We start from the raw sequence: 144,179 nt of genomic DNA, 5'->3' as shown, positions 1-144,179 counted from the left end.
ATCACGTCTGGGATCATGAACTTGATGAGGATCTTCATTTTGTCACTCTTGCCTCTGAACCAGAAGGTTTTGGGTTCATGAAGCTTGGGTCCTCGGTACTCAGGGCATTGTTGAGGGAGTGCTACGTTGTCAGAAATGCCTTCTTTTGAATAAGACAATAACGCTTCAGGTAGACCCATCCCTCAGCTCTTCTTTTGTTCCATTCCACCCCTTTTGCCTTGCACCATCATCCTTTTTGTTGCTGCAGAGAGAGGCATGTTGCTGAAGCATTTCACCTTCCACTCATCGGGACAAACACAAGAATGCCAAATTTCAAAACAACCACAACAATTTATACTGCAGGGGAAAAGAGGGAGGCTGATTGGTTAGCAAGTTAACTCTGATTGGCTAAGGCATTGCCATGGAGAAAGCAATGAGGGTCTACAGACTCCACTGTTAGGACGTTGCTATCAGTCCAAAAAAAATTCTACCTACCACACAATTGAGCAATTTCAAAGCTAGTACAATGCCATGTACATAGGCTGTAGGTCCTGATTAGCTGATCCAATAAAACATGTTCCTCTAGCTGTTCATAGGCAGAGTACAGACCATATTCAACTAGCCTGTACTTGTAAAACCCTAAACCAAACGTCCACTGTTAAATATGATTCTGTGATTGGGCAGCACTTGCTGAACAATCCTGAATGCGCTAATAGCTACACTAACAACCAATTTAAGATAATCAGTCAAACTCATAACATGGCTCATTTAGGCTTGCTAGTAGCTACATACACAGGGACCCATTCTCTGCAAACAAAAGGAATATGTTCAAGCCTTGCGCCTTTTATGAATTACCCAGAAGCATGGGGAGCCTATAGTTTCTTGTTGCTTTCTCCATGCAGCATCTCAGGCAATCAGCATCAAGGTGTCAACCAATCAGTACCCCTTTTCTCCTGTAGTATACATTTGTTTGAAATCTGACATTCTTGCAGTTGTCTTGATGAGTGCAAGACAAAAAATCTCCAGCAACATGCTTCTCTTTCCAGAATATTCAAGTTTGTTCTACCAAGCAATTGATCCTTTTTGCTTTTTTAATCACTCCTGCCGCAACTCTATCAGTGACCTTTCCTTTTTGTTCTCCTTTCCCTTCATCCCTCTTACTGCCTCACGACTTGCCTGAAATCTCTAACTTCTTCCAATTCTGACCAAACATCATCGACCCCACAGATGCTGCCTGATCTGAGTATTTCCAGCATTTTCTGCTGGTATGTCCTATTTCCAGCATCCACACTATTTTGCTTTTGCTAAGTACTTTCTCAAGCACAGTCAGCATGGCAATGTTGGGAATGCAGCAGCCAATATGGTGCACAAGAAGATTGACCAGATAATCTATTTTAGCCAATTCTGGCCAAAGCACCCCCATTCTTATTTGAAATGGTGCTAAGATGATTTTCTTTTACACCCATCAAACTGGTTTAATATCTCATCTGAAAGACAGCACCTCTGAAAATGCACGACTTAAGTATTAGCCTAGATTAGCCTCTGGAACGGGACTTGAACCCACAGAGTTTTGACATAGGCGAGAGCGCTACCAATTGAGCCACAGCTAGCTAACACATTTACACTTAAGTATAAGCACGGTGCCTGCCTATGTCATTCCAGTGACTGTGCTTCAACAGTAATTAATTGGCTGTGAAAATCCAAAAGACATGCAAAGCCCTTTACAAATCAAAGATTCTTTCTCCATTATGGGCAGTGATCAACAAGTTGTGTACTGACATCTTTTATTTGCAGGATTGGGTTGTTAATCATGAGATTACCAATTACCATCATTAAACCAGTAATGGTTGAAGAGTCATGCGGACTCGAAACGTTAACTGTGCTCCCTTCCACATATGCTGCCAAACCTGCTGAGTTTTTCCAGGTATTTTTGTTTTTGTTTCATGGTTCCGCTCCAGCTGTACAAGTTATCGCAAATCTCATAATGCTGGTCAGAAATTGCTTCTTCACAGTCCCTAGTGATGTTAACAGTGTGCTTGAACATTTTTAAATCAAAGGAATGTCAAGTTGATTTTAATTCTTTTAAACCACTTGATGTTTAAATTGGTGCTAATAGCAAGACTCACATTCCAGGATGTGACAGCTATTGTTTAAATAAGTAGGCAAATGTGAGGCTCGTTGAGTCTTACCTAATGTTCAAAAGAAAACTTGGCATCTAATAATCAAGCAGCAGACATTATGGTACAGACTTCATCAACTGCTTGAAATCCAGGACAGAAAACTGGACCAAGACAATAGCCTCCAAATTAACCTAGCAGTTTGGTAGAGAGACTAAATCCAGACCTTATTTTACTGGTGAACATACGTTACTCCAGTTTTACGTTTCTTGTTCATTTGTGCCTTCTAGCTGACTTGTCCTTTGGTAGGTTGTTAATGTATGGCCAAATAAGCAAGAAAAGCATAGCATATTCTGAAGATTTAACAGGAAAATAGTATTTGCAATTATTACGCCACGTGACTCTGCACAATAGTCCACCAATTTTTGTTACATTTGGTGCAATAGCAACACATGGAGTTTGTTGTACTCAATGATTGTACTTTTAGGATTTCTATGACTTCCACATAAGCAGCTTTCCTCTAATGAGTACAGTGTCGCCGATTAGCCACAAGGCGGCACGCTTTCACTACAAGGATAAAGGCAGCTGCACATTACCCTTAAAGGACCAATTGTCCTGACAGTACTTTTCAAAAATCAATTCATTCCAGATAACAGCTTGGAAAATATTAGGAGGTTCCACGCACCAATCTTTTCACAACATGTATCCTAACATCTCCTGCTTGTGAGATAATCCCACATTTGACAGGGCAAACCTCACACTGAATACTGGGATCTGACAATGAAGGTTAAAAAAAAACGGGGCACATGGGATTAATGGTCTCGATTTAACGTAGAGAACGTTCTGTCCGCACAACACTTGCCCGGTGTAGCTACTAGCGGAGATGACCCGTTTTTTAAAGTGGATAGGGAGACACAGTTAGCACCTCATAAGATGCAAAGCGGTTATTAATACAACAGCCATTTCATTTGAAATGGTGCTGCTGTATTGGGAAGAGGGTAGTAGATCTAATCAAATCGTATTCAGGCAACACACAATGAATAGATAGGAGCTTTCAAATGAAGCGTTAACAATCGAGGCATTTACTGAGAGGGTGTTGGTTTTTTTAAAAAAAAAACTCGTGTTGAATATTTCAACAGCATCTCTCACAGATGACTCAAGCTACCAGTCTATTATTTGCCAAGATGTCGACTTTTACCTCCAGGAAGTGCAACGCACGAGTTTTATTTTCTAAGCTCCTGCTGAGTTTTCCCGCGTTCTTCCGTTTTTATTTCTAAGCTCCAGATACGATTTGCTAAGCTCAAGGTGGATCCTGACCCCCACCCCACCCCACGAGCCCTTGATCTTAAAATATGCTGAAATTGGAATGCACTTAGTAATGTGGAAAAACTATTTGTCATAGAGTGATTATGGCTTGGTAGAGACCATTCGGTCCATCGAGTCCCTACTGGCTCTCTGCAGAGGAATCCAGTCAGTCTCATTCTCCGGCTCTATCACCGGAGCCCTGCAAGTTTATTTCCCTCAAGTGCGCATCCAATTTTCTTTTGAAATCATTCATCATCTCCAATTCCATCACCCTTGTAGGCAGCGAGTTCTTCTATTATAAAACCGAACTCTCAATCACAAAAGTCATGTGCAATTCCCAGATACTTTCCCCAGGCTTTAAACAGCGTTTTGAGTTTCACAGATACACGAAGAATAAATAGTTGTTAAGGGCGATACATTCTTCGTCTCTGCCACATGCGTTCTCCAGAGCAACATGAGTGACTTTTAAAGTGCCAGTATGGGTCATTTACCTATAGTACCTATAGTGAAGATACATGAAAACAAGAGTCCAGCAATGTTGACGAATAGTAAAACAAAACTGTGGATGCTTCAAATCTGAAACATAAACAGAACATGTGGAAAACACTCAGCAGGTCAGGCGGCATCTGAAGGGAGGAAAAGGGGTTAAGATTTCAGGTTAGGTTATACCTGAAATACTAACTTGTTTGCCCCTGGCCAGCTCTTGCCTGAGCTGACAAGTGTTTCTGAAAAAACATTTTCTGTTTTTTGATGGGTAATAATTAGCCTCGGCTGACTTTTTTTATTTCTCCCCTCTCCCTAAATTGGCGGTGGGGGGGGGGGCGTCGGAACTATTTATAGGTCATTGCCAATTTTGCCAATTCTTGCTTGGGATATGGACATTGCTCACAAGGTTGCTCTTGAGAAGGTGGTGGCAGACTGCCTTCTTAAACCACGGCAATCCATGTAGTGAAGACATGGTCAAACTTCTTAGAAGCAGTTTTAACAAAGAAAAGAATGTCCACATGAACTTAAGAGGAGATAGGCCATTACATTATTGTCCTCACTAAGAGTAGCATGTTAAAGGGGCAACAAATAAGTAGACTTGTGAGTCACAAGAAAGCTATATGTTTGAAAAATTGAAGGAAACAAGAAGCTAATTACCTCACTGAACTTTTAAAAATTCTTTCACAGGACATAGGCGTCACTGGCTAAGCCAACATTTTTATTGCCCATTCCTAATTGACCTTGAGAAGCTGTTGGTGAGCTGCCTTCTTGAACCGCTGCAGTCCATGTGGTATAGGTACACCCACAGTGCTGTTAGGAAAGGATTACAAGGCTTTGACCCAGCATCGGTGAAGGAATGGCGATATAGTTCCAAGTCCGGATGTGTGGCTTGGAGGATAACTTGCAGTGTTCCCAAGTGTCTGCTGCCCTTAGGTCGCTGGTTTGGAAGGTGCAGCTGTAGAAGGAGCCTTGTTGAGTTGCTGAAAAGATGATGCTGGCAGATTCAATAGTAACTTTCAAAAGGGAATTGGACAAATGCTTGAAATGGAGAAATTTGCAGGACTATGGGGAGTGCAATTAATTGAGTAGCTCTTTCATTAAACTGAACGGTCTGCTCTTGTGCTGTAAGAGCATGCAAAAGATCCAAAGGACAACCATATCCTCAGCAAGAGTAACAGGGGATAATAAAAGTGCTCCAATCCACACAGAATGCAAGAACTCCTTTATAATGTCCAGATTTACCCATCATCTCTCGGGAAAACCACCTCTGTACATTGCAGGGCCTCTCCTAAAGTCTTGAGCGAGGTTCAAGGGCAATTTGTGGAGATTGAGATCAGTGGAATTGCAGAGTGCTCAGATCTCCATGTTTACTTTCCTGAAACTGACTCCCCTAATTTAGCAACACATTCATAGACCCACTTTCTCATGGATCTGCAATGTCATCAGTTCCCTGAGCACAATGGGAGGAACGGCAGTTATCCAACAGAGTGCAAACAAGGGGACTAGGTCTTGGTGTCTCTCGTCAGCCACACTCCTATAAAGATAATTAAAGTGCTTTACATACCTCCAATTGACACAATCTATGTTACTCGTAGAATCCTCTTTGCATCAGGGAGTTACAGCTTCACTGGAGAATCTATTAACTTACACTTGCTTTGTGTTGCTAGAACATTTCATTATAGATGTTTTGGAATAAATATATTATCTTATTTTACAGAACACAATTCATTGTCCCTACTGGACAATTTCAAAGCTGCAGTTCACATTGCCCTCTCCATTGCTGCATTTTGTTTTGTCTATTCTTAAGACCTAAGTTCTATTACAGAATGGAACACTTGCTAATGAAAAAAAAAATATGGCACTCTAACTATCTCTTACTCTAGTCCTAATTCAATGCATCCTCTGATACATTACTACATTTAGTCAAAGTCTTTGGTTAGTATAGCCCTTAGGGCTTCTTAAGTCTTCTTGCTGATTTTCCCATACTGGAGCATTTGGTCTCCATTAAAGCACCATGTCATTGACTGTGAGACTCATTCAGCTGTTCCTTATGCAATGCATCATTACATATTATCACCATTAGGGAGAAGTAAGTTATTGTAACTGAGCTATTTTTTTCCATTCAGTTACACAGTGAATAAATTGTTTTTTTGAAACTTGCTAGGTACTCAACTGTTGAGTGTCCCTCAGCTCAGTATTTAGGGTATTCTAAAGCATCTCCTTCTCGGTTAGTGCGCCTGGTGCTGCTCCAGGACGGGTAATTGTTCCGTGAGGACAATCCTCCTCCATAACGTTGGGCCAGAATTTTCTGCAGTGGGGCATCTTGTGGCATACCCTGTGAATTGGATCTTCTTTCCACACCCTTCAACTCAAAACTTTTGTGTGTCACAAATTGCTGGAAGGGTGAGCTGAAAATGGTGCAGCAAGGTTCAATGGGACACCTTGGGCCTTGCAGAAAGCTGGGGAACAACTGGCTATCCCTTTAACCAGTTCCATAGAAAAAGAATTGGAGAAACAGTGGAGAATGGATGAGGTGAATTAAAATCAAATTAGGTGCAAAATGAAAATTAGAGGGAAAGGAAGGTTACATTAATTAGAGAAAGAGACAAAAAGAAAAAGTATGAGTGTCACTGCTGGCTTGTTGTGGCAATGCAATAATAACTTAAGGCATCGTGCAGTCACATCACTCCCTATTTCACAAGCTTCTGGGATCTTAATTTCTTCCAAAACTGCTTGTGTTACTGAGTATCCAACAAGCTGGGTAAAACCCTGGGCGTTTGCCTTAATGTCTTCTATTGTAAAGATAATCTGTGAAAAATAGATTTAAACATCCTGATAAATACAACAGTTCTGCTCTATGTACTTATGAATGTTTGCAAGTTAGGGTAATCAGTATTTTCGCATTAAAGTTATGCTTTATGCTTTTTCTTATTACTTGTGTCAGACAGCTTATTAACGCTCAAGCTGTACATTCTTCTACCTCTGTACTCAAATAAAAGTATTTACCCTATTCATTTCACACACGTTTTACTTTTTACGTGCACACATCATGTGGTTTACTTCTTGAGTTTTATGAGGAAATTAACTTGTAATTTTCTTGCCCCTAACACAGATCGTTAATTTTCATTTCCAATTGTGTATAATCCAGAATATACCCATAAATTAAGAGGCTGAATAAATCATCAGTGTTCCATATATAGTCATTAGGTAATACAGAACCTGAGTGCTGCTGAAAAATGAGACGTACTAATGAAGATTTTTATGTTGCGTAGCTGTCCTGACAAATGCAAGATGAAAAGCTTCATTTTTCAGCAATGTCCCATATGTGTTAATCATGTAGAGCCTGCTTAAATGGAGTCAGCAAATTCCATATTCATTAACCTAGCCAATAAGTATGCTGCTCATATAGGAGGGTTTGAGCCGCCACCTTCTGAGTCAAAAGGTTCAAAGTCTGCTGAGTTCATAAAATAAACTGCCAGCCGCAGTGCAGTACTGAGGGAGTGCTGTACGCCAGAGACCTTGCCCTTAGAATGAGGTGTTCAGCCAAGGCCCATATTATATCTGTGCCAAGTGGATTTTAAAGTCATATACATCTATGTTTATGGCATTATTCAAATTAGAGCAAATGCTGGTCAACATTTTCTCCCTGAATAAACTTCTCCAAAAACTAAAATGAATTAATGATTTCTGGATCTTGCTGTGCATTAAATAGCTGCTACATTGACAACATAGTCTTAATCACTGCATTTCATTGTTAGTCAAGCATTTTGAAATGTTTGACTAATAAGGTGTTGTGTTGACGCAAATCTCTTTATTACAGTAAGGTTCAGAATGATATTGTTTATATATTTGTATTATATTTGAAATCAGAGGAATTACAGCTTGTGTTGGTATGTGAGGCAGCTTTTACTTATCTCACAAGGATTTTGTCCAGCATTGTGAAAACAATATCAAAGGGACAAAGTTGAGGGTAACGGCACAAAACTGAATTTTATGTGTTGCTCTGGAATTCATTAACACTACAAATATTTCAAACTTTTAACTACAAATTATAGTCAATTGTCTCACCGTTAAATGATCTTTGCTTTGGTTCTCGTGGAGCTGAAGCAGAGCACATAAGCACATAATATTAATTTACAGGCAATTTTAAGTTTTGTATCATGTACAGGTCCAGACTATAAATTTAAACCTCCGTGATACAATTCTGGCTAAGGTACTTACAGGGTAGAGTAGTATATATGAAAGGTACCTTAATCTGTGCAACTAAATCAATTATGCAAATACAAGGCAGTCAAAAGCAAGAATATTCAAAGACTGTGTGTTATCTATATGAATATCATCAATGGACTGGTCAAGTGGGCATAAAAGTGGCAAATGGAATTCAACCCAGAGAAGTTTAAGGTGATGTTTAGGGGTGGTCAAACATGGCAAAGGAATACACAATAAATGGGAGGATACTGAGAGGTGTAGTGAAGGACCTTGGAGCGAATGGCCACAGATCCCTGAAGGTAACAGGACAAGTCGATAAAGGTGGTTAAGAAGGCACATGGAATCCTTTCATTTATTAGCGAGGCATAGATATAAGAGCAGGAAGGTTTTGCTGGAACTATATAAAACATTAGTTAGGCCACAGCTTGAGTAGTGTGTGTAATTCTGGTCACCTTATTACAGTAATTGCATTGGAGAGGGTACAGAGGAAATTTACGAGGACTGCAAGATTGAGGCAAGATTGGATAGGCTGGGATAAAAACAAAAAACTGCGGATGCAGGAAATCCAAAACAAAAACAGAATTACCTGGAAAAACTCAGCAGGTCTGGCAGCATCGGCGGAGAAGAAAAGAGTTGATGTTTCGAGTCCTCATGACCCTTCAACAGAACTCAGTTCTGCGGAAGGGTCATGAGGACTCAAAACGTCAACTCTTTTCTTCTCCGCCGATGCTGCCAGACCTGCTGAGTTTTTCCAGGTAATTCTGTTTTTGTTTTGGATAGGCTGGGGTTGTTCTCCTTGGAACAGAGGAGGCTGAGGGGAGATTTGATTGAGATGTACAGAATTTTGGAGTGGGTGGGAAGGACCAATTTTACTTTAGCAAAGAGGTCAGTGACTAGGGACATAGATTTAAAGTGATTGGTAGAAGGGTTAGAGGGGAGACGAGGAAAATCTTTTTCACCCAGAGGGTTGAGAGGTTCTGGAATTCACTGCCAGAAAGGGAAAGTGTGATTAGGCCGATTGACTCATTTTTTGGCCGGTACAGACATGATTGGTCAAGTGGCCCCTTTCAGTGCTATAAAGTTACTATGATTCTACATGTTTTTTCTGTCCTCTTACAATTCCAAACCCCACCGTAACGCCGCCCCCCCCCCCCCCCCCCCCCCCCCCCACCCCCCCCGCCCCCCCCAACCTCCCCCCACACCCTTCAAAGATGTTGACTGAAATTCAGGCCACTTCTTTGAAAGGAAACAGGCCTGAGAAGCCTGCATAAATATTCGCTATCCCCTGTGTAAGCTTTGACTGTACATGTCAGTGGGCTGCTCCAGTCTTGGGGTTGTTGGAGGCAAGTTGAATCTGTGCCTCAACTCATCGCCCCACATACACACTGGGATCAGCAGGAGATTCTGGATAGCAATGAGGGTCAGAAATCAGCTGAGCTCAAGAGACATTGAGGCTCAAGTGTGGGGCCCTTGATGCCAGTTTCATGAAGACAACTAACAAAGCCTGGGGCTTAGGTGGAACCAACCTGCTGATCCACCAAACCTTGGGGGTTGTAGGAGTGAGAATGTATACTTTCTTCCGTAAGAAGAAAATCATTGAGGGTTATCAATGATTTACTTACTATTTTGTACACATTTCAATATAGCACAACCAGATACAGATGAAAACTAACTTTGCTTTGTTACAGCATTGCACGTTAAACCCCAACTATAAATGAGAATTTCCACATACCAACCCTACATACTGGCTGCTGTAAATCAAATTGCTGATTTTGTAGGCAATTAAAATTGAAAATATGCACATGCTGAAAATCTGAAATAAATTATTACAAATATACAACAGGTATCCAGCAAGATGAATGCTTTTCCCAGGCACATCATCAGAACTCTCAATTTGTGGCAAATAATGAGCCCTGTGCTGTAGGACACCAGGAACTAATTTTACTAGAGTCCTCATAGCTGGTCGAAACAGTGCTTTTATCCAATTGGTCTAAGATGGATTTAGAACTTGGGCCCATTGGAGAAAGGGTAGTGTGCAAAACCCATTGCACCACAGTGACCATACACTTAACGGGACAGTGATACCAACAGCACCACAAAGCTATCTGATGAAGAAAATGAAAAGAGCAGCATTGGTTCAAATCAAAAGTTACTAATCGCCACAAGATTACCTACATTTCCACACTACACACCTGTGGGAAGGTACCTCTCCTGTCATCAGTTTGTTTCAGAAAATGGTGGCAGCATGCCCATGGATTTCCAATTCATGCTCAGTGGTGGGCAAGGTACTGCACCATTGTCATGTACTTAGGAACTTCACTAGTCTGGTCCCCAGCTGGAGTGTTATGTCCAATTCTGGGTACCACACTTTAGGAAGAATATGAAGGTTTTGGAAGGAGTACAGAAGAGTTAGAATGGTTCCAGGGATGAGAATTATAGTTAGGTGGACAGCTGGGTTATTCTCCTTAGAGCAGTGAGGAGGTTTGATGGTGATATTTAACATCACAAAGGTTTTGGATAGAGTAAATAAAGAGAAACTGCTTCAATGGCTGAAGAATCAACAACCAGGCAGCACAGATTTCAGGTGGTTTGCAAAAGAGCCAGAGATGATCTGAGGGAAATCTTTCTACGCAGCAAATAGTTAGGATTTGGAACACAATGCCTGATATAGGACAGTCCCTCGGTTCGAGGATGATGTCTACTCAGGGTCATGAGTTTCTGCCATATTGGGTCTTCAAGCGACAAGAAGATTCTCGACTCGGTTATTTTTGGGCACATGGGGCAGGTCATCCCAAGATAGTGTGACCTGGAGTGCAGGAATTGTTTCCTTTAGGGCAGTGGAAATGTATTTATCAACAGCAGCTTTCAAAAGGGAATTGAGTAAATACCTGAAGAAGAAAAAAATACAGAGGTCTAATGAAAGATGTGGAGAGTGGGGCAAATGGATTGCTCTTCAAAGGACTTGATGGGCCAAATGGTCTCATTCTATACTGTACTGTTTTATGATTCTAAGACTAAGCAGCTTTGGCTATCCTTGCTTTTCTCACACCTGGACTATTTCAAAGGTTGTTTGAATTATTGAATGTGATCACCATTTACAAAATTGTTCTTTGTTAAAGCTTAAGTCTGAGGACATATGTTGAGAGTAACATTTCATAAGGAAGATGTTGTTTCATTGCCACATTTATAACAAAAATAGAATCAACCATCACAAACAATTCCTGAGGCAGAGGAGTTGGGTGGCTTCCCAAAATATAGCTAAATGTCATATACTGATACTCATGGCATTACTTGAAGAAGAGTAAAGTGGTTCTACTGAAATTCTGGCTAACACTTATCCCTCAACCAACATCATCGAAAACAGATCAACTGATCATCATCCCCTTGCTGTTTGTGGGACCTTGCTGGGTGCATATTGGCCTTGAGATGCTTTGCAACGTCTTGGGTGTTAATAGGATCCAAGCTAGTTAGTGAAGTCAAAACCAAGACGCAGAGCTATTCTTCGTAGAGAAAGTTTATTGACTTTGTTCAATCTCTCAGCTCTCCTACCACACACCCAGTGTCCCCGCTGTCCCCCTATTTATATGTGCTCAAAGTACTTAATTAAACAATGCCCTTCACCTGTGTATCCTATAATTAACACACCACTAACACCAAAGGTGTGAACGGCACCATATAAAGTTCTTTCTTGTCTTTTCCCATCTATGTTTGTAGAACAGCAATTCCAAACTATAGGTGGAGCTGGGGTTGCAATAATTCAATCTCTAATTTAATGTTTCACATCAGAAATTCACTGTGAATTATTTTTGTAACTGCTATATTACCAGCAATTTGTATTCCTTAGAAGTGGAATTAGAAACCAGTTCTCAAAGAGTTACTAGTACTTAAAGAATGGGTTGGGTTGCATTTAACAAGTCACTCCATATCAGGCATCTGGTCCCAATGAAAATAAATGCCTGATACCAGATTGTTGCTAAATTTACTTGTTTATCAGGTCATCTTTGAACATACCAAAGCATTGTTCCTTATAATTACTTCCTAGTGAGATTTCAAATTACGCATTAAGTCTCAAAATGCAATCAAGCAATGTCAAGGATACTGCTGCAATTTACAAAAATAAATCTTTCGAGCATTTTCATACAGTATAAAGTATATTATTACTTTTTCAAAAAATATGAATTACATGTAGCTCTGCTAAGGGATCAGGGGATAAACTGCCTAAGCCAGATCAGGAGGATTCCAAGTTCTAATTCTTGGTCTGGGCTAAGTTAGATAACATTAGCTACAGCAAGAAGGGAGGAGAAACAATTAACATCCATAATCTAGGGTTGCAGAGGTTTTGTGATCTTAAGAACTCTCCATTGCCATATACATACTTTATATGTATAGTATGTATATTGAAGGCAATAGTAATTCTAGGCTTTGAATCTGTTTTATATATTGTTTTAATGTCAAAACTTTGTGAAATTGTTACACCTAACCTGCCAACTAAGTTGCATTCAAAAACATCATATAAGTCACCAACAATCTAAAACTCAGTACATCATGGTTCACGTGTAGGCCTATACATACAGATTAGTCCTCTTAAATTTCAGAGTAGGGAGGAGCAGTGTGTGTGGTTAGCATACATTATACTTAATCTACCAATGCACTGCTTACTGACCCAGAAAAATGCTCATAAACTGGTGGGTAAAACTGGCAGCTTCAACACATTATAATGCAATATGGTGGTTTACAGGCCATTTTATCAACCGATCAGACAGCACTGGCACAAGTAAATGTTATTACATCGTCAGAATGGCTATGTCTCAATGGAGATGATGCATTTAAGGGCCACTTGGGAATCGGTGGCTTTATACTCAGATTTATACACTGCAGTTATAAATGCAGCATAAAGATCCCAGTTAAATATTCATTTTAATGTATCATTTAGTCCAGTAAGATTCAAAAACGATCAAGCTGAATTTATTAGTGAACTGTCTCATTTGCAAAGGTGCATTCTGGAAGTCTTGTTAAAAATCATGCAGCATTGATATGTGGTAATAAAAATTACTATTTAAAGTCATGGGCTAGACAAGATAGTGAACACTTGCAGGAAAAATAAGATTGCATGGTCTAGGACCACTCATGAGACAAAAAGGATCAGACAGGCAAACAAGATTACACGGGCCATCCATTGTTTTATCTCTACCTTTTAGCCTATTTCGATTCCTTCACCCCACCCCACCCCCACTAGGGTTATCTGTACCTTGCTGGTCCTGCTTTCTACCCTTAATTAGCACATTCCTTCGATAATATCACCACTTTCAACACCTCTTTGTCATTTTGTCTATCTCCACCTATCACTGGCCCTCTATCCAGCTCTACCTGTCCCACGACCACCATCCCCGCACCCACCCCCCCTCACCCCCCGCCTTAAACCAGCTTATATTTCACCTCTTCTATTTTTACTTAGTTCTGGTGAAGAGTCATATGGACTCAAAACGTTAACTGTGTTCCTCTCCACAGATGCTGCCAGACCTGCTGAGATTTTCCGGGTATTTTTATTTTTGGTTGCGATTACGCGGGCAGTGGGCAGCAACATTAGCTATGCACAACAATGAAATAGATGAGATTATCACCAGGAGAATCAAACAAGATTACACTGGTAGTGAACAGCGATTTTTTCTCCCACACATTGAATTTCCAGCACAGAAACAGACCATTCAGCCCAACTGATTTGTTCTAGTGTTTATGCTCCACAGAAGCCTTCTTCTACCTTGCTTCATCTAACTCTATCAGCATTTCCTTAATTCCTTTCTCCTTCATGCACTTATCTAGCTTTTCCTTAAATGCACCTCTGCTAGTTGCCTCAGTCAGTCTTTGTGGTAGCAAGTTCCACATTGGCCCTGTGTAATATGTATACTGTTACTATTTGGGATTAAATGGTACATCAAAATTTTACTGGCAATTTAATGATTGACCAAAAGCACGGCCCCCAGTGAACGTTGCTTCATTTAGCATAAATGTCAATTACATACAATCCATGCCATGATCAGTGCTTTAACCTTACTTATTCTGCAAATGAGCATATTTATAAAAGAGTATTCAATTTTTAATGCAAATTTTAAAAACACACAAGTCAACATGACAGCTTCACAACAAATTATAGCTGGGTGACATAGTTTGAATAAGTTACAAACCCACAAGTTGAGGGTTAAATCTGAACAATTTTACTAATCTGCAAAGTAGTGGGTAATTTTATGTCTTTTTGAAAAATGAATATCTGACTACATTAAAAAGAACGAAGACTTGCGGCTGTATAGAATCTTTCACAACCTCAGGAAGTCCCAAAGTGCTTTACAGCCAATGAAGTACTTTTCAAGTGTAGTCACTGCTGTAATGTAGGAAACAGGGAAGCCAATTTGTACACATAGCAAGTTCCCACCAATGGCAATGTGATAATGACCAGATAATCTTTTTTTTTAAAAAAAAGTCACGTTGGATGAATGATAAAAGTAGGCCAGGACATCAGGGATAACTCACCACCTCTTCTTCAACATAGTGCCCGAGGATCTTTTACATCCAGCCGAGAGAGCTCATTTTACCATCTCCTTTGAAAAAGTATTCCTGACAAAAAGGCATGCTGTTGAAACTGGAAAAACTCAGCAGGTCTGACAGCATTTGCGGAGAAGAAAAGAGTTGGCGTTTCGAGTCCTCAAGACCCTTCAACAGAACTTGAACCCCAGTTCTGTTGAAGGGTCATGAGGACTCGAAACATCAACTCTTTTCTTCTCCGCCGATGCTGCCAGAACTGCTGAGTTTTTCCAGGTGATTCTGTTTTTGTTTTGGATTTCCAGCATCCGCAGTTTTTGTTTTTATGCTGTTGAAACTTTTCATCTTGCACTCATCAGGACAGAATTCACAAGATGAGTGTCTGACGTCTGTCCTGATGAGTGCAAGACAAAAATCTTCGACAGCATGTCTCTTTCTTCAGCAAAACTCATGTTCTGTACTACCAAACAACTAAAGAGCATTCCCTTGGCACTGTACTGGAATGTCAGGCTAGACTTTGTACTGAAGTCTATGGAATGGTGCTTGTATCCACAACATTCAGATGGAGAGATGAGAGCACTACCAGTTGACCCACAGCTGACAGGTAACCAAACAGAAATGGCTTTAGTGACATTTCCAATGATGAGGCTTTAGTCTTACCCCAACCTGCTAACTGTCATTGACTATAAATAGCTGCAACAGTTGAATCCAGTCCAGTCCATCACAGCCTCTAAGGAAGAGTCAAATCTGGAAACCCAATCTCTGAAGAAATTCTTAATGTTATGAGTGAAACATTATAGGGAACGAATACAGAGTCAGAGTTGTCAGCCCCAAAGGAAAGAAAATGTGTTTTTTTTTTATTCTCCTTTCTATGTGAGAATATATCTCATTTCCATTCCCAGAAGATACCACCCAAGAGATCTTAAGTAGTAACATCGTCATCACTCTGACACAGGCACTACATCTAGATGGGCTTTATTAGTTGATAGGTATGTACTTCTTGCAGAGAAAATACAGTGGTGGGGATATTAGGACACTTTATGACTTTTAAGCACATTTTTTAATCCCAACATTTCAAGTTCACCACAAAATGGTTCAGCTATCAATTCTGCAGTCTTTTTGACAGCTCCACTGATATTCTAAATTGAAATGCATTTCTAAAGGTTTGAGGCAATCTCGAGAAGCTGGGTATTCGGAGGATTGATGGCATGGTCATGTTCCTACTATCTCTATGGAATTTAAGCTCCTCGTGTTCTATTTTTCTTGCTTACTTGTGGATTTTGCGATATAGGTTGTTTTGCTGTAGAAATCTGCCTTTATTGCGTGATCATTGAAGATAATTTATTTGAGTTCATTTTGATTTCTTCGAGGGAGCAAATGCTGAATAGTATTTTGGCATTCATGGTCTAAATGCTTGGACACAGGCACCAAGGAAACGCAAAGCAAAGGGCGAACCACCCTGGGCTGGTGTGCAAAATGGCTATTTAGTAGAGACACAGGCAGGACCTGTCAATCCTCTGGGTGCTGACAATGCTGGATGGCACAAGGAGGAGGGAAAGTGGAAATTAAGTTTTCCAATGATTCAGAGGTAAAAGCACTATATCTAGCCATACAGATCAGAAAGCCCAGGCCTAGTTATCTTAGCTGCTCTCAGCTGCATGAGGAGTTGTGGTGCTACCACTGGCTATAGTGCACCTGGGTCAGGAAAAGAGAAAAATATACATCTTCCCCAAGGTTGCAACCCATGATCACAATCACCCACTGGACCATTTTCCAATGAAGGTATCAATACCTTCCAGATGAAGGGCAGAAATCTGCAGAGAAACCATAGAAAAGTGAGACAAAGAAACGTCTACAAAAGATGCCTCAAGTACTTTTATTTTAAAAACAAGTCTGTAATTCAAATCTAGGATTCGTTGATGAAGCCTGAGCAGTTTGTAATGACTTCAGTGACCTGAAATATGATTATGCAATCCAACCCACTCATTGTGGTCGGCAGCTTTCTAATTGCAAATTTTGAGGTTGAGGTACCATGAGATTGGAACCATGACTTTTGTGTTTCATGTACCCTTTTTCCTGGAAGGTAACAGCATCACATGACATGCACTTCAAGCTGGTTCTTGTAGCATTTTATTGCTACAGTGAAGCATTGTCTATGTAAAAGTTTGGCATTGTCTGCAACACTTCGAAGTGTCAATTGTACACCGAAAAAGAAAGGAAGACAATTCAGGCTGGTTTCTTTGTCTTAGCCCTGGAAATCTACACACACCTTCCAAACAGAAAACTTCTTTCACCAAATAGCACTTAAACTCTGAATGACCTTGGGGTGTTATTTATTTACAGGGATTAAATTTTGCGGCCTTAGAAGTACAGGCCATCTTAATGACAGATTGCCCCGTAGCTGAAGAATAATACATTGAAAATTTGAGTATCACGCTCCTAACAATATAAAATACGACTTATTATAAAAAGTGACATGGGAGATTCACTAGTCATTGAATTAAAAATCATAATGATGATACAGCGCCATTTCTGGAAAAGATTACACAGTATAACATTGGTAAAATAAACTCATGTAGCTATAGGGGAACATAATCAACCTTTGGCTTTTATGGAACTCACTTCTCACTGATGTCAAATAATCATCCTTAAATAGCTCAGGTAGTCACAAAACTGAAACAAGTCAGGATTCAGATCTGGTTTTAGTAACTTCCATTATTATAATTTTCAATTAAAAAAAAGAACGGCTCAGATTTTGCTGTGGCAGGCCATCTAACTGTGCCCAGCATTAGTTAGATGGGATTTTGCACGTTTAGGTTTTTCAGTGTTTTGTGGCAAGTTGCTGAAACTGTGAGCTGATATTGGCTCAGTGAGGGAAACAGCACATTTAGAGCAGGAGGCAGGCAATCTTGTATCTCCTTAACCAAACAGATAGAAGGATTATTAAATTAACAGAACAAGGACTGAGAAGGAAGTGTAAATTAGGGTGGATGAATGCAATATCAAAATCAGGTGCAGAAAGAAAAATAAAAATTGGAAAAGAGAAAAAAATAACGAAAAAGGAAAAGTTAATAAAAAGTAAAAGTGTTAAAATTTATGTTTTTGAAACCTCCTTCAACTAAAACCTGAAAAAAATGAAACTCCACATTGTAAGTTCATTTTCAATGCTGGGGAGGTTGATTAGCAGTAATTAACATTGCTGTGTAAATAGAGCAGCTTTATGCCTTGAGTTTGTCAGCAAATTGCCATGATCACAAATCTAATGATGGAGCAGACGCAACACTGATGTACAGCAACTTATGGGTTTTTGAGTTTAACTTTGTATCTGGCCCTCAGCTAAAGTTGCTGCAATATAAATAGTGGCATTAGCCTCACCATTATTTTGACAACAAAATCTAAACCATTCCCCTTCACAAGAATGCTGATGATATGCACCTTACGTTGTCAAAATGGTCAGTTTCATATAAACTTAGGCAGCAACTTTTATAATTTATCACATTGTTTAAAGAATATTTAGACTTGAAATGGTTTTGTGGATAATTTAGTTTGTAGCTATCGTGTAAATACAGCAACCTTATGCCATTCAATGCATTGCAATGTTGAGGCTGTCAGCAAGTTACATGATCAGAAAGCTAATGCTTAAGCAGTGGAACTCACTCACCAACTTTTGCTTCTTCCAGTGTAAATGGCATCACAGCTAAGGCCAACACAGTCTCATCCAACATCGGTGTCCACTTTCCAACCTGAATCTCTAGATAGCAATCACCAAAGCTGCGTTTTTACCCAGCTTAGGCCAATTATACAACTCAAAATCAGCTACCTTAGTACAGTTTACAAGGGATCTTACCAACCTGTGAGCTCAGTTTTACATTGGGTAGTGCAATTATCAATGGAACCACCAAGGGGCTCGATATTGCAATTTTAAAATATACTCACTTGCATTCCTTTTGCCTTTTGTGTATCATTTGTAATAATTGCAACTGGATGGGATTGTTTTTATAAGCTGGGTAAATGTGAGCTAGCGTGAAAGTCAAAGACCCGTAGAGAAACAGATGCAAATCACACAGGTCACAGCAAGTGCTGTGCATAGAATTCTTGTCTGTTCAATAAGGTTCAGATTAATATAATTCCCTCCTCACTTTAAGTTTCTAGTACACATCATCTCCAGGCTACTACTTGCCATAGTTTAGACATTCCAAAGGAGTAAGTTATGTGAGGTGGTAGTGCAACACCTCCAAACTTATTTTCGTATCTTAAAGCAAAACAGGTCTACTCAGACAGCTACACATTCAAAGCATGGGTGATGACATAAGAAAATCATTACATCAATGTCAATGTCAAGATACCTAGTGTGCCATTAGAAATTTGAAAGCAGAAATAGCCAACATGGATTGGCGTGGACAATCAAAGCAGGTGCCACAAAGAAATTAAAAACACAGCTTGCAACTCTTTTGTGGCCATTTTGATTAGTGGGTAATAAGCCAGTCTTTCTTTATGTAAGTTATCTCACTCCTCCCTCCCTCCACACCAGCTTCTAAGCAATATTTGGTCATTCCTACTTGGTTCCTTCCACTACAGTCCCATGGATAAGGGTTTCAGCAGGAGTGGAAATGAGACGGGCACAGAAATGGGTGATTTCAGAGGCTTTTGTAGGAGACCTTGGTGATCAACTGGATGTGGAGCTTCATGTCAAGTTCAAACAGAACACAAAGGTTGCAAACTGGCGGGGTGGATTGCAATGAACATTCAAGAAGCACAATGAGATCAAAAGCTATGGTGCAGGGTTTAAGGCAGGGACCAAAATGCAGTATTTTCCCTTGTTGAGCTGTTAACCAAAGGTCTGACTCATTGAAGATGAGCAGTCAGACAGAACAGTGAAAGTTTTGGAATAAAAACAGAAAGTGCTGGAAAAACTCAGCAGGTCTGGCAGCATCTGTGGAGATAGATACAGAGTTAGTGTTTCCTGTCTGATGTAACTCTTCTCTGGAACCTGCTGAGTTTTTCCAGCACTTTCTGTTTTCATTTCAGATCTCTAGAATCCACGGTATTTCACTTTCATTTTAGTGAAAATTTAAGAATCAGTGAGATGGTCAAAAAGCAAAACTGGGCATCATCAGCACACATGAAAGCTGACCCCATGCTTACTGATAATGCCATCCAGAGCACAGAGGGGAGATCACCCATCATTCAATTATCCCCTTCATCCATGATCTGTGTTTGAGTAACAAATCACTCCTTTTTCTTAACGCTTAACAATACCTAATCATTCACAGCCTTTATGGCTGCAGTCTGCCAATCACCAGAACTGAAAGAATTTAATTTATTTACAAATTAAACCATGCACAACGGATTTACTCATATAAATCCTGCTTCTTTACTTCTTTATTGGTGTTAGAGAGGAACAATATAAAAAGAGCTTAAGCACTCAGGGTTTAGTCAGTTTAAGTGCAAGGTTGTCACGTAACCTGATGCTGATGAAAAGGTCATGGCCTAAAACAGAAACTCTGTTTTTCTCTCTCCTCAGATGATGCCAGACCTGCTGAATTTTTCCATTTTCTATTTAAAATGGCAGATCCAAGGTAACCAACTCTGGCTGAAAAAAAATAAAGAACACTTCACCATGGGGGAATGCTAGCAAATTTGTGGGCATGGGTAAGGGGGTGGGGCGGGAGGGAGAACTGGCCAGATCGCTGGACCAACTTGCCGTAGCCGACACAAATGCAGGCACAAAGTTTGCAGAGAAGAAGAAATCTGGGACAAAATTTGGCCCAGGAAGGCCTGACCCAAGACACAGAACGAAAAGATGAATTAGGGGACAGTACCCGAAAATCCTGGATAGTTGGTTGCTCAGGGAAGATCTGATAGTGCACTGATTGTGGAGTGGAGAATACCACCTTGATTTCACCTTGTACACTCCTCCAGCCCACAACTCTCCAAGAACTCTGCAGTCTTCAATTCTGGCCTCTTGCGTATCAGCGATTTAACCATGGGCAGCCATGCTTTCAGCTGCCTAAACCTTAAGTTTCAAAATTCCCTCTCTAATCATCTGTTTCTTGACTCAGTCTTTTCCTTGAAACCTACCTCTTTGACCATCTTTTGATCACCTGTTCTAATATCTTCCTTTGAGACAGTGTCAAATTTTGTTCGTTAATATTCCTCTGAAGTACCTTGGAACATTTTACCATGTTAAAGAACCTATCTAAATAAGAGCTTTTGTTGTATGGAGTAACTATTGTAGGAACAGTGCTGTTAGGGAGCGAGTTCCAGGATTTTGATCCCAGCAACAGTGAAGGAGCGGTGATACATTTCCAAGTCAGGATGGTGAGCGACATGGAAGGGAACTTAATTGCAGTTGGTAGTGTTCCCATGCTGCCCTTGCCTAGGGGGTAGAGGTCGCGGGTTCGGAAGGTGCTGTGAAAGGAGCCTTATTGAGTTGCAGCTGTGCATCTTGTAGATCATACACACTGCTGCTACTGTACATTGGTGGAGGGAGTGAACGCCTAAGGTGGTGGATGGGGTGCCAATCAAGCAGGCTGCTTTGTCCTGGATGGTGTTGAGTTTCTTGAGTGTTGGTTGAACTGCAGTCATCCAGGCAAGTGGAGAGTATTCCATTACACACCTGATTTGTGCCTTGTGGACAGTGGACAGGCTTGGGGAATCAGGCAACTTACTCACTGCAGAATTCCCAGCCTCTGACCTGCTGTTGTAGCCACAGTACTTATATGGCTAGTCCAGTTCAGTTTCTGGTCAACGGTAACCCCCAGGATGTTGTTAGTGGGAAATTCAGCAATGGTAATGCCACTGAATGTCAAAGGGAGGTAGTTAGATTCTCTCTTGTTGAAGATGATCATTGCTTGGTGCTTGTGTGGCATGAATGTTACTTGCCACTTCTCAGCCCAAGCCTGAAAGTTATCCAGGTCTTGCTGCATATGGTCACATATTACAAAATTAGTGCAAATGAAATGGAAAAGGGAAGGTCAAAAATACACCAAACAAAATAGAGCAAGGAATCCAAAAGCAATGAATAAAATACAGCCCTAAACCAGTAAAATACAACTTAAAGAAAGAACACCTCAGGGTTCAAGAAGGGGTTTTCACTTGACCTTTTCTTTGGGCTGAAGGTGTCTAGAGCACTGTCTACAGGTAGCTTTTCCAGGCAGATCGTGGGAAATTGCAAGCATGCGCACTTGACATCGTTTTTGGAAGCTTACAAAGACTCTCATTCAAAAGGAGTGAGAACAACCCAAGTGCAGCTTAATTGCAAAATAAAATGGGCTGCAATAAGCGCCAGGCACACCTCTACACTTATCAGATTCTTCAAAGTTAGTCATGCGCCTGCGGGCCACTGAATATCATCTTTTTTCTATTGAATCTAAGAAAAAAAGAGATGGTAGCATAGTGGCAGTGTTACTGGAATGGAGGCTTGGACAAATTCTCTGGTGACATAAGTTCAAATCCCACCATGACAGCTGCGAGGAGTTGGTTTGAACCTTCTCAAGGGTGATTAGGGATGGGCAATAAATGCTAGCCTAGCCAGTGACACCCACACCCCATAAAATCAAAATTAATTAATTGATAAATCTGTACAAGGTGGGATATTGCGAATCAGAACTATTTTAGGCATATAAATAGTAAAAGGGTGGTAAGAGAAGTGGGGCTGATTAGGGACCAAAAAGGGGATTTATGGTAATAGATGAGGGAGCATAACAGACTTGTGAGCAAAGTTGGCACCTATGGAATAAAAGGGACAGTAGGAACATAGATATGGAATTGGCTTAGTGACAGGACACAAAGAGTAGTGGTGAATGGCTATATTTTGGACAGGAAGGTTTACAGTGGAGTTCCCCATGGATGGGTATTATTTTGCTCTTCCTGACCTTGTTGTACAAGGCAGAGTTTCAAAATTTGCAGATCATACGAAGCTTGGAAGTATTGTGAACCATGAGGAGGCTAGCGTAGAACCGTACACTCATTCTTTAAAAGGACATAGACAAGTTGGTAGAATGAGTGCACAAAGTGGTGGTTGAAATTTAATTCATAGAAGTGTGAAGTGATTCATTTTGGTAGGGAAAACATGGAGAGACAATAGAAAATAAATGGTACTTTTCTAAAGAGAGTGCAGGAGCAGAGGGACCTGAGTGTCTTTGTGCATAAATTATTGAAGATGGCAGGACAGGTTGAGAAAGAGGTTAATAAAGTATCGTCATTCTGGGCTTTATCAATGAGGGCATAGAGTGGAAAAGGAAGGAAATTATGTTAAACCTGTATAAAACACTGGTTCGGCCTCAACTGGATTATTCTGTCCAGTTCTGGGCACCACACTTTAGGGAAGATGTGAAGGCATTAGAGAGGGTGCAGAAAACAATTCACAAGAATGATTCCAGGAATGAGGAAATTCAGTTAAGTAGAAAGATTAGAGGATTTAGGACTGTTCTCCTTCGAGAAGGTCAAGAGGAGATTTCATGGAGCTATTAAAAATCATGAGGGGGTCTGTACAGCAGATGGGAAAGAACTATTCCCGTTGGTGGAAGGATCTAGTACTAGAGGGCACAGATTTAAGCTAATTGGCAAAAGAAGCAATGGCGACATCAAGAAAAACATTTTCGCCCAGCAAGTGGTTTGGATCTGGAATGCACTGTCTGAGAGTGTGGTGGAGGCAAGTTCAATTAAGGCATTCAAAAGGGAAATGTATCATTATCTGAAAAGGAAAAAAATTGCAGGGCTACAGGGAAAAGGCAGAGGAGTCACAGGAGTTGAATTGCTCCTTCAGAGGACTAGCACAGACATGATGGACCGAATAGCCTCCTTCTGTGCTATAACCATTCTACGATCTAGGTACAGTGTGTCGTCACTGGTATCAATGTGCCTTTAAGGTTTTCTTCAAAAGCAATTCAGTGTTCAGGAACCCACTTATGAAGCAAAGATCGTTTAAGGTGCTTTGTGCAGGTTTTGTTATGATTTTAATCTCATAAATTGAACCACAGACAACCCAAACTTTTAAAAAGTAGTTAAGTCAGCCCAATTTTTATGACATCCATAACTTATATAAAAATGAATTTTTCCAAAAGAAATTCTTGGCAAGTCCAATTCTTCAAGTCATGATTAAGAATATCTTCTGTTAATATTCACTCCAGCCAAGTTTTATGTAAAGGAAAACAAAAAAAAAATTGGCAGTGTCTAAAATGACTGCAGTATCCTCTGACTGCTTCTCTAAGTTGTAGGAATATACTGGAAATAACAACGAGGCAAGCCTGCTTGTTTATTTTGGCAGGGAAACCCCTTAGGAAATGCCAAAAAATGATATGGTTACATTAAGCATCTGTTTTGAGGATTGAAAATTCTAAGTATGAGTGTGTGCTGTCAAAAATGACTATCTGACTTATTTGCAAATAACAGGAACCCATTCCTGAATAATGGGATGTACTCATACCTTCCAATACCATTAGCATGAAGAGAATTTTCAGCTTTCCTTTTGCTAGTCAATAAATCAGTCTTAGGAGAAGTCCCATCACACTTTTTCACCTTCATTATTCTTCCAATTTTCTTGGCTTCTTTCCTGAAGGCAACAAAATTCTCGGGTACGTTCCCATGGGGAGGAGGCACCAGTATCCCTTCAGTTCCTTCAGCTTTTTTCCTGGGAAATGCTAAATAGTGAATGCTAATAGGGAAGTCAACCATCCAAGGATATCACAAAGAGATAAAAACATAAAACTGCGGATGCTGGAAATCCAAAACAATGCTGTGGATCTGGAGTCACATGTATGTCAGACTGGGTAAGGTTTAGGGATTTCCTTCCCTAAAGGGCATTAGTTAATCAGATGGGGTTTTTGCAACTATTTATTAATTGAATTTAAATTCCACCAGCTGCTGTGATGGGATTTGAACTCAAGTTCCCAGAGAATTAGCCTGGGCCTTTAAATTACTAGCCCAATCTTTTCTTCTCAGCCGATGCTGCCAGACCTGCTGAGTTTTTCCAGGTAATTCTGATTTTGTCAAGGATATCACAACCCTGACTGTCTTGTTCACATTGACACACTTTCTGTAGAGGGTTCACTTGATAGCAATCAAATGCTGATTTTCTGCCCTCCCCCAACATACAGGGCTGAGGCCAGTTCAGTTACAAGCTACTGCCACTTCTACGCAGAGATCGTTTAACTCAGCACAGACCCAGAATCAACCTCAAGATCATCTCAGTCCATATGACTCAGTTCCACTTTGAGCAGTGGATTTGTTATTACAGGAGCTCCATCACATTTTTTGACCCAATAAAGACTGCAGAAATTCTGTACCACGTTGGTAATTATTAGTGACTGCAATACATGTCAATTAATTTCTTATGCCAGTAATTCACTATCAAAAAATAAATTGCAAAGCACTTAATTATCAGCTCTTATGTCACTATTGATTATTCTTTTACCTATTTTACGTTGTGTTATCCATTGCATAAGAAAAGCCTATATGGAAAAATAAATAAATACAATAGCTTAACAAACAGGTGACAGTGAATTTATCTTGGAAAATTCAATCTCAAAGATATGCTAACATTTATGAACGATTTGAGTGTAACTCGTGCAGGTTATGAGCCTTTTGATTGGAGCTGGTTGTGGGTTTGAGTCCCATTCCAAGGACAATCAGAAAATCTAGGGTTACACTCAAGTGCAATACTGAGAGAGACTGCTGCACTGTCGAAGGAGACAATAAAGGCCCTTTCTTCCCTCTTAGGTTAATGTAAAAGACCCCATGGCACGATTTTAAAGAAGAGTGGGGGAGTTCTCTCTGTTGTTCTGGTCAATACTTATCCCTCGACTAGCATCACTGAAACAGATTACATGGTCTTTATCATTCACATTGCTGGTGCAGAGTTATTACTCTGCGCATACTAGCTGCCACATTTCCTTTGGCAGGAGAAACAGTTCAAAATGTACTTAATTGGCTGTGAAATGCTTTGGGGCATTCTGAGGTCACAAAAGGTGCTACATAGGGAAACAGAAAGGAAAAAATTACTGACCAGTTAGGAAATCCATTATTAAAAAGAGGTAGTAGCAGAGTATTTAGAAATCATAATTCTATTAGGCACAGTTAACATGGTTTTGTGAAAAGGAAATAATGTTTAACAAATTTACTAGAGATCTTTGAGTATGAAAAAAGCAGGACCAATAAATGGGAAACACTAGATGTAATATATTTGGATTTCCAAAAGGCATTCAATAAGGTGCCACATAACAAGTTATTACACAAGATAAGAACTTATGGTGTTGGGGTGATATATTAGCATGCATAGAGAACTGGATGAAAGTTGGGATAAATGAGTCATTTTCAGGATGGCAAACCAACTAGTGGAGTGGCACAGGGATCAGTGCTGGGGCCTCAACTATTTACGATTTATATTAATGACTTGGATGAAGAAACAGACTACATTGTAGTCGAATTTGCTGACAACAGAAGATAGGTAGGAAAGCAAGTTGTGAGGAGGAGTCTGCAAAAGGATATAGATAAGTTAAGTGGGTGAGCAAAATTGGCAGACAGAGTATAATGTGGGGAAAATGTTAGGTTGTCCACTAAGGTAAGAAAAATAGAAAATCAAAATATTATTTAAATGAAAAGAGACTACAGAATGCTGCAGTACAAAGGAATCTGGGTGTCCTTGTACATCAATCACAAAACACCAGCACGCAGGTAAAGCAAGTAACTAGCATGGCAAATAGAACATTGGCCTTTATTGAAAGGGGGATGGAGTATAGAAGTAGGGAAGTCCTTCTACAACTGTACAGGGCATTGGTGAGACTGCACCTAGAGAACTGTGTACAGTTTTGGTCACCTTACTTAAGGAAGGACATAATTGCATTGGAGGCAGTTTAGAGAAGATTCACTAGGCTGATTCCTGGGATGAGGGGATTATTTTAGGAAGGAAGATTGAGCAGGTTGGGCCTATACTCATTGGAGTTTAGAGAACAAGAGGTGATCTCATTGAAACTTAGAAGATTGAGGGGGCTTGACAGGGTAGATGCTGAGTGGATGGTTCCTCTCATATGGGAATCTAGGACTAGGGGCACAGATTAAAAATAAGGGGTGTCCCATTTAAGACTGAGGTAAGTATGAATTTCTTCTCTCAGAGGGTCGTTTGTGTTTGGAATTCTCTCCCCCAGTGAGCAGTGGAGGCTGGGTCATTGAATATACTCAAGACTGAGTTAGGTAGATTTTCTGACTGACAAGGGAGTCAAGGATTATGGGGGGCAGACAGGAAAGTGGAGTTAAAACCACAATCAGATCAGCCATGATCTTATGAATGCCAGAACAGGTTCAAAGGGCTTTTAGAGCCTACTCCTGTTCCTATTTCTTGAGATTTTATGTTCTTAAATGCATGTCTTTCTTTTATGCCTCCTACATAATTGTCCATAGTGCTTCATCTTTCCAGGACCAGTGATTCTGAAATCTTAACACAATGGAAAAAAAAATCACTGCAGTCAGTTGCTTGCTAAATTATCTTCCAGCATCTGTTTTTCTGCCAACAACATGCTTGATTATGTTGTATTACAGTGGACTATATTTTTTGTAAAATATTTTCAGCTCATAATCTATCAGGGCTTCAGTGCTTTGAGCTGGTAGGAAGCAAGGTTTCAGCTGATTAAATAACAGCATTATCCTTGCTAGGGAATATTTAAAACTTGGCTGTTGCCAACTTGTGGCTAAACTGTCTGGATTTGGTAAGTCTGATAAGTCAGAGCACCCCTCAGAGGGAGAATAATGTGCACGCCTCATATCGAGTGCCTTTGTGGATATCTCAGTGGTTTTGCACTCAAACTTTTAGAACAGGGTGAATGGTTTCTACACATTTCAGCATCTGGTGGGACCCACTCCTTCAAAGGAAAATTTTTAAAAATTGAGGATTTGAAAATTACAAGGAACAAAAAGGAGAGTGCCCCTTCATATTGTACAGTTTGGGATTCAGGAGATTAGCTAAATCGCCATAATGCACTGTTATGCTTTTAACTGCTCAGTGTTTGCTCACCATTTTGGGCCTTACAAGCCCACTTATCACCTGGAAAATAGGCATTAGACAGCCCAATTTCTTAGTCAGTGTTTCTCAAATCATCTTGTAGTTTGCCACATTTTATGTCTTCTCATAAAATGCATGATGACACCATTACAAAAGAACATCTTTCAAGAACATAAACTGAGATTATCTGTTTTAATTCAGATTTCCATGTCCATGAGCTGTTTCCCAGCATTTACACGGTTAAATCCATTTTCTGTAGCCTCATAGCAGTCCTCTACACTGGTACCATAGAATCCGAATTTAGAGGATATAAGAGCAACTGAAAATTAGCATTGATTACAGAGACCCAGCATAATGAAACATTTAAAGCTTGAACTCCATCCTCAATGTGTATTTTATGCAAAAGTATAGACACCAGGGACTGAATTACAAAACAGTAACCTAAAATTAAGTATTCAGATAGTGTTCAGAGATGTTTATCACATTCCTTGATTGGGTTATAGTCTTGTAACTCACTCACAGGTATCCATTATTCTCGATGTAATTTCCTGTCAGACTAAAATGGACTACAAATAGATTGATGTTCTTGTGCATTAAAGTGCATTTCTGGAAAATACAACAGGCAAAGAATTACAACAAGCAAATGTGATACAGTGTATGAGCTTCCAAGATTTCTAATATGGTAGCATGGCTGAAGCTTCTGCCACTTGTACAGACCCAATGAGCTAAATTTTAAATGAGGATATGAGCCCTCAATGGTACAAACCTGATGATTTTTAATAATCCTATTGCATGTGCAGAATAACTAAACAGAACAGATTTTGTTCAGTGGCAACTAGGCATCTGGTCACTGTACAAAGAAATTAAAATACTGCATATTGCATCGGTTAATCAGGATTACAACCGAATACTCAGAAGGAAAACTCCTTACATGATTTTTAAAGGGCCAACATCTTTCAGTGGTTCAGTGAACCACTGAACCAGAAGGTGCTCCAATGTGGAGATTTTTTTTACTCAGAGGAAAGCAATTGCTCTCAGTGCTCCCAAAAGGGAGGAAAAAAATCAACAGTGGCTCCTGTTCCTGCTCACTAATCAGTCACCCCAGCTGGGAAGTACAAGAGAGGACAGTGGGTGCAGTCATGATTGGTATTAATACTTTCCATAGTCAAATAGCCTGCTAATGCTCACTGCCTGGGTTCATACAGGACAAAATGGCCACTACATCAAAACGCACCTGTGATATTACACTGAATGTGAATCTGTGTCTTCAAGTAATATGGCGGTGGGAAACAAGTGAATGGTTACAAGTCTGATTTCACTATATCCAGAAATGGAAGCAAATCAGCTTTATTTAAATCCAATTAAATTCTGTCCATTAAATTGTTCAAGTCACTGAACTCTTGGAGCGTCTGTCTTTAATACTGTTGATGGGGAGCATTCTACCATCACAGAGCACCTTTCAAGTACGAACTGTGAAGGCTAACATGAGCCATTTGAACAAACTAATTTACTGGTGACTTTCAGTGGCAGCTGTGAAACCCATTTGATTTTCTACCCAAATAAATACCAAAAAACACCCTGGACCAGGTCCCAGAAAATGTCATAATAAGCTGTAGAAAATTACAAATGTCTGCACAAAATTTAACTTGCAGCTACTTTCTCTGGTCCTATGTTACATGTCATCATGCTCATTACTGGACTGAATACCTGGCACTGCTAACAAACCACAAATCTGGTTGCATTTAACTCCGCGTCTTAGTTTACTGCTAATACCAAAGGAATTAATAGAGGAGGCCCAACTCGCAGAAAAGTTTCCTAATGCTGGGATATATTAACGCATTAATGGCAAAGTTCTGCATGTGACAACCAGGCATTCTGTGGTCTTAACTGTCTCATTAAAGAACCATTTAGCAAAGTATAGCAATAGCACATGTATTAGGAAATTACACATACTTATATTGTAGTATGGAATTTCAGTATCAAAACAGAATGTGAAGATATGGGAATACTTGGTTATTCGATGCCTATTCCCAAAGCCAACAATACCAGTCATGCCGTGGTAATTATACAAAAAAAGCACCTAGAGTGCTGCTGAAGAAGCAAGACCATTCTTTCAGGTTGGTCATCTTTTCTTCCAGTTTTGTCTAGTTCCAGTCATTCTCTGATCCAGAGCAAAAACACCAGCTTCAAGCTGAATATTTCAGGTCATCTTGGAATGGATTCATCGCCCAAAGCTAGAGTGTAAAATACAAGAGGAAGCAGCATTTGAACACGCCTGTTTACTATTTACAGTACATAATTTCCCACTATATACCAATGTTAACAATACTCTTTTGCTTAAAACTGTTAATTTTTGTTTCACTTTCAAATTAATTATACTCTTGGATATGATTATGTGTTAACTTTGCTTGTCAACCACTAACAAAATGTTTACAGAAAGCATACTTAATTGAGAGCTATAGAACCACAGCAGATATTTAAAATAATTAAAAATTGTAAGTAGATGTCTTACGTTTTACTGCCAGCAATGTGTTTCCATGACAACATGCGACAGAGGTAACAAAATAAGGATTACTTTCAACCAGCTGCACTTGTTTAGGTATCCCAGTGTCTTCTTCTTTCCTTCCCAGTCTTCCTCTGGCACCCTTTCCCCAGGTATACACTTCACCTTCTGTTAAAATAAAAAGGAGACGCTTTTGGCACCCTGCAGTAATACCCTAATTTTTGATGCTTAGGGTGCTAGTTTTGCAAAACAACCATAAGATTCTCAGAGGTGTTTAAGTTCAGATGTGTGAATCTTAGAGAGATCTCTCTTGATAGTTCAGTGGCTAATAGTACTGCCTAGTGTGATACAATGCCATGTGGACCAGAAAGATCTCAAGTTCCATCTTTAGTTAATCTTAGTTGGGGCATCAGTTAGGTGCAACTTCAGTTGGCTTCAGTGCCCCAGGCCTGGGGAGATAGTATCAGTTGGAAGTCCTGCTTCTTATTGGTACCTAGTGACTGCTGCTGAAAAGTACATGTGTGTGGACATCAGGTGTGAACAGAATCAAGACCAATCATGATGCCTCTGAAGGTCATGTAGCTTGCTGACTTTCACCGTCAATGATCACAAATGAAGGATGATCACTTGGGCAAGATACCATAAGTCAGCAAGTACTCACGGAATTGTATCCCGGGAAAAAGTGATGTTTTCAAGAGAGGGATATGAGAAAATTGGAGGTGAGAGGGCAAGAGAGAGAAAGAAAAAAAATCTCACTGAGCAGCTTTTCTAAGCTAAAGTGCGTGACCTTGGTTTTAAAAAAAAGCAACTGCCATTTAAGCACAATACTGGAGACCAGATAATCCATGTCACATATGGATTAAACAACAATTAGACTATTTTATAGTCACATCTTTCAAAATTGGAAATTTAAACAATACTGAAGAGTGTGGAATTAGCAAGCAGGTAGCAAATTAAGTAAAACATTGGAAGGAAAGAGGGAGTGAAGTTAGGACCATTTCTCAGAGTAGCTGGAAGTAGGTAGTGATGTCTCACTGACTTATCTGGGGCCTCCATTCAATGTCAAAGAATCAATGACTTGGATATAGGGCTAGGGCTGGGGCTGGGGTGGGGGGGGGGGGAAAGAGAGATAGTATCCAAATTTGTAGGCAACGCTATAAAAAGGCTTAGTAAATATTCTGAGGGCCTAAGGAAGCTGCATGGGGATATTGTTAAGGCAGTGGAGTGGGCAAAAAAAAAACCTGGCAAACAAAATATAATGTTGATGAATGTAAGACTGTATATGTAAATATAAAAATAAATAACAATTGTACTTTGAATGGGGGAAAACTGGGTGATGTAGAAGGACAGGGAGATTTGGAGATACAGGTTCATAAGGTACTGAAAGCACTTCAAGTGGATAGGCCATTAAAAAGCTGATAGAATAGTGTGTTTTACAGCAAGAGGGATAGAATATAAAAATCAAGAAATAATGTTGAATCTATATAAAATCTTAGTAAGACCACAGCTGGAGTGTTGTATGCAGTCTTGGGGCTTCACACCACTAAAAAAAATGTGAAAGTAATAGTGCACAGATTCACATGGATGCTGCTTAGTACTAAATAAAATTATCAAAATATTAACGTGAGGCTATTTTCGTTAGAGTAGATTAAATTAAACAATTATTTGACAGAGGTGGTTAAAATTACGAAAACATGAGGGAGAGTAGTAGATAATGTCCGAGCAAGGGCAGAGAGAAGATTAAATGCAAGCAATTTAGAACTGAGAGCAAGAAAAATTTTATTTTTTATAGAAGGCTGAGAGGATGTGGAATGCAATCTCAGTGACTGAAGAGTTAACCACGTTGACATTTAACAATAGGTTAGTTAGGTGGTTGAAAGAAAGAGGAGTAAAGGGATATAGGAAGAAAGAGAGCACATGTTACTAAGACAACTGCTCAAGGATAATCTCGACACATGCTGGTTAGACAAAAGGGCATGTTTTGCTGCTGTAATTTTTTAATGCAAGTCCCGCAAAAATAGTATTGACAGGAAAGACAACTTGTTCCTAGCTTCAATCAACTTCTATGTCATACAGCTTCAAATACATCATTCCTGGCACGGATTCATTTTGGTCATTACTTCCAAAAACAAATCTAAAACTAAGGTTTTTCACTCAATTGAGAGCAGCATTGATTGCTGTTGGATACCATTAGAAATTTATATTGACACAGGAATATAAATTGCATACCTTGCAGAATGGAAATCTACTGATTTCTTTTTTCCACACCAATTTATTCCCCTTAGCCTTTCTCCTCTGAAGTCAGTGATTTGTACCTGGCTCCATTTCCATAGGCATTTGCAGCAACCCATTACCTCAGCAAAATATTGAGCCTTCAATTTTGATCTTGAAGGACAAGGGCTAGGTTTTTCACTTGGCTTATAATCATCACGTCTCCCAGCTCCCTGAAGGTTTTTCACTCACTGAGGAGCAGCATTGGTTACTGTTGGATACCATAAGCTATGTATATTGCTCTTCCTGGACTTGAGACAGAAGTTTCTTAAGCAGCCTTACCCACTTCTCTCCACTAGGTTTCCTACTAGTAGTAACTGGGGAAAAACTATTAGGCCCATCCTTGTATGGTTCTGTATTACAACATAATGAAAATGATAAAAATATGTCATGCAACATATTAATCTTCATTTGTGCCGTAACAATGCACTTCACATCTGGAATCCAACATTGCCATGAACGGCAGGAGAACCATTAATTTATGCAGCCAAAAAGCCCACACTGATTTCAGAATGACTGACCTATAGTTTTATTAAAAATATAGGTTTTCCCTAATTTACCAGGCAGCATGCTAAACTGCACCAGGCTTTTGAGGCCTACTCCAGCTAACCACTGATCCCCTTCAGGAAGATTCTCAGTCAGCGTAAAAAAATGCAGTAAGTCCTGCAGTTAGCCTTCGAGGCCTGCTCAAGCAAATCTCTGCCCCACTTCCCTCCTCTAAGCAAATTCACACCAGGGAATTGGCCTAAAATGCAAATGTCCTCAAGGTCAGAAATTCTTCTGTGGTCAGGAATGTCTCTTTGCAAAAGGGGACAATCCTGGTTCTAATGCCAGCAGGTTTTCATGCAGCAACCACTGGGTCATGATCAGCACCAGGAATCCTCCTAAACAGAACAGCTGAAGCCAGCTATAGTGCTCTCGTTGCAATTCCAGCTGAGAAAAATCTAGTCCAGAACAAGACAAGAACTGAGATGCTGCAGCTTTTCTGGTCTGCAACACTCAATTCCAGATCCTATAGAACATTTACTCACTGAACCATTAGGATGCCATCTATAGTTTTTTATATTGGTAAAAAAAAATCTCCCAGTTTGAAAATAATCTCTTGTCCTGACATTCTTGGCTTCCCTATGTGCTTCAGTCAGCGGTAACAAACAGTGTGGAAATGATTAGTAGCAAGAGGTTGTTAACAATCTCTCTCCACAGCAATGAAAACACACAGTAAAAACCCATCTTTCCTGTACACGAAATAATAAAAATTAGTCCCAAGAATCAGGTATTGGAGTAATTTTCAGCACCTTAGGCAGAAACTGTTTGATTACTCTACTTTTAACTAGCGTGTGAAGCAATAAAACAGGGCAGATTTTAATTAGATAAATGCATAGCATTCCTACAGTTAAAGGCACCATAATGTTCAGCACAATCATAATATTAAGAACAGAAGAAGTTCTGTCGAAGGGTCATGAGGACTCGAAACGTCAACTCTTTTCTTCTCCGCCGATGCTGCCAGACCTGCTGAGTTTTTCCAGGTAATTCTGTTTTTGTTTTTGATCAAAAGTAGTTTATTTTCTGCACTGGGTCATGTAATCACCCAAAGGCTACCTTCAAATATTTAAGGGAACGGTTTTATCAAATTAGTGTGATTTTCAAAAGCTGCCATTGGACGTCCATTGGCAATACAATGGATTAGTCCAAGGGAGTGATTTAATCGTTCATATCACTGAATATTAATTTGATCAACATGATTGGATTTGCAATTTGGCATCGGTTAGAATTTTAATAAAATGCTAATTATCCCTTAATTGATTCCACTGCTACATACCTGCTCCAATCGCTACTGTGAAAGCATCACCACAAGCTACCATGGTAACCTTTACCCCACGCAGGTCAGAGACCAAATATGGCAATCGATTATTATGGCGTGTGCTGGTGCCTAGTTGTCCATGTTGGTTACTGCCAAACGTATAACATTCTCCAGCTTCTGAAATAAACAAAGAGACAGTCATCTTTTTTTCATGATTCTTAGCAAAAGGCTAAGCTGGACAGCCTGGTGGTACAGCACAGTGGTGTACCAACAGAGAAGTGACTTAGGATAGATGTTTGCTAGTAGAATCAACTACCCATCAGTTTACATGAAGTGGGAGGAGGAGAATGTGAAGTGAAAAGTTGGCACCATTTGGATTAAGGCAATACATGCCAGAGGGTGAAATGGGAAGTGTCAATGTGCATTGCATTAGCACACCTCTTCGCAATGACTTCTATAACAGCTTTAGGATAGGTCTGGGTTCTTAGTTGGGGAAAGGTTTATGCTCTGTGGAATTTCAGGGAGACATTAAAATAAGACCTTGAATGTACAGTACCTTTAATATAGAAAAAAACATCATGAGGTGCTTCACAGAAATATAAATCAAACAAAAACACATCTAGGGTCAAACAGAATTTATTTGTTGTTTGGTCAAGGCACTTCTACAGCTAGAATGCGTTCATCAGTTTCAAGCTGCAGCTGAGACATACCTAGCATTTTCGGATTGTTTGGCATCGGTCATTAGGTTTGACAAGTGAAGTATGACATCTAGATAAATTACTAGTGAATCTTTTGTGCCATTGCTCATTATTAGCCAGGTCTAGCACCCTTTTATAAGTACAGGCAAGTATACATTTTAATGTACAAGATAAAATGATGCAATGTAGATGTGCATCCCCTTATGGATAGAATTTAGCCATGGTTCAGCAATAGGACACCTGCATATTGAGTCAGAAGTTTGTGGGTTCAAGTCCACAGACTTAACACAAAATCTAGGCTGACACTTCAGTGCAGTACCATGGGAGTGCTGCACCTTCGGAGATACCATCTTTTGGATGAGCCTTTAAACCGTGGTCCTGTTTGACCTCTCAGGTGTAAGTAAATTATCCCATGACATTATTTCACAGAAGAGCAGGGCAGTTCACCCAGTGTCCTGGTCAACATTTATTCCTCAATCTAGAACAGTCATTATTAACATTGCTGTTTGCTGTGCACAAAGAACATTTTCTACATTACAACATTGACCACTTAAAAGTACTTCATGGGCTGAACGCCCTTTGTGACACCCTTTAAATGGAAATCTTGCTCTTTTTCTTGATTGTTTTGCATTCTGGAAACCAATACCTAGATTGCCTACAGGTTAGATTGGCTCGATATCTTGTTTGGCAACAAAGTTAAATTGTCAAATAGGCAGAAGCAGAGCTGAACGAAAATTTAATTGTTGTTTGATCAAATAATGTTGTTGATGGGTGGGACTCATCTATTTGTGATGTAGGTGAGAAACTGATTCAAGCAGCATTTTCCTTTGCTCTTGGGATTTGGATGGGACTAACGAAGCAGTATTTTTTGCCTACCTTTAGTTATGCAGGCAAGTCCTTCCTAAAGGACATTAAGAAACGAGTAGGGTTTTTAACGACAGTTCGGCTGCTTTCATGCTCATTTTACTGATGCCTGCCCACAAACTGAATTCAATTTCAACAACTTGATATGGTGGCATGGAGTTTAATCATGATCTTTAGAGGACTAGTGCAGTACCATAGCTACTAGTCCACTGTACTCTCAAGTCACAAATGCTGCCCCTGACATGCTGAGTATTTTCAACATTTTCTGTTTATATTTCCAATTTCTAGCATACACAGTATTTTGCCTTTAAACGCTAAAGTCACTGGCTTTCTCTCAATTTAGACTGTTTTATGTCCGCAACAAAGTGTGACATCTAAACAAACTAGTGAATTTACTGTATCGCTGGTGATGATAAATCAGAGGAATGTTATACTGTGTAAAATATGATGCATCATTCTACTGCTGAAGTACAGCTGTGCCTGTATTTTAAGGCTACAACTGTAATTCATGTTAGGTAAACATGGAGCTGTGCTCATTTAAAAGGTTAATTGCTGGAGATCAGAACGCTGGCTTTGATTGTGGGAATATCAATTAAGACTCTACAGTCATTACAGGTCTGGCATGTTTTAGCAAAGAGGTTTTTTGTGCATTGCAAATACCAGCATTTATATATATTTTTAAGAGTGACAACAGAATTTGACATTAGACAGTGTGTGACATCGGAAGTGTGATGGACAGGAGTGGCAATTAAGCAAATTGTTTATATTATGGATTAAAGACAAAATCCTGATGAGTGGTGAAGTATTTTCATTACATGTCAGAAGCACAACAGCATGTTATGGCCACTGAAAGCTTCAACAAGAGGAGATTTCTCATGAAACAGATATTGGAAAGATTTGAAGAAAGTGGCAGGATAAGAGGCAAACTATAATTTTCCCGAAATGCCTGTTGTGGCTCAGTAACTGATGTTTAACTCCACATTTAACTTGCAGTAAATAATGTTTCAAGTTCCTCGCAACAATAAACAAGTTACAGGCAGTGACAATGAGTAAAAGTTACAGAGAAGAAACTCAAGCTTCTCTGCTAATAGTCTACTGTTGTAAAAGGCAATTTTCAAATCAGAGTCTTTATACGAGTCCTCATATTGCATTTCTCATTTTTCCTCAACTCCCGAAATTTAGCCTTCCATAGTACATTCATGTTCTTGCCGACCCATCATCTCCTCCCCTTCAGCAACTTTCTTTGCCTCCATTTATACCAAGTATCATCCTGTAAGTGGAAGGTGCCCTGAAATACCTCACTAAATAACTTTTTCAATCAAGATACTGAATGCCAGTGGGCTATTTGACTTTATAAAACATCACTGCCAAGGTTTATTAAGTCACCAAAGTCCACCTACATATAACGAGCAATGAATGGCACAAAGGAATAGGAGCCCTAGCTGATTTCAATCCTAGCACAAGGTTAATAAAGTCAATTGCAATCCTTAAACGATGTCCTATGAGGTTAATGCTCTTCTGTTTTTAATAGAATAACAGACAGTGTTACTACATAGTTCAGCTAATAGGAGGAGCACTTAATACAGTGCCAAAACTGAATGTATTATTGATTTTTGCTACAGAACAGGAAGCCCCAGGAGCAGCAGAACGTGGTTGGTAGCTTCAAGTATGTAATTTTACTGGGATTTAAAACTTAACTACTGTAGTGCAAAGCAATTACCTGAACTATTTCAGATTATTTCTAGTGCCTTTTTTTTTTCAAAAACAGTTTTAAATCAGAGCCTACGATCATGTATAAATGTTAATGCATATCATCACAATGCAGTTTTAATGCATAGCATCACAATGCAGTTTTAATGCATATTAGCACAGTGCAGTTTTAATGCATATTAGCACAGTGCAGTTTTAATGCATAGAGTACTATCACAGTGCAACTTTACCATTCTATTTTCAGTTCAGAATAATAAATTCGTTAGAGTAAAAGGAGGCCCATCGAGTCTGCACCAGCTCTCCGAATGAGCAACTCCCTCAGTGCCATTCTCCCACCTTCTCTCCATACCCCTGCACATTCTTCCTTTTCAGATCATAGTCTAATTCCCTTTTGAATGCTTCAGTTGAACATGCCTCCACCACACTCTCAGGTGGCGCATCAAAAACATGCAACCTAAACTTCTGCAGAGTGGCAATCAGAGTCAGATTACCACTCTGCTCCTAGTTTCTTGCCTTGAAATCCAGTCTCTTCTTTCTCGCCCAATCTTCCAAATCAGGCCAGGTGAGAACTGTGTAGAGAAAGTGTGCTCTGGAAACCTTCAGTCAAGGGCTGCAGAGTCAGAGGTAAGGAAGCCATGCGCCTTTTTTTTAACAGCACTAGCTGCCATAAAGCAGATAAGTTTAAAGGCCTAGCCACTTTCAGACGCCATTGTGGGGTTGGGGTTGGGGTTGGGGTTGGGGGGGAGGGGGGGGGGGGGGGGGGTACTGTTCGGGTGGTCAGCTAGGGGAGGACCGGGTTGGTCGGCGGGGGTCCAGTGGGGGGCTCCAGGTTAGTGTTAAGTGGTGGGGGGGGTGGAAGGTCAGTACTATACTTACACAGGAGCTAGAAGTGGTTTTAATTCTTTTCACTTCTCCTGGGTAACTATTAATGTAAGACAGTCAGAACCATCCAAAGTTTGCGATTTAAATTGTACTTTCAGATGGTAGGGCAATTGCCCAATGGAAGTTTGAACTTCCCGGGCAATTACCAGGCAATCCTTACCTGAGGGCTTCCAGGTACCCCAGCGCATCTTTGAGACATCCTCCAGCTACACGCCCCAGAGTCCAGAAGTTACAGGCCATGACATTTCATTGTTTCACAAGTTCTGTTTCACTGAGCTTGTCTATATATTGCACAATATAAATTACCATTTTGCGTTTTGTTTCAAGGAAGGTGTCTAGCTTTATCATATACAGTGGCTAATGTGTAAAATAGGCTACCTCTGAAGAATGGTGAAAGCAGGGAATGTTATCAATTTCTTGCAAGTGATGGATGATTTTTTTGTAGACAGGGCTTGAGAAAGCTATTGCAGATAAAGTGTGGTATGAAATTTCAGAATTTTGAGACCGGAAGTGATGGAAATGGTCTTTATCAGTCCTGTACAGTCCTCTGCTCCTAAGGATATTGAGACTTAGAGGCGGGGTGGGGGCAGAAGAGGAAAAAGGAATGCAGGATATGCTGGTTAGCCGTATCTAGTAATGAATTATGGATAACTAATGGTGTTCTGTAGCTTATTTGATTATATTAAAAGGAGCCCAGAGAGGAAGTTCCCCAAGTTTTTACTCTCGTTCAGGAGTTGGCATTACTAGTGGTTGAGCAGACCACACTAAACTGCACTGTCCAACAAGACGGGGGAATATTCACTGGCCGGATGGTCCTTTCTTGTCTTTTTTAAGTATTTGTAAAATTCCAACAGTGATGATGTCTGTCACTTTAGAAACCACAGCATTACATAATTACAACAACAGCTTGTGTGTAGGTAAGTATATAATATATATATATATATATATATATATATATAGTGTCTTTGACATGGCAAAACATCCCATGCTGCTGCACTGGAATCAAAAATACGTATGTCGAGCCAAATAAAGTGATATTAGGGATACAGATTCACAAGCACTAGCATTCCTTCAGCACCGCTTCACGACCATTATCCACAGCTGAACCCAATGACTGACAGCATTACAGAGCCTGTTGTGCCCACACAAATCTGTTTCCCATCATGCCAGGACTGGGAACCCTGGCTGCTTTGATTCCGTCCCTTCACTAGTGGTACTACAGGCAATTATAACATTCTAACTGCTAACTTCCCCAAGGTCAAAGCCCAGATTTTGTAGTAGTAATGATGGCCAAACTATCAGTATTCGCTGTCATTAATCTTCTGAAGCTGACAGCAAATTCTGGAGTCCACACAGATGTAGTTAAACACAGCAACCCAGAAGTTGCCGTCAGTGATCCTACAGTTCCCCATAGGGAACCGATGAGAATTATCTCTTTTGCTCTGCTAGGCTTGATTTTAAAGCTCTTGAAAAATTGCTCCTTGTTGAATGAGGTGTAACTTGTCTTTTTCTTAAACGGTGTACAAACTTCATACTTACTGCTGAGCATCTGCACTGGCCCTGAAAAACAAATTTTCTATTTGTGGAATGTTAAATCTTTCCATCATGGAATCTACTATGCCACATGTACGCCCCAATCATTTATTTTTCTCTAAAATTTTAATTAAAATTGAAAAATTCAGTGCATTTTATTTTCTGGTTTGCTGTCTGTGGAAATACTTCAATGCGATTGGCTGCTTACCTTACTTGATGAATGAGACGGAGTGAGAGGGATAGCCAGAGAGAAAGTGCTAAGTCTTTGTGCGCAGCTTTCTTCAAGGTCAATGACAAGCACCTTCACTTTGCCAATGATGGTGAAATCTGCACCATGGTTACTCAACACAGACCAAGGCCCATACTTGATACCTTCTATTCTGCATGCTCCTTCACCACCAAGCCATTAAAAAAAACAAGAACTGTATTTACATAATCACCTTTTACAACTTTAGGAAATCCCATAGCGTTTTACAGCCAATGAAGTACTTTCTAAGTGTAGTAATTTTGTAATGTAGGAAATGTAGCAGCCAATTTATGCACAGGAAACTCCCACATACAGTGACATGATAATGATCAGATAATCTGCCTTTGTAATGTTGAGAAATAAATATTGGCCAGGGCACAGGAGATAACACCCCTGCTCCTCTTCAAAATAGTCCCATGAGATCTTTTACATCCACCAAAGAGAGCAGGCAGGGCCTCAGTTTAACATCTGATCCAAAGGATAGCACCTCCAACATTGCAGCACACTCTCAGAACTGCAGTGGAGTGTCAGTCTATACCTTTGAGCTCAAGTCTCTGGAGCCAAAGGAGGCAATTGCTTTTGAAATAGCGTCTCTCACCTGTAGTCGCTGCAGAGTGAGCTGTCCCAACATCCACATGCACAATATTTCCTTCATTAAGGGGGTATGATTGCACAGGAGTGAAAATATGAACTTCTTCAACTTGACTAGAAGGATGAGGATCCTCTGCTGCAGTTAAGTTATCCAAACCAAGCTTGTTGAATCTGAGAAGCAGAATTTTTTTTTAAACAGTTAATGTACAATAATAAAATCAAATCCAATACAGAGACTGCACTTTAGCATTTATCACTGACACACATCCTTCTGGCTAGATCGAGGAATGGGCATGCTCTACACAAGGGAACTTTAGCCATTGACAGATGCTGGCAAACTGAAGAACCAAAGTTGACAGTGAGGAAGACCTTTTTTTTTTGATCTGCCAGGTGCATGACATGCATGGAACCTGATCATCATGTTTAAGAGTTTCCAGATCAAGCTACTAAACAATTTACACCCACCTGCAAGGTTTCTATCTGCTCAATATCGAGGGTATAATGTCTCCTAGTACAAATATAATCCATTTACCCAAGACTAGAGCATAGGTGCAGGTTGCAAAGCCAAGGCTGAAGGTTCCCCATGTGGGCATAAGGATACTAATGGAGTTGCACTGCTGTCCAACTAGATTCATGCTAGCCATTGTGACATTGGCTTGCAGAGTTTCTAAAGCTCAGTAGAATTAATCCTAGTCCTGATGACAAGTTCATCCCTTCAGATTCCATTGGTGAGACAGGATGGCTGGCCAATCGTTAACTGATCTCAAGTACTGAGAACTTGGCTGATTCAGGTATAGGATCTCTCAGAGGCCAGACTTGGTCCCAATTTCCATGCCAAGCATATCATCATAGCAGCTCAACCCTAAAGAGATCCTCCTACCAAGGAGAAGTGTCATTCATTAGCCATCAAATAACTGACAAATGTGGCTATGAGGTTTCGCCAAGTGGATAGCAGATGCCAGGTGCCCCCCAGAAGTGGCACCATATACTAACACACCATAAGGTTTTTCAAAAAGTGTTAACTCAAATGATAATAAATCAAAATGTAATGGCATTGCTGAATTTTTGTATTGTTCTAAGATCCCCGTTACCTGTTACTCCCACAGGCCAATATGTGATTCCGTGTTGTGAGAATCATTGAACAGTCAATGCCACACAAAACTTTCTGGGCCTCATGTTCGGAAGGAACATTCACTTGCTGAGGAGAATTGTGTGACTCCTGAGTTTTCAAGCCAAGCCGACCTTTAATGGAAATAGAAGAGAAAATCAAGAGCCAATAGGCAAACAATTGGGTTCATAAGCATAAATAAAACAGAAAATGCCGGGAAAAAAATCAGCAGGTCAACAGCATCTGTGGAGAGAGAATCAGAGTTAACGTTTCAACTCCGTATGACCTCTCTTCAGAGCTAAAGTAGAAATGCGATGAAATTTATACTGGTTAAGGGGGGTGGAGCAGGTGAAGCTGGATAGAAGGTCAGCGATAGGTGGGGACGAAGGAGAGACTGACAAAGATGTCATGGACAAAAAGACAAAGGGAGTGTTAATGGTAGTGTTAAGGGCTAAAGAAGTTGCTGATAGTGGCATAAAGGATAGTGCACTGGGTTCATAAGCACTCGTTTTATGGATGCTCTGAGTGGACTTTCAACCCAGTGCACTCTCTTCATCTTGCACAGCTAAACATGCCCATCCCGCTGAACAGCTCTTTAAAGAGATTATCAACTACTCATAAGTTAGCTGCTGGTTGATTTCTTCTGGCTACAATTCTACAAGGGTTTGGTGCTTTCTATAGTTGTTTCTCTGTTATCACAGACCGGTTAGCCTAACCTCAGTAGTACGGAAAATGCTAGAGTATATTATAAAGGATATGGTAATTCACTAAGGCTCCTTCAACATCACCTTGCAAACCCATGTCAACTACCATCTAGAAGGACAAGGGCAGCAGATAGATGGGAACACCACCACCTGCAAGTTCCCCTCCAAGCCACTCACCATCCTGACTTGGAAATATGTCACTGTTCATTCACTGTCACTGGGTCAAAATCCTGGAACTCCCTTCTTAACACGACAGTGGGTGTACCTACACCACATGGGCTGCAATGGTTCGAGAAGGCAGCTCACCACCGCCTTCTCCAGGGCGACTAGGGATGGGCAATAAATGCTGGCCCAGCCATCAAAACCCACATCTCATGAATGAATAAAAAAAAAACAGGACACTTAAAAAATATCTAAATGCCACCACCAAACACATCTAGCCTTCACCCCCCCTGGCGGCATTCCGTAGGGATTGTTCCCTCCGGGACACCCTGGTCCACTCCTCCATCACCCCCTACTCCTCAACCCCCACCTATGGCACCTCCCAATGCCCACGCAAAAGATGCAACACCTGCACCTTCACTTCCTCTCTCCTCACCGTCCAAGGGCCCAAACACTCCTTTCAAGTGAAGCAGCATTTCACTTGCATTTCCTCCAACTTGGTCTACTGCATTCGTTGCTCCCAATGCGGTCTCCTCTACATTGGAGAGACCAAACGTAAACTGGGCGACCGCTTTGCAGAACACCTGTGGTCTGTCCGCAAGAATGACCCAAACCTCCCTGTCGCTTGCCATTTTAACACTCCACCCTGTTCTCTTGCCCACATGTCTGTCCTTGGCTTGCTGCATTGTTCCAGTGAAGCCCAACGCAAACTGGAGGAACAGCACCTCATCTTCTGACTAGGCACTTTACAGCCTTCCGGACTGAATATTGAATTCAACAACTTTAGATCTTGAACTCCCTCCTACATCCCCACCCCCTTTCTGTTTCTTCCCCCTCCGTTTTGCTTTTTCTAATAACTTATATAGATTTTTCTTTTCCCACCTATTTCCATTATTTTTAAATCTTTTATGCCCTGCAAGCCTTTCCACCCCACCCCCACTAGAGCTGTACCTTGAGTGCCCTACCATCCATTCTTAATTAGCACATTCGTTTAGATAATATCACCAACTTCAACACCTCTGTGTTCTTTTGTCTGTGACATCTTTTGATTATCTGCTCCTATCACTGCTTGCTTATCCCTACAACCACACCACCCCCCTTCACTTCTCTCCCCCACCTTAAACCAGCTTATATTTCACCCCTCTCCTTGGATTCACCCAGTTCTGTTGAAGGGTCATGAGGACTCGAAACGTCAACTCTTTTCTTCTCCACCGATGCTGCCAGACCTGCTGAGTTTTCCAGGTAATTCTGTTTTTGTTTTGGATTTCCAACATCCGCAGTTTTTTGTTTTTATCTCATGTTTGACAAACCTACTGGAGTCTTTTGAGGATGTAACTAGCAGAATAGATAAGGGATGTGGTGTGTTTGGATTTTCAGAAAGCTTTTGATAAAGTCCCACCCAAGAGGTTAGTGTGTAAAAATAAAGCACATGGGACTGGGGGGTAATATATTGGCACGGGTTTAGAATTAGCAGGCAGGAAACAGAGTAAAGAATAAATGGGTCTTTTTTGGAGTAGCAGGCAGTGACTAGTGGGGTACCTCAGGGATCAGTTCTTGGTCCCCAGCTATTCACAATATATATCAATGATTTGGATGAGGGAACCAAACGTAACATTTCCAAGTTTGTTGACAGCATGAAACTTGGTGTGAATGTGAGCAATGAGGAGGGTATTAAGAGGCTTCAAGATGATTTATACAGGTTGAATGAGTGGACAAATACATGGCAGATGCAGTATAACGTGGATAAGTGTGAAGTTAACCACTTTGGCAGGAAAAACAGAATTGCAGAGTATTATTTAAATGGTGACAGATTGGGAAATGTTGATGTACAAAGGGACCTGGGTGTCTTTGTATGCCAATTACTGAAAGCAAGCATGCAGGTGCAGCAAGCAGTTAAGATGGCAAATGGTACGTTGGCCTTCAGTAGTGAAGGACTTGGGTACAGGAGCAAGAATGTCTTACTGCAGCTATACAGGGCCTTGGTGAGATCACACCTGGAGTATTGTGTGCAGTTTTGGTCTCCTTACCTAAGAAAGGATATACTTGCCATAGAGACAGTGCAGTGAAGGTTCACCAGACTGATTCCTGGGATGGCAGTATTGTCGTACGAGGAGATTGGATCAACTAGGCCTGTATTCACTGGAGCTTAGAAGAATGAGAGGAGATCTCATTGAAACATATAAATTCTGACAGGGATGGACAGACTGGATGCAGGGATGATATTTCCTCTGGCTGGAGGGGTCTAGAACAAGGGGTCACAGTCTCAGGACACTGGGTAGACCATTTAGGAGCAAGATGAGGAGAAATTTCTTCGCTCAGGGGGTGGTAAACCTATGAATTCTCTACCACAGAAGGCTGTGGAGATATTTAAGAAGGAAATAGATAGATTTCTGGACTCTAAAGATGTCAAGGGGTATGGGGCGAGTGCAGGAGTATGGCACTGAGATAGAGGATCAGCCATGATCATATTGAACGGCAGGGTAGGCTCGAAGGGCTGAATGACCTACTGCTGCTCCTATTTTCTATGTTTCTATTGTTGTGGGTCTTAGCTTCAATGGTCCTTGGTTAGGATTGATAGAGATGATGTAATTCTACTTACATATTTAACATTAACCTTTTACACAACATCTCCCCCTTAAGTCTCTGACTCTATTAAATGCATTATTTATATATTCCTACTAAGTCTCTGTCTTCACCCCTGGTTCTCAGAGATAACTGCTGTGGTTTCACCAATCTCCCCGACATTGTTCTTAGCTTTCTCAGAGGATGTATAGGATTCAAGTCCTCCATGTTTTATCGAACTTGGTAGAGTAGTGTGTGAATGATCAGAGACTACGAGCATGCTATTTGGGTCATTTCTGGATCTTCCAGGTAACTGGTCCATTCCATTGAAGGTCTTCTTCTTGTAGGTATGGGTGCACTTCTGTTTCTTCTCACTATTCCACTTTCAATCTCCAGAAGATAAGATCAAGGGTGTAGTGTTTTTTTCCAAAACCTGGCCTTCACAATTTTGATCATGAATCCATACTGAAATGCCTTCCTGGAGTTCTGGTACGTTATGTATTCTATGGCATTGCTTATATTTTCTGGTTTGATTTGCACAATACTCATCCTCTTTTTCACTTTCTCTATATCTGCTGCTTTGAGGTATGGCATAAGCGTGTGCAGAAGAACAGGAAGTTGAGTCCAGAGTCAGCTTCCCATTAGAAATTCAGACAGACCAGACCATTTTGGGGTGGTGTGAAACAGCGGCTCAACAGTGCTAAGTTGATATTGTCATTTTTCTTCGACAAAGCCTTTACCGTCCTTATTCCTCGTTCGGCCTCCCCATTAGCCTGCAGGTATCTGGGTGAGCCAGTCGTGTGGTCAAATCCAAAGGCTTCTGTCAACTGTTTAAAACATGTGTTGGAAAACTGTGGGCCATTTTCGGAAATGAGTAGGTTTGAAATGCCATGCACGGCAAAAATTTCTTTTAGTGACGCAATGACAGCTTTCCGAGGTGGTACCATGCAGACTCTTAACCTCAAGCCATCTGGAGTAAAAGTCAACAACTATGAGGAATATCTTTCCTTTCGGTTCAAAAAGGTCCATTCTGAGCCGTTCCAACGGTCTGGATGGAAATGAGGATACTCTCAGTGGTTCTCTTTGCTCCTAGCGATGGATCACACAGGTGATGCAGTTTGAAATCATTTCTTCAAACGATTTTAAGATCCTTGGCCATCAAACAAGTTTTCGCGCTCTAGCACAATACTTTGTAATGCCTGATGTCCCTGGTGCATTCTTTGAATGATCTCAAGTCTGAAGACTTTAGGTATGACCAATCTCTCATCATATATCAGCAAGCCTTCACGACACTGAGATGTCTTCACTGCTTGAAGTATTGCTTCAGGATGAGATTATTTGGAACGTACTCTGGCCATCCTTTGATGCAGTATTCTTGAAGTTGTGTTCATTCTTCATCTGTTTTTTGTGCCTTTCGAATTTCACTTAGCCTCTCTGTTGCTGCTGAAAGAAATGTTGTGGTCAAAGAAGTTTAGGACTCCACATCTTCAGCAAAACTTATGTCCTCTTGTTCAGGCTTATCTCTCTTGTTTTCATGCTCAAGTGTGTCCATCTGTTTCTTGCTTGATGCAAGCTGCCCTTCCCAGTAATTAGTTCATGGGAAATCTTCTGCCTGGTTTTCTCAAGGTTTTCACTTGATCCTATTAGGTTCTGGTGCTCCTGCTTCAGAGCACTGGTTTCAGTCTTCTCAAGACCTCTGAATAATCTTGGAAATTCTGTCCTGAATTCTTTCGGTTTGTCCTGGCTTCCCAATTCATCTACTTTATCGATGAGTTGTAGATCTGTGCAATCTTTTCAGCTCAATAGTGAACACTCTTGGTTTTAAATCACATACAAAGTTTCTGTGATTTCTCTTCCTCTGTACTGAAGTGTAGCAGTCAACTGTCCCTTGACCTTCAGTTAAATGTCTCCTGGACCGTAGAGTTGTATGGTCAATGGCTGCAGGAAGTCTTGCTCTAGCCACTGTTGTGTCTGAAAGAATTGAATCTTCTGCTCCAGTGTCTAATTTGAAGCATGTTTTATGTCCATTGACCATAATGTCTGCGCGCCAATGATTCCCATGAGATCCTATAATTTCTCCCAATAATGGCACTTCATTATCTTTTCCATCTTCAATATTTTGAATGCTACATGTTTTAATTGGTTTCTCCTTGAATTTCTGAGTTAAGTGCTTTTTGCTGCGGCATACAGATTTAAAATGTCCTCTTCTCTTACAGGAACGGTACTCTGCATTTTTGGTGGAGCACTCTTTGCACTGATTGTCTTTTCTCACTATAGCGAGAACACTGAGTAATGGTGGCTACTGTATCCTCTTTGCTCTTGCCCTGTTTTGTGAGCAGGAGCGCTGTTACTTTTGTGTCCTACAAACTACACCGTGTCAGTTGTTTTACTTCACAAAATCTCCCTGTCACCTTGAATAAATGCACAATTTTGCTTTCTCACTTCTGCCTACCTTGTTAACTGCACAGCCTTTGATAGTGTTAAATCCTCCCTCGACTGTAGAAAATCTGATAAAGTCACCTCTAAGACTCCTACAACAGTACGATCCTGAATTAATTAGTCTTTCAGAGCTCCATGTTCACAATTCTCAGCTAGTCTATATAAATTGTAAATGAAGGAATCCATGCTTTCTCTCAGTCTTTGTGTATGTCTATTGAACTTAGCCCTATGATTTGTTCCTTCTAAGGCTGAAATATGTATCAAAAGCTTTTATAACATCTTTGTATGTCGCTGTTTTGTGTTTATGCCTTGTTTAACCATTACACCATCCACACACTACCTATGGCGTAGAGAAGGGTATTGACCTGTTCCTTGCCAGGCTTCTCTTTAGTCCCAAAGCAGTTCTCTACCTGGCAAACCTATAAAGCCAGCTTTGCCACTTCTCACCTTGATGTTGGCCCTCCTAGTGTTCGAAGAACTTTGGTAAGGGTAAGATTTTCTCCATGGCTTTTCTTTACTCTAGTTTTTCTTCGAGTTCTGTGGATGTTTGTTCCCATGCTTTCCTTTCCTCGCAGTTGTTTTTCTTGCTGTTTTTTCAGTCACTGGGCTGTTTACTCGGTGCTTTACCTGTTGTCCTTACCGCTGCCACCATCTGTTAGCGTCATTGTGAGTCTTAACTTTAGTTGTCCTTGGTTAGGATCAAAGAGGTTGTTGGAGGCAAGGCTGTTGGTAAGCTTTACCTTTTATCAAACATTTTTCTAACGATATACAGTACAAGGCTTAGCCCAAAACTTCTCATAGAACTCTCTCTCAGCATGCTCTGTTGTCATGTGATCTTACATCACTGATGATGTAGACAGTCTATTTACACATTTAACATTACATATTTAACTCTTTACACTACAGTTTCAAGTTGCAAAAGTCTACAAGCAGTAGTGTATGGTGAACTGCAAGGCTTGTGCATAAACCAGCTGTTCCCAAGCAAGATTGGAAATGTTGTCAACTATGATGGGGATAGTCTTGAACTTCAAAAGTGCATAGACATGTTGGTGGATTGGGAAGACAAGTGTGAGGTAATTCATTTTGGCAGGAAAGATATGGTAAGACAGTATAAAATAAAGGGAGAGCCTCTAAAGGAGATGCAGGAACAGAGGGACCTCGGTGTATACGTACATAAGTCATTGAACATGGCAGGGCGTGTTGAGAGAGCAGTTGATAAAGCATATAGTAGCTTAGGCTTTATTAAAAGGGGCATTGAGTACAAGAGTAAGGAAGTTATGTTGAACTTGTATAAGACACTGGTTAGGCTTAAACTGGGGTACTGCGTTCAGTTCTGAGCACCATACTTAAGGAAGAATGTGAAGGCATTGGAGAGAGTACAGAGGAGATTCACAAGAATCATTCCCAGGATGAAGAACTGTAGCTATGAGGATAGACTGGAGAGGTTGGGACTGTTTTCCTTGGAGAAAAGAAGGCTGAGGGGAGACTTGATAAGAGTTATTCAAGATCCTGAAGGGTATGGACAGGGTAAATAGTGAAAAACTGTTCCCACTCAAGAACTAGAGGGCACAGATTCAAAATAATGGGCAAAAGGAGTAAATGTGATGTGAGGAAAAATTTTTTCACTCAGAGAGTGGTTGGAGTCTGGAACAAACTTCCTGAAAGGGTGGTGGAGGCAGGTTCGATCAAGGTATTCAAAAGAGAATTGGATTGCTACTTGAAAATAGAGAATACGCAAAGTTACAGTGATAAGGCAGGGGAGTTGGATTCAGTGGAATGTTCCTTTAGAGAGCCAGTGCAGACTCGAAGGATGAATGGCCTCTTTCTGCACCGTAAAGATACTGTGATACGTGGATGCACTACGAACTGTGCATCTCACAATTTGCCATCCAATATAATGTGAGGGAGGCCACTGAGGCTCTCTATTCAAGGAGAGTTAACTACAATTCATTCTCTCTTGCCAGACCCAAGCAAAAAGAGTGAACACGTGGCTTTGCCAGGATCACAGGCTTCCCAATGGTCTAGGTACCATCGACTGCACATATATCACTTTGCGTATGCTGCATACCAAGTCTGCCCTGTTCCAGAACCAAAGGGATTCCACTCTCTCACAGTTCAGCTGGTGTGTGAACCTAGGCAGTGAATCATACAGGACAACATCTGATATCCTGGCAGCAGTCATGATGCTTTCATTCTGTGGCAGTCCACAATGCCAGCTGCATTTGAGCCAACATGGCAAGCCAAATGGCTACTGGACAGGGGCAACCTGTTGATGATATGCCGGGGCATCAAGAATCATAGTGGCCTGCACCACACAATGTCATCATCATGAGCGGACAGTCCTTGCTACCAACTAGATGGAAGAGGAGGAGGAGGAGGAGGAGGAATAGGAGGGGAGGAGGCAACATTCATAGCCCCTTTCTGCCCAGTCAATCTGTGAAGAATTTATATCGGAACGATATCAGTAGCCACAACCCGAGTTCCACAGGCACCACAGTCCCATACTCCACCATTCCTCTGTCACTGACTATCACAACATCTGCTCGGCCACAGTGCAAAAGCAAAAGCCGCCACAAAATAAACATTCCAAACCAATTTTTAAAAAAAACATTCATGGGGCATGGGAACTGCTGGCTAGGCCTACATTTGCTGCCCATCCCTGGAGCAGGTGGTGGTAAGTTGCCTTCTTGAACCACTGCAGTCCATATGTTGTAGGAACACCCACAATGCTGTTAGGAAGGGAGTTCCAGGACTTTGAATCAGCGTCAGTGAAGGAACGACGATATAGTTCCAAATCTGGGCGGTATGTGACCTGGAGGGGAACTTGTAGGTACCAATGTATCTGCTGCGCTTGCCCTAGGTGGTAGAGGTTGTAAGTTTGGAAGGTGCCGTCGAAGGAGTCTTGGTGAGTTGCTGTAGTGCATCTTGTAGATGGTACACACTGCTGCCACTGTACGTCTGTGGGTGGAGGGAGTGAATATTTAAGGTGGTGGATGGGGTGCCAATCAAGCAAGCTGTTTTATCCTGGATGGAGTCGAGCTTCTTGAGTGTTGTTGGAGATGCACTCATCCAGGCAAGTGTAGAGTACTCCATCACACTCCTGACATGCACCTTGTAGATGGTGGGCAGGCTTTGGGGAATCAGGAGGTGAGTTACTGTCAGTAGAATTCCCAGTCTTTGACCTCATCTTGTAGCCACAGTATTTATATGGCTGGTCCAGTTCAGTTTCTGGTCAATGGTAACCCCAGGATGTTGATAGTGGGGGATTCAGCGACGATAATGCTATTGAATGTCAAGAGGAGATAGTTAGATTCTCTCTTATTGGAGATGATCACTGCCTGGCACTTGTGTAGCATGACTGTTACTTGCCACATATCAGCCCAAACCAGAATATTGCCTAGGTCCTGCTGCATATGGACACAGACTGCTTCAGTATCTGAAGAGTCGTGAATGGTGAACATTGTGCAATCATCAGCGAACATCCCCACTTCTGACCTTATGATTAGGGAAAGGGCATTGATGAATCAGCTGAAGATGGTAGGGTCTAGGACACTAGCCTGAAGAGTTCCTGCAGCAGTGTCCCAGGACTGAGATGACTGACCCTGATTCCCACTGTCTTCAGTTTTGCTAGGATTCCTTAATGCCACATTCGGTCAAATGCATGTTTGGACTGAGGCTGTAATGCGGTCAAGAGCCGAGTGGCCCTGGCAGAACCCAAACTGAGCATCAGTGAGCAGGTTAGTGCTGAGTAAGTGCCACTTGATAGCACTGTCAATGACACTTTCCATTATTTTGCTGATGATCGGGAGTAAACTGATGGGGCAGTGATCGGCTGGGTTGGATTTGTCCTGCTTTTCGTGAACAGAACATACCGAGCAATTTGCCAAATTACCAGGTAGATGCCAATGTTTTAGCTGTATTGGAAAAGCTTGGCTAGGGGCACGGCTGGTTCTGGGGCATACATCTTCAGTAGTATTGCCGGAATGCTGTCAGGGCCTATAGCCTCTGCAATATCCAGCGCCTTCAGCTGTTTCCTGATATCACAGGGAGTGAATCGAATTGGCTGATGACTGGCATCTATGATGCTGGGGTCCTCAGGTGGAGGCAGAGATCATGAAAGAAATCATGCCATATTGCATTTGGCAAAGGTCAACTAATCGCCCTTCTGGATTCCTATAGTGCCTGTCTTCTTTGCCTGTTCTACTGCTCCTATATAGTGTTATCCCAGTGATTGCAGAAAGGCTACTGACTTTCAGTGGAGGAGATTGCTGAGAGGAGAGTGGCGTTAAGTGAATGATTTCTGCATAGCTCTTCAGTCCCAATTTCACCTGCAGTATTAAAATAAGGCAGTTTCGTGGAACAGAAGACAGTTAATTCCTGTACTAACTCTGGATTGCAGTTTTGGGTCTCAGAAAATTCATATTTTATGCATGCCTTAAACTGCAAGTGAGCAATAAAAGGAAATCCTCCAGTACAACATGTCACTCTAAACCAGACAAACTTAAATCATTCTTTTGAAGATAAAAGCAAGAACCCTCACTAAATTTTCTTACTTTGAAAGATATGATGAGACTATTAGTATAACTACCAAATCAGGCAAGAAGCTTTTTTAAAAAATTCTTTCACAGGACGTGGGCATTGCTGGTTATGCCAGCATTTTTATTGTCCATCCCTAATTGCCCTCGAAAAGGAGGTGGTGAGCCACCTTCTTGAACTGCTGCAGTCCATGTGGTATAGGAACACCCATTGGGTTGTTAGGGAGGGAGTTCCTGGATTTTGACCCAGCAAAGGTGAAAGAACAGTGATATATTTCCAAGTCAGGATGATGAGTGGCTTGCAGAGAAACTCGCAGGTGATGTTCCCATACATCTGCTCCCCTTGTCCTTCTAGATGGTAGAGGTCATGGATTTGGAAGGAGCTGTTGAAGGAGCCTTGGTGAATTGCTGCAGTGCCATCTTGTAGTTGGTATACACTGTTGCCATTGTGAAGGTGGTGGATGGGGTGCCAATCAGGTGGGTGGGCTGTTTTGTCCTGGATGATTTTGAGTTTCTTGAGTATTGTTGGAGCTGCACTCATCCAGGCAAGTGTAGAATATTCCATTACAATTCTGATTTGTGTCTTATAGATGGTGGGCAGGCTTTGAGGAGTCAGGTGATGAGTTACTCCCCACAGAATTCTCAGCCTCTGACCTGCTCCTGTAGCCACAGTATTTATATGGCTGACAATTCAGCTTCTAGTTTCTTATCTTATCGATGGTTGTCAACCTGTACGACCATGTCATAATCAGTAATCAACCTTGCCCACATATCTTGGGGAGAAACTTGAGACAGACTTACAGATATGATGGAAATTAGGATTTTAAAGGAGCTTCAAGCAGTAGAAAAGGGTTAGGCGCTCAAAGGAGGAAAAGGTGCCAGAGGAGATGCAAGGATGTGATTATGTGTTGGGAGCTTCACTGTCATCATGATGGTCTGGACAGGGCAGTGATAGCAAGTATAGCCAGGTGGAGACGCTTCTCCCCTCTCTAGTCGATTAATGCCTCTTCAAGACTCCCAGCAAGGTCATGCTTTGTTGTCGTTGCTGTACAATAATTACAGTTGCACAGTATGGGCAGGAATTCCTTATCTCGAGGGAATTGCCGCCCACACTATAGTCATTTCAGCTTATAGCAACAGCAGAACATTGTTAAAGTCCCCAGAGCAGCATTGAGAAGGAAGAACTCTGGAGTAGCATTGAGGGGAAAGGGGCCCGTTTTGCACTATCATCTCCAATGTGGCACACAGGCCATGTCCCCAAAACACTGACTGTGTCAATAGAGTCAGATGTCATTTATCATCCTCCCTCTTTTCAACCTTCTCCCTTCCTCTTCTGAAAGTGCTCACTCATGCTGTGTTCAGCATTAGTTGCCCTTTAGTAACTCATACAAGTGCAAGCCTATATGGCAATGTTTGGTCTTGGGGAGCACCACAACAATGCCTATTCTTCACCTGATATTCACTTACACACATTTTCCACTAGGAGGCACTGGAAAGCAAATAGCAGTGAGAACCCTAGCTGATATTTCCTCCTTTGTTACAGGGTGCTGAAGTCAAAGGCAGCAATGCTAATGCTAATGCTGTCCTAGCTGGTATCAGCCAGCCAGCATGTACCAATGAAGAGAGTGGGATCTCCCTGATATGCAAGCACAGTTCCACTGTGGGAAGTGCATTTACCAACTGAGCCATCAGGGTAGACTACAAAAGAAATAAGTGAATGAAAAGTTTAAAAATATTATAGTTTATTTTTTGAAAACACAAATGGCATTCTGAGCTCACTGACCCCAAGCTAACAATGCCTAAACTTCACAAAAAACTCGCTCCAGCCTACTGTAATTTTTTAAATAATTGTTTCCACTCAGGGGAAGGTCAGTAACCAGGGGATACAGTTTTAGGATAATTGGCAAAAAAATCAAAGGGAGATGATTTTTTTTTTTAAAATACAGCAAGTTGCTAAGACCTCCAATACACTACCTGAAAATGTCGTGGAAATAGATTCAAAAATAACTTGCAGAAGGGAAGTGCATATAATACTTAAAAAGAAAACATTTGTAGGACTATGAGGAAAGAAGGAGTGGGAATAATTGAACAGCTCTTTCCAAGAGCTGACAAAGGCACAATGGGCCAAATGGCCACTTTCTGTGCTGTGTCATGATTCTAACTGTAATCAGATTAATCTGTCAGGTGTACCCATCTTTAAAGCTTAGCTACAGGAATGCATCATGAGATCAATGTGTCGTGACAGTGTCATGCTCATGGGTTTCTGTTTTATGAATCTGCCTGCCATGGACCTATAGGCAGAAGTGAAGCAAATCCCAATATAAATTAGAAACAGTGGCTGAAGGAGGGAATTTGAATCCCACTGTCCCAGGTCTTTGAGCTAGATAAAAATACCTTTCACCTACAAAAGAAACTGTGGAACAAAAAGTTTTTTGAGTCTTACCTTGAGTTGCATCAAAGCTATTTACCTGGTGTGACTAAGATTCTGACCACCAAATAAATTTGAAGCCTGACCCATCGACTGCACAGTCTCATCAGAGCACTGTTCCTTGCTGATATAGTGTGTACAAGTACAGATGAATCAGCCCTCAGATGACAGATGGAGACACAGGCAACAGATGGTGAACACTGCTCACAGCACCCTGCTGGTACCTCCATTAGCATGGCAAGTATAAGTCTGACAGAATACTTTAGCTTGACTGTTTACTATTAGGCACATCTACATTGCCGCTTGTTCAGTTTGGATTATAGGACTCTGGTGTTCATTCTCTGGCTTTCCTATGTCTTCAATAATACCAGTGGGAATAAGGGAGTCAATGTTCACTCTGTAAATAGAGGAGGGCCGTGTAAGGGTTCTCATCTCCCATAATCCAAACTAAGCAGGTGCGAGTGTAAAAGTGCCTTTTAACTGTACTAGAGGGGGGAAAACATGTGGTACCTTGAAATGTAATGCTGGATTCACATCAGCGTTTTTATGTTAACAGGCCTTACATCACTAAATGTTATTTCAGATAAAAGTCCATCCAACCTTCTTTCAGCAATAAGAACTTGTATCTCAATGGCTCTCCTCCTGTACAAAAAGATGCTGCAGAGTGCTAATGGGAAACAGTGATCACCAAGAAGGAGGAAACAATGGAAAATAGGAAATGTTAGGGAAGGTGTGAAAGGCCTGTCAAAGAGGAAGATTTTTAGAAGGTTTTTGGAAGTAGGGGTGGAGATGACAAGGTTCAGGATTGGCTAGTGGGTGGATTTCAGAAACCAACAGTGGGACAGTAATAAGTAGTCAAGCTATAGTAAAATATAGTGCATGGGGTTTGATAAATTATGAATTTGTAGACCTAGAATTATAGAGACTGAATTTTATTTACATACAATATTCATCAAGATTACGTGACTTCTGCATGAGCGTTGTTAACCTGTAATTTCTCCAGCTGACCAAACATATACTGAACTATTAAAAAGGATTTTTTAAAGACAAGAAAAGGCATTGACTAAAGATGGCTGGCACACATCACCTGACATCAGGCATTCCAGCTTCTGGAAGGTTCCACTGTGGATTGCAATTCAGACATGCCACGACATCCTTCTCTGGAATTTCACACTTGAGGATGTCAAGAATCACTTCAAAGGGATTTACTGAAATGTACTGGTCATAGCACTTTAATTTCTGCAAGACTATCTCACCAGCAGAGACAGAAAGTCTGCTAGAACAATGATTATGTGGAGATATGTCTTCCTATCTCATCAAAATGGATAGTGGCTCATTCAGGCAGTTAATGGCTGGGACATTATAGAATCTATTCACCACCCGCCCACCCCCCAACCCTGCCTTGAAACAAAAGCAACTGTCGGTTCAGATATCAGATTAACAAACCCCTTGTGAAATCATTATGGGGAGGTCATATTTGAAATATCTTTCATGCAAGCTTTTAAAGACAGAAGCAGTTAGTAGTCTGGAAAACCCGCCAAAGGGGTAGTAATATACTCCCTTTTCTCTCTTCTCTTACAGTTAAAAAAATCCAGCACAGAGATAGTGAATTTCCATCAAAAGGAACCTCAGGTGCAAAAATCATCAACTTTTGGAAGAGACAGATTACTTTTTTTTTAAATAAAGGAAATTGTCTTCAGCAATTGCAGTTACACAGGCTTCAACTGGACTCCTGGAATCTAAAGGCGAATGCGTAAAACTTTCTGCTGCGGTCACAGTGACAAGCAAAGGATTCAAAACAGTAAACTCTCAATTTTTTTACCTTTCAGCATTGGACTTTAATTTGGCTAAGAAAGTAACTATCTACATTATCACTTGTAAATTTTGTGTATGTGTGTGGTTGCGAAAGGTTGAGAGCCACAGGATTACCTTTTTAAATATTTTTGCTATTTTTACCTGGGTATTTTTTTTTTAATTCACTAACAACTAACCCTTGTTTTTAACCTCAAGAAAGCCTTCCAAACTTGTTTCTTTGCAATCAGCACATGAATGGTGAAACACAGATATTGAGAAAATTCCTTCAGCATTCTAGATCCTTCAAGAAAACTGTTATGGTTAGACTTGGAGTGATATGATAGTGGATTCATCTTTACCCCTCCTCACATGGCCATAACATATTCTTGACTGTAAAAATGCAAACAATCTCTACAATTAACTTTATTAAACTGCAGATCAATAATATATACTTCACCTGGAAGAATCTTGTATTTTAAATTAAAGTATTCTTGTGGCATGATAATTTGTACCAAAAAAATCTGATTAATTCACTTAATATGATGCAATGCCATCTTACGTTAAATAGATTTATACATGCACTCACAATATTGTAATTTTATGCTTAGAATTTCTCCCAGTGAGGTGACTTTTAGCTCTTTAACAAATTTATTAACTAAATACCTTAAAACTCTTTAGATGTTTTAGAACAATTAAATAAAAGCCTGAAGATTAATAGCTTTTTGCTCCATTCAAGTTGTGCTAGGATAGTTCAGGTAGTAAACTACCAAGCTTGCAAATAAAAGGTTACAGGTTCAAATCTCACTGAGGTTCATCATTTGGCATTCCATCAGCTCAAGGGAAGAGTATCACTACGAGGGTCATAAAAATGCATCCATGTGTAGCATTACCCAACCATGGAGACTTGTCAGATAGGTTCCTGGCTCAAAGCTAAAGAAACAGAACAAAACACGGTCCATCAGACCATCTCAAAATGCTCCTGGGCTGGCGCTCTAATATAGGCTAACAGTGGATTAGTTAGGCAACTGCTGAAAAGGGGCATTTCATTTAACAGTAAGACTTAACATGGTTTTCAGAAAGCTAAGAGGAAGTGACTGAATATTATGCAGCATTTTATAGAGACTATATTTCAAACAAAAATATTCTCACCATTGTCTCCTCTTCCCCATGAGAACACTTCGCGGTCATTGGTTGCTGCCAAAACATGTGATGCCCCACACGAAACCTGGGCAATCTCATATCCAAGCAATGCCTCAACAATTTTGGGCTGTGGGGAGGGATCCAAAAACCAAGACATCACAACACAATAGCTGCAAAATGTGGTGTTCCATTGATTTTTGAACAAACTACAGAGGTGTTTCCTTGGCCTCTCTAAAATATTTTTCTTGCAGGTACCATAGGTGTTACTATAGTTAATGCTAGAAAAGGCGTTTCGTTTAAACTATATTATTTTTCCACTCTTGTTGCTAATTTTCTCCAAACTCCTCTTCCTCAATGGGTGATAACTAAATGTTTGGGTACAATTCCATACGCAGCGGGTACCTTATCTAAGTGCCATCATTTGTGTGTAACCCATGATGACAAGCTGCATTTATCTAGCACTTTATGTGCTATTCACTGGAGCCACTTAAAACCTCTCTCTTTAACAAAGGAGCATCTTACAGGAGGAGGAGAAGGAGAAGTTTAGAAAGGGAAATCCAGAAATTAGGGCTAAAGCAGCTGAAGATACAGCTGCTAATGGTGGAGCAATGACAGCGACTGTGGGTAGGCTATTCTACAGTAGGGCATCACTACCAAAACTTGAGTGCCAAAGGGCAACTGGAGCAGTGAAACCACATACAGCAAGAACTGGGAGATTCAGGACAGGAAAAAGGAAAAAATAAACAAGAAGAAAAAACTTGAGGCATAAATGAAATGAGGCATGGAAGAAAGTTGCACTTACCTGAGTGACATCATTAAAAGTGCCATGACCCAGACAACCATTGCTACCATTTCCAAATGACATTATTATCCCTCTGTCTGAAATAGAATAGTGGGAAAGGTGTGAAACAAAGGTGGCATCTGAGAAATGTCTTAAACAGTTAGGGCCTCTTCTACATATTTGTTTGCAGTACCTAATTCAAAATAATAATTTGCACTCTCTGCTTAACACAATTCGATGCATTTTATCATTTAGTATGTTTGCTTAATACATAGTGATAACCATTTTCAAAGCGATAATAAAATCCCTACTGAAAATGCCACAAATTTTCCTATAAATGGGAACAATGCCAAGTCATTATCCAAGACACAGGGGATATGGCCCAGAAACAAATTTGCAAAGTACTTCCATTAGATTGTCCTATTTCTGAGTTTTCACTTGCAATGCCAGCTGAGTGTTCACTAAGACAGGACTACTTATTCAGCTTTTCATAGACTTTGCTATACTTCATAAATGTGCATGACTGAAAAGGAAGCACTCTTGCAAATAAATCTTAAAATGTTGTGGTGCTACAATAAGAATGTGCTTGAAATTTCAATGACGCAGGAATTTTTCTCTCTCTGTAGTCTGTGGCGAGCTGAACGTTTCCTCCGTACCCCCAAACACCTAGTCCACGAACAATCGGTTGCCCTTCGTAATGGTTACTTGATCATTAGAATCATTACTGCCAAACCAATCTACTGTTTATAATCTCAATCAAGATCAGTAACTTTTCTTTAAAAAAGGAAATCCGAAATCTCAGTTATTTACTGAAAGAATGAAGCCCCAAGGTTCCACGGTCTAAAACATAAGAATTTTTACTACACAAGAATCAACCAAAGCAAACACTAAACACCATCTTAGATAGCTATCTTTTTTTCTAAAACTCAGAATCTATAAAAGAGAAACATGAATTAACAGGCAAAGGCAAACGGCAGTCGATTATAAACTAAATTACGTGATACAACTAAGACGGATCTCTCAAATTGGTTTAGCAGTCTAGTCAGCATGTATGTTCATAATCTCAGTCACAAGTCCCTTCAAAACTCTGTCTTCCTCGCAAAGAATTTCAGCTCCTCTTTTAGGATTTAACCTGATCACCAGCTGACATCAGCACACAACCAACCCAAGGTCCAATGGCACACGTCTGCACAACCTCAACTCTGCCTATGGTGGTCTGGTTGGTGTAGATCCATCAATGTTATCTTCAAGTAACAGAAACAGCAACAGCAACTGCATATTCATCTATTCTCAGCTTCTGGATCTAGCCCCTGTTTTCTTCAGCCTGCCTGTACTGAACCACTGGACTCATCAACTTCATCCACTGAGCCCTGACGGTTCTGTCTCCTTTTATATTGTTTCAATCAGAAGTTTTGATTTCCAATCTCAGTTTTAATCTTGATTTTCTTAACAAGTGGGAGGGTCAATCTCAAAAAATACAAGCTTTGGCCATAGGTTCCAACACACTATGTGTCGCACTTCTGCGTATCACACATGGATCGCTGAAGAGCAATGAGAAATGGGAACACAGGCTATTCCAGATTCCAAGGGCAAGCTGCCACCCCAGCTGAGGCAAAGAAACTGAACACAGACCTGAAAACAAAAAGCACCTATAGTTGGGACATTATAACCCGAGCCACCAGTGAGCTTTTAATAGAACGTTAAGCCTGATTAAGCAGATTGGGTTGCCACCAATTTGGTGACCAATATTTTCACATTTGGAGGGTTGCAATTTCAAAACAGGTCTACTCAAGCAGAACTTTAACTTGTACGAGGCGTAAATGATTTCTATATTGATGAATTGTGGAGAGACTTTGCTGAAGCATTTATTGCTAAAGGGAGATTGACTAGTGGAGCATATCTTTATACTGTTTAGCAAAAACATTTGTCCTTTAAACAAAAAATCCCACAATAAGTAAAATAAAAGATATAAATAAAAATTACTGTGGCAACAATGAAGTCTGCTGAATCCAGCTAGCATCAAACACATTATTGCGCAATTTGAATGGAAAATAACAGAAGGATAGCACTCATATTGCACTTCATGATCACCAGACATCTCAAATCGCTTTACAGTTAATAAAGCACTTTTGAAGTGTAGACCCTGTTGTAATGTAGAAAACACGCAGCCAATTTGTGCACAACAAACTCCCACAAACAAGAACATGATAATGACCAGATAATCTGTTTACGTGATGTTGATTAAGGGATAGCTATTGGCCTGGACACCCAGGATAACTCCCCCCCCCATTCTTCTTCAAAATAGTGCCATGGGTTCTTTTACATTCACCCAAACAGGCAGGAGGGACCTTGGTTTAATGTCTCAAGTGGAAAATGGCACCAATGGCAGTGCTGCACTCCCTAAGTACTGTACCTGAGTGAGGATAGACTGAATTTATTAAATCTTTTGAGCGCAAGGCAAATATTTCAGTCAACTGTTTTCTCCTACCTGTAAGGCATGCTGTAAAGAGGTCTCCACAAGAGACGTGCTTGATTGCCACTCCAGACTGACCTTCTAGAAATCTAGAGATAAACTGGGGCTGGGTCTGTTCCATGGAACCAGGGAGGGATGCATCTCCAGCACCTACAGGAGGAGCCTGAGAAAGAGTAGAGGCAGTTAGAAGCAGATTAAGCATTAGTTAAGGTACTTGCATGGGGAGAGTGATGTTATATCAACATTTATGTGCGCTTTCCTTCCTATATTTATTACTCAACAGTTACTCAAAATGCAGAAGCAACAGGAAGTCAATCAGAAATCTGGAGAATTTTGTGGAGGACCAGAATTAACATTCTGAAGAAAGCTCATCAACCTGAAATGTTAACTCTGTTTCTCTCTCCACAGATGCTGCCTGACCTGCTGAGTATTTCCAGCATTTTTGTTATTTTTCAGATTTCTAGAATCCACAATATTTTGCTTTTATTTCCGGAGAGCTGTGGACATGCAGTGAAATATTATTATAGATCTTGCTTTCAATCATATGTGCTACAAGGGCTGCTTCTGGGATTAGTGCCATCAGGTGTTCCCAACCAATTCATTGATCTGATTGGTCCAGACGTGGAATGTGTGAGAATGGCTCAGATGTCTTGTCCCTTGGTTCTCATGCCTCTTTGTGAGGAAATACCTGCTCTCAGGAATTTCCTTTGTGGGGAATCCTGCTGTGTGCCTCATCAACAAGATACCTAGACAGTGTCTACTGACAGAACTAATGATCCTCTATCTGAAAAAGATTTTTCACATCTGTTCAGAGCACTCGATTTTCTAAAATTTGTGCACTGGAGATAATTTTCATTTACCAATTTAAAGATCAAACTAAATTGCATTTAGAATGAGACTTAAAAAGACCTATTTTTATTACATAGAATGTATAGCATGGAAACAAATCAGTTAGCCCAACTTGCCTATGCTAGTGTTTCAACCTCACATGACCACTTCCCACTTTACCCCTGTATCACTAATTCCTAATCACATCTTCCATTAACTTCATAAAGTGCTTCAATTTCAGTATACAAGACACCCATTTTATGAACTAGATAATTTATTATTTTTGGCATTAGTACAGGAAGGAATCTATACTAAGACATTGCATGAGCTCCCTGCACTTCTTTGAATTGACCCATGGGATTTTTGACATTTACCTGAACCACCAGAACAGGCAACCGGTTTAATATCTCTTCTGAAGGACATTACCTCTAAAAATGCAAAACTCTTCCAGCACCGCACTAGAGTATCAGCCCAGATTGTGCTCATGTTCTGGGAGGGGGCTTGAGTCCAGAATTCATTGACTCACAGGCAGTGTTGGTAACTGTAATTTACATTTAATCACAGTGTCTTTTATCCCTTAGACACAACTGTATCTGCAAAATTTTCTAAAGCTTACCTCCCACATGATAAGTCGTCCTGATCTGGTCACCCCTGCCTTTTGAGTTCTCCCAGCAGAGACCTGCACTACTTCAGTGTTCAGCATTGGCAGCCTGAGAGGAGAAGTGATTCCACTTCCCCAGGTATACACAGTGGAAAGGGGAAGAGGTATTCCTGACTTACTGGAGTGTGCAAGGAACCCACCTGTCATCACAGAAATATAAGGAGAATTTCTACTTAAGCACATTGCACTTATAATATCCTTACTAATGTAGGTATATTTCATATCAAAAGATATATGTGACGATGAAATGTGAGAGTGAATCTTGTTGGTTAATCTTTGTGGTGAAAAGCACAATGTTTTCAGTAGTAACAGTTTTGAAATTGCAGTGAGTGTCAATGCTACCTGGTGTTACACTCAAAAATGTTGCTCTTCTCAATTATATGGATTTGGGTATGGAGGCACAATCTCAAGCTTTGGAGATAATACAAAATTACATCGCATGGTTAACTGTGAAGATGACTAAGTGACTTCACGAGATATCTATGGATGAGGGAATGACTCTGTCTAACTTAATTCACCCCCTTGCTGCATTTAATTGTTTCCTAAACGACTCCAGTGTTTTCATCTCCTGACAGATATTCCAATTGTTAACCTGTGTGAAGAATAATTCCCTGATTATAGGCCCTAAATTTACTTTTTTTTAAACAAGTTGAATCTTTGTCCACCCCTGCACCATCCTACTTTGACAGTTTAACTTGAAGTAGTATTCCATTCTCCTACCAATCTTTTGTAATTCTACAAGATCGCCTCTCAGATGGACTTTTAAAGCCAGGAAAACAGCCTTTTCCTCATAATTCAAACTCCTGAACTTGAAAATCTCCTTGTTTTTGGACAACCAGAACTGGACTCAGTATCGAAGGTACAGTCTGACCAAAAAATGGTACACTTTGATCACAATATCCTCCGATTTGTATTCTACTCTCATGGCTATCTATTTCAATATTCTATCCTATTTCAGGAAAGCAGAGTGAAATTGGCAGATTCTAAAGATAAATGTCAGATAAAATTAAAGAAGTGTGAGGCGATACATTTTGGAAGGGGAAATAAAGGACTTTTATACAAGTAGAGATGGTGGATGATTATCCACTTGAAGGTCCTGAAAAATGTCCTTTTAATGATGAAAACTACCTTCATGGCCCAGGATGTGCCCAGACTTCCTCCTTCTCATTTTATGGCTGCAGCCAATACTGCCCACATCCCCCACCACCACCGCACCTCCATGCGGCCATGCACATGCAGTGCACATATGCAGAGTTAAAGTAAGGCTTTATACCCCACTATTCCCAGCTAGAATGGAGATAATTGGGTAATTCCGCCCCCCCCACCACTGTCAATAATGTCTGGGATTGATTTTATGCACGTGAATTTTGTAACCATCCTCCACTCACTGCATTTTGCTGGAGAAATAACCCTGCTTTTATTGGGAGACTTTGCTGCAGTTCGTAGAATCTAATTAAAAAGAGTCTCTATTTGCTGAGCCAATAGACTCTGTTTGCTGTGAAATAGACTGCTTGCTATAAATACTGCTGTAAATGTTATTCCACCTGCAACTCATTCACTGGCACAGTGGTCTCAATACTTGGTTAAAATTAAAGGCCCAGAAGTTAGACACTTAGGAGCTCTGGTTCCCTCTGCACTTATTACTACCAGACAGTCCACAGCGCAAAAGATCAGCACCAACAGCTCTCTATATCACAATGTTGCCTATCAATAAATATCTCATAACTACAAATCATGTGCATAATTTGCTATGTCAGGTATAAATGGGATCTCACCTAAAAGGAGTCAATGGAAAGCCACCCCCTTCGCATCCCATAGCTCAACACAAAGTATTCTTAACACAGCAGACTGTGTATATGTTGGAAGTGCACAATGCAAATTATAAATACAGTGGGTTGTGTGAGGCAAGAAAGAGTGGAATGTGGTTATAATGCCACAATCCAGAGAATGAGTTCAAATCCTTAGCTAGTTGTAAAAGTGAATTCAATAAATCCAATAATTTATTGGCTAGTAGCTGTGAAAACTGTCAGGCTGTCATAAAAACCTAACTGCTTCGCTAATGCCCTTTATCCGGCCAACACAGGGCTCTGGTGGCTGAGTCAATGCCCTATCTTGTGACTTAGCAAACTACTCGGTTGCAAAAAATCATTAAGGTGGCCCAGCAACATTCTTTCAGGGAATTTGGGGGATGAGCAATAAATGTTGAGATCACAAGAACAAACTTTTTTAAAAAGGTATTTACAGAAATGCACTACATCGCTTTGGTACGTGTCTGTGTGTGTGTGGTGTGTGTGTGCATTTAACCAACTGTTGCTGGAGATCACTTTAATTTCAAATAAACCAGTCCCTCCTGCTAGCAGCAGCTTTCTCCTTACCTCTTGACCTAGCACTGTTGACCCTTCCACCAGCCCGCCTGTGGGAAGCAGGTGCTACTGTCGATAATGGTTTTTCAATTCTGTCAAAAACAAATTGGAGCCAGCTTTAATTTCCCTTCAATCCTCCTCATAAACTCACATTATTAAATTTGTATGTGCAAAAATCGAACTAAAACTTACACTTTATCATTGAATTTTTTTTAAAAGTAGCATTAAAAAAAGGTATGCAAAACGAGTGCATATTCAGGACGTGAATTAGTCCAGGCCACTTACCTCCTCATCTTGACGCTGCCAATGTCAGTGTAGAGATTCAGAAGAGCCCGGATGCAAATTGGCTGAGCCATTATCTCACTGAGCTGAGGGCGTTTGGAGGGGTCAAGGCTCAGCATGCTCAAAATCAGCTGGCGCAGCTCAGGGCTGTACTGGTCAGATATGGGGGCAAATGTGCCACTCATGATCTTCAGCACCAGAGCTGGCAGATTCTGGAAAGACAGACAAAATTGTATAGGTGTAAAAGATGCACCTTGCTGAATTTCTTCCCTTTAGTTTAACAAAAGTTTCAGCCCAGATTCTAGGAATCGCAACAGCTTGCATTAAATAACTCAATTCAAATATCAAAGTAACAGTCAGTAGTTCTAGTTTTTTTCCAGTTTTATTAACGGTCCAATAGAGAAATGCCTCTGGAATAAAAATTACATATCAGCCTGCATTTCACATGTGTTAAGTTAAAAGAGTTTTATCTATTTTTTTCCTGGTTACAAAATATTCTATATTTTCTTCTGATAACATACAAGTCTTATAATTAGAATGTTATAGCCAACAGTAAGATGCATTAAATATACCCACAGGAATCAACTTCCTCACAGCAGTTATCTGGTCAGCCTGATTGTGAAGATGTTTTTCAAATCTCACCACTGGCATTACCTTGCCTTCCATTTATCTGTATTTTTAGCATTAAAAAAAAGTCTTTTAAGAGCCACTACTGAAATTTTTAATGTAAAATCTTTATCACCTCAATATGCCTTTTCAATGCCCTTGCCTTGTCAAAAGTATTTTATTGTAGCTTCTTGAAAAAAAATGAGTCAGAAAGCTGCTTAGCTGTATCTCAGCAAATAGCACTGACCTTCTCATGCTGAATTCCATTTTCTTCCTCGTTATTAACAATATTTTCAAAACTAGTAGAGCCTCCGTCATACACACTCCTGACACCTGGCAACCCAATTAGCCGCCAATATCTTCAGAGGACAAAGTCTCAACTGTGAATAACCTCATCACACATCTCTTTTGTTACTTAGACTTCAGCTGTTTGGTAAGTAATGTTTCTTTTATTACTTAGAATGGACTTGACTTTACATCTGAGCACAGGATATTGCTAGACCAAATTTTGACTATCTGCAAACCTATATTGTCCACAGTACAGGTCCCTCCATTACACTTGTCAATGGAGGTTGCCTAGTACAGTGTTACTATAAATTTAATGTCCTTCTTCCCAATGTTTTGAATTATATGCACATAGTTGTATCTCAATCTGGATTTACTGTAGAGATAATGCTTCTTTATAGATTAATTTGGCTCAATATTGACAAATCAGAAGTGCCAAACAATGTTAGGGTTTCAATCTCCATATTTAGACAAAAAAGTTTATCCTCATACTACCCCAACCATTCTTCCTCTTTTGGTTATTCAGGGTATGTTTAAAAAATATATACCATAGTGAAAAAAATGGAACAAGGGCAATGTTACAAGTTCCATTGCCTACTGAATCCATCCTCTAATTATAACCTCCAACAAACACAAGGACATGGGTGTCTGTAACCATTTACTTTCAAATAAAAAACACTCATAACTAGTTTGTTTAGTCTAATCCTTTCAAATGGTTTAAATTCTGCATTACATTGTAAATGCACTCTGCAAGAACGGCATAAACTCATGATATAGAGAACACCAAATTAAGATGCGCATTTTGACTAATCAGTCTTTGCTATCATGCACTAAATCAGACATTTCAGGTAATGATTTAGTCAGACGTCTTCAGTGTACCAGCACCATATGGAACAAAACCTGTTCTTTTCAGCAGCCAAATACCCAGTATAGACCACTTATTTGCCTGGTCGCCTAATTCTGTAGTGGGATTACAGAGTGAAATTCAATCCTGTTTATTAAAAGCTTTCTTACAGCAGCTTCAAATGCCCTCTTCAGACTGGCCAGCTCATATAAAACGCAGCCCAGCGCCCAGATATCACTCTTTTGGTTGTAAGGCTTTCCTTCACACAATTCTGGAGAGATGTAACATGGAGTTCCCACCACCTACAAAAAACAACAAAACTGGCTTCATTTAAGTCAAAATTTCTAAATTAAACAGGCCACAGGAAAATAGGTCGTAACAGAAAATCAAATTGATTAGAGCAACTCAATGTTATTTGCGAGGCATAATGACACTCCAAAACAGTGGCTCCCATCCCTTACGATGATCAATTTGTTTTCATGGCCCCAAAGTAGAATCGCACACCTAGAGCCTGATGGCAGCCACCGGCCCAAGGAAAGCAGGATTGGCAACTTTGATGCTGCAACATCAGGCTCCCAAAGCCTGGACTAAAACAATATAAAGAAAGCTTTAAAAAAAAAAGTGAGCAGTCCTCTTGGGTACCAACAAAGGTCCTTAAGTGCAATAAAAAGTGAATCAGATTCACTAGCTATTGTTTCTTGTAGGCTACCAGTAACAGTAACTGAAATAAAGAGCTGGCCCTTTACTTGACATTGCAAAATGTTGCACAAAAAACAAGTGGCATCTGATACACAATGGAGAACAAATTCTGATGAAAGATCACAGACCTGAAACATTGTCTTTTATCTCTCCACAGAGGCTTGACTGACCTGATGGGCACTTCCAGCATTTGCTGTTTTTATGTCAGATTTCCAGCATCTAGTGTACTTTGCCCAAGAATAAATTGGCTTCCATTAAGTAACAATGTGCTTATGTAGACAATGCAAGAGTTTTGGTGAGATTGAAGTACTGGGAGACTGCGTGAGCTAAAGCAGGAACCAAAATGTCAAAGGTGCTCCATTTGAAAGGTTTTTCAAACCCAGTGGCTTCACCAGTTAAGCTCTGCCAACAGCAAAGAAAACTAGTCCAATAAGACGTTAGACTTGGAACAGGATTGTTACAGATCTAAACAGCGAATGGTAACCTTGGGCGGAATTTTCCAGTCTCCCACGGCGGGTTTAATGGAGGACGGGTGGGGGTGTGTGTGGGGGGTGGGGGGGAGGAAGATGTCGGGAGCTGAAAAATCGGTTTCCCGCCAGCATGAAATGACAGCGGGAACATGTGCTCCCGCCTGTCGTGACGGGTCACCATTCCCGCCAGCATGAAACCATTTTGCGTCCCATTAATGGGACGCAGATGAAGGCCTGACCCTTGTCTGATTTTCTGCACCGCCAGCGGGATATCACGTCAGTCTGGAATACACCTGGACCAATGCGGCATGCAAATGTCGGTACTCACCTACAGAAAGGCCTGGTGCAGCTTGCGGAGATCGGAGGCCTCCAATGATCATGGACCCTGAAACACCATGTGCAGCAATGGGTGGGTGGAGCATCAACCTGGATCTTCAAGCTGCAGCAGCTTCCAGCAGGTGGATCTTCAAACTGCAGTTGGACGGCTACATGAGGCAATTTTGGGCGGCGATGCTCTGTGCTGGGGGTGGGGGTGGAATTAGAGGGGAAGGTGAGGCGAGTGTGGAAGTTGGAAGCCTAGGTGGTGGGGTGCAGGGGAGGTTGGGGTGGTAGGGGAAAGAGAGGGTTGCTGCGCAGGTTGTGGAATGGGCGAGCTGGTAGGGAGCATGAAGGTGAGAAGGGTCGAACTGGGGAGCAGGCAGTGGAGCGGGGTGTTAGCTGTGTGTTGTCTGCATGTGCGCTAGGGTGAATGGGCATGGGGTACGGAAGAGGGGAAAGGCGTTCAGAGGGAGGGATCTACAGTGTCAACTAAGGACTCCTGGGGGGATGCAGGGGAACAGAAGAGAATTGGCAATTGGCGAGTGTTAAAGGGGGCAGTGGGAGCTGGTGGGGTGGGAAGGCAAGGTTGAGGGTTCGGCGATGCTGGGTGACGGGACACCGAGGGTTGTTGGAGGGGATACAGAAGGAGAAGCGGATTCTGGAGGACAGCAGAATGAGGGGTGGGGGCCAATCTAGTGTCACGGGAGTAGGCAGAGGACAAGGACATTCACCTGCATGGGCTGAAGGGTGATGGGGGTGGATGAAGGGTAACTGTGGGAAGATTAAATGTTACACCTGCAGGGTTCAATTGTTATTGGGGTGAGTGGGGAGGAGGGGAGGGTTAAAGGTATTGGACTGCATATCGATGGTAACAGCAACCATGGCTACTCAACTATCCAGAGCCTCGTTGTGGAGATCTCAAGATCTGTGTGGGAGTTGGGTTTTGGGGATGGCAGGGATATAGGTCATCCCAACTGGACAACTGAAGGGGAGCCCCAGCATGTGATACTTACAATGCAAGAGTGTTGGAACAGATAAGCGTGTGAAGGGCAAAGTCTCGGCACGCACAGGAGACTTCTTACTGGCAAATTCCTTTGCCTCCCTGCACATGCCTGATTCCAGGGGACACGTCCCAGCCTGGGGTGTCCCTGTGAAGATGGTTTGGGAGGGTGGGGGGAGCAGAGGGAACACAGGCTTAAGGATCACAAATTGCAAATAAGCCACATCAGACCTCATTAAAGTGCAAGCGTACTATATTTACAAAAAGTGTCACAACATTAACAATCAGAGTGCACCCGTGCAAACCACATGTGAAATCAAAAACTTCTTAATTTTGCGTTCCCTACCACTCTGCCTCGGTGCTCCCCTGACATCCACAGCAGGGGGAGGCAGCAGGTGGAGGAAGCCTGCTGACTAGTTTGCCCTGTTGTCTTGGATAACCCTGGGGGCTGTCCTCTGGAGGCCCATCCTGCTGTGGGGCAGATGCTCCCTCTGCGGTCACAGAGAACGAGCCTGAAGGGATTATAGGCAAGAGGGATTCTGAAGGGCTAGGCACCCTCAGGGAATCCTGAGTGGCAGTCCCAGGGGTGTCCCACAGCCGCTCCTCCTCCTTTTGGGTGCCCGAGGACCCCTCCCTGACTCCTTGAGGGGAAGGGATACCTGGAGGGAGGTCGAGGTGCCCTGAACCCTTCACAAAAGCTCACCCATGGTTACAGCGATGGAGTGCAGTTCTGTACAGATCTCCAACAGAAACTGGGCATTCTGCTGGGCCAGGTGCTCCACGGCATCCGCTACCCTGTCCTTGAAGACCTCGATGCACATACGTTGGCACCACATGCCATTCTGTTGGGGGCCTCCGACACCTCTGCCTGATGGTTCCCCAGCATCTTGTGCAGGGCCCATCCCAGAAGCTCGTCATCCGACTCGGACATCGCAGATACCTTTTCCCCAGCGGTCCTCTGAACATCGGTGAACTTGGCTGACCTTGTCTCGTCCTGCTGCGGACATGTGTCCGTGCGGTGACCACCCTGCCTGAACTACATCTAGAACCCACCGAGGTGTGTCTCTGTGCTGGTGGAGGGTGAGGGTGACTGCTGTGATGCCTTTGCAGGTGCACTTTCTGCCTCCTCCCCAATGTCCTCGGTCCCCTATGGGCTGGAAGAACTGCTGGACAGGACTTCCTCTTGTTCGCTTGCCCTCTTCCTGCTGGCACCTGTAAGTGAGAGAGGAGAGAGCGAGTAACCGAATGAGATGCCGCCAACATGGAGGGACATACGACCCTTAGGTTTCTACGTGACAAGCACGGTTCCTAACTGGCTGGGGCTGCCTGCCAACTTCTCCATCTCCGCAGGCTCGGTCCAGTTCCTCCCCTGCCAGCTGGGCTGCCTGCTCCTCGAAGTCAGTGAGGTTGTTTAGGTCAGGTGGGCCCTCTCCCATCTTCTCTCTCTCTCTCTCTCCTGTTGTGCCTCAGCTTTGCCTGCGCAGCGAGAGGGGGGTGAGAGAAGAATTGTGTTTCAGGTATCTTTCTCATGCTTCCACTCTTACAAATAACCCATGGCATTGTGTGCCATCTGATTGATGCGCTGCAGGTTGTCCAGAAGGGTTCTGGGCAGCAGCCTCAAAGCGGTGAGCCTATGCAGACAGAACGACAAGGCACACAGCGGTATGTCATTAGCAGTGCTTGCTGGTACCCTCAACAGCTAACCGTGACCACACCCCCCTCCAAAAGCATCTGAGCTCTGTGTGTGGAAGGGTCAGGGACCAAGAGTGTCCTTTCCACCTGCAGACTAGGTGGACTGCAGAGGGGCTATGAGGCATCACCTTATCATGTTGAGTAGCTCTTTTATGCATGGGCCGCACAGATGGTGCCCTTGCTACTGAGGCCCATGTTCCAAGTACTATTCAGTGAGGTGAGTGAAAGTAGATGAGGGCACACTTACCCTGCGGAACGGATGAAGTCATTCATCTGTTTCCTGCACTGTAGGGCAGTCCTCTGATGGAGGCCCTGGTCTCCCCAGAGACTTCCTCCCATGCAGGGTTGATCTGACAGCTCAGCCTCATCCTTCCATTCTCTGGGTAGAGACACCCCTCCTGGCCTCTATTGCATTGAGCAGCACTTCTAGGGATGCTTCACTGAATCAAAGGGCCGGAGCTCCCTGGGATCAGCAGGCCATCTCCTCCTTCAACAGTGGGCAAGTTGATGTCCAGGCACCTTTTAAATATGGCGCCAAGATATGGCAGCAGGATGCATGCCTTTCAGCCCACCCCACCATGCAAAACGTTGGGAAACCCCCAACTGCATAATTAATTAGGCCAGCATTGCACGATACTGTGTGAATTTCCACCAGCCTCTGCGGCAGGAAACACTCCGATTCCCCCCTCACCACAGGGTTTAGTCCTGGAATGGAAAATTCCACCTCCTGTGGAAGATAACTCGGTAAAAGGCAGCAGTCACACCACAACAATTCAAATCAAACACAAAAAGCAGAAAACGTCTCATTTAAATGATTCCTAAATGAGAGAACGTACATTTAAGATGATTACAAGGGTGGGCGTGGGAGGTGATGGTTAAAAGAAAATACTTTTCAGAGTGGTTAGAATGTAGAATGCTTCAGCAATTTGTGACAGAGAAAAGTCCTCATTTCATTTGTTTAAAAAATAAAGGAATTTAAACAGTTACTTGGAAACAAGATCCTATATTTTGTAGTACCTTTAACATAATAAAACTCCCCAAGATGTTTCACAGGGGCACTATAAAGCAAAATTAGACACTGAGCCACATAAGGCAAAACTTGGGCAGATGAGCAAAAGCTTGGTCAATGCAGTAGGTTTTAAGGAGCAGCTTAAAAGAAGTAAGAGGGGTAAAGAGATGGAGCGGTTTAGGGAGGGAGTTCCAAAGCTTAGAGTACAGGCAGCTGAAGGCATGGCCACAAATGGCGCAGCAACTAAAAGCAGAGTTGCTCAAGAGGCCAGAATTAGATAAGTGCAGAAATCCTGAAAAATCTATCTCGAAATATCTGTCTAAGCACCTTGTCTCACCAATTCCAAAAACCTCATCAAAACCTTTCTTTGACTCTGCCTTTGGTCACCACCCAAATTGTCTAGCTTTCATTCTGTTTCCTTTGAGCATTTTGTTCCATTTATTATGTTAAAGATGATATATAAATGTAAGTTATTAGTGATGATGATGCTGAAGTTTTCCAGAAAGGCAATCTTACTGTGTAGGCTTTGCTTTTGCTGCTTAGGATCTTCGAGATGCCAAAGTCACCGATCTTCACTATCATTTGATACTTATCAAGCAGGATATTCTGTGTTTTCAGATCTCGGTGCAGGATAAGTTTGTTGTGTACATGGTGGAGGGCCAAAAGGATCTGTACAAAGAAATGCAAGATGGTCTCTTCATCTAACAAGGAGTTGCGCTTCTGGATATACTCAGCCAAAGTGCCTCCTGAAATCAAAAGATTCACAATGAACTCAAAATAGAAGTAACAGTTTGCATCATCTGAGTTACTAACAATAACTCTCTAACATAAAGTCCCTCAAGGATATTTGAGTGTGTTCGGATGGTTGCCAAAGCACTTTTTTTATTACTTATGGTTGCATTTACACTACAAATTTTGAAATTGCAGTAAGTCGGTTACTACCCCACACCACAAAGTCAGAACTGGAGTTGAGGCTCAACCTAACTCTGAAGTGAAGTAGAGTGAGATTTCTTCCTCCTGTGAGAAATGGATGTTTTTTCTTATATTTTTGGGGAATATTGTGGTTATTCTGTGAAAAGGCTGTGCGTGTCTGTGTGTATGTGCATGATTTAATTAAGCTGGGCATAGATTAATAGGACCTGGGTTGCCTGGGGGGGTCGAAAGCATGAAAAGGATAGAGGTGTTAGGTTTGAGGTACAAGTGAATAGGTTAGGTCTAACATTTACATTTTTAGATAAGTGGTAAGTTTGCTTGAATATCAAAGGAGAATCAGAGGTAACAAGAGAAATGTTTGTATCTTGCAGGAGTTCTATAGATAAACAGAAGGGAAGATACTATATTTTATTGACCTGAAAGCAAAGACAAGACGGAAACATGAAAGATGAGTTTCAAAGAGGTGTGAAAACAATGGAACCTGAGATAAAAGGGAAAAAATGTATTTTAGAGTTACTGTAGGGAACTTTGGTGGGCTGTAGCTGTTTGAGCTGTTGGGCTGTTACGCTGCGAGATGTAGCAGCTGGAGCTAGAGCTGGAGCTTGGCTGAGAGAGGATGCCGTTTGAATCAACCATCCAGTCAAGTCAGAAAAGTCTTGGGCTACAAAAACACATGCTTATTCTTAAATTTGGATTTTCACAGCAGAGTGGAAGGGAGTTACAGGTCATGTGGTATGCCTTTATTGAAGCTACAGTAGTTTGCCTTGGGTAATATTACTGGATTTTTTTTAAGTTAAACATCTATAAGGGAGTGTTGCCTGGAGGGTGTTTACTTGTGGGTCTGACCAAATAGAGTGTATTTTTGGGGAAATGTTTTGTAAGACTAAGTTTAACCGTGCATCTGTAATCTTGTGTACTTAAGTTTTGCTTTATTCTTGTTAATAAAACTTTTACTTTTATTTTTTTAAATCCCAAAAGTGTTACTGGACTTCTTACTGTTGAGATCAGTACGTCCCCTTCTCATTTTCAGAATACAAAAAAAAAGGGCATGGCCCAAAGCCAAGTTTCCCTCTGGGATTTGGTTTGTGCAGCAATTATCAGCTGCGGTCACAACACTTCCAAGAGTCACAACCTGCTTTGCTTTGGTGTTATGTCAGTCCTCAGGCCTGGTTTTAGGCTACATTTATGCCTTCACTATAATGTTGCTGCTAAGTGAAACTGCTTTGCGCTAATACTGAGGCTGTATTGCAAATATACCATCAATCACTTCCCTTCCCCATCTACCTCTTTAATGGACTCTTGAACTTTTGCATTTTTTTCTCAACAACCCATCTGTGATCTTCAGCTCTAAGTACAATATACTCATCCTATTCTGTTGATTGCATTGTGCAATGAGTCCTGACTTCAATCTCCTATTCTAACTCATTCAGAATACTTAAAGGCAGCAAGCAGTATCCAGTAGATTCAAACACTAGAGATGAAAGGCCAGTGTTTAATCCACTAAATTCACCCAGACCAACTGACTTCAAGTGTTTAATTACAGGTCTGGACTGCACTTTAATTGACAATAGCACATTATTTAACAAGTGTGCAGCACTCTTACTAATCCTGAGCTGGTCGCCTTGATAGGTCAGCTACTGATTAAAAGCAGCTATTTTCCTCCTTTTCATAACCAATACAGTACTAGTTCTGATGAAAGGTTACAGGCAAATGTTAACTCTGTTTTTCTCGCTCCACAGATGCTGCCAGATCTATTGAATATTTCCAGCATTTTCTGTTCTTATTTTAGATTTTCAGCATTCACATTATTTTGCTTTTGACCTAATTCAATTAGATGGGCTGAACTGTAAGTCCTCCTAGGTGTTTTTCTTTTACATTGTTGGTCTGTACAGGTTTTAAATCAGGACATCAGATGGAGAGAATTGTAAAGCTAACATTTGAACAACACTCATGCACAATGAATACTGTACTGGCACTAACCTCCAAATGCACCCCACAGTTTAAACAAATATATTAGTTTCAAAAGGAAACCAAGCCTCTGTAAAGAATCTATTTTTTTATCTTTCTTGGACTGTGGCTTTAAAATTGGACTGTGGCTTTAAAAACCACTATGTCTGTAATTTAAAGACATGTTCCTTGGAACAGGATGAGAAGTATCTACAATATTGCTATGCTGGAACATAGGGTGTCAACAGAGAACAGGATGGTGCTGGAAAGGAGTTCCGGACTAGGGGGAACTGCCTGACGACAGCATTTTAATTGGCTCCTGATCAGGTGACCAAGGTTTTCTGTGGTAATAGTGAGCAGAGAGATACTAGCCTGCAAACAGAACACACATAAAACCTCTCCCTCCTGTGTAAGATTCCAGTAAATCTACAAGACTAGCTAGCTGTTTTTTTCTTCATATCTCTGTAACCAGCTCTCTCTGAAAAACCCCCTGTCAAGAGGAAAAGGGGAAAATCACCAGCAGAGGCATTGAAAAACAAGTTTTCAACCAGTGAACTACAGATTGAAAATGCTGGAAGACCATCTTGTGTCATTAACAACAAATATGTGTGTGTGTTTATGTATAGGGGTTAAGATGGGGTAGAGTTTAAGTTATGGAGTTAAAAGTTAGAAGAGATAGTGGAGGCGTTAGTGGTGATCTTTCAGGAATCACTGGAGTCAGGGAGGGTCCCAGAGGACTGGAAAATCGCTAATGTAATCCCCCTGTTTAAGAAGGGAGCGAGGCAAAAGATGGGAAATTACAGGCCGATTAGCCTGACCTCGGTCGTTGGTAAGATTTTAGAGTCCATTATTAAGGATGAGATTTCAGAATACTTGCAAGTACATGGCAAAATCAGGCAAAGTCAGCACGGTTTCATCAAGGGAACAAAGGAGAGCCAACGGATGTTATCTACCTGGACTTCCAGAAGGCCTTTGACAAGGTGCCACACAGGAGGCTGCTCAGTAAGGTAAGAGCCCATGGTGTTAGAGGCAAGGTACCATCATGGACAGAAGATTGGCTGTCTGGCAGGAGGCAGAGAGTGGGGATATGGGGGTCCTTCTCAGGATGGCAGCCAGTGACTAGTGGAGTTCCGCAGGGGTCAGTGTTGGGACCACAACTTTTCACTTTATACATTAATTATCTAGATGAAGGAACTGAGGGCATCCTGGCTAAGTTTGCAGATGATACAAAGATAGGTGGAGGGATAAGTAGTATTGAGGAGGCAGGGAGGTTGCAGAAGGATTTAGACAGGTTAGGAGAATGGACAAAGAAGTGACAGATGGAATACAACGTGGGGAAGCGTGAGGTCATGCACTTTGGTAGGAAGAATAGAGGCATAGACTATTTTCTAAATGGGGAGAGAATTCAGAAATCTGGAGTGCAAAGGGACTTGGGAGTCCTAGTCCAGGATTCTCTTAAGGTTAACTTGCAGGTTGAGTCGGTAGTTAGGAAGGCAAATGTAATGTTGGCATTTATTTTGAGAGGACTGGAATATAAAAGCAGGGATGTGCTGCTGAGGCTTAAAAGGCTCTGGTCAGACCACATTTAGAATATTGTGAGCAATTTTAGGCCCCGTATCTCAGGAAGGATGTGGGTCCAGAGAAGGTTCATGAGAATGATCCCAGGAATGAAAGGCTTAACATATGAGGAACCTTTGAGGACTCTGGGTCTATATTCGATGGAGTTTAGAAGGATGAGGGGGGTTCTGATTGAAAGTTACAGAATACTGAAAGGCCTGGATAGAGTGGACGTGGGGAAGATGCTTCCATTAGTAGGAGAGACTAGGACCCGAGGGCACAGCCTCAGAGTAAAGGGGAGACCTTTTAGAACAGAGATGAGGAGAAACTTCTTTAGCCAGAGTGGTGAATCTATGGAACTCATTGCCACAGAAGGCTGTGGAGGCCAGGTCATTGAGTGTATTTAAGACCAAGATAGATAGGTTCTTGATTGGTAAGGAGATCAAAGGTTACGGGGAGAAGGCGGGAGAATGGGGTTGAGAAACTTATCAGCCATGATTGAATGGCGGAGCAGATTCGATGGGCCGAATGACCTAATTTCTGCTCCTATGTCTTATGGTCTAGGTTCATATTTCTTTCTTTTGCTACTAGTTAGGGACAATTTGTTTAATTAAGTTATTTATTTGTTAAGTTTACAAATCTGGTGCTCATACTCTGTTAGCCTAAATTAAAGTTGGGTAGAATTGGGCAATTTGGTGGTCTAATCAAACTTCTCACATTTGTCTCGACTTGGGGAGCAGTGGGCTTGATATTACAACACACTATCCCCAGTATATTGTGACACCTCCCTCAAAATGGTTCAACGGGTTTATCTCAAAACCGAGCCATCCAGACCAGGTTTCAGGAGTGATAAAACTGAGATTAATATGCTTGCTAACAAAAACCTATTAAAGGACACGGAACCAAGGCAAGTGGATGGAGTTAATGTACAGATCAGTCATGTTCTAACTAAATGGCAGAACAGGCTCAAAGGGCTGAATATCCTACTCCTGTTCCAATACCTTGCCATTACTTGTACATAATCCAAGACTGTGACTGTTAGCAGGCTATTCAAACGATACATATATGTGAAAACTCTACTCAATATTAGTTTCTCAATCCTTATATACCTGGTGCATATTCCATGGCTATCATCAATGCTTTGTCCTCCAGGAAGTTTTCATAGTACTCAATTATGTTTGGGTGGTTGAGGAGCTTAAGTACTTGGCATTCATTCTGAGCAGCCAATCTCTCATCTTTAGTCATCTGCTCCACGGGGATCTGTTTGAGGATCACCAACTTTTGGTCAGCTTTCCGCAAACACAGATGAACAATTCTATACGGAGATATAAATGGACAGGGTACATACAGGTAAATGCAGTGTGCTGTTTGCCCTCCCAAATTCACCAACATTAATTGACCAGGAGTGCCCAAGTGTTTTGGCTTCAAGGACTGCCTTGGTGGACACCATCATGCCTCACCAGCCCAATACAATGAATAGATGGAAAATTATAGACTGCTGAGCATCAGAGTGAAAAACCTCGGCTGTAAAATTTAAACTAATTTTACAATGAAGTTTCATATAAAATCAAACAGCAGGCACTTGCACTTCTTGGTGACCTGGCTTAGGATGTACCCACTAATGCAGAAGCAGAGTTAAGAACAGCCCTTCCAAATTCTCCAGCTCCACAAATTTCCAATGGGATAAAGAAATGAGTGAGGGGAAATAGGAATAGAACTGAGTTGCCAGAGTTACATGGGCCAGATTGCCTGAGTTTGTGCACCACAAATGGTCCAAGGCCTTTGGCCTGGGACTTACTGCAAATATACACCATTGTCATGTGGCACCTACATGTAGAATATTTTTGTAGCATCCTAATCCTGGAAATTATGAGCTGGGATTTCACGGTCTGCAGTGAAGTAACAATGCTCATCACTGATCTTGAAGAAAGCTGCCCACAAAGATCTAGAAATCTCTGTTGGGTGGATTTCCCCTGTCCAATGTTAATTTGAATCAATTCCCAAATCTAGGAGATCACCAGGCATCTGGCAACAGTGATATTATCAAGCAGCCAACAACACTGAATTATTTTCATAGACAGCATACAAGGCGGTAAATGGTAATAATAACTTTCACTTCTAACTAACATTCACAGAGAACGAAACAAATGATTGGGGCATACACAAAATTAAAGCAGAAGCTGAAACTGCATGAGCTTTAAAAAAAATTGCGATTTTAAAAATGTTATTTTTTTCTAACCATAACAGAGAAATTTGACATTCTACAAATACAACAGTTTTCCAGGGCCAGAGAGCTATCTCAGCAGTAAATATCAACTTAGTACTTATTGGCAGCCAAATAGTCATCAGTCAACGCATTCTCACTGGAAATACTTCATATGGTATCATAATCAACCTCACCGCAATAAACATTTGGGTAATGGAAGATTTTCTGTTATTTGACTGCTGCTGAATTTTGTGTTTCAGTATCACAACTATAACAAAGGAATATATAGCACTGTTGGATTACCTGCTACAAATGCTAAGAGGAGCAGAGAGCAGCACAATAGCCTGATTATGGCATTTGTCACCAATATCACCGTTGCAGGTGATGTTCAGGGCTCCGTGATACATTGAAGCATCAGCGAAGATTCTGTCATCAAGTCTCTGCAGTGGGGCTTGAACCCACGACCTTCACCTTCTGACTCATCAACAAGTGTGCTCCAGTTGTGCACAAGCTGATGTCAAGTCACTGCCAACATCCCAGGGACAAAGCATTTCAAAAGATACGATCCATATGGGGCAAGGAAACAAGAGGCCAAAGGCGAGTGTTTCTCACACGCATTTTGTGAATAGTATATCAGAGAAGTGACATGAGTAATGTAGAATTGCTGAACACAGCATTCCTCTGACTGGGGCTGACTAGACCGAACTTCATTCCATAATCCAGAAAATACTGAGATCCAGAAATGACTTGGTCCCAGGTATTCCGGACTGGAGAGATTACAATATATTACAATTATGTTAGAATGCTTAACCACAAGTGTGTGAACAGGAAAACATCGTAAATATAAGAATTGTTTTACTTATCCAAATACTTTACCTTCCATGTTTCCTCTCCCAAAATACTGTACTAAAATTATGCTGTGAGTTGCTTGGGTCTGCTCAAAATATTTCCAGACTCGACTGGTGTTTCCGGACTGGAGAGGTTACAGTGTAATGCAGAATTTTAAATGCCTCAAGTGACATTTTACTGAATGATAGCACTCTTGCTGTTATGTTGGCAAGTTATGGGTTTGAACTGCATCTGAATTCATAGCTCAGGCGGACACACTAGCGTCCATTCTTTCATAAGGTCAGAAGTGGGGATGTTCGCTGATGATTGCACAATGTCCAGCACCATTCACGACTCCTTCAAATACTGAAGCAGTCCATGTCCAAATGCAGGAAGACCTGGACAATATCCAGGCTTGGGCTGACAAGTGGCAAGTAACATTCATGTCACACAAGTGTCAGGCAATGACCATCTCCAACAAGAGAGAATCCAACCATTGCTCCTTGATGTTCAATGGCATTATCATCACTGAATTCCCCACTATCAACATCCTGTGGGTTACCATTGACCAGAAACTGAACTGGACTAGACATATAAATACTGTGGCTACAAGAGCAGCTCAGAAGCTAGGAATCGTGCAACAAGTAACTCTCCTCCAGACTCCCCAAAGCCTGTCCACAAACTACAAGGCACAAGTCAGCAGTGTGATGGAATACTCCCCACTTGCCTGGTGCTACCACAGCACTCAAGAAGCTTGACACCGTCAAGGACAAAGCAGCCTGCTTGATTGGCACCACATCCACAAACATTCACTCCCTCCACCACTGACACACAGTAGTAGCAGTGTGTACCATCTACAAGATGCATTGCAGGAATTCACCTTCCAAACCCACAACCCCAAATCCTAGAAGGACAAGGGCAGCAGATAAATGGGAACACCACCGCCTGGAAGTTCCCCTCCAAGTCACTCATCATCCTGACTTGGAAATATATTGCCATTCCTTCACTGTCACTGGGTCAAAATCCTGGCACTCCTTTCCTAACAGCAGTGTGTGTGTGTGTGTGTGTGTGTGTGTGTGTGTGTGTGTGTGTACCTACACCACATGGACTGCAGTGGTTCAAGAGGCAGCTCACCACCACTTTCTCAAGGGCAACTAGGGATGGGCAATAAATGCTGGCCTAGCCAGCGAAGCCCACATCCCATGAACTAATAAAAAAAACTGGTGCAGTACTGAGGGAGTACTGTGTTGCCAGAGGTGCCATTTTTCAGAGCAGTCAATAAACTGAAGGCTTATCTGTCTGCTCAAATGAATGCAGCAGTCCCTCAGTACTTGGCTGGAGTGTCAGGTGAATGCGAAGATCCTACGAGGTTACTTGAAGAAAAGCAAGGTGTTTACCCTGCTGGCCAATATTCATTCTTAAATCAACATCACCAAAGCAGATGATGTTCTCAGCTGTTGTTTGTGTAGCCTTACTACTGGCTGTTGCACCTGCCGACATATCACAGTTATTGCACTTTAGAAATAATTCATCATTGTGGTGAGCTCTGAAACATCCTAAGGTTGCAAGTATGCTCTTTCAAGTCAAGAAGTAGCCCCTGTGTCATCATAGGTGGACAGCTCATGAAGGTAGATATTGTACCAGAACTAAGTTGACTACTGCTTCTGGAGTGGCTTGATGTGACCCTTCAGGGAGTCAACTTCAATTTTTATCTGGACTTGCAATCGCAAAACTAGACTTAAATGGCTTGACATAGTAAAATCCCAAAAATAGAGCGCTGTTCTCCCCTGACCTTTCCGCAATACAAAACATAAGCCAATGTTGAATATTTAAAAAACATAATTTTTCAGCAAACTGCATCAACAAAATTGATGTTGTTTTTCACCTAGGTCAACTGATCAATAATGTGTGAAAAGGCACCTCCAACAATCTGCAGGAAAAACTCAACAGGTCTGACAGCATCTGTGGAGAGAAAGACAGAGTTAACGTTTCGAGCCCGTATGACTGAAGAAGAGTCACACAGACTCGAAACGTTAACTCTGTCTTTCTCTCCACAGATGCTGTCAGGGCTGCTGAGTTTTTCCAGCAATTTTTGTTTTTGTTTCAGATTTATAGCATCCGCAGTATTTTGACTTTATCTAACAATGTGCATGCTTGAAAATCTTCTTAAAGGAAAAGTACTAATAGATTGCTACCATCAACCAAGAGATCGTCAAAAACAAAAACTGAAAATAAAGCAAAAGCTCAGCATTTTAGACAGTGCCTGTGAAGAGAAACGACAAGTTAACATTTCATGCACAACTTTTCATCAGAACTGACAAACATCAATTTCATTCTATATAAAGCTGACAACGCAAAGTCAAGTCATACGTGGTGATTCTATAACTTAGTACAGAAAGCAATTGCTGCTTGTTAGAGCAACAGAACACGAGATCTACACTTTAAAAAAAAACTCAGAAAGTACTAGAGGAGACTAGAACTAGGGGACACAGTTTAGGAATAAAAGGTGTCCCTTTTAAGACAAAAATGAGGTGAATTTTTTTCTCTGAGGGTCATTAGAATGTGGAATTTTCTTCCCCAGAAAGCAGTGGAAGCTGGGTCATTGAATATATTCAAGGCTGAGTTGGACAGATTTTTAATAGATCAGGGACTGAAGAGTTATAGGGGGCAGATAGGAAAGTGGATGTTGAGACCACAACCAGATCAGCCATGATCTTATTGAATGGCACAGCAGGCTTGAAGGGCTGAATAGCCTACTCCTGCTCATAAGTCCTATGTTCCTACTGGAAACACACAGCATGCCCACAGTATCCAAAAGAGAAGGGTTGGCATTTAAAGCTGGTAGCCTTCAGAACTGAAGAGGGCTGAAGTTTGCCCCCATCTATACCAGTCTGATGAAATTGCACCACCCAAAAGATTACTCTGTCTTTCTCTATTAGGCCTTGACTGATCTGCTGTGCCATTTCCAACATGTTTTTTCAAATTTCCATCTTTTATTTTACATCTTTCCACAACATCTCCATGCTCAGTTATTAGCTGCAATCACAAGGTTCTGAGTTCAAGTCCCACTCCCCAGTGTCCTAGCTAATATTTACTCTTCAACCAACATCACAAAAACAGATTAACTAGTCATTGCTGTTTGTGGGAGCTTGCTGTGCGCAAATTGGCTGCTGCATTTCCTACATCACAACAGGGGCTACATTTCAAAAGAACTTCATTGGCTGTAAAGCAGTTTGAGATGTCCAGTGATTGTGAAAAGTGCTATGTAAATGCAAGTCTTTCTTTTTCCTTTACCTCATTCAATGTACCTTCAAGATGATAAATAAACAAATGGCCATTCACGGGACGTAGACATCAAAGGTAAGACCAGCATTTATACCCCATACTGAATTGCCCCTCAAGAGATGGTGGTGAGCTTGATGGGCCATTTCAGAGGGCAATTAAGAGATTGGTGTCAGGCAGGACGGCAGATTTCCTTCCCCCAACAGGCAATATTGAACCAGTTTTTAATGACCGTCTGGTAGTTTCATGGTCACCATAAGCAATTCAGTTAACAAAATAAATTTTGAATAAAAATATTGCATGTGGAACTCCCCAGCTGCCATGGTGGGATTTAAACTCATATCTCCTAAATTGATGTGGATCATTAGTCCAAACCTCTGGATTACTAGCTCAGTAATTATCATTATAATCCCTCCCTCTCCCTCACCCCCTCTCTCTCTCTCCTTCACCCCCTCTCTCTCTCTCCCTCACCCCCTCTCTCTCTCCCCCTCACCCCCTCTCTCTCTCCCCCTCACCCCCTCTCTCTCTCCCCCTCACTTCCCTCTCTCTCTCCCCCTCAACCCCCCCTCTCTCCCCCCTCAACCCCCTCCCTCACCCCCTCTCCCTCACGCCCCCTCTCCCCCTCATCCCCTTCTCCCCCCTTCTCCCACCACCCCCTCTCTCCCTCCCCCTCTCTCCCCACTTCTCACCCCCCACCTCTCTCCCTCACCCCCCCCTCACCCCCTCCCTCCCTTTCTCCCTCACCCCCCTCCCTCCCTCTCTCCCTCACCCCTTCCCTCCCTCACCCCCTCACCCCCTCCCTCCCTCACCCCCTCACCCCCTCCCTCCCTCACCCCCTCACCCCCTCCCTCCCTCACCCCCCTCCCTCCCTTTCTCCCTCACCCCCCTCCCTCCCTTTCTCCCTCACCCCCTCCCTCCCTTTCTCCCTCACCCCCTCCCTCCCTTTCTCCCTCACCCCCCTCCCTCCCTTTCTCCCTCACCCCCTCCCTCCCTTTCTCCCTCACCCCCCTCCCTCCCTTTCTCCCTCACCCCCCTCCCTCCCTTTCTCCCTCACCCCCCTCCCTCCCTTTCTCCCTCACCCCCCTCCCTCCCTTTCTCCCTCACCCCCCTCCCTCCCTTTCTCCCTCACCCCCCTCCCTCCCTTTCTCCCTCACCCCCCTCCCTCCCTTTCTCCCTCACCCCCCTCCCTCCCTTTCTCCCTCACCCCCCTCCCTCCCTCCCTTTCTCCCTCACCCCCTCCCTCCCTTTCTCCCTCACCCCCCTCCCTCCCTTTCTCCCTCACCCCCTCCCTCCCTCCCTCCAGGATTGGCTCTGACTGAGTTGCTGACTTTTGGGTCGAGCTGATTTGCAGCAACTCATTAACTGTCACTCGGAGAGAGAGAGGGGGGGGGGGGGGGAAGCAAACCGAATGGAAACAGCACTCTCACCCAAACGCCCCCCGTCCCACCACCTTCATCTTCTGGTACTTCTCCATCGCCGTCTCCAAGGAGCTGAGGACAACTTCCGGTAGGGGAGCCGGCGAGGTCCACACTTCTTCCCTGGAGCCTGGTTTCGCGCTCCGGCCGCCCGGCTGCTGCAGTCCTGCCCCGAACCCGGGCAGCGCCCCCTCTTTGAATCACTGGGAACTGCAGGTCCCTCTCAGATGTCTCAGTGTGAAACCAATTCGTCCCGCGTATCAAGCGACCCCAACCCCAACCCCACCCAACCCCTACCCCACCCAACCCCAACCCCTACACCTACACCTACCCCACCCAACCCCCACCCCCAACACCTACCCCACCCAACCCCAACACCAACACCAACCCCAACACCTACACCAACCCCAACACCTACCCCACCCAACCCCAACCTCAACACCAACACCTACCCCAACCCCAACACCTACACCTACCCCACCCAACCCCCACCCCAACACCTACCCCACCCAACCCCAACCTCAACACCTACACCTACACCTACCCCCCCGCCCCAACCCCAACCCTTACCCCTACCCCTTACACTAACTCCAATATTTAAATGAGGATTAAATAGGATTGTTGCCTGGAGGATTATTCTATTTCCAGAGGTGGAAACAGCTGGAAAATGTTGAGTGAGACAAATTGGAAGCCCACAAAAGAGACTCTCAGCTACAAAAACAAAAAAACTGCGGACGCTGGAAATCCAGAACAAAAACAGAAATACCTGGATAAACTCAGCAGGTCTGGCAGCATCAGCGGAGGAGAGCACAGTTGACGTTTCGAGGCCTCGTGACCCTTCAACAGAACTAAGTAAAAATAGGAGAGGGGTGAAATATAAGCTGGTTTAAGGACTTGTCTTCAAGAACGCGATACAGCAAAGTTACACCCCCCCCCCCCCCCCCCCCCCCCCCCCACCAAGTCTTTTCATGAGTGGGACTTGATAGTCCTGCAACAAAAACAAAAATACCTGGAAAACTCAGCAGGTCTGACAGCATCTGCTGTCAGGAGAGGGATACAGTTGACGTTTCGAGTCCGCGTGACCCTTCATCAGAACTAAGACATATAGAAATGAGATGAAATATAAGCTGGTAGAGGGGGGTGGTGGGTGGGACAGGTAGAGCTCGACAGGGGGCCAGTGATAGGTTGAGGCCAAGAAGAGACTGCCAAAGATGTCATAGACAAAAGGACAAAGGGATGTTGACGGTGGTGATATTAGCTAAAGGATGTGCTAATGGGGACATTGGGGGTAGAAAGCAGGACAAGCTAGTGGCAGATGGCCCTAGTGGGGGTGGGGGGAAGGGATCAAAATGGGCTAAAAGGTGGAGATGAAACAATAGATTGAAATAAATTTAAAAATAGGAGGGAAAAGAAAAATATATTCATTTAAAAATTATAAATGATTGGGAAAAGGGGGGTCAGAAAGGGGGTGGGGATGGAGGAGTGAGTTCATGAACTGAAATTGTTGAACTCAATATTAAGTCCGGAAGGCTGTAAAGTGCCTAGTCGGAAGATGAGGTGCTGTTCCTCCAGTCCTGCAGCCCACTTGCTCATGGATATCTCCCAAATCTGCCCAGTCCTTGATGCCAAGAGTGTCAGGGAACTGTTTGATACTTCATACAGATAAAAAGAGGGAGATAAGACTCCAGATTATGAGGAATGTTAGAGGCAGGAGAGGAGGCTTCAGAGATATTACAATGAAGGATCTGAAGACTATTAGGATGACTGAATATCAGAGGCATGAATGGATTCAAGACAATGAGGGAAATGTAAGCATTAGGCAATAAGGGGTAGTTAGTCACATGGGCACTCAAGATCAAAATATTAGGCAATCACTCTGGATCTGGGCATCGAGAATATAAAAGATGTGAAGGGTATTAGAGAATACAAGCACAAAGATTACCTTGAGACAAATACTAGGAGGTGAGCAAGGACATCCTGAGGCATTCTAGCTTCTGAATTTTCCCTCCCTGTAGGGAAAGTCTTATGTGCAATCGAGAACAGTAACTCAGGTGGGAAATAATCAGTATAAATCCATATACTGACATTTTAAGGTGCAGTTATACCTCAATCTCAAATCCTGGCAAAATATGCATTGAAAAATAGCTCCAGTTTTAGTTAATTCACTGTGTTGGCACTGAAATAAGGATCATGGGTCTCGCCAGACCATGTGGATAGTTCAACGTCAGTTTGATTACAGAGTGCACAGGATAGCATCTTGAAAGGCCCAGAGGATACATTTAACACTGACTTTGTTTTAAGGATTACTGTGCTTCAAACCAGATCAATTCTTCCATTGATCACAGGTAATAATCTGGGACTGTTACAAGTGGGATGGTTTACATCTGAACCAGAGCGGGACTAACATCGTTGCGGGTAGGTTTGCTAGTGCTGTTGGGAGGAGTTTAAACTAATTCAGCAGGGGGAGGGAACACAGGATGTTAGCGGAATAAGGACACATCATAATACAGTAAAACAATCAAGTCAGAGGGAGTACAGCTGCATTAAGCTTCGAGGGAGTAAGGCAAGGCTGGATGGCCTCTACTTTAATGCCAGGAGTATTACAGGTAAAATGGATGAGTTAAGGGTGAGGATTGACACATGGAATTGTGATATAATAGCCATCACTGAGATGTGGTTGAGGGAAGGGCAGGATTGGCAGCTCAACATTCTGGGATATAGAATCTTCAGGTGAGACAAGGGAGGGGGTAAAAGAGGACGAGGCATTGCATTATTAGTTAAGGAGTCAGTTACTGCAGTAAGGAGAGATGATATCTTGGAGGGAGCATCGAATGAAGCTTTGTGGGTAGAGCTTAGGAATAAAAAAGGGGCAGCCACATTGTTAGGTGTTTATTATAGACCCCCAGATAGTCAGCAGGAAATTGAGGAGCAAATATGTGCACAATTTGTGGAGGTATGTAAAAACAATAACAATAGGGTAATTATATTAGGTGATTTCAACTTTTCTGACATTAATTGGGATAGACATAGTGTTAAGAGCTTGGATGGAGTGGATTTCTTGAAATGTGTACAGGAGAACTTTTTAGGTCAATATGTAGAGGATCCAACAAGGGACGGTGCACTGCTGGACCTAATTCTGGGGAATGAAGCCGGACAGGTGGCTGAGGTTGTGGTGGGGGAGCATTTTAGCGATAGCGACCACAATGTGGTACAGTTTAAGTTTGTTTTGGACAAAGAAATCGACAAGTTGCAAAAAAATGTTTTGGATTGGGGGAGAGTGGATTTTAATAAAATAAGGCAGGATCTGGCCAAGGTAGACTGGGAACAGCTAATTGTGGGGAAATCTGCAGAGGAGCAGTGGGGGGTGTCCAAAAAGGAAATGGGGAGGGTACAGGCTCAACATGTTCCCTCTAGGGTGATAGGAAGGAGTAACAACCAGAGATATTCAGGTTACGATTAGAAGGAAAAGAGAGGCTTTTAGCAGGTACAAGGGAAGCAAATCAGCAGAGGCATTAGTAGAGTACAGAAAGTGCAGGATGGAGCTTAAGAAAGCAATTAGGAGAGCAAAGAGGAGAAATGAGAAAGCTCTGGCTGGTAAAAGTAGGCAAAATTCCAAGATATTCTATAAGTATATCAATGGGAAGAGGATAACCAGGGAAAGAGTAGGGCCCATTAGGGACCAAGGGGGCAATCTATGTGTGGAGCCAGAGGACATCGCTAGAGAGTTGAATGAATACTTCACATCCATCTTCACCCAAGAGAATGAGGATGAAGGTATTGAACTCGGGGAGAGAGACTGCGAGGTTCTTAAGCAAATTGATCTAGGGAGTGACAAGGTATTGGAGGTGTTGGCAGGCTTAAAAGTGGACAAATCTTCATGTCCAGATGATTTGTGTCCCAGACTGCTGAGGGAGGAGATCGCAGGGGCTCTGACCCAAATTTTTAATTCCTCTTTAGCCACGGGGGAGGTGCTAGAGGACTGAAGAACAGCTAATGTGGTTCCGCTATTTAAGAAGGGTCGTAGAGATAAGGCAGGGAACTACAGGCCAGTAAGTCTCACATCAGTGGTAGGAAACTATTGGAGAAAATTCTGAAGGAGAGTATCCATCTCCACTTGGAGAGGCAAGGTTTGATCAGGGATAGTCAGCATGGCTTTGTCAGAGGGAGGTCATGCCTAACAAATGTGATTGAATGTTTTGAGGAGGTGACCAGGTGTGTAGATGAGGGTAGTGCAGTTGATGTAGTTTATATGGATTTCAGCAAAGCCTTTGACAAGGTCCCACATGGGAAACTTATAAAGAAGGCAAATGCACATGGGGTACAGGGTATTTTGATAAGGTGGATTCAAAACTGGCTTAGTTGTAGGAGACAGAGGGTGATGACAGAAGGATGCTTTAGTGACTGGAAGCCAGTGTCCAGTGGCGTACCACAGGGATCTGTGCTGGGTCCCCTATTATTAGTCATTTATATAAACGACATATATGACTATGTGGGGGGTAGGATTAGTAAGTTTGCAGATGACACAAAGATTGGCCGGGTGGTTAACAGTGAGGTTGAGTGTCTTGGGCCACAGGAAGATATAGATGGGATGGTCAAATGGGCAGATAAGTGGCAGATGGAATTTAACCCTGAAAATTGTGAGGTGATACACTTTGGAAGGAGTAATTTGACAAGGAAGTATTCAATGAACGGCATGACACTAGGAAGTTCTGAGGAACAAAGGGACCTCGGCGTGTGTGTCCATAGATCTCTGAAGGCGGAGGGGCATGTTAGTGGGGTGATGAAAAAGGCAAATGGGACAATTGCCTTTATCAATCGAGGCATAGATTACAAAAGTAGGGAGGCCATGTTGGAGTTGTATAGAACCTTGGTGAGGCTGGAGTACTGTGTGCAGTTCTGGTTGCCACATTATAGGAAGGATGTGATTGTACTGGAGGGGGTGCAAAGGAGGTTCACTAAGATGTTGCCTGGGATGAAACATTTAAGTTATGAAGAGAGGTTGGATAGACTTGGGTTGTTTTCTTTGGAGCAGAGAAGTCTGAAGGGTGACCTGATTGAGGTGTACAAGATTATGAGGGGCATGGACAGGGTGGATAGAGAGCAGGTGTTCCCATTAGTTGATGGATCAGTCACAAAGGGGCATAAGTTCAAGGTGAGGGGTAGGAGGTTTAGGTGGGGATGTGAAGAAAAACTTTTTTACCCAGAGGATGGTGATGGTCTGGAATGCACTGCCTAGGAGTGTGGTGGAGGCGGGTTGCCTCACATCCTTTAAAAAGTACCTGGATGAGCACTTGGCACGTCATAACATTCAAGGCTATGGGCCAAGTGCTGGTAAATGGGATTAGGTAGGTAGGTCAGGTGTTTCTCACGTGTCGGTGCAGACTCGATGGGCCAAAGGGCCTCTTCTGCACTGTGATTCCGCAGACTGTTCCCAGTACCAGTAGAGTAACTGGTGTGCATGTCAACTAGACTGCTATCCCGCTTGGCAGCAATATAGAGGTACATTCTCTCAAGCAGAAGCCTTCAAATCTGCAGGACCAGGGAATTACGGAACCTATTAACAAAGAGTTAGGTGTCCTGTGTTTATCCCAGAACTTGCAGACCCGAGAGAATAATCACCTTCATCTCAAGGGACTGATATAGGTTGGAGCAGCCATTTGTATCTTAGAACACAGGCCCTCGGGTGACAAGTGAAGGTAGTGTTGGAACAGGGCAAAGGAAAGTTTGCATAGTTAAAACAACAAATAGTGCTTTTATAGGGTTAACAGCTCAGGTTGATGACCGTTCATCCAGTTCCAGGTCAGTGAATTGGTGATGTATACAGCATCTAGACAAAATATTGTGAATTCACGTGCAAGAAGCTGTTGCTATCATCACAAATGATCTAAGCATTTAGGGAATGGTAGTCTTTGTGTTTGATATAAATATAGGGGCTCAAGTTTGAGGTCATCCACTTTGGATCTGACCTTATGAATATTTTATTAATGATGAGAGTCGAAGAGCAGTGGAGGACCAAAGGGATTTTGTTATTCATGTACACGAATCACTAAAAGCCCATGCACAGGTATTAAGAGTAATCAAAAAGGCTAACATTATCACAAGGGTGATGGTATACAAAAGTGAGGAAATTATGCTTCAGTTGTACAGAGCCTTGGTAAAATGCCCATCTGGAGTATTGTGTCCAGTTTTAGACACCAGATCTCCTCTTGAGGGGGATGGGGTATAATACAGATACCAGGCTTTAGAGGTTTAAATTATGAAGACAGGTTGAGTTTAAAAAGTTGAGGGATGATCTGAGCAAGATCTTCAAAATGATTAAAGGATTAAGGATAGATTCAGATAAATTACTTCCTCTGTTAGGGAATTCAGAACAACAGGGCATAATCTTATAAGTAATGTTAGGACATTTAGGAGTGAAATAAAAAGGATTTTTTCACACGATGCTTAGCAGGAGCCTGGAACTCTCTCCCCAGAATGGCTACAGATGCTGAGTCAATTGGAGATTTCAACATTGGGATCACTCGATTTTTGTTCAGTAAGGGTATCAAGGATCAAAGGTAGGCAAATGGAATTGGGGTACAAATCAGCCACGATCGAATTGACCGACTTCTGTGCTTATTCACATTTGAGGCACGCATTGCCACTTTGGTGTAAGAAATAGAAACAATAACCCTAGGCATCTGGCAATCCTTATTGCTGCCTCAGTCATCTGTCTACTGACCCGTTAGCTGTCCTGGCAAAGTAGTGACTCTTACACAGTAAATTGACGGACCTGGCAAAAGCCTTCTGTGGCTCCTTGAATTGAGGCTGTGGCCTAAAATTTGGAATCTCCGATCACTTGCTTTGCCACAGCTAGCTTTTCCCATACCATGCACCTTGATTACACCAGTGAGCAGAGCTTGTCCAATAAGCCTCCTGAGACACAGCTCGTGTGAGGGAAGGGTCAATACATCCGACTCAATGGGCAGACTTTTCCGCTCATCAGGTGGGCACGTGCCCAACCCGAACGAGCGTAAAATGATGCGCGATGACATCAGGCAAGCGTCGTGACATCATCGCCTACTCGCATGATATTTCGATCAGCTGGGCGCATGCGGGAGTTGGCAGCGTGCCCGCCACCAATTAACAGGCTGATTAAGGTCATTAAAAATCTAATTGAATTAAATTTCTCGCTGCCCAACCAACTTTGCGGCTGGCGGGCAGGCAAAAAGGGATTTTTGGCGAAACGTCATCCACAGGCGGGATGAGGTTTCAATCCATCATTAAAAAAAAACATTGTCAAACCAATTTCTAACACGCCCCTGCAAGCATGACAGAGTCACATGAGAGGACATGTTTTTAACATTCTTAAATTCTTTCTTTTTTATTTTTCAAAATCACCAGCTCTGTGCCTCGGGGAGTTTTTTCCTGCACACACCCGTGGACATGTGTGAACTTCCCTGCTCGGTCTCCTCCACCACCTCCCCCCTCCACACAGGCAGCGCTGCAGCTCGCGTTTCATGCTGGGCGGAACTTAATTGGTCGGCCAGCATGAAATTGCGGGTGGCATTTGGCTTCCTGACTGCTCCCGCTCACCCCTACCGAACCTGCCCGACGAGGGCAAAATCCTGGCCAATGTGCTTTTTTCCCATTTATTCATTTATAAAAGTACGTTGCATTACAGTTCAAAATTGATTTTACATAAAGTGCAAACCAGGTCAGTTTCTTTCAGTACAATACGTGGCACTCTTAGGTGCCCCCCCCGCCCTCCCTTCATCTACTCAATATTTATCATCAACATGGTCTGGTGCTGCCTGATTAATCTGACTTCCCAAACAGGCTCCTGCTGTTGTTCGTCTGCCAACTTACGTATCATGGTAAAATTGGGAAGCCAAAGCTTAAGGCTTCCAATATACAATGGATGCAAAACAATTTCAGATAACTGCAGCCAATCTCAGGAAAGAGCCAAAATTGTACAAAAGCCTTCATTCGCAACAGCTTCCCTTTGAACAATAAACTTCCACCTTGATAATCAGGTCCTGGTAGTTATGACACATTATAATCATGTAAAATCAAAACGGAATACGTGAAGACAGAAGTCACAGAATGTAGGACATGTGATGCCATCCTGTCTTAACTCCAGCATCTACAAACATTGCCATTGGCAGAGTGGGTGATGTGCTTCACCACCCTAAAACCTATTTTTAGGATGGAGTTCCAACGGACCAAGGGGTCTCCAAAATTCCTGCCCCAAATAAGTGCCCTTCCCCCAACACAGGAATTTAGAAGCATAAGTGCCACTAGGCTGTGTGCACACTGATGATTTAACAGTTAAATCCAATCCTGTTCTCTCCTTGCTGCAATGCACATGCACTTTCCACCAGTTCTCATTGGATATTGGTATCTCTCTCTCTCCCTTCAGGTATCATGCCCTATGAGGGTGCTGGTGACCATGGACTTCCATGTTAATACTTGAGAGGCATGGACCACCTTTGTTCATGGTACATTCTTCAGCTTCCGAGGCTCTTTAGAAAGATCGTTCTTTGTCTACCTTGATCTTTTTTACCATCAATCTTTCCCATCAGCATCAGAGTTTCTAAATTATGATTTCTTACTACTTGCCCAAGATATTCCAACTGTCTCTTCTTGCTCTTGGGCAGCAGAGTTCTCTTGCTCTCAGGTTTTGCTAACACCTCTTCATTGGTAGTGTGACTTGTCCAAGATCCTTCATTACTGGCCTCAAAAGCCACAAGTCTGCAGCCTCAATTCTTCTGTGCATTGCTTCACTGATTGTCCAACACTCACTTCCATATGTCAAAATTGGTATGATGTAGCATTCCAAGATTTTCAGCTTTGTACCGCTGCTGTACAACATCTACATGAAGGACCAACCTAAAGACAGTGTCACACACCGTATTATAAATGCTGATGACTTATGTGTCACTGCCCAAAGCACTGATTTTCACATTGTGGAGAAAACGCTTTCTGAGGCCTTGGAGGGACTAACATCCTACTATGAAGAAAACCACCTTCGCGCAAACCCATCAAAGACGCAAGTTTGTGCATTCCACCTCAGAAACCGTGAAGCCAAATGCCAGCTTAAAGTAACCTGGTGTGGAGCAACACTGATGCATTGCGAGCACCCTATCTACTTAGGAGTCACCCTTGGCAGATGCCTCACCTTCAAGAACCACATCGAAAAGACAAAGGCAAAAGTGAGCGCACGAAACAACATCCTGAATAAGCTCACTAACACAAAATGGGGAGCAAGCTCGAAAACATTGTGAACCAGTGCACTTGCTCTTTGTTATTCCACTGCCGAATATGTCTGCCCTGCTTGGGAAAGATCTACTCATGCTAAGAAGATGGATGCCGTTCTGAATGCAAGCTGTCAACTTATCACAGGTTGTTTAAAACCAACAAACACCAACAGCCTATATATCCTGGCAGGTATCGCTCCCCTGATATAAGAAGAACGGTAGCCAGCAAGAAAGAGCGACTCCGTCAAACATCAGATGAGAGGCACCCTCTACATGGTCATACACCTACACACCCAGCCGCCTAAAGTTAAGGAAGAGCTTCATGAACAGAAAAAAATCCCTCTTCTTGGATTCACCTAGTTCTGCTGAAGGTTCATGAGGATTCGAAACATCAACTCTTTTCTTCTCCGCCGATGCTGCCAGACCTGCTGAGTTTTTCCAGGTAATTCTGTTTTTGTTTTGGATTTCCAGCATCCGCAGTTTTTTGTTTTTATCTCTTTGTTTAATTGACTGCCACTCCTCTTCAAGAAATGCCTACCTTGAAGAAGTTTTGTTCATCCCAGCGACAAGATTTCCGTATCTCTCTTTTGCCTTGTTCACCTTCATTGCTTTCCATTTCTCTCCTGGTGTTTGACAAGGTGTTTACTCAAACCCGCTTTCACAGCCATATCTCCTTTCTCAGTGACTGTCTCCATCTCCGACTTACCCCACGTGGATTTCAACTGAAATTCTATCCCTATTGTTTAGAACCCACCCAGGATTACAGGTATCTCCGGGACATAAAACGTTTCTCGGACTGCTGTGCCCGTCACATTCTGAAATCCACTCTCAGTGCCATGCGCCGCCATATGAACACACTTGACCTCTCCCTCCAGCAGCACCGCCGCACCCTTTTTCAAAGCTGCGCGTGCCCCCAGTTTCATTTTATTCTTCGTCTTATCTGATGCCTCAACAAGAAACTTTTTCTCTTTCTCTCAAGTGCTAAGGAACGCAAGCTCCAACAACTCATCGACACCAACACCCATCTAGGACCCTCCACCCCTGCCTGTCCCTCCGTCCCCACCCCATCTTCCAATCCCAGCCCCAGCCGTGTATTCACTATACCCCCTGACCTTCCCCTCTCCGATGCTGAACGTTCAGTGCTCAGCAAAGGACTTAGTTTCATACCCTTACACCCTCATCTCAATGAATTTCAGGCTCGGCACGATGCTGAACTCTTCTTCCGCCGTCTTCGTCTCCGGGCTCACTTCTTTGGGCAGGAGTCCTCTCCCCGTTCAACGGATCCTTTTACCCATCTCCAATATTCTCCCTCCACCTGGACCCCTCCCTCTGGATTCTTACCGTCTCTTGATCTTTTCATTGAGAACTGTCGGCGCGACATTAGTCATCTCAATTTCTCTGCTCCTCTCACCCATTCTAATCTCTCTCTCGCTGAACTTACTGCACTCCATTCTCTCAGGTCCAACCCTGACATTGTCATCAAACCCGCTGACAAGGGTGGTGCTGCTGTTGTCTGGCGCACTGACCTCTACCTCGCGGAGGCTGAGCATCAACTTGCAGTCACTTGCTCCTACCTCTCCCTGGACCATGACCCCACCACTGAACATCAAGCCATTGTTTCCAGGACTGTCACTGACCTTATCTCCTCTGAGGATCTTCCTCCCACAGCTTCCAACCTGATAGTCGCCCAACCTCGGACGACCCACTTCTTCCTCCTACCCAAAATCCACAAACAGAACTGTCCCGGTAGACCGATCGTGTCAGCTTGCTCCTGCCCCACGGAACTCATTTCTCGTTATCTTGACTCCCTTCTCTCTCCCCTTGTCCAGTCCCTTCCCACCTACATCCGTGATTCCTCTGACACCTTACATCACATCAACAATTTCCAGTTCCCTGGCCCCAACCGATTCCTCTTCACCATGGACGTCCAATGGGCCCTTAGCTTCTTCCTCGAACAGAGGCCCGAACAATCCCCATCCAGCACTACTCTCCTCCATCTGGCTGAACTTGTTCTCACACTGAATAATTTCTCCTTCAACTCCTCTCACTTACTCCAAATAAAAGGTGCGGCTATGGTTAACCACATGGGCCCCAGCTATGCCTGTCTCTTTATGGGGTATGTGGAACATTCCTTGTTCCAGTCCTACTCCGGCCCCCTTCCACAACTCTTTCTCCGGTACATCGATGATTACTTCGGTGCTGCTTCCTGCTCTCGTCAGGACTTGGAAAAATTTATTAATTTTGCTTCCAATCTCCATCCCTCCATCATTTTCACGTGGTCCATCTCTGACACTTCCCTTCCCTTCCTTGACCTCTCTGTCTCAATTTCTGGTGATAGACTGTCCACCAATATCCATTACAAGCCTACCGACTCCCACAGCTACCTCGACTACAGCTCCTCACACCCCGCTTCCTGTAAGGACTCCATCCCATTCTTTCAGTTCCTTCACCTCCGTCGCATCTGTTCCGATGATGCTACCTTCAAAAACAGTTCCTCTGTCATGTCCTCCTTCTTCCTTAACCGAGGTTTTCCACCCACGGTCGTTGACAGGGCCCTCAACCATGTCCGGCCCATCTCCCGCACATCCGCCCTCATGCCTTCTCCTCCCTCCCAGAAACATGATAGGGTCCCCCTTGTCCTCACTTATCACTCCACCAGCCTCCGCATTCAAAGGATCATTCTCCGCCATTTCCGCCAACTCCAGAATGATGCCACCACCAAACACACCTTCTCTTCCCTTGTGGCATTCCGTTGGGATCATTCCCTCCGGGACACCCTGGTCCACTCCTCCATCACCCCCTACTCCTCAACCCCCACCTATGGCACCTCCCCATGCCCACGCAAAAGATGTAACACCTGCCCCTTCACTTCCTTCGTCCTCACCGTCCAAGGGTCCAAACATTCCTTTCAAGTGAAGCAGCATTTCACTTGCATTTCCTCCAACTTAGTCTACTGCATTCGTTGCTCCCAATGCGGTCTCCTCTACATTGGAGATACCAAACGTAAACTGGGCGACCGCTTTGCAGAACACCTGCGGTCTGTCCGCTAGAATGACCCAAACCTCCTTGTCGCTTGCCATTTTAACACTCCACCCTGCTCTCTTGCCCACATGTCTGCCCTTGGCTTGCTGCATTGTTCCAGTGAAGCCCAACGCAAACTGGAGGAACAGCACCTCATCTTCCGACTAGGCACTTTACAGCCTTCCGGACTGAATATTGAATTCAACAACTTTAGATCTTGAACTCCCTCCTCCATCCCCACCCACTTTCTGTTTCTTCCCCCTTCCTTTTGTTTTTTCCAATAATTTATATAGATTTTTCTTTTCCCACCTATTTCCATTATTTTTAAATCTTTTATGCTTCCCCACCCCCACTGGAGCTATAACTGGAGTGCCCTACCATCCATTCTTAATTAGCACATTCATTTAGTTAATATCACCAACTTCAACACCTCTGTGTTCTTTTGTTTTTTTGGCTGTGACATCTTTTGATGATCTGCTCCTATCACTGCTTGCTTGTCCCTACAACCACACCTCCCCCTCCACTTCTCTACCACCCCCCCCGCCCCTCCCCCCAACCCCACCACCTTAAACCAGCTTATATTTCACCCCTCTCCTTGGATTCACCTAGTTCTGTTGAAGGGTCAACTCTTTTCTTCTCCGCCGATGCTGCCAGACCTGCTGAGTTTTTCCAGGTAATGCTGTTTTTGTTTCTTCATGAACAGTGTTGTTCCATTACAATCAACCCCATCTGAAGCCCGCCAGTCTTGAACAACCCCCAGCGATGGAAATTCTACTGGATGAATGCCTTCCCCCAGGAGCTAATTGCAACTGGGCAACCTGGAAGCGCTTTAACAGACTTAGAACTGGCGTAGGTCGTTTAAAGGTGTCACTAAGCAAATGGGGATATACACTAGCCCGACAACTTGTGAATGTGGAACTAAGCCACTGACTATGCAACATCTCCTGCAATGTCTATCGCTAGAGGAACCCTGCACTGTTGCAGATCTTGCCAAATTCAACAACAAGGTGCAAAAATGTGTCCAGTTCTGGCTGGGCCATGTATAGACTGTCTGGGGACACGATAAGAAGAAGCTTTGTTTTCATGGCAAATTTTGACTTGATCATAACTTTTTTCATTTTTTGAAATGCATATTTGGGCATTCCAATCCTTTGCCTTATCAGTCAGAGTGGAGAAACTTGACACACATTTGCTCATTGTAGCCTTGCATTATTGAGCACTCCAACTCCTGTCTAACTGAAATCATGTATTTCTGCACAGACGCAGAATCAAATTTGAAACTTTCTGGATTGTATCACTTAGTAGTGCATTGGGTGGTGCCTTTACTGGACTCTGGCTCTGAACTGGTTTCACTACCGAACAGCAGATACATATTAATGTGTCTGTGCATAACATCCACATTGCTATAAGAACTTCTACATCCATAGAACTATAGCTTAATAAATCAATAATTGGAACACATTTAGATGCTTGCAGCCTTTTTTCAGCCATTGATTTCTTTTAGTAAAAAATAATGTATTTTTGTCAATTATAGATTTGAAACTCACATCGCGGGTTCAGGTAGAAGCCATTATAGAAGAGTTTATATAGAAACCATTGATTCTCGGACAATGTAATTTTGTTTATATGTCTAGATTTTAAACGTAGTCATGTTGGAAACTGTTCAAATCAGACTGAAGCTATTGTTTTGATCTCTTATAAAGGTGAGTACCATAAAGAAGCTGGAACTCATTGCAGAATATTGAGTGCATTATTGGGTTAGCAACAGCATTGATTTATTACGTTATGTTTTGTATGACATGATGTATTGAGCATTTTAGTAGTACCTGAAATGGTTTGAAATTGTGTATTACATATTAATCTTGTCAGAGGTAATCGAATTTCTGTAAATTTGTAACGTTTCTTTCCCCTACCTCAATTTTTGAGCTTTTTCTTTTTCTACCTTCCTCTCCCGAAGATGCAGGACTTAACAGAATGCACTGGAAAAACACACTGGCTTTACCTTGACAACCTTTCCCAGTCCTGCAACATCCAGCACCAAGAAGGTTGAGAACAACAGCATCAGAGAAGCACCAATAGCAATAACACCAGCTTGCATTTCTATAACTCATTTAATGTATAAAACACTTTGCAAAATCAGAAGATGGACGCTGTGCCAAAGAAGGCGATATTAGGAGTGAAGACCAAAAATTTCCTTAAGGACAGTTTCTACTTAAAAAAGAGTCAAAGGAGGAGAGAAGGTGCGGGGAAATAAGGAGGGAATTGCAGAAGATTGGAGCTAGGCATCTGAAAGCCACAGCAACCAATGGTGGGACATAGGGAAAGGTGAAGCCATGGTTAAGAAATTTAAATTTCTGCATTAAGGGCCGAGGAGCCAATTTAAGTCCATGTAGACAGGGGTATTGGCAAATGGGACAGTGTGAGAAAGGAGAGAGCAGAGTTTTAAATGAACTAAAGTTTATGAAGAGTAGAGGATGGGAGATTGACCCAGACAGGGGGAGGTGACAAAGGCATAGGTGAGATTTGAGCAGCATATAGGATGAGATAGAAGCACAGACGGTTTATGTTATGGAGGTGATAGTGGACAATCTTTGTTGTGGAAAGGACAGGAGATTGTAGAATGGGGAAATTGCAGTTCATTTAAAGCTGGATATCGGACAAGCAGTCTGAAAGCTAGGAGGCAGTGGATGGACTGAGAAAAGGGTTGGAGAGTCAAAAAGCTGGGTGTTGTCAGAGTACATTTGGAAGCTGCTCCCATATCTACCAATGATGTCACCAAGGGGTAGCATTAAAATGAGGAAAGGAGGGGGCAAGGTCCTCAGGGCATTCCAAAAGTAAAAGTGCAAGGTAGGAAGGGAAGCCATTGCTGGAGATGCTCAAGATATAATCAGATGAATAAAAGTGGAGCCTGACTATTCATTGAATAAACTCATTGAGCCATCAGGCCTGGCAGTAACATGGGCCCTATTTTGAAAGAAAGAAAGGTTTGCATTTATATGGTGCCTTTTGCAACCTATGGGTGTCCCAAAGCATTTTACAGCCGATAGAATATTTTTGAAGTGTACTCACTGGTGGATTGTAAACAACACCACAAAAACGGATTTTCTGGTCATTATCACATCACTGTTTTGGGGGCATTACGTAAATTAGAACTGTGACTGCACTTCAAAAGTACTTTATTGACTGTAAAACATTTTGAAATGTCCTGTGGCCATGAAAGGCACTATACAAATGCAAGACTTATTTTCTTTTTCGTGACGTTGTTTGAGGGATAAATATTGGCCAGGACATCAGGGATAATCCCTTTGCTGTTCTTCAAAGTAGTGCCATGGGATCACTTACATCCACCTGGGGCCTTTGTTTAATGTCTTATCCACAAGGAGGCACATCCAAAGGCACAGAACTCCAGAAGAACACTTTAACTCAAGATAATGTAAATGGTCACTTTTACCCAAACTTGCAGAAGTCGGATTGATTTGCCTTTTCTGATCACAGCTAATTTAAAGTTTGATTTCTTTTAGAGTTTGTGTTTACTTTAAGGAAGGAACTATCTCAACCATCCATAGAAATGATTATCTTTCAAATGCAGTGAATTAAGGAATAGCAGCAGAGTTTCAAATGCATTTTAAAATAAATTTGCCATTCCCAGTGGGAAGGGCTTGTCTCTAGAGTTAGAACCGGCTCTTTGTCGTATCATTGGAAATCTTAAAATAATTTCTCAACAATAACATGTTCATGTTCAATTGAAAAAGAATTTGGTGACATTTTTGATCCAGCCACCAACTGGGATTTTAAAACAATAACAGTGTCAGTCAGTAAGACGCCAATTGTTCCCACACAAAGCAGTGACATGTAAAATGTGAGAGCTTGGAGCTCCTCATGCTGTGTACCTCCCCATCCACTACACACAGAAGTATTGAGGCAAAACCAGAGGCATACTCCTTTTGTCTGGTAAATAATTAAACCCAGCTGACATCTTGTCTCTGAGAATTTGACAGGCATTTCCAGAGCTTAGACAGTTCACAGTCTGAGATCAGACAAAATTAGCTGGATCTGCAATTTCATAGATCCAAAGGTGAACACTAATCCTCCTTCAGAACGTCGCCTCTGTTGATAGTCAAACAAAATAGAACAATTGAAGTTGATCACTCCACGTAATTCCACTTTCTCCTTGCTAGAAAATGCCTTTGACTTTTAAGAGAAGTATTTAGGTTGAAAGATCACATTTGGTTGCTGAAGTCGTATAGTCAACACAATTGTGGACAGAGCTCAAATAAATTAACAGATAAAGTCACACAAGCATGGCTAGTTCTTTGTGAATTCCTCGTGAAGTGGGCTTAACCATTGTGGACAAATAAGGGTCAAAATGCTTTCGGCAAAAGTGATAGATCTCTGAATCCACCTATAATAAGTGCTTGGAGGCAACATGCATGAGAGTTTGACAAAAATGGGTGAGATTTATTAAGTCAGATGGACAGTTCCTCTTCTCGATAGTTGAGTGCTTGTGCCTGCAGGTGTCACAACATAGCAGTGATGCTTAGCAATTATCTTGTCATGTTTAACTGTTTGCAAAAAGTGATTTTTTTGGCTTGCAAGCCACAAAATAAAATCTGTAGGCACAAGAACATTAAGAGGTAATATGAAACAAGAATGGTAAATTTCAGTGGAGGCTGTCAGTTTCCTTTCAGGCAGCAGATATTATTTTAATAAGAAACTATCCTCTGAATGTTTTTCTATCCCTTTATTAAAACTGGCATCTCGCTGGCTTTTATCAATTGAGAACATACCAAGAGGAAAATGATTATTACTGCTGATCTTCTGCTTTGGTGAAAAATAAGGATGAAGGAAGAATGAGATGTGCTGGGGACATACATCATTCAGTAAATATATGACTTCAATAAGAAAGCACCCAGAGACATATTAACATAGACTCAAAGAAGCCTTTCACTTCATCAGGCAGTGCTTTGTTTACTCTTTGTAGCGGAATTGGTATTTGGAATTATCTTGTTGTGACGCTTATTCTGTTCGTACCACTCTCTGTGTGTGGAGTCTAATAAAACAGTTTTTTATAAACAGCTCCCCCTCCCCACCACCTTTTAAAAGTTTATTCTCCTTTTAATTCTTGGCCCCCTTATAATAGTCACCGCTCCTCTTCAAAGGGATAAGATAGACTTCTGCAATTGTAACTGGCAAATGGTTGAATGAAATATAAAACACAAATTGGGTTATTTTCTGAAGGGGTTTTTCAGCTAAAGTTACAGAGGACAACAGGAGAATCTGCTGCAGAAATTCAAGCTTATAGACTTAGCCACTGCTCAAAAGACTTACTTTTATATAGCATCTAATCATGATTCTCATAAACATCTCAAAGCACTTCCTATGTCACTCATCATTTTCCTGTAGTAACTGCTATATGTAGGAAGTAGTGCCGCTATTTTAGGCCAGGAATGCCATGCAAACAGCAGTAAGAATGACCAGTTAATATACTTTTGCTACGTTGTCAGAGAGAAGAAAGTTGCCAGGACATTAGAAGTGCCGAGGGATGCTCACTGCCTGCCGAAATCACCAGAATGGGTAGATTCAGGTTCAGTTTAACATCTCATATGAAGGACAGGGTTTCTATAAACTGCACATTCTCGATACTATAGTATGCACCTAGGTCCTAGGAGGCAGTTTGGCAGTGCAACATTCTTACTTAGAGGCGAGAATCCAACTAAATGAGCCAAGCTGACACATGGAAAGAAGATATAAGGGGTAGTTTTTCAACTTCTTGAGACCAGTGGGGTTCCACGCCTACTGTCACCAATCAAAAATTCTACCTCATTCTGTGTACGATTTTCCAGACCATTTAAATTGCTGATCAGGCAACAGCAAACAATGTGTAGACCCTACATCTTTGATGTTATTGCTCACTTGAACTCTTGTCACGGAAAACAACCAAATAGCTCACATTAAACAAAAACCTCAATGAACCTACTATGAAAGATAGGCATGCATAGAAACACTTGCAAAAAAGATACCTGAACTCAAAAGGTATTGGCGCAATTGGGAACTGTGATGTAATAGGGGGTCGCAGAAACATGGTTAACTGTCAAGGATGATCTACATATAAAGGTTCAGGGTTTTCAGGAAGGATGGACTAGACATGAAAAATAGTGGAATAGCTCTATATGTCAGAGGCACCTGGTAAGTAAGGAAGTAGACACATTAGCACAGGTTTGGAACTATATCATCTGTCTGACTGGCAGAATATCATGTGATGGAAACAAAAGGTTCATGATAGACACTGAGTCAAGCCACAAACAAACTTCAAAAAATGGTAATTAGAATATGTGAGAATACAAATATATTTTTAATGCAGGGTTTTAACTAAGTTAATATAAATTACGTATGCCCTGAGAGTCTAGAATGGAAGTTAGTGAATCTAATTGAGGACTGCTTTCTGATCCAGTACCAGGAAGGCTACTCAAGGTAATTCACATTGTAACATGGCCATGACAAGTGACCTAGATAACATGCTGGGAATGGAAGTAGTAGTTGTAGGCAACAGAAATAATGACATGATCTTATTTGACATGATCTGACCCAGATATTCAGGTATTCAACTTAAAAATGGTTCATTTCAAGATAATGAGGAAGGAGCAAAAACAAATCATTCTCTGTATAATTCATTGCAGGCAACTCGCTGTTAGGGAGGGCAGGATATCCAGCACTGCAGCCGTATGGTGGAGGCTTGCATCAACATGCTAAAGGAGAAGATAAGGCCAATGTATTTGGGCGAAGGGGAATGGAAACAGAGGGGCAAAATAAAGGGGCTGAGGATTTTGTGAACAAATTGCTGATGTTGAAACCACATAAGAAGGAAAATGGATATTGGGAAGACCAAAATCTTTGTCTTGGGTCCTCGCCACAGACTCCATCCCCTAGCCATTGACTTCATCCCTCTCCCTATCAACTGTCTGAGAACAAAACAAACTATTTACAACCTTGGGACTGAAGTTGACCCAGGGATGAACTACTGACCCACATATCTGACCATCACTTCCACCTCCATAGCATCACCTGGTTTTGACCCTGCCCTAAACTCATATGCTGAAACCCTCATCCCCTTACTCCCTCTAGGCTTGATTGTTCCAATGCACACCCAGCCGCTCTCCCATCTTTCACCCTCCATAAACTGCAACCCATTCAAACCTCTGCTGCCCGTCTGCTAAATCACGCTAAGTCCCCTTCATGCGCCATCAGTGTGCTCGCTGACCTACATTGGCTACAACTGAGCAACATTCTGATTTTAAAATGTTCTTCCTTCTTTTCAATTTGCTCATTGGCCTTCTCCCTCCCTACCTCAGTAATCTCCTCCAGCTGTACAGCTCTCTGGGATATCTGTGTTCAACCAATTCTGGCCTCTTGTGCATCCCCGGTTTTAGTCACTCCACCGTTGGTGGCTGTGCCTTCAGATGCTTAGGCCTCAAACTCTGAAATGCCCTCCTTTCTGCAACTCTACAGGTGGAATTGTACAGTCCCTTTGCATTGAGAGGGAGTGGAGAGCGGGCTAAGCTGTAAAATGCAGCAAGCCGTTCAAAAATCCATTGACATTGGCGGGACCAGAAAATACCGCCAACGGGAGGGGTGGTAGAATTCCGCCCTATCTCCCATTTCCCCTTTAAGACACTTTTTAACATTTCTTTGACTCAACTTTTGATAATCTGTCCTAATATCACGTTATGTGGTTGCGAGTCAAATTTTGTTTGACAACACTCTTGCAAAGTGCCTTGGGATGTTTTACTACGGGTGGTATTTCCCGGCCCAATTCACCACCAGGATCATCCAGTCCCGCTGAAGTCAATGGGCTTTTGGCTGGGCCTCCGCATCCCTCTCAGCATGTCCTGCTACAATGGGGCCAGAAAATCAAGGCCTATGTTAAAGATGCTATGAAAATGTTTTTGTTGAATAACTGTGAGCTAACTAGAGGAAAGTTTATTGTCATGATACTAAACCCAACATTGATCACAACTAACTGTTATAGAACTCAATAAAGCCAACTTGTTCTATATTGTAGAATCAGTATAATATAGACTTGAAGCTATCATGTTGTTTGGTGCTCTGGTCGTGTTGCACCTTGAAATATTCAGCTCTGGTTACCGAGACACAAGGGAACCACTCTTGCCCTGGAAGGAATCCAGAAAGGGGTCACAATGCCAACTCCTAATATCAGAGAACTGTGCCATTACAAAACTCTACAGTGTTTAGTCTTGAAAAGAAACAGCAGAACAAGGGGTCAAAATGCAAGTTCAGGAGAAACACTTCTTTATGCAAGTAGTGATCAATAACTGAAATGGCCATTTGAGTAAGGTGGTGGAGGCAAAAGTTCTGGAGTTATGAAAAAGTGAGGCATGAGATAGATGGACTGAGTGGGGCCCCTCATCAGTATTTTTCTTTGCGACAAAGGGGACCTCCAGAGAAACCCTTATCTCAACACAAGACAGCCTGACAGGCCTAACTCTGCTATAAAAGAAACAAAATATTTTTAAGCAAACTTAAACAAACATTTACTGTTGGCCGTACAATATTTTACAATTTTCACTGTTGGAATGTATGTGTGTGGATGTTGACTGAGGCTATGATCAGGCCTGACTGCAGCACTCTCCCATGACCACCTAGCCCACCAATGCGCACAGACTTGCTTCAGACATGAAGAATGGCCACTTGGCTGAGGCCTGGCAGGAGTCAGCGCCTTCAGGCAAACAGGAGAGGAAAAAAAATCACAGTGCCATCAGCGTAAGAGGAGTAAGTGTGGCAACAAAATCTGAAGACCCCCCTTGTGTTCGGTTAGTAAAGGAGCAGGGTGCCATTTTTCAATTTAATAATTGATGTGGAGAGAGGCAAGTTAAAATGCAACTTTAATGTGTTCTCATTCTCCTGAGAGTCACTCTATTTTTAGCTAGCGTAGCCCGATGTGATTTAGCCCCATCTCCATCCACTCTGTCAGTCATGGTGACAGGCATGATAATGAGCATATCAGTCAAGGTCAGACTGCAGATGGACAAGAACATCCATCTGCAGTTCCGCTAATCTGACTACACCATGAAATTTGTAACTTTAGCAGATGCACTTCCCTTGGCCATGGTAACATTGTCCCCTGTGTTGGAGCAAGGTCAGCCAATTGCTCTTAACTTATATCTTTAAAGTGGCATGAATTCTCAAGAAAATTGTTGATTGGACATTTTTGTATAGGTCCTTTTACATAATTGCCCAGCACAGTCATAGTACTGGTAGTGTGGTGCCAGAACCACCTCTGTGCATCCCTCTATCATATTTATAGTTGTGATCTGCCCCCTGTATGCCTGTTAGAGGCTTATTGGATTTTTGGACATCTTAATTCCAATGACAGACTGGACCCATAAAAATATGGGTTGTCAGTACTGTTGGAAGGCAGGTAGCTTGATTAACACTTGGACTTCTTGACAGTCAACAGCACTGCAGCACTTTAAAAGGAACCCTGGCTCATTACAAGCTATCTCTTGACCAAGCTTTGGTTACCCAATATCTCCATGGGCTGGATTTTATGCCCCCACTCCCCCGGTGGCGGGTTTCCAGACGGAGGTGCCCAGGGGCACCATGCCCACTGCTTACCTGCCCAGATCCGCACAATTGTACCAATGACAGGAGAGGCACAGGCGGCCCACAGGCGTGGGCCAGTTGAGGCTCTCAGGTGGCTAATTGATGGCCACTGAAGGGCCACATCCTCAAATTTAACCAGTGGCAGGAGAGGCCTGCACCAAGCGACAGGTCTCACTGTGTGGGCTGGTGACAGAAAAGGGGGGAAGTAGCCTTGTTAATGGGCTCCCTGCACCCATCAGAGGGCCCCTCCCCCCAGGTTGTCTCTCTCCACCCCATGATTTCCCTCCCTCCACTCCAGCCTGTCTACCCCGACACCCTATCCAGCTCACCCACCTCATCGGGGTCTCCCAGCTTCGCCCCAGCGATACCAGCAACACCCCCCCCCTCCACCTCCACCCCCCCACACCCCCCCCCCCCCCCCCCGCCCCCCCCCCGCCCCCACCCCCCCACCACTCCCGTCCTACCCCTTCACTTTCACTTAAGCTCCAGCTCCTCGTCCTGCTGGAGTCCCAGTAGTGGCCACTGCTCCCAGAAAGCTGCCAGTCATTTGAGTGACAGTGGGGATGGGAAACAGCTATTAATTGGCCAATGAGTTGGCTTAATTGGCTGCCCGCCTCCTGTCAATGGGCAGCCCGACGCTTTCATTCCCATTGTTGGGAATATCCTGTGGCAGCTCCCCTTCGGACACCTTCCACTGCCATTTTACAAGGCCTCCTGCCTCCTGTCCCATCTCAAGAGGGCTGGTAAAATCCAGCCATGTGTCAGCTCTGGATCAATAACTAACACAGGCCTCTTGTTTGCTAATTGTGCACCAGTAACATAGGGGAAGAATGGGGCCTAAATTCATTTTGTCCATGACCCAGGGAGCTGCAGTAACACTAAGGGCACTCCCCAGAGCACACGGAGTTTGAATCCATTGATTTTAATATGTGGCAAGTGAAATTTTTGCACATGAAAGTCTGTGAGGCATATTTTATCATTTGTTCTGAGTGTTTGGGGTGGCGGGGAAGCTGCTATTTTTTATTTAACTGTAACTGTAGCAGCTGAAAGAGAATACAAGTTAAATCAAAGCACTGACAGGAGCTCTACTCTCACTGTGCGATTGCTTTTCACTCTCCATAGGGCAGATGCAGTCCACAGCGCTTTGAGTGGGCGTGTTAGTGTTGACACAGTTTGTCCGCCAGTCACCGTGTACGTGAAACCAAAAAGTGAAGTAACAAGAATATTTTAAACCTTTCCTCATTGTTAGCAGTTTCACTCAGAATCTCTTATCAAGGTAATCACAGGTTTACAAAGCACTCCTTGAAATTTCTTGAAGGCCTGATTTTGCCTGAAATAAACAGAGTACAGGATAAGTACTTGTTGAACCGCCCAAAATGTTAGGCACACTTAATATTTTGTAAGTGACGCCTTTGTAATTGACACCTCCGTAAATGACAAATGGTTCTTGCTATCTGGTCAATGTAGGCAGCTCCTCTGATGATTTTGGACGATGTAGGTCTTTTTTCATTCATTCACGGGATGTGGGCGCCGCTGGCTGGGCCAGCATTTATTGCCCATCCCTACTTGCCCTTGAGAAGGTGGTGGTGAGCTACCTTCTTGAACTGCTACAGTCCACGTGCTGTAGGTACACCCACAGTGCTGTAAGGAAAGGAGTTCCAGGATTTTGACCCAGTGACAGCGAAGGAAGGGCCATATATTTCCAAGCCAGGATGGTGAGTGCCTTGGAGGGGAACTTGCAGGTGGTGGTGTTCCCATGTATCTGCCCTTGTCCTAGATGGTAGCAGTCGTGGGTTTAGAAGGTGCTGTTTAAGGAGCCTTGGTGAGTTGCTGCAGTGCATCTTGTAGATGGTGATGGAACTGCAGCTATCTGAAGTTCTACCAAAGATGAGTATTTATATCGTTCTTGCACATATTATGACATCCCAAAATGCTTCATGACCAATAAAGCACTTTTGAAGTGTAATCACTGTTATGATGCAAGTGGCGCTTGTTGAAGGCTAAATTTTAATGGCTTAATTGTAGGAGACAGAGGGTGATGACAGAAGGATGCTTTAGTGACTGGAAGCCAGTGTCCAGTGGCATACCACAGGGATCTGTGCTCGGTCCCCTATTATTCGTCTTTTATATAAATGACATAGATGACTATGTGGGGGGTAGGATTAGTAAGTTTGCAGATGACACAAAGATTGGCCGGGTGGTTAACAGTGAGGTTGAGTGTTTTGGGTTACAGGAAGATATAGACAGGATGGTCAAACGGGCAGATAAGTGGCAGATGGAATTTAACCCTGAAAAGTGTGAGGTGATACACTTTGGAAGGAGTAATTTGACAAGGAAGTATTCAATGAACGGCATGACACTAGGAAGTTCTGAGGAACAAAGTGGCCTTGGTGTGTGTGTCCATAGATCTCTGAAGGCCGAGGGACATGTTAGTGAGGTGGTGAAAAAGGCAAATGGGACACTTGCCTTTATCAATTGTGGTATAGATTACAAAAGTAGGGAGGTCATGTTGGAGTTGTATAGAACCTTGGTGAGGCCACAGCTGGAGTACTGTGTGCAGTTCTGGTCACCACATTATAGGAAGGATGTGATTGCACTGGAGGGGGTGCAGAGGAGATTCACCAGGATGTTGCCTGGGGTGAAACATTTAAGTTATGAAGAGAGGTTGGATAGACGTGGGTTGTTTTCATTGGAGCAGAGAAGACTGAGGGGCGACCTGATCGAGGTGTACAAGATTATGAGGGGCATGGACAGGGTGGGTAGGGAGCAGCTGTTCCCCTTAGTTGAAGGGTCAGTCACGAGGGGGCATAAGATCAAGGTGAGGGGCAGGAGGTTTAGGTGGGGATGTGAAGAAAAACTTTTTTACCCAGAGGGTGGTGACGATCTGGAATGCGCTGCCTGGGAGGGTGGTGGAGGGGGGTTGCCTCACATCCTTTAAAAAGTACCTGGATGAGCACTTGGCACATCATAACATTCAAGGCTATGGGCCAAGTGCTGGTAAATGGGATTAGGTAGGTGGGTCAGGTGTTTCTCACATTTCGGTGCAGACTTGATGGGCCAAAGGGCCTCTTCTGCACTGTGATTCTGTGATTCTGTGGGCAGAATTTCATGAGTCGGCAAGCGGGGGTGGGGCCCGCTTGCTGACGTGTAAAATGACGTGGGATGACATCAGGCAGAACTCCCGACATCACCGCGCCCCATTTAAATTTTCAGGAAGGCGGGAGCACAGCGAAATCAGCTGCGGGCCCGCCGACCTGTCAATGGCCAATTGAGGCCATTGACAGAGTCAATTAAATAATTAAAGGACCTGCCCGTCCAACCTTAAGGTCAGCGGACAGGCCAGGAGCCCCGGCGGGGATTAGAAAAAACTTGAAACCTCATCCATGGGCGGTTTGAGGTTTCATGCAGAGTTTTAAAAATTTTGATAAAGATTTTATAAAAATTATGGACATGTCCCAACTCATGTGACATTGTCACATGAGGGGACATGTTAGGGAAATTTTATTTTTCTATTTTTATCTTTTTGACATTTACAGCCGATCTCCCTGAGGCAGCACTTAGCCTCAGGGAGATGAATGCACTCATTCATGCGCATGCGTGAAAGAGCGCACCCTCGATTTTGGGATTTCCCCCCCTCCCCTCACCCGCACAAGGGGCGCATAGTGCTTCTGTATGGACGTCACACTGGGCGGGCCTTAATTGGCCCGCCCACATAAAATGGCGGCTCCCCTCCGATTGGGGGCGCCAATCAGAAGTGCGCTTGTACGCGCCCACCCATCAACTTCCCCCCCAACGGGGGGGATAATTCAACCCTGTGATTCTGTTAACCAGAACTTTCTTCAGTCATGCCAAGGGATCTTTTACACCCACCTAAAAAGATGGATCTGGCCTCAGCTTAACATCTCATCTGAGACAGGGCACCTCTGAAGTATCATCCTTGATCACGTACTCTGGAATGAACCTTCAACCCATAAGATGCTGACTTAGGGGCACATATGCTATTTTTTCCTTTATTCTTTCATGGGAGGTGGGCATCACTGGCAAGGCCAGCATTTGTTGCCCATCCCTAATTGTCCTTGAGCTGAGTGACTTGATTGGCCATTTCAGAGGGCAGTTAAGAGTCAACCACATTGCTGTGGTCTGGTGTCACATGGAGGCCAGAACAGGTAAGGATGGCAGATTTTCTTCCCTAAAGGGCATTAATGAACCAGATAGGTTTTTACCTGAGCCAAGGCTGATGCACAGGAAGGGAGTGTTGTCTGAGGAATCTGATTCCATCTGTGAACAGAGTGCAGGTGAACCCTGAGATAGAAAATAATTTGTCATTATACAATGTGCATAGGTATATAAATATGTATATATGTGTGTATGTTATATATATATATATATATATATTTATCTGAAAATATTCTTGTGTATATATATTTGTGTCGTGTATAAACATCCAGGAGACCGTAAGACAATTATTTTATAACACGTTGCCAATACGAGGTAAATTCTATGATCCCTGAACAGTTTCTCAGGCCCTGCGTAATCTGACATTCAAATTCAATGTTCAGGCAGAGTGGAACTTCTGCTTGTTGTAAATTCAGTACAGGATGGATGTGAACTGCAATTGCTTTTTCAAGGACTCCATCATTTTGTTAGTACCATTGACTTTTCCAATACACTATTAATTGGCCGGGAGGCTTAGATCGTGCCTTGAATCACTTGAGCTGTTCCACAGCCCAGCAAAGGCAGTAATTTACAGTGTGCCACTGAGTTGGATGCACTGCTACTGAACAATCCCATTGGCCGAGTTCTAACACAAAGAAGGTAAATATAGAAATTGATTTTAAATCTCGGACTGTAAATCTTGGGTTGAAGGGCCTTTCAGTTACCTTCTAGTTCAACTTCAAAAAAAATTGTTAGAGATCATCATGTCAGGAGAACCCTGTTGCTAAATGAACTACCTCCGGTGGAACTGAGTCTTGGAGAGCAGAATGTTGCAGATTCAAAGCTTGGTCGGCTTCACTCATCTTATCCAGTGAAGTACGTTTGGCCCCAGGGCTCAACAGGATAGAATGAGGAGGAAAACGTAAGTCCGGGTTCCTGCTCCAAGATGGTGGAATTAGAGACACTGAGTAAAGACGGGAGAAATGGGATCAGGTGTGACACCTCTCATAGTCAAATAGCTTCCTAGCATTCACCATCTAAGGTCTTGGATGAAGAATTACCACATGGGCAAAGTACCGTGGGAGCATACCCCAAGACAACGGGTCAGAGGCTGGGGGGAAAACAATTCAAAATGTGACCATATGAACCAGAATTGGAATGATACAGAGTGTTCAAAGGAGAGGAGAGAGCCATTTAGGTAAAAGAGAGCCTCTCTTCTTTGGAAGGAATATAAAAAGTATCATAGATGGGGGATCTTAAATGAGCCATCAGGAAGCTTGATGCAGTCACTTTTTTTGTTATATTAAGGATTGAGTGCTACAATCATCACCTGTTTATTTAAATGTTAAATATATGCCCGTTATTCTGTCTATGTTTATATATATATTATATATATATATATACACAGTCACAACATATTTATTTAGATGAGGTGAATTGTAGTTCTGAGATCCATTGAACAAATAAGACTGTCCTCTATTATTAAGCTTCCACTATTCACTGTGCTCTATATGTAATTACATTTCTGCAGGATGGCACAGCTTGCAAAGTGCTGATAACAATTAACTTGCTTGCCATAAGGCACAGAAACATGACAGCAGGGGGAAGGGCGGGGGAGCTTCCAGTATAAGTATAGCATATCATGTATCATTCCTTCAGGGCCTGTCACATTCCCATTGGGATTGTAGGCCTCGAAAGCAGCAGGGCTAAAGGCCCAATGGTTCATCCACTCCCTGTAAATGTCAAAGCAGGAGCACAGCGAGCATACCCTTAAGCCACCTTGATTCTTTTGTTTTGCTTTGTATTGCAAGTACTCAACATTTCCACAGCTTGGTTCTCTTAAAACCTCAAATGCTCCTAAACATGGGGTGTAGTGTCAGACATTATGTGGTTGCGTAGAATTTGCTTTGAGAAGATTCTTAGCTTCAAAGCTTAAATCCTTGACAACATAATAGTGAGGATTTCCAGTGTCATTCAAATAAACTTTATTAGGTTTTGTCTGATGGTTTAAACCCATTACTATGTCAGCTTTTAATGAATATATTTAATAAGAAAACAAAGTGTGACCTTCAATCCTTTGAATACTGATTAGCATCTGTAGTGTCAACATTCAGTGACTTTATCAAGAAGTGCAAACAGAAATAATATCTTTCAATGGTGAATGAACACCTATTGCAGAATTACAGATATCCAGAATGTAATAGGCAGAATGTATCTCAACAGCGTTCTCCAGATTAGCATAAAACATCAACTTTGAAAGAAAAACCATCTATACCAACAGATCTCCTGCGATATTGCTCATAGAACACAAGGGGGGGATATCTACAAAGTTTAATGGGGGACAGGAAGTAAGAGTAACATTTACATGAAGTGCACATTATACCCAAGACTTTTAATTTATCATTAATCAATCTCCTATGTGGAGTCAAAACCAAATGTAATCGTAAGGTGAAGTGAGGTTGGAGTTAGCAGTTCTGACCGTTCAATCTGTTTGTTATTGTCTATATCTGGCAGAATCAATGAACGCCATGGACCAGAATCCTTTGTTCAGAATAAACCCAGAGTATCAGTGCTGATGACAATATTAATACTGGACATTCTCCCAATGTACCAACAAACACTAGCTAATTTCTGGATGATAAATTTTGATGTATAAATGTGATCACTTACAAATCTGCAGAATTTTAAGGTTAAATTTTTTGGTTCAGAGAGCACAGACATAAGTTTGTCCCTGTTTTCAAGCCGTACATTTTTGTCCTTTATTTTTATAGTCCCTTTAATTCGTATTATTTATAATTAAATAGCAAAAGAGTTGTCAACTTGCTAAATAGAGCCGTTTGGTGAATGGGCAGTGCAGACTTTAACAAGCTGGAAGATGCAAAATGGAAGCACTACATTGTCAACATTGGTAGGAGGGTGTCATTACAATATGGCAAGTTTAACCATAGAACCATAGAAAAGTTATGGTGCAGAAAGAGGCCATTCAGCCCATCATGTCTACAGTTTCCACTATAAATGTGGGTATTGAAATTCAACTGAAAATCTGACACAATAGTGTATCAATTGAGTGGAATTCTGTGTAGTCAAATACATTCGCCATTGCAAAATGTGGAGATCGACTACAGATGTGGAAAATTGATGCTCTTCATCAGTGGAGAGACTTCAGATGGACATTAGCACCTTGTGGGAGTTTATTCAGCTGAGGCATGGTTCCAGAGTCTGTCTGACACAATCCATGGTCATGTCAAAAGTAAACAGAAAACACTGCAGGAGGAACAATCCTTAACATTAAAACAGCTGTAGCCTTGCTCCATTAAGGTACATGAAAAGAGGATTGTAGGAACTGAATGCATTTGAAATATTTTAGGAACTACTCCCCAACTGGATGCTGTGGACTGATTAGTTGCCGCTACTAAAAATTTTCTTTGACAGAGCTGCTGTCACAGTGCAATGCATTATTGATCACTCCTAGTCCTGTCCCTCAGTCCCAGTTCATCTCTGGGAGATTGCTATCGACTTCACCCGATACTTTGCATGCATTTTTTATCATGTGGTGAAAACGGCAACCTGATCGCCACAAGTTCAGCGAGTATTGAGATGCTAATGGAGAATGCTGATGTCATTTACATAGATTTTCAGAAGGCATTAGTTAAGGTTCCATATAAGAGGCTGTCAACGAAAATTAAAGCTGATGGATTTGAAGGCAAGTTATTGACCTGGTTAGGAGACTGATTAGGCGGGAGAAGACAGAGACCAGGAATAATGGATAAGTACTTGGATTGGAATGATGTGACTAGTTGTGTCCCACAAAGATCTGTGCTGGAGCCTCAACTGTTCATTATATTAATAATGAGTGAGATAACAAAATTGAAAGCAATATATCCAAGTTTGCCAACGGCATAAGGATTGATGGCGTAACAGGTAGTGTAGGTGGGAACATAAAATTATATTGGTAGTTTAAGTGAGTGGACAAAATTGTGGCAGACAGATTTCAACATGAAAGATGCCATTCGGTGTAATCAGTCCTTGCTAGCATTTATATAAAAAAACAAAGACTTGTGCTCATATAGTGCCTTCCGTAACCACAGAACATCCCAAAGCACTCTACAACAAATGAAGTACTTTTAAAGAGTAGGCACTGTTGTTTTGTAAGAAATACAGCAGCCAATTTGCACACAGCAAGCTCCCAGAAACAAGAATATGATAATGATTAGAAAATCTGTTTTTGTGATGTTGATTGAGGGAATAATGATTTGCCAGGGCACTGGGGATAATTCCCTTGCTCTTCTCCGAAACTGAGCCATGGGATCTTTTAAATCCACCCAAGAGGGCATGTAGGGCTTTAATTGGTCATCCAGAAGAGAGCCCCTCCAACACTGTAGTGTTGGTTTAGGTGCTGAACTGACACCCTGGCATGGGACTTGAACCCACAACCTTCTGAGTTAGAGGTGGGAGTGCTAACAACTGAGCTGGGCTGACACCACCTGAGTCCCCTCCTATCCTTCCTCATCTAACTCTGTCAGCATAACCCTCTATTCCCTGTTCCTATATGTTGTTAAGAGCAACATCATGGCACAATATTTTGCAGGTAGATAATGGATGCACATGTAAGAGCTTTAATATATTAAAGGCAGATGTTGCTGTCATCCAAATATTGAAACTCTTATGCCCGACAAATATTTTCTTGAAAAGGAAGTTGACATCCTTCTTCCACCTGCCTAATTTCTCCCCTTTTCAATGTTGTGACTCCTACTGAGTTGGCGGTCCTCCACTTGCTGCTCTGTATGTGGAAGGTGAGGCAGAGGGCTGAATAATTCAGTGGTGGGTGGGGATGGGGGTTGAGGGTGACACGCCTCCTCAGCAACAACATCGGGTCCGACATGTTCCATGTTGACCTGCCCCCGCGGCCATAAAGTGCTGTGGGCCAGACTAATGAGGGCCGTGGGACTTCCGCCCCTCAGTGGGGAAGAGGTCCCGTGCTCTGGAGCTGCTGACCAACCCGGCTGGCTGGATACTCCATCAATCCCGGCAGAGCAGGAAGGCGTCAAGGGCCGCTGCCAGGACTGCAGGAGAAGAGTAAGACCAAGGCCCATCAATGCCCGGAGCAGGTAAGTCTGGGGTCTTGGGCCAGGAGGGTTTGGGTAGGTTCAGGAGAGGCGCAGATGGGGCGGAGGAGGCCGGTTTAAGAGAGGGACCGGGTAGGAAGGAAAGAGGGGTTCAACCTGACGATCGGCAAAGGGCAGCCCCTAACGACCCGCTTCCCTCGTGCTCTTAGAACAATTGAGTGAAAAAATTGGGCTTCCAGTTCCCGTCCAGCTGCCCATTCCAAACGTTTTATGGTGTGGGAGGCGTATTATCGGGGTCAATTGGCTTTGATAACAAGATTGATTGACCCTTGCTTATTCAGTTAAATATGGCGGGGAGGCTGCCAATTTCGGTGCCTGTCCGCACCCCCATATTATGGGGGTGGGTGGGAAGGTGGTGAGATGGGCACCCACCCCATTTTACCTGCTTCCCCCGTGGGAAACTCACCCACTGGGGGCATGTAAATTTCAGCCCTGTTTGAACAGAGGGGCATTGTAAGAATTGTTAAACCAGGTAGAAAAAACAAGCATTATGTAGCCTGTAGCAGCAATAAGAGTTAATTAGAATCAGTCCATCTTCAGACACAGAGAGATTCAGAGACTAGTACTTAGTGGTGGGCTGATTTGTGTGTGGAATTTTAAATACTGGATGAATGCCAGCAGGTTTGCGAAGCCAAAAGGGAGTATGAAAGGAGGATGGAATTCTCTGTAATAAATACCAAAGGAGATAAAGTGGTGAGATCTATCCAGGAGTGATGCAGTCACTCCTGGATGGAGGAGTCCAAAGAACACTGGTGATAATGCACGTGTGGTGGGAAGGGGTCCATGCATCTGTTGGCATGATGATGTAGTAACTATGTACTGTGCCCACCTCCTAGTTGTATGTAACAGAAACAGAAAAAGGTAAGGTGTTAACCTTACGTTAGTCTTATGGGGTTTACCATATTAAGGTACTGCACTTTAGGGACTGTTGGATAAATGTAGGACTAGTTTGAAAGGTCTGGAGGGTACAGATTACGAATCTCAATGGGTTCTCTAATCTTTTGTATGATTTATACCAGTCTCATGAGCTCTGCATGTAATGAGTTAAAATAGTGTGATTATCAATAAAGACTATCAGTCAAACGTTGCTCTGTCTCGAGTCTATGGGTGGAATCGTCTCAGATTTGCACTAAGTGCAGTAGCGGGCGTGAAAAAAGATGGTTTACCCACTGGTCATGATGGTGGGATTTCATGGTGTATCGTTCCCTTCCCGGCATGTCCCCTTTCATTAATAATGCATTCACGGGAAATACTCTGGTTTGTTTCTGGGCGGGTTCAGATTTGCCTGCCACACTGTGACCTCTGCACTTTCTCGCTCCGGGCACCCATTTAAAGCACACCAAAGTGCAGCCTGCTTCATGTCTACAGACCAGGACTGTGCAGGGTGACAGGTGGGTCTGAAAGCAAAGAAAACGGCAGCCCTCAAATTTAGTGACGCCTCTCTGGGGCACCTGCTGGACACAGTGGAAGCCGCCGCAATGTACTCTACCCTCAGTCTGGCCACAGGAGGTCCACCAGAGTCACCAATCTGGCCTGGGAGGCGGTGACAGCAGCGGTCAGCATCACCGGAGCACAGAGGAGGTCAGCCATCCAGTGCAGGAAGAGGGTAAGTGCTCTCATCTGTTCAACCACCTTATCATTCTCAACGCCCACACTCACAAAACCCATCACACATTCACAGGGATCTCACACCTCAAGGAGCAACAGTAACACTAAATTTCACACGCACCCTCACACCTCCATCATTGTGTCCTCATCCCGTCCATGGCTCCGCTCACCACACAAACACTCCACGCAATGCCATGTGTCCTGCTCACACCCGCTCCATTTATTTTCATGCAGGAACTCATCGCAGAGAGTCAGGAGAAGGCAGGGGGGACATTACACAGAGCTAAAAACAAGTTTCCAGGACTGTCACCGACCTCATCTCCTCTGGGGATCTTCCTCCCACAGCTTCCAACCTGATAGTCGCCCAACCTCGGACGGCCCGCTTCTACCTCCTACCCAAAATCCACAAACAGAACGGTCCTGGTAGACCGATCGTGTCAGCTTGCTCCTGCCCCACGGAACTCATTTCTTGTTATCTTGACTCCCTCCTCTCTGCCCTTGTCCAGTCCCTTCCCACCTACATCCGTGATTCCTCTGACACCTTACGTCACATCAACAATTTCCAGTTCCCTGGCCCCAACCACTTCCTCTTCACCATGGACGTCCAATCCCTCTACACCTCCATCCCCCACCAGGATGGTCTGAGGGCCCTTAGTTTCTTCCTCGAACAGAGGCCCAAACAATCCCCATCCACCACTACTCTCCTCCGTCTGGCTGAACTTGTTCTCACGCTGAACAATTTCTCCTTTAACTCCTCTCACTTCCTCCAAATAAAAGGTGTGGCTATGGGTACCCGCATGGGACCCAGCTATGCCTGTCTCTTTATGGGGTATGTGGAACATTCCTTGTTCCAATCCTACTCCGGCCCCCTTCCACAACTCTTTCTCCGGTACATCAATGATTACTTCGGTGCTGCTTCATGCTCTCGTCGGGACTTGGAAAAACTTATTACTTTTGCTTCCAATCTCCACCCCTCCATCATTTTCACGTGGTCCATCTCTGACACTTCCCTTCCCTTCCTTGACCTCTCTGTCTCAATCTCTGGTGATAGACTGTCCACCAATATCCATTACAAGCCTACCGACTCCCACAGCTACCTCGACTACAGCTCCTCACACCCCGCTTCCTGTAAGGACTCCATCCCATTTTTTCAGTTCTTTCACCTCCGTTGCATCTGTTCCGATGATGCTACCTTCAAAAACAGTTCCTCTGACATGTCCTCCTTCTTCCTTAACTGAGGTTTTCCACCCACGGTCATTGACAGGGCCCTCAACCGTGTCCAGTCCATCTCCCGCACATCCGACCTCACGCCTTCTCCTCCCTCCCAGAAACATGGGGACCCCTTGTCCTCACTTATCACCTCACCAGCCTCTGCATTCAAAGGATCATCCTCCGCCATTTCTGCCAACTCCAGCATGATGCCACCACCAAACACATCTTCCCTTCACCCTCCCTATCGGCAATCCGTAGCGATCATTCCCTCCGGGACACCCTGGTCCACTCCTCCATCACCCCCTACTCCTCAACACCCACCTATGGCACATCCCCATGCCCACACAAAAGATGTAATACCTGCCCCTTCACTTCCTCTCTCCTCACCGTCCAAGGGCCCAAACACTCCTTTCAAGTGAAGCAGCATTTCACTTGCATTTCCCCCAACTTAGTCTACTGCATTCGTTGCTCCCAATGCGGTCTCCTCTACATTGGAGAGACCAAACGTAAACTGGGGCGACCGCTTTGCAGAACACCTGTGGTCTGTCCGCAAGAATGACCCAAACCTCCCTGTTGCTTGCCATTTTAACACTCCACCCTGCTCTCTTGCCCACATGTCTGTCCTTGGCCTGCTACATTGTTCCAATGAAGCCCAACGCAAACTGGAGGAACAGCACTTCATCTTCCGACTAGGCACTTTACAGCCTTCTGGACTGAATATTGAATTCTTGAACTCCCTCCTCCATCCCCACCCCTTTTCTGTTTCTTCCCCCTTCCTTTTGTTTTTTTATTCCAATAATTTATATAGATTTTTCTTTTCCCACCTATTTCCATTATTTTTAAATCTTTTATGCTCCCCCACCCCCACTAGAGCTGTACCTGGAGTGCCCTACCATCCATTCTTAATTAGCTCATTCGTTTAGATAATATCACCAACTTCAACACCTCTGTGTTCTTTTGTTCTTTTGTCTGTGACATCTTTTGATGATCTGCTCCTATCCTAACCACCTCCCCCTGACCTCCACCTCTTCCACCTGCAGCCCCCCCCCACCCCCCGCACCCCCACCCCCCCACCCCCCCGCCCCACATTAAACCTGCTTATATTTCCCTCTCCTTGTAAAGAAAGATCAGTTCTGTCGAAGGGTCACGAGGACTCGAAACGTCAACTCTTTTCTTCTCCGCCAATGCTGCCAGACCTGCTGAGTTTGTCCAGGTAATTCTGTTTTTGTATTACACAGAGCTGTTGGAAGCCTTCAAATGAGTGGCACACGAGTTGGAGGAGTGTGTCCGCCTGCTCGCTGATGAGGCGGTGCCCACGTGTGCGGGTTTGGAGGTCTCCATGGGAAGGATGGAGGACGCAATGGAGACCCTGTTCCAGCAGAATATGGAAATGCACACGGATGTGTACTCCATCATGGTAGCCATGGGTGAGTTCCTGAAATGACAATGCAAAAGGGAAATGAGGCACATTGATGCCCCTCCAGGTGTTCCTTCCCCTCAAGGAGTTAGACCGGGGCCCCCGGGCACCCAAATGGAGGAGGAGTGGCAGCTGGACACCTTGGGCCATCCACTCAGGAATCCCAGAGGCTGTCCGCTCCCTCCAAGTCCCCTTTGCCTGTGAACCCATCAACCTCGTCCTCTGTCATCGCAGAGACAGCAGCTGGCCCACAGGAGGACAGCCAAAGCAAAGCAGGGCCCTCAAGGCCTTGGCTTTCCAGAGGGCCCACACCAAAGTCATCAGGGCAACTGGGCCAACCATTGAACAGGCTGTCTCCACCCCACCCGCAGATGTCAGGGCAGCACCTAGAAGAAGTGGTAGACCCAACACATTTTGTCATTTTATAATCTGAAAATGTATTCACTTTCACTGAGTAATGTGTAATTTCGTCTTTCAGCTTCATTGACATTCATCACTACATCCCCCCACCACCCCCCTTCCCCACCACCACTAGCAGTTCAGCTGCACACAGCCGGACCACGAGTGATTCTGGAGGGAGAAGTGTATGTGTGGCAGGGCCTTTCGGAGCCACGTGCAAGCCTCTCCCACACACACGGAGCCTTCCTCCATCACACTCATCTTACCATCCCGAGCGTTTTCAAGGCTGCCTGCTGGGGTTCTCTTTCAGTTGTCCATCTGAGCTGACCTGCATCTCTGCCCACCCACTGATCACACACCCATGCGGCACCCATGCCCATCCAATACAAGGCTCCGCTCACTCTTGATTTCTGCAAAATTGTAGTTGTGAAGTTTATTGTTAGTTCCCCCATCCTTTCCCCTCCTCCTGTCACCCATACCATTTCCCTCATCACTGTGGACACCCTCCACTCCTGGCAGCACCTTCCACCTTCCCGTCACCTTCCAACCAGAAACCTTGTCTTTCCAGGATGTCCAGGTGAATGTACATGTTCCCTATCTTCTTGAAGATCCCATCCCCATCCACATTGACCTCCCTGATCTCCTCCTTCCCACCCCCAGGGTCCATGTCTGCCTCCCAGCCTCCAGCAACCACCCTCACCATCCCTCCTACTGTTGCTGATGCACCTTCACTCTCCTGGCTCCCTCTGCCCCCTCTCACACTCACCATTCCCTCCTACCAGGCCCACCCTCAGTTTGCTCCCCAGGGAGCAGTCATTGACTCCACAGGTCCCTCACTTGCATGTTCACCTGGACATACCCCCTCTTACTCCCTCCTCCACCCTTCCTCCTCTTCCCCCTGGACACCTTCCCCCCTCCAAACTCCCTCCTTCCCCCAGAAACCTTCCTCTCTCCGAACTCCCTCCTCCTCTGGAAACGTTTCCCTCCTTTACACCTTCCTTCCCCCTTACGCCTACCTCCCCGGCTGCAGCATTCTCCTCCATTACACCCTTCTCCCCCACGTAATCGCTCCTCACCCCAATCTCCCTCCTTCCCCCCCACACACCGTCCTGCCCCCTCCCAAGCTCACCGGTCCCAACACCTTCCTGTCCCCCCACCCCCAACCTCACCCCCCCCGATACCTTCTTCCCCCCCGTCAACCTCACCTTCCCATGACATCTTCATTCCCCCCAGTCCCCAACCCCGTCCCCCCAAACCCGGTTCCCCCGGGGTACAGCTTCCCCTCCCACTCCACCGAGACCTTCCTCTCCACCCACCACCGCCTCCCCCCCCCCACCACCCCCCCAACCCCCCAACATCGCTGATCATCTGTAGTAGCCCATGGCCAAGACCATGAGGTTCCAAAGCAGACCCCAGACATCAATGGAGACCTCCCACCTTCCATGAGCTGCTTCTCAGCAGAACCATGTACATGGAGAATCCGCCCCAGCGTGCGATGCACGTGTTCCTCCAGGGTCCGGTTGCCGTCTGGCTCCAGCAACTTCTTCTCCCTCGGATGTCCGTGATCTGAGCAAGGCCCTCACGGCAAGTCCCGACTTCTGCACGTCTCGATTGTCCAGACGTGTCCTGGGCCAGCGAGTTTTCCCGCTGGCATGCAATGCAACTTGGGTTCACACCGGCCTCCAGAGGGATCAGCGATCTGCCCATGGGCGGACACCATCGGATGATCCCGCTGTGATTTCACAACGGCATGAGACTGATTTCTTCCCCTCATGCCGAATTATCCTGCCCAACCTGACACCTGCCACCAACGGAACCAGATGATTCCACCCTATACGCCTGCATCATAAGGAAAGGATATTGACTATTCTAAACTCTAGATGCATTTTGTTTTCACATGGAAGAATAATGGCAAATGAGTGGAACTGAGATCCCTGGTTAATGTCCCCTGCCAACAACCCCCCCCACCCCAAGAGCTGGAGGACACCACTGACTGGTGGTGCAACACTGCCCTGAGATCGGCAAAATTGCCCCAGAACATGGGCTAGATCTGGGACTTTTTCGATCTGTTTCACCCAGTGTCTCATCGCCTGTGCACTTATCCACTGAGAAAGCCTCATTAAAAAATTCAAATAAGAGGACATTAAAAAATAACAGGCAGCACAAAACGTTCCTTTGCAAACTCCGCAAGGTTTCGATAACATCAAAAATAGTTTGTAAAATGACACCTACACTGTTTGCTGAGTCCAACTGAGTCTGGTTATTTATGAAACGTTTAGTCTCCATTTTGCTGATTGACAGAATGGACAATGCAGCTTTCAAAGTCAGGACGAGTCAGAAATGAAAATTCAGAGGTAGGGGGGTTTTTTTGTCAAACCTGCAGTAACTTCCTTCAGCAGTTTTTTGCCATGTAAACAGAAATGGCTAAGTGCTGCTAATCACCTCTTATCGTTGAAAAATTACTGCTGTAGCCAAAGCACCTGCAGAGACTGCAATTTGCCTTCCTTTCGATTTACACAGAACAAGTTCACGTGTCTGAGTTTTAAAAAAAATATAAGCTGTGCTCTGATTATTTTCCCCCAACACTACAGAAAAAAAGATACCATCTTTGGTCACTGTCATTCTTCCACAATTTTGGTGAGGTCGCATTCTTAGTAGGTTCGACTCCGAGACTAGAGCATCTAATCAAAGCTGACACTCCAGTACAGCACTGAGGAAGCACTGATCTAACAGCAGAACTATCCTTTCTTTACATGGCACTTTAAATTGATGATATTATTCAAAGGTAAGTAGCGAATTTTTCCAGTGTCTTAAGTCAACATTTCACCCTCGGTCAGCCAGTCAAGGAGCTGTGCAGCGGTTATATCCTTCATAGCAATCAAGCCAAAGAGCTTTCCTGTCAGTATAAGAACATAAGATGCTGGAAATACTCAGCAGGTCAGACAGCATCTGTGGCGAGAGAGAAATAGAGTTAACGTTTGAGGTCCACAACCTCTCATTAGAACTGGAAGAAGTTAGAGATTTAACAGTTTTTAAGCAAATGCAGAGGTAGGGAGTGTTTGGATGAAGGCGGGTGGGGTGGTAGATGTGAGGATAGAACAAAAGGGAAGGTCAGCGATAAGGTGGAAGAGTGGTTAAATGACAAGAGGGGTCATGGTGCAAGGGAAAGGGTAATGGGGCAAGTAAAGAAACAAAAAAGAGGTCTACAGGAAGCTTAAATGGCAACAACAGAACCATTACCAGCATAAGTTTTCCAAAAAAATGAAAGCAGTGGTTATCTCCTCCATCTCTGCTGTGTATTCAATGTAAAAGCCAATGCAGCGTAGAGTGCTTTAAAGAATTTCTGAGAGATATGATAATGGAGAGATTGCAGAGCTCTGAGATTCAGAGGGATCTGGGTGTCCAAGTGCATGAATCACAAAAGATTAGTATGCGGGTGCAGCAAGTCATTAGGAAAGCTAATAGAATGTTATCGTTTATTGGGAGGGAAATTGATTACAAAAGTAGGGAGGTTATGCTTCAGTTCAGCAGGCCATTGGTGAGACCACATCTGGAGTACTGTGTACAGTATTGGTCTCCTGATTTTAGGAAGGATGTAAATGCATTGGTAGCAGTTCAGAGAAGGTTTATAAACTAATACCTGGATTGGTTGAGTTGTCTTATGAGGAAAGTTTGGACAGGTTAGACTTGTATTGGACAAGTTTAGAAGAGCAAGAGGCGACTAGATTGAAACCTTTAAGATCCTGAAGCGTCTTGACAGGGTGGATATGGAGAGGATGCTTCCTCTTGTGGAAGAATCTAGAACTAGGGGTCGCTGTCTAAAAATAAGGGATCATCCATTTAGGACAGAGATGGGGAGAAATTTTTTCTCTCAGAGCATTGTGAGTCTTTGGAACTCTCTTCCTCAAAAGGTGGTGGAAGTAGAGTCTTTGAATATCTTTAAGACAGGGGTAAATAGATTCTTGATAAGCAAGGGGGTGAAAGGTTATCGGGGGTAGGCGGGAGGGTGGAGTTGAGGTTAAAATCAAATCAGCCATGATCTCATTGCATGGTGGAGCAGTCTCGAAGGGCTGTGTGGCCTACTCCTGCTCCTAATTCCTATGTTTATATGTATATATGTTCTTAGACACAGCGGTTGGAAAAGACCCTTTAGCTCTATTTGAAGATGAGCAGGGGAGTTCTCCCAGTGATAAAAGCAAAATACAATGGATTCTGGAAATCTGAAACAAAAACAGAAAATTCTGGAAAAATTCAGCAAGTCTAGCAGCATCTGTGGAGAGAGAGCCAGACCTGCTGAGTTTTTCCAGCATTTTCTGTTTTTGTTTGAGTTCTCCCAGTGCCCTGGTCAACTCCCTCAGTGAACAGTTCTAGCAACACTGGAAAGCCTATTGGACCAACTGAGCTGCCATCCTTAGGGATAGGGAATAGCCCAATGCAAAATAGCCTAAAGGACGTGTCCTTGAAAATGGGTCAAGGTTCCACTGGTTTCCTGACATAACCTGCTGGAAACCAGCAGAGCCAACTAGAGAACAGCATGGACCTGGCTGTGCCAGGTCACTCCCATTTGCAAGATTTTCTGCCTTCCAAGGCAAGTGTTGCCAGGGTGAAGTTGTTGTAGGGTTGTGGGGTGTGGAGTTGATGCAGTTAGGGGATGGTGCTTAGAAGGAGGGGTTCCAATTCTCATGGTTCAGTCTAGGCCCAGAATAGAAACAGAAATACCCGGAAAAACTCAGCAGGTCTGGCAGCATCAGCGGAGAAGAGCAAAGTTGACGTTTTGAGTCCTCAAACGAGACCCGAAATGTCAACTTTGTTCTTCTCCGCCGATGCTGCCAGACCTGCTGAGTTTTTCCAGGTATTTCTGTTTTTGTTTTGGATTTCCAGCATCCGCAGTTTTTTGTTTTTACTTTTAGGCCCAGAATAGTCCTGGTTGTCAATAAACACACGTGATGAGACACATCAGCTTCCAGCTAAGCATAAATGGATCCCGTCGGAGGGAGTGGTGGGGTGTGGTGGGGGTTGAGGTGAGTGGGAAGTGATTCAAGTGGCTTGGACTCCAAAGAAAGGTGATTTTAAATGAAATATTGATCAGCTGTCTGAGAAGAGGAAGGCAGGAACACAGTTAGGAGTTATTTTCTCCTGAGTTAATATGGAGATGGGAAGGGAAAGTGTGTTCAATATTTTGTATTTTTTCTTGGAGTTGTATTAACTGAAGCGCATCTGATCATAACTGTCGTTCTGTATATGCACATCCTGTAAAATAAAGCAGCTTGACGATCCATACCTGGCTTTCTTTCACCATGCGTTTTCTCGGTCTGACTTTTAAATGATTAGAGAAGCATGTCGGAACTTTTGGAAGAGCTGAGAATATCTGGTTTAGATCACAAACGAGCACTATTGTTGCAACCCTGGGTTATGCATAAGTAGACATTGGGCAGTGTGAGTCCACTTTGTCATACTATTTCCTGCACTATGAAAGTGACGACATTTGAAAAATACTCCCCTGACAAGTTGGGACATCCTGAGGTTGTGAAAGGAGCTATAGAAATGCAAGGGTTCCTTTTTCTTTTATTCACTTGTGGGAAATCCACCTACAGGAACGACTGATGCTGAAAATGTTACCGGGAGCAAACTCTTATAACATTTACCCAACGAGGTTAGAATTACACAGACTTTACAGCATTGAAAAAAGGCCATTCAACTGAATTGGTTTTTTGCTGGTGTTTATGCTCCACCAAAGCTTCCCCCAATCCTATTTCATCTAACCCTATCTGCATACCCTCCTGTTCCTTTCTCCTTACCTAGCTTTCCATTAAAGGCATCAATGTTTTTCACCACAATTACTCTATGTAGTAAAATTCCACATTCTAGCTACTCTCGTGAATATTGGGTTTATCTTATATTCATGGCCAATGTTCCCCTCTCAGCAGCAGCCTGAAAGTTCCTGCATGCATAAGTAGGCCCCTTTAAGTTATCGCATGTGCACAGCCACGCAAAAAATATTTAAAGGGCCCACGCACTTACACAAACTGGCTGCTGCAACCAAAGAAAAAGAACATTGTTCATGGCCCTTGTTTTGGATTTACCCTACAAGCGGGAATGCCTTCTCTGCATCTACCCTACAAAACCACTTCATAAATCTACAGGCCTATAATAGGCCACCACTCTGTCTTCTCTTCTGGAGAGAAAAAAAACAGAACCTGTTCAGTCTTTCCTGATAACTACAACCTCTTAGTTCTGATATCGGTCTTGTAAGTCTTTGAACATTTTATTTAAATTAAACCTCCTGTAAATTTCAAACATAAATTAACTGGAGAAATATGAACATATTAACCTATCAATGACTAATTCTTCAAAACATATCTGAATTAACTGGATAGGCTAAGCACAGTGACAACCTTATTAATGAGCATGGACTGTTGCAAATTGGTAAGAAGAAAGGATTTTTTATTTATATGGCAAATTATTACATTCTCAGGACAACCCAAAGCACATTATAGCCCATGAAAATTGATGAAGTGCTGCCACTGCTATTAAGTAGACAAAACACAGCAGTCAATATGTGCATAAGGTACCCATGAATCGGCAATGGATGAATGATCAGATAAACTGCCAGCCCATCCAGCAGCAGAACTGACTGCAATTTCAACTGTTACTCAAATTAACCAAAAGCAAGCTGTCCTTTAAAATCCACCGGTCATAATGACTACTGAATGTTATTGACCAATCCATTCCTTTGTCTTCTACTATTTGAACGTGTTAAAATGCACAACAGCGTCTCACTAGTACTTCAGGCCTCATCGTAATATTGTGCAGTCAGGGTGTGCCACCACCATAGCTGTGGCTGCGTGGAGCTCACTTTACTGAAACATTTCTGTTGTGTGACCTGCTGGAGCCAATGAGAGGGCAGAATGTGTCATTTTACGGACTGCGACGCAGAAAGCAATGGAATCACATGTTGTCAAGCTGCGCATAGAATAGATTTTACCTCCATATGGACCTTTAAAGTAAGGACCTCAGACAGAAATTGCAGCAGAATCTCAAGAATCTCAATTCAGTGTGCCATCCTGCGACACATGAAGGTTTTACGAAGGGGTCCTCTCTCAGTTTCCAATTTCAGTCGTGCTGTGATACATTAAACAAGGACAAGATTTTCCAGAAGGGGAGAGCAAAATTAAAGAGAAATCCGCACTGGGCTGCCTTCAAACACTTTTAACGGCCAGAATGGCGATGCAGAGGACTGGACAAGCACGTTGTTTGCTTCACCTATTAACTGAAGAGGATGCCCTTTCATTTTCTTTATTAATTCACCAGATGTGGGCATCACCGGCAAGGCCAGCATTTGTTGCCCATCCCTAATTGCCCTTGAACTGAGTGGCTTGCTCGCTCATTTCAGAGGGCAGTTAAGAGTCAACCGCATTGCTGTGGGTCTAGATCACATGTAGGCTGGCACTTTTCTTTCACTAAAGGACATTAGTGAACCAGGTGGATTTTTACATCAATAGCTTTATGGATACTATTGTTGAGACTAGCTTTATATTCCAAATTTATTAATTGAATTTAAATTCCACCAGCTGCTGTGGTGGGATTTGAACCTGTGTCCCCCACATCATTGGCCTGGGCCTCTGGATTACCAGTCCAGTGACATTACCACTACCTCCCCCACCCCCCTGCGCCCTCACCCCCACCCCCACCCCCAAGCCCTGCCCCCCAATATCAACTAAAAGGGAGAGTAGAACAAAATTGAAATAAAACTTTTGAAGGAAACTGTTATAATCTTCTTTAAAGTTCAGCTTGGGAGGTGTTATACAGACATTGGTACAGGTGAAATAGTCAGAAAAACAACTGAAGTATATCCATCTCCAACCTTCTTTGGGGAACGTCCTGGATCAGTGTTGCTTTGTGCGCATGCTCTCAATTTCACAGTCATTGGGTACAAATGTGAATCGGATCTGGGCCTGCCGATATTTAGAGGGCCAATTAAGGCCATTAACAAGCCAATAGACCGTGATTTTATGCTGCCTGTGTGATTTTTAGCTCGTTGCATGGGTAAGGGGTGGGCGGAATTCACATTTCAATCATTTCCTCAACCATGGGCAGGATAAAAGGCCCTGGAGCACCAGCACTCTTTTTCTGTCATTGCCAGTCCTTTGCTGTGTGAGTACAGAGTTGTCCCAGAGTTTCCTGGCATCTCGTTTGATTGTCAAGCCTGCATATCAGCATCTCAGGTCTGCATCTTCCCTGGAAGGTTCCCCTGAGTATTGCAGCTCAGTGCCCCTTCATTTTCAAGTCCTCTGCATCCCATCTAATGGGGATAGTGTGTTCCGCTGGTGGAAACTCATCTGAAGAGGAAGAGAGGGGCAGGAGGGAGAGGAAGCCAGGTGAGTTTGGGCAGAATCCCAGGGACAGACCTTTAAGAGGAGAGGCACAGGCTCAGTTGGTGCAGGGCCCGTAGGAAGGCCAAGGCGGGAGGGCATACCAAAGACACCACTATCACAGTGTCAAGAGTGTTCAGGCAGCGCTCCAACTACCTCCAGATGTCCGAGGTCCAGTGCTGCAGGAGGCTCCGCCTCTCCAGGGGCACAGTAACAGCAATATGTCACATGATAGGTCTGGAAATCACCTCCAAGAATGTGGGCGGACACCCCATGCTCGTGGCTTTGAAGGTCACAGTGGCCCTCAACTTCTCTGCCTCTGGTTCTTTTCAGGTCTCAGTGGGGGCTCTGCACGGCATTTCCAAATTACCTACGCACGGTTATGTCAAGCTCGTGACTGATGCTATCTTTAGACACGTCTGCACGTTCATCCATTTCCGGACAGCTGAGGCAAGCCAGGCGGAGAGAGCACGAGGCTTCACTGTGATGTCTGGGCCCCCGTCCAGGGGGTAATCGATTGCACTCATGTGGTCATTAAGGTGCCAGCAGGTGAGCCGGGAGCTTTCGTCAACAGAAAGAGGTTCCACTCAATGAATGTTCACATCGTCTGTGACCACAGGACACAGATTCTCCGAGTTTGTGCCCGTTACCCTGGGAGCTCACACGATGCTTACATCTTGCAGCACTCACCAGTACCAGGCTGCTTGTGGCTCCTGCACGAGTGGATGATTGGCTTCTGGGTGACAAGGGCTATTATCCCTTGAAGAAGCGACTGATGGCCCCACTCTGTCACCCAAGACCTGATGCCAAGGAGGGATACAACAGGAGCCAAGCCCCACAAGGGGGGTGTTGGAGAGGACCATCGGGCTGCTTCAGATGCGCTTTGGATGCCTGGACCGATCAGGGGGAGCATTGCAGTATCCTCCAGAGTGTGTCTCCCTCTAAGTCTTCATATGCTGCTCCCCGGACAACCTGGCTCTGGCAATGGGGAACCCACTCAAGGCTGAGGAAAATGAGGCAGCTCCACAGGCCATGGACGATGACTCAAATGATGGATCAGAGGAAGAGCCGGGGAGACGCAGGGTGAGGACCTCGAGGCAGAGGACAGGAATCTTCATGGAGGCAGGGACACCAGGGATGCTTTGATCAGCGAACCTTCTGCTAGGCATCCAAGGTATCGATGCCTTGTCAAGCTATTGGCACTGTTTCCTTTGCTAATAATTGATAAATGGGAACCCAGCCCAGTATGTCAGCACCACACAACGCCAGACTTTTACAAGCCTGTGCTGCATCGACACCTATTCAAACGATCCAGACAACTCAGCCCATTTAAGTCAAATAAATGTTTATGGTACTTCACATGAACAAAGTGTCCATCCCTAACACAAACATCAAAATAATTAACACAAAAACTGTAGCTCGTGACACTCCCCTGCATTGCTCAAGGTGCCTTCAACTTAGGTCTGTGGGAGCTGTGTCTTGGGGTCTCCCTCCACCACCCCCTCACTGACAATGGCGTTGGAGGCAGCTGCTGATTCTGCTAGACTGGTGGCCCTGATGACCTTGGCAGTCCCACTCTGGCCACCGGAGCCTGAGCAGACCCCACCTGGGAGGGTGCATCCAGCTCCATCGCTGGGCACACCTCATTCACTGTGGCATCATCAGATGCAGCAGACACTTGCAGATGGGTGGAGAAGCTGGTGCGCTCATCCGGACTGCTTGAGAGGAGCCTACAGAGGTGACAAGCAGCTTGTCTGCCAGTGTGAGGTGTGTTCACACCTCCCTGCTCACCACTGATGGATGGACATCTGGCAGAGAGACTAGGTGCCTCATCCATCTCTCACATTGGCAATGACCTCTTGAGGTCACTGCTTGTAAGATGGATGCAGGTCCGAGTGCAGCCCCAGGAACCCCTGAATCTGCCCCTGAAGCAGCCTTTCCATGGGAGTCGCCACTCAGTGTTAAAGGCATGGACTCCTCCATGACAGAGACCATGGTACACAGACCCTCATGGATCTCCGCCAGCTCTCCCTGTGCATCCCACTGGACATCCAGGGTCTGCCCCTTGATGGACGACTCCAGAGTCTCGTCATCTGCCTCGGATACAGCATGGTCCTGGTCTCCAGATGTGCCCCCACTGTTGGCTCCCTGGGACCTTTCTGCCTCTGCCAGCTCCTCATGCCAATTCGATGTACCCTCACCGCTGTGCATTACCCGTGGAGCCGAATATCTAATGCCCAAACGTGTGAGTACCTGCACTGGTGCCTGGTTCAGAGAGACAGTGTGACGCTGGTGCGGGTGAGCTGTTTTCCTTGGAGCTCAATGGGGGGGTCCTCGGGGTCGCTGGCAGTTCCTGGGGATGATGTATCTGAGGGAGGAAGGTAAAGCATCAGTACATTCAATCATCAAAGTCACAATGCATGCTGGGCGAGCTGAGGAGACAGTGGAGACCTGCTGCATGGTGCCATCTGCATTGGACCTTCACTGGGCTCTCTGGCTACGACAGTTCAGTTTCTGATGAGAGGAGCCTGTTATGTTTCCAGTACCCATTCCACACACATCTGTCACCTGCACTCTTACCTTCACCCGAGACTCTGCCTCACGGCGACTAGAGGAGCGAGGTGGCTGGTGACATTCCAGCTCCAGCGCATTGCTTTCATGCTTTCGTGAGGATGCACAGACTTGGCTCCTCCACCCATTCTGCGGCGCTCCACAGCATTATAACTACTCTTCTCATGACAGCGAAAAATAGCCTCATTATTTTCCCGTCTCCCTGAAGGTCCTTTCCTGGTTCCCACCCGCCCCCACCACCCGGGCACTAGATGGGCCGTGTCACTGTGGCACATCTCACCCTGCAATGCACTGAGGCCAGTCGTGCTGACATCCCAGTCTTGGCAGGGCAGGTTTCAGTGCCGGTCCATCTACACACTCTTAGACCCCTGAACGTCCAGAGAAACAGTAACCTGACTAAAGTTCTCCGCACTGGTCCAAGCCACTTTTGCATTTACCCTTGCTGACTGCAGCAGATCCCTGAACCTTTTGCGGCATTGAATCCACATCCGGCGCATCATGTCGTGCCCTCTGACCTGGGTGGTGACCTCTGTCCAAGTCTTCTTGGTCAGGTGGGGGGGGGGTGACCTTCACTTGCTGTCCCTGGGCATTAAGATATGCCGCCTGGCACTGACCTCCTTGACCAGCTCTCCCAGGCACTCATCTGAGAAATGGGGGTTGCCAAGTGCTCACCCAAGTTGCCCTCCTGCCTTCCATGACCACCGGGTGCTGAGGCCATGACTGCACACCAGGACAGTGGACAGCTCCCTCAGCCTCTCCCACAACTGCTGATGGCCTTCAGGGGGCTGCCTCTTCTGTTTTTGACCACCCCGCAGGGCCCCCATTGGACCCGGCGCCCGACATGTTCCCACCCCTGCACACGGAGAAACCAACCGGCAGTTGCATTGCACTCCGGGCGGGCCTTAAATGGGCACCCAGCGTAATATCGCATTCACAGCACGATCTCGGTCGGGAATGGGTTTTACATCCGCTTCCGGACGCGCCGACTTTGGGCACGCCCCGAGGGTAAAATTCAGGCCATTATATGCAAGCCATGCTGTTGCACATATGCAATCTGCTCTTAGCTACCCCTGCTGCCAGGAGCAGTTAAACAGTCTGACAGTAAAAGAAGTCAATCAAGAATGTACTCTTTGATGGTTCGAAAACCTCAGGCCACGTTTGGATTATTTCGCATTTGTGAGCGACTTTCTTAAACTGGAGAAGTTTGAACCATTGGTCAAATGTTTAGGATCAAGGCGAGTTATGGAATGACTTTGGTTTTGTTGTTTAAATAACATTAACATTTTCAGTTGCTGCATTCCAATTTGCTTAAATTATAAGGTTATGCCCTCTTGTTCTGGACTCGTCCAATAATGGAAATCGTTTTTCTCTATCTGCTCTATCAATTCCTTTAATCATGTTAACCATCTCAATTAGATAACCCCCCTTAATCTTCTATACTCGAGGGAATGCAAGCCTAGTCTGTTCAACCTGTCCTCATAACTTAACCTCATTAGTCTTAGTGTTATTCTGGTGACTGAATTATATTTCGGTACAAAATTTAAAAAAAAATACCTTTTCTCACACATTTGTTGCCATCTCCTGAGGATAATCTGCCAAGTGTTAAAGCTTTTGTCAAAATGGTCTTGCTTTTCAAGAATGCTGTAGCTTGACTGGAGTGTTTACAAGAGTGTTTGCTAATGCACAGAAGTTTAAACTGTGAAATGCTGCTTATATATTTAGACATTTACACTGTCAAGCTCTGCTTGGCATTAATGAGACTGACTCGATTGCCCCCTACAGGAGCTGGCATTAACCTCCTGTCAATTAGTTTGTCAAAGTATCAGTGGGAGCACGTCGGCTAATTGGTAAATTATTCCCTGTGCCTCTGAATTTTTTAAATCACTCAGCTGATGAGCACTCAGACATGGTGTTCAGTAATGTCACATAGACTCCCAGCTGAAGCAAAGCACTCTTAATATAATTTGATTATACATTTTGATCAAATTTGCTTTCATATTCAAGTTTGTGAGGCCTTAGCCTCAAAATATAAACTTGTTTGGGAGGAGGGTACAAACAATAAATTATTTATTGGGGAGAGTACACCGAGCAGGTGCCTTATCTCAGTGAGATCATTTTTTCACATCAAGTCCAGGCTAATGTGACTATATTATTTCCTCATAACTTTATATTGCTCTGGGTTTGGTACAGGTCAGGCAAGTTCTTTCCAAGGTGTCATGGCCTAGTTCCCTTCCCCAGGGAGGGGGAGTTTCCAAGCTTCCCTCAACCGGAATAAGGTAGCTTGAGTGAATATGAAAACGTCACGACTCACTGCGTTGTAATATCAAGCCTGACAAATGTGAAAAAGTTTGACCAAACCCAATTCTACCCAACTGTTTAATTTAGGTTAACAGAATACAAGCACCAGGTTTGTAAACTTAATAAGTAAATAACTGTCTATTGAACAAACTGTCACTAACCAGTGGCAAAGGAAAGAAATATGAATTGCTCATTTCTAACACTACAACTTAAACTCTACCCCCTTCTTAAATCCCTATACACACACACACAAAATACAAAAGACTCACAAAGACATAGATTTTAAGGGTGGAATAAAACAGTTCAATAGCACCAACTCCAGAGTACAGGAGTCAATGGATTGATTTTGATCGATGTCTTCCAAATTCCTCTCAGTTCTTGGTTATGACACAAGGTGGGTCTTCCAGCACTTTCAGTATTTAGTTCACTGGTTGAGCATTTGCCTTTCAATGTTTCTAACAGTGATTTTCCCCTTTGCCTCTTGAAAGGCTTCTCTATCCCTAGTTTATCATCTTGCGATAGGACTGCACCTACCCCCAAGTTGCTAGCATCAATTGCCATTTTAAAAAGTTTGGTAAAGCCAGGATCAGCCAACACTGGTTCATTTATAAAGATTGCCTTCAGCTTTTCAAAGGCTGCTTGGCATTCTGCTAACCATATCACTTTTGCCTGATTTCTTAACAAATTGGTGAGAGGTACAGCTATTGGGCTGAAGTTGGGCACAAACCTCTTACGTAACCTTATTAGATCTTTCCTTGGTCCTTCCTCTAAATATGAGAACACAGTGTCTAACTGTCCCAGTATTGTCTTACTGGCTGGTTGAATTGTAGGAGGTTCACCTAGGGCACTGTCTATTTCTCCTTCTATCTTGCCCTTACTGCCTCTGTCATCCTTCACTACTCCTACCACCTGGCAAATTGTAAGAAATTTAATCCTTTGTCCCAATTCTTTGGGTTTTCATGGCAATCGGTCTTAATCATGGTTTTGAGAGTCTGATGCTATCTCTCTAAAGTTCCCTGTGTCTGTGGGTGATGGGCGGTAGACTTTAGTTGTTTGATACCCAAATTGCTGATTAAGTCCTGGAAAATCTTAGACATGAAGTTAGATCCTTGGTCAGATTGTATTTCAATTGGTAGCCATAACGAGTGAAAAACTGAGCTAACTTTTTCACTAACATCTTAGCTGTAATTGTCCCTAAAGGAATAGCTTCTGGAAATTGGGTTGTCATATCCATGATTGTAAGGATATACTGATGTCCTGCCTTTGTTTTGGGTAATGGTCCTACACAATCTACTAAGAACCGACTGAATAGTTCTCCAAATATTGGTTTGGGTATTAAAGGTGCTGGTTTTATTACACTTTGAGGTTTACCTACTACCTGACATATATGACACATTTTACAAAATTGCACTACATCCTTATGAAGTCTTGGCCAGGTGAAATGCCTGTTTATCGACGCTTGAGTTTTCCGCATTCTTACGTGTCCTGTCATGGGAATCTTGTGTGCTACTCGCAATATCTCCTTATGATGTTTGGGCGGTACTAGTACCTGATGAACAACTATCCATTCCTCATCCACAGATCTGTGAGGGTGTCTCCACTTTCTCATCAGAGCTCAATTTTTAAGATAATAGTACTCAGGAACTCCTTCAGTCTCAGCTTAAGTGTGAGCTGATTGGGCTTTGTTTAACTCTGGATCTGCTTTCTAAGCCTCAATTCATGAAGACCTGCCAAATACTGCCTTTGAATTATCCTCATCCTTAAAGAAAGTTTTGGCTACTCTAACACCTGCTCGTGGTATTACTTTGACCTCTGGTGATGGACTTTGTTTAGCCATTGCTCTGGCCAGATAATGGAAAAATACCAGGAGCCTGTTATTGTAACTGTTCCATCTCTTTAGCCTCTCTCAGACTTTCTGTAATTATGGGCGAAGTTATAACCTTCACTCCCATCAAATCATTCCCCAGGAGTAAATCAAAACCAACCACCGGTAATTTCTTAACCACTCCTACAACCACCGATCCAGACAACAAATCAGACTCCAACTGCTCCTTGTACAATGGAACCGGGATATACACTCCACTAACCCCGTTTACCAATACTTTAGCTTTCATTAAACTCTCTGGAGAGAAAACTAGATCCTTCTCCAGCAAAAACATTTGACTAGCTCCTGTGTCCCTTAATACAGTTATGGATTTAGCTGCATCATTGGATGAAAAAGGGGTTATTTTTCCTTGAGACAAAAACTCTTCATCTCTCTCATCTACCTTATTCACTTCATCTGCATTCACAGCAATGTTTACCTCCAGACCCTTATTTGTTGTTAAAGCTACAATTTGATCAATCGCATTATCTTTTTGAGCTCACTTTTCGGACTCACTCTCCAATAAGTAGGCTTCCCTTGCAACTTCCAGCATTCTGAATGAATGTGTCCCACTTTATTACAATGGAAACACTTAGGCCTTCAAATTTCATCTCCACCCTCAGTACCTTCCTTCCTGATTTGGGGAGGATATCTCAAGGTTTTCCCAGTTATCCATTCTTTACCCTGACTACTTGCCTTCCTTTCTCTCTCCACTTTCTGTCCTTTTTGAATTTATGGGGGTATTGGATAAAAGGTTTAGTTTTATTGATCAGCTCATAATCGTCAGCCATTACTGCTACCTGTCTAGCAGTTGCAACCCTTTAGTCTTCAACATGGGTTCTTATTACAGAAGGTGGGGAGTTTTTAAATTCTTCTAAGAGAATAGTCACTCTGAGAACTTCATAGGTAGTTTCAACTCTTAATGTTCGTATCCACCTATCAAAACTACTTTGCTTAATCCTTCCAAATTCAATGTAAGGTCGCCCAGGCTGTTTCCTTAAATTTCGAAACTCTTGTCTGTATGCTTCAGGGACCAACTCATATGCACTCAAAATGGCCTTTTTCACCACATCATAATCCTTGAGAAACCTTGTCTGACAGCATAAATTTCCTGTGCTCTACCTGTCTATTTGCTTTTCATGGGCCACGACCAGTTTTCCTTTGTCCAGTTCATCTGTTTAGCTCTCTTCTCAAATGAAATAAAGAATGCTTCAAAATCCCTTTCCTCAAATTTTGGAAGAGCTTTCACAAATTTAAACATCTTCGCACTGAGTCCTGATCTGGAAATAAGTCCTGCCTCACCTACTGGTGTCTCTTTTTTAACTGTCAGCATTTTAAGTTGGAATTCTCTCTCTTTTTCTCTTTCCTCCTTTTTTAAATTCGCCATTGCTAACTCTCTTTGGAGATCAATTTTTCACATCTCCATTTCTATTTCCTTTTCTGCTGCCTCTAGTCTGAATTTGAGCCCATTCCAATGAACAACCCCTTGGAGAACTCGGTCTCTCGGTTATTCCTTCCAATTTCAAATCCTGTGCCATCTCTTCAATTACCTCTGCCTTCATAGCTTTGGCAGGCAATCCTATTCTTAATTTACTTGCCAATTCAATTAACCTGGCTTTTGGGATCCAATGTAAAATCATCAGGGACATCTCTTCCACTTGCAGGAAAGCTTTAGCAGTTTCCAGTGCCATCTTATTTTTGAGAGTACAAACCTGGTGTTTCCTTTTAGCTTCCTTTACTTACTAAATCTACACCCAAATCATCATTGTCTTTTGTTCCAAAATATCTCGGCTGAGCCCCCAGACTTTGTCACAACCCGCTGGGGACACTGCGCTGTAATATCAAGCCCCACTGCTCCCCAAGCTGTGACAAATGTGAGAAGGTTTGATCAAACTACCAGATTGCCCAATTCTACCTAAATGTTTATTCCAGGTTAACAGAATACGAGCACCAGGTTTGTACACTTAATAAGTAAACAACTATTTATTGAACAAACTATCGTTGACCAATGGCAAAAAGAAATAAATATGAACTGCTAATTTCTAACACCATAACCTAAACTCTACCCTTCTCTTAAATCCCTATACACACACATACAAGACACATAAGACACACAAAAGTATGGATTTTAAGGGTGGGATAAAACAATTCATTAGCACCAATTCCAGGGTATAGGATTCGATGGGTTGATTTTGATCGATGCCTTCCAAATTCCTTTCAGTTCTTGATGATGACACGGGGTGGTCTTCCAGCACTTTCAGCATTTAGTTCACTGGTTAAGCACTTGCCTTTCAATGTCTCTAACAATGATTTCCCCTTTGCCTCTTGACAGGAGTTTTCAGAGACAGCAGGTTATAGAGATATGAGGAGAAAAAGCCAGCTAGCTTGGCATGGAATTACTGGAATCTTCCATACACAGGAGAAAGAGGTTTTAGCTCTTGTTCCTTTCAGTCTAGGAGCTATTCAGCTGCACTGCTTCTCACAGAAAACCTGGTCACCTAGTCAGGAGCCAATTAAAATGCTGTTGTAAGGCAGCTCCCTTTGCCCAGGACTCCTTTCTGGCACCATCCTGTCTTTCATGGCACACTCTGTTCCCAGGACTGCAACATTGTAAACATCTCTTATACTGCTCCAGTGGACATGTTTCTCAAACTGCAGCCATTGCAATCCCAATCCACAGTCCAACAGAAAATAAAAAGATATGTTCTTTACAATAGTCCAACAGAAATAAAAAGATATGTTCCTTACAAATGGTTCAGGACCGGAACTATCTGCTGCCACAGGAGGTGAGGAAGGAGGTGAGCGGACCTGAAAATTTGGTGGGTTGACATCAGGACTGACACCCAACGCTTCCCGCTTCCTCCAGAAGTAAGTTCTGGGCCGGAAGGCCCATGGTTGGCCTTCCTGCTCTACTTGAGTACTTTAAGTGACCAATTGACGACTAAGGGCTTCTTTCCACCTCCGCTGCAATCTTCCCCGCTCCAGGCGGGCCTGCTGAAATGGGCCTGTACAACTGGTAAAACTGTGCAGGCTACATGTCAGGTGGAGGATGGGGGGAGGGGTCCCTCAATCTGCACTGATCTGTGCATGATCGAGGGCATGGACATGGGGCAAGAGGGTGGCCACTGATACCTTCCGCCCTGCTCTTGCTGCCAGGTCCCCTGGCCCTTTCTTGCCACAATCTTCTACCTCGCGAGGCCCCTCCCCCCACTCCCACTAACACCATTTACCTTTTTCCTGGGTCCTAGGTCTCTTGGAGGGTGTTGTTCCAGCAGCAGTCACAGACTCTTCCGTGGCATTGCCGAGTGCAAGAGCTGCCGGCCTCTGATTGGCCAGCAGCACTTGGTGGACGGTATGTCATTTTCCGGGGTCCTGCAGTCTGGTGGAAGGTCCGCTGCTGTCTATTTAACTGCCTGCTGGGCAGAAGACACAGCAGGCCTTCCTCCTTAGAGTAAGTGCAGGTGTCTTGCCGCTTTTTCAGGCAGCGGGCGAGACACCCAGCAAGAACAGAAGATTCCATCCAGGCAAACTGGACACAAGTTACCTTGTAGAATTTAAGCACAAGGTGGGGGGGTCTTCCTTACAAATCAAGAACAACAAGATAAAAAAGAAATGCAGAAGGAACTTTTTTTTAACTAAGAAGGTGGTAAGTGTGTGAAACAGATTACTGGCAAGGATGGCGGGACCAAGCACCTTAATGAGCTTGCGGAAGGAACTCGGCAGGTTCTTTTCAACTAATGGGGTTCAGAGTACAGGGGATAGGTAGATGAGATGGACCAAAAGGTCTTCTCCTGCCTGAAGTTGTTACTGTATTACCGTTTCTCATCGTCCCTTTGTACCAGCGCCTCTCCATACTCAGCTGCTTCTGCGCTAGGAAGGCACAGTGTGTTGGCATCCTATGAACACCATGGGCCTGTGGCAGATTTAAAGGGAGGAACATACCTTACAACTTACATTAGAGATACTAACAACCTTCCACCGGCTCCAGGTTGTTGGTGCTGAAGATATGGCTGAACAGATAACACCCAACTCAGGATATGGCTAAAAGAAAATGGCTGCACCAGCTTTGCTTTCAGATCGAATATACCGAGGATAACTATTCCCGTCAGTTTGTTAATGGTGAGCGCATTGATTATGGAAGGGGAAGAGGGGTATTTGCCATTTGGGAGCTATGTGTGCTGAAATTGTAAGTATGTTCTTTTTAATCCAAGCAATCCTTCCCCCAAAGATTGCTTTAAAAGAATAGGAGATATGGCTGAGGACATTTAATTTTCAAATCAACTGTACACTTTGTTCTCTTTTTCCTATGGCCACAAGTTCTTCAAGTGAAGCCCACATCCTGTGAACAAATATTAAGGAAAATACAAGTTGCTAGTGGGGCTTTATATTTGCTTACACTAATGTACTTGTGTGAGTTTCTGAGAACTGATTTCAGCTTTCCTGACAATAGCCAAAGAAATAATACTGATTTGTGACACCAACTTCTATTCTGCGATTATAGCTTTGTTCCACCTCTTTGCCAGCACTTTACTCAACTGGCCAATCATTAGCCTCGGTAGTGAGTGTGGCACTGGTAGGGAGTGTGGCACACACACAAATTTCCCCAGGAGTCATTGGATAACTATCCAGCCAATTTTTCCTCTACCTAATCCTGTTGGAGGACTCCAACCACCTGCTCACTGAGATCAGCTAACGCAGAACAACATGGCAAACAAACCTAAAACCGTTCTGGCCTCTATCGCTCAATTATACATTGTCCTTCTCACTGAATCATCAGCAATTTATTGCATTTTGCATAAAGGCAATTATTATATTAACTGGAACATAATGCTTGGATTTCTACAAAATTTAGGTCAGTTATTTTCATTGTGCAGTTGTAGCAGTGAGATAGTGATAGCCGGCAGGGACTCAACTGAAGAGATTTCACTCGGGGAATGTTAGGGATTGCAGGTCAGAGGTTTATCAGACATACTTAGTTAGATTAAAAGGGAAATTTGGCAGGAATCACTAGGGAAACCAGAATTCATTTGAAAACTGCAGCGCACGGACAAATGCAGAGGGTTGAATAAGCAAATAAGTAACAGCAAAGCTAACATGAACTGATTAAAGGAGCAGCAAAAAGTGTTTGAAAAACTTTGTATGTTAACAAGCAAACCAGTAAATAAATTCTCTCTCTCTCTACCCCCCCCCCCCCCCCCCCCACCACACACAACTCCCTAGGCTGGAACCCTGAGGCCAATTGTGACAACTTGAAGTTACCTAATTCAACACAGATCAGGAATGATTCCTGGTATCTTCAGGCCTGTATGGCTTAGTAACACAGACCAGACATGTTCTTGGTCCAAGAGACTATTGGGAAGCTTAACCAATAAATTAGGTTGTGAGTGTCATGTTTTGTTCTCCTTTAATCAAATGTTTCGGTAGCATTAACCATGTATCCAAATGAACTATGAATTGCCAGCAGATATATGGTATGGTCAGCTGGCTTATGCTATAAAATGACAAAAGATTTGCTCCAAAGAACTGTTTAATATGTTTGGAGGGGTATATCTACCTGCATGTAAGAGGCGGTGGTGTAGTGGCATTGTCACTAGACTGGGTAATCCAGAGACCCAGGGTAATGCTTTGGGGACCTGGGTTTGAATCCCAACATGGCAGACGGTGGAATTTGAATTCAATAAAAAAAAAATCTGGAATTAAAAGCCTAATGATGACAATGAAACCATTGCCAATTGTCATAAAACCCCATCTGGTTCACTGATGTCTTTTAGGGAAGAAAATCTACTGTCTGGTCTGGCCAATGTGTGACTCCAGACCCACAGCAATGCGGTTGACTCCTAAAAATGCCCTCTGAACAAGGGCAATTAGGGATGGGTAATAAATGCTGGCTTAGCCACTGACATGGGCGAATAAAAAATTGTTTGCAATGCAATAAAATTAGCACCAGGTCATTGATATTGTAAATGTTTCTCAGAAAAGACTGAATTCTACCTTTGCTTTCTTGTTGATTTACAAACGGATAGAGGAGAATCTGGGATACAAGTTTATCTCAGTCCACCAGACACTTTCACTAAATCTTTCTTTTTCTTCTGGTTTTGTGTGTTCCTCAAAGTGAGAGATGTCAGGTCGAGGAAATGGAATATTTTCCACTTGTTTGCACACAGTAGCATTAGTCCAACACTCCCACAGCAGGCACAGCTTGAGTTATCTTGGGTTAGCCTCCCATTATAGGATGCAGACCAGTGTTTGCCACTTACCTCAGAAGAACATTCACATTCCCCAGCATTGCTTTGGACCTTTATGTGAGAATGGTAATTTAGAACTGGATTATAGGCTCCGAATTCATAGCCACTAAAAGTGGGTGGGACGGTCCAAAACATTTAATATTTGAGACCTTTCCATTGGAGAGGGGAGCTTGCATGAATTTAAACCAAGGGACGAAAGATGAAAGGACACCATGCTAACCAAGTGCACCACTCAGCCCCTTTTTTAATGAGGACTCTCATCGGAAACTCGACCACTCCCTCTCAACTTGATGGTGTTCAGCTGATCAATAGATGAGCATACCTTGCTTAGGCCTTGGAGAAAGTTCAGGCCTCTTTTCCCTCTGTGGTAATTTAAAATGGGTTGGCAGTGTGATAACACTCTGTTGCTACTGAACAGTGCCATTCCTCATAGGCTTAAGTTCAGAGCAACCTGCTTCTTCACTCATCTCCATTAGGAAGCAGTTAACCAAAGAATCGATCATCACCCCCCGCAACACCACCAAAAACACATTTTTGTAGCACCTTTAACATAATAAGATACCCCAAAGTACCTCACAGGAAAGTCAGAGAGCAAAATCTGTCACCGATCCACATAGGGCGATATTAGGGCAGATGGTCAAAAGCTTGGTCAAAGAGGTAGGTTTTAAGGAGAGTTTTAAGGGTTAAAAAGAAGAGAGGCAGAGACACTTAGGAAGGAAATTCCAGAGCTTAGGGCCCAGGCAAATTACAGTCGCCAATCGCAAAGTGATTAAAATTGGAAATGCTCAAGAAGTCAGAATTAGATGAGCACAGGTTTCTTGGAGGATGGTGGAGCTGGAGGAGATTACAGAGATAAAGGGCGAGGCCATAGAGGAATTTGAAAACAAGAATGAGAATTTTAAAATCACATCATTGCTTGACTGGGAGCCAATGTAGGTTAGCGAGCATCAGGAAGAATAACATTAACCTTCAGTGATTGTGTTCCCGTGCAATGAATTTAAGTTTGATTTGAATTCAATTATCCAGGAATATTTAATTAAAACTGCACTTTGCATCTTGGAGCGCCCTGGGGCTACATGGCAACACATGCAAAATGCAATCAGTCATCAGCAATTGAAAAGACGAACGTGGAAAAAGCTCTTAATCAAGAAGACAGATAAGACAGATCGGCTCCTCATGTGCCTCCCTCTAACAGAAGGTTAGAGAACAGGAAAATTATGTCAGCTCCAAAATTAAACCCAATGTCATTGAAGGCACCATCATGGCTGAATCTGTGTTGAAAGGACAATCTGCGTTTTTCTAAGAAATTTGGCAAAACGATAAGCTAAAGGAGCAGATGCACAATCTGCAATACAGTGCAACGACGCAATTCAGTTACTTGCAAACATTTTTGGGAGAGAATTAAGTCTATCAATTTCAGACTGGTATCACAAATGGTTTTAAAGTAGCACAGTTACAAATCATTAGAAAATGGTCAAGTTATAGGTATAAATGATGCTGACAATGGTGTAAGAATTTCTCTGCTTGCTATGTGCATTCAAAATGTTTGTCTCTTCCACCACAATGATTCATTTTGTTCGGGTGGGTTCAAAATTGTCTGGCACTTGCTAAGACCAAGTGCTTTCGAACATACTGAAGAGCTTCAGAGTAAGCCTGTACTTTGAATACAGCACAGCAAGCACAGGCCTTAAAGAGATGACTGTTACTAAATCCTTGACTGAGAATGAATTTCACTCGTCTGATTGTGCCAATTACTATTAACTTCTCTATAGTCTGCAAGGGCACTTTAACATAGCAACAATTACAAGATTGACAATTAAGAATTTAATCACATGATCTGGTTATATTTTGGAAATAATTATTACTCATTTATATTCACTTATGATTCCACTTCATATCTTTCAATATAAATTGTTGCATAACAGACCAAAGACAATGAAGCCCGCTTGATTGGAACCACATCCACAAACATTCACTCCCTCCACCACCGATGCACGGTAGCAGCAGTGTGTACCATCTACAAGATGCACTGCAGGAACTCACCAAGGCTCCTACATCGGCACCTTCCAAACCCACGACCAATACCACCTAGGAGGACAAGGGCGGCAAACAGATGGGAACACCACCACCTGGAAGTTCCCCTCCAAGCCACTCACCATCCTGACTTGGAAATATATTGCCGTTCCTTCACTGTCGCTGGGTCAAAATCCTGGAACTTCCTCCCTAACAGCACTGTGGGTGTCCCTACACCACATGGACTGCAGCAGTTCAAGAAGGCAGTTCACCATCACCTTCTCAAGGGCAACTAGGGATGGGCAATAAATGCCGGCCCAGCCAGCGAAGCCCACATCCCATGGATGAAAATAAATAAATAAACAAACAAATTTGCACAAATTATATATATATATATTCTTATTCATTCAAAGGGTATGGTCATCATTGGCAATAAGGCCAGCATTTATTGCCACCTCTAATTTCCCTTTTGAGAAGGTGGTAGTGAGCCACCTTCTTGATTATAACTGAGTGGTTTGCTGGGCAGTTAAGGCATCGCTATGGATCTGGAGTCACATCTGGAGCAAATTCAGAAACAAATTTCCTTCCCTAAAGGATGTCAGTGAGCCAGGTGGGTTTTTATAAGAATCCAGTAGTTTCACAGTCTCTGTACTGACACGAGCTTTCTATCCCCGATTTATTTTAATAATTGAATTTTAAATTCCCTCAGCTGCCATGATGGGATTTAAACCGATGTCTCTGGAAATTAGCCCAGGCCTTTGGGTTACTACTCCAGTAACATTTGTGTTTCTAGCTTATTGTGTGGGATTGCAAAAGCTAATCAGTGGAGAGGTTTTGTAAATCCTTTTCCTCTTGGGTAAATACACTTTGTATTTATTTAATGAGTTTTGCGCTGGAATGTTTGAAGCTTTTTAAGAAAGACTGCAAATTGGCTTTATTA

At 43.1% G+C, this 144,179-nt stretch overlaps 1 protein-coding gene across 5 annotated transcripts; it reads right to left on the bottom strand.

The window, feature by feature from the left end:
* Positions 1-27,800: 27,800 nt before the first annotated feature.
* Positions 27,801-84,226, bottom strand: nek8 (NIMA-related kinase 8). 5 transcript variants are annotated; one of them, XR_005944280.1, is made up of 16 exons: positions 84,091-84,226; positions 77,457-77,662; positions 72,427-72,656; positions 66,893-67,024; positions 64,991-65,199; positions 64,718-64,797; positions 62,298-62,482; positions 60,869-61,016; positions 58,402-58,478; positions 57,609-57,726; positions 41,819-41,969; positions 40,735-40,898; positions 34,221-34,379; positions 30,140-30,298; positions 29,708-29,861; positions 27,801-28,233 (listed from the first exon to the last, which is right to left on the bottom strand). XR_005944280.1 is itself a non-coding variant. In XM_041198204.1 (15 exons), the coding sequence occupies exons 1-15, from the start codon at positions 84,135-84,137 to the stop codon at positions 29,833-29,835; spliced, it is 2,094 nt and encodes a 697-aa protein (XP_041054138.1). In that variant the 5' UTR covers positions 84,138-84,226; the 3' UTR covers positions 27,801-29,832. The 5 variants fall into 5 exon arrangements, 4 of the variants coding, with proteins under 4 accessions (XP_041054138.1, XP_041054139.1, XP_041054140.1 ...); XM_041198204.1 differs by having other exon boundaries at positions 27,801-29,861; XM_041198205.1 differs by lacking the exon at positions 84,091-84,226 and adding an exon at positions 82,676-83,060 and having other exon boundaries at positions 27,801-29,861.
* Between the last annotated feature and the right edge of the window lie 59,953 nt (positions 84,227-144,179).

Source organism: Carcharodon carcharias, chromosome 10 (genome assembly GCF_017639515.1).
Source record: "Carcharodon carcharias isolate sCarCar2 chromosome 10, sCarCar2.pri, whole genome shotgun sequence".
Classification (NCBI taxonomy): domain Eukaryota; kingdom Metazoa; phylum Chordata; class Chondrichthyes; order Lamniformes; family Lamnidae; genus Carcharodon; species Carcharodon carcharias.
Note: the sequence above shows the minus strand (reverse complement) of the source record. Positions and strands in the feature narration are given on the sequence as shown.

Bases quoted from the DNA above. Each gene is read 5' to 3' on its own strand.
- nek8 (XM_041198204.1), bottom strand. From the start codon at position 84,137: ATGGAGAAGTACCAGAAGATGAAGGTGGTGGGACGGGGGGCGTTTGG. The intron at 61,017-62,297 runs GTAAGCTTTAGA...ACTCTTTCTCAG, and splicing joins GACGACTTATCATGTGGGAG to GCTCCTCCTGTAGGTGCTGG. The intron at 34,380-40,734 runs GTGAGAGACGCT...TGTTTATTTCAG, and splicing joins TCACTCTGCAGCGACTACAG to AAGCTGGAGAATGTTATACG.